General features: G+C 41.1%; 1 protein-coding gene across 1 annotated transcript; it reads left to right on the top strand.

The window, feature by feature from the left end:
• The first annotated feature begins 28,700 nt into the window (after positions 1-28,700).
• On the top strand, positions 28,701-110,859 carry LOC149457361 (P2Y purinoceptor 8-like). The gene is made up of 3 exons (XM_089683847.1): positions 28,701-28,834; positions 54,127-54,209; positions 107,388-110,859. The coding sequence occupies exon 3, from the start codon at positions 107,435-107,437 to the stop codon at positions 108,512-108,514; it is 1,080 nt and encodes a 359-aa protein (XP_089539973.1). The 5' UTR covers positions 28,701-28,834; positions 54,127-54,209; positions 107,388-107,434; the 3' UTR covers positions 108,515-110,859.
• The last annotated feature ends 33,320 nt before the right edge of the window (positions 110,860-144,179 follow it).

Raw genomic sequence — 144,179 nt, forward strand, 5'->3', positions numbered from 1 at the left:
GCATTTGCCCATTGACACAGTCCTAAAGCCCATTGACTTAACTAAACATAGATTTCATTAGATTGACTTGGGTCCATACATTAGCAATATGTATAGCTTGCTTGGTCAAATCCTAGTTAAATTGTATTGAAAAAACAAATACATGCAATCACTCAAGTAACATCCATCACTTTAAAATGGTGACAGCATAATTTGAGTTCCATGTACAAAAACTTGTGTATAAATCAAGGATAAAATTAGATAAAGCAGATTAAGTGTCCCAGTTTGTAAATTGATTTCCTGGCTAGCATCCCACCATAGAAAAACATAGCCAGTTTATATAACAATGCGGTTGAATAGCCACAATATTGTAAGTATCCAGGAAATATTCTAAATAGCATTTCTTACATTTTAGTACAATGCTTTTTAGCCATTGCATATATAGTATCATGCATGCAGTCAGGGGTGGACTGACCATTTGGAAACTCGGGCTCTGCCCGAGGGCCCGGGGTCAGTAGGGGGCCCCATGAGATGCCACTGGTACCTTTTTCATAGGCTTTTTTGAGTTTGGGCAAGGACACAGGGGCCCCATGATCCCTTATTGCCCGGGGGCCCCATGAATTGTCAGTCCGCCCCTGCATGCAGTGTTCTGATAGCATTTGATTTCACTTTAATTCAGATGGAATTATTACAGCCTGCAAATATTTTGTAGCAAGGACCACACTTTAAGTCAAAGCTCATGACATTGCATTGTTGGCAATTTAGCCATGACTTTGGGGGTCAATTCACTAAGAGTGAAATAGTGACTGAAAAACTGCGGTAAAATAACGCACGCAGTAAATCTTTTGCAAATGTGCAATTCACTAAGAATTTTGCAGTAAATAACTCTTGCGGTAAAATATCGGTATTGCTGTAATTACCGCATATTTTCAAGCAGTTATTTATCGCACGGTAGCTGGATGTTAACCGCTTTCCCACCGCCCTAGGGGTGCACAAAATCATGTATATATATGTGATTTAGCAATTCCGGGTAGGGAGCGTGCGCGGCTATTCACGGTCTCAGCTGTCAATCACCGGGTTCCAGCCTGTGATTATCCGCTGGCACCCAGTGATCGAGGAGAATTACCAACAGATAGAGAGATCTGTATGGAAACAGTAAACAGTTCTCTCCCCTGTCAACTCCTGCACACTGCTTTGCATGGCTCTGCATAACAGAGCCATGCAAAGCAGTGTGCTTACAGTTGAAAGCACACACACAGCCCACAGTAAAACAGCACACAGTTAACCCTTTGAAAACCCCACATGTTAACCCATTCCTGCCCAGTGTGATTAGTACAGTGTCAGGGCTTTTTATTAGCACTGATCACTTTATTGGTGTCACTGGGGATGTCAGTGACACCAAGTCACTTCCTCCAGTGTCAGAATTCCTGCCGCAGACCCGCTATAAGTCGCTGATCGCCGACTATTAAAATAAAAATAAATTACAAAAAAATCCCAGGTCATGTAAACCAATTCATTTACACGTATTGGGATTTTTTTTTAGCAAAGATATGTAGCAGAATACATTTTGGCCTAAATTTATGATGAAATTAGATTTTTAAAAATTTTTTACTGTACATGTTTAATAGCAAAATGTCAAAAATATTGTTTTTTTTTCTCAAAATTGTCCGCCTTTTTTTGTTATAGCGCAAAAAATAAAAAACGTACAGGCAATCAAATACCACCATAAGAAAGCTCTATTCATGGGGAAAAGGGATGTAAATTTAATTTGGGTGCAGCATTGCATGACCGCGCAATTGTCAGTTAAAATAATGCAGCGCTGTAATGCAAAAAATGGTCTGGTCAGGAAGGGGTGTAAATCCTCTGGAGGGCAAGTGGTTAAGGAAGCCAGCTGCCGCGTCCTCACCAACAAATGATTCATCAGCTGCCAGATGAATGTAAACAAAACATGCCGGCAAATTATGTAAAAAAAAAAGTGTGGTTGGGGTTCCCTCCCCCCATAGATACCAGGCATTTCGGATCTGGTATGGATTTTAAGGAAAACCTCAAAGTTAAAAAAAAATGTCCTTTAGGTCTGGTATAGATTTTGGGGAAACCCCATGGCTTTTTTTCTTTAAAAAATGGCGTGAGGGGTCCCCCCAATATCCATACCACATCCTAAGGGACGTTTTTTTTTTATCTTGGCGCAGGGTTCCCCTTAACATCCATACCAGACCTGAAGGGCCTGGTAAGGACTGGGGGGGGGGACCCCACACTGCATATGAAATGCATGTGATACTGCCAGCAAAACCCTGGTGATAAATATTGCATCTCTTTTTACTTTCTATTCCACTTGTTGGTCTTAACAGCTTACTGCATTTTTTTTTTACTGGCACATTTTTCATTCTACATTAAATACCACACAACCTGTTTTTTTAGTGTTTTTTTGTGAATTGGACATTTTTTTCCATCTTTAGTGAATTGACCCCATAGTGGGGTAACAATGTGCTTTCATCAGGTCAGCGTAAACTATTACCTGCACTTCTAAAGCCATTTTTAAGCAGCTTGTCGATTTTCAGATACATAGGGCCACAATATTCATGTAGGAGTTGTCCTCAGGAACAGGAATGAAGGAGACATTTTCCAATGGGTAAATGTACTCTGGTGACGATTGTGGGGAAATTGCTCTCATTTTGGAATTATTTGCTCTCCCTGTGTCTACAGCACAGGAAATAAAGTGAAATCTCTTGAATGGATTAGACAATTATCATATAAGATGTTGATAACTATTAGGCCACATCTCATGGCCGTTCAGCTGCAGCCACTGGATTCCAGTGGCAAGAATCAGCAGATTCTTGCAGCTTGAATGGCCGGGGCATGCGATTAGCAGTGGCTACTCAGCTTATTTAAACTAAAAGCAGGCTGACAGTGGCCGCTGCTGTTCGTATGTAGCTACACACCACACACCATCCTAATCGCTAATTGCTTGCCCTGGTCATTCCAGCTGCAAGAATCTGTGAAAGTATATGTAAAACCTTACCTTGTAAAACAACTCATTCAGTGTTTTTAAACATGAAAGGTAAAACATTTTTGTGTAGATATAAAAACATTATAAACAACATTTTCCCTTTTTATAAGTGATCACTCACCCTTTGTTCTCAGCTACATAAGGAGCCTGAAGAGCTGCTGGAGGAGAAACAGCAGCACTTTTTGGTCTTCCCAGAGAATGGCTATGTGGGGGGAGTTGCATGTCAGGATAAGTCTGATCAGTGGAGGAAAGCAGGCTGAGTTTCCAGCACAACTAGAGAATTGACCGCGGTGTGTTCAAGTTTTTATTAAAATAGGAAAGCAGAGGAACTGACAGTAACTCACAAAAAGGAAGCAATACAAAGAGCGCAGGATACTTTTTCATACAAGAACATGGTACAGCAGGCACATATGAGGAATATGAAATGTTGGGTTTACAAATCCTTTAATTGCTTCATTTGAATGACAAGCAAAAAGAAGGAAGAATACTTGTTCTGTCCACACTCTCCATGTCACATTCATCTTGTCAGGATTGCTTTTACTGTCCTCAAGCACTGTACAGGATAGAGTGCCTATAGCTTGATATTGCTATAATAAATGGTAGGTAGTTAGTGCAGTATGTCAGACCATATCTACTGTATCTTTACTATGAAACTTAAAGTATGACTTGGCACTCCTGAACTAAGGGGTCATCACAATATATTTGTAACACCCTCTAGTGTAAGATATTTGTTTTTTGTGCGCATAGTTAGAGACTTGCTAGAAGCCTGGGAGTGAGTCAGCAAGGTTACTTCAGGTTAAGGTTGAAGGGCTTTACAGGTCAGTTCTCTGATACCTCCCCCTGCTCTAGACACATGGAGAAGTTTCTAGAAGCAGTGGGCAGGGGTGAGGAGGGGCTGATCTCAATTCTTAGAGGAATCTTGCCAATCCCCAGGCAGGAGGCCTGGCATGGTGGCTAAAAAAAGTCACAGCACATGCCACTCACCAGGTGCCAGTCCGGCGATTGGCTCTCAGATTCATAGAACACAGCTCTGTCAGTATAAACAGCACAGAGCTGTGTCCAGTGACAGGCAAAGCTAAGCAGGGAATGAAAAAAACTAGATTCACAGTAAAAGCAGCACACAGTACACACACAAACACATGTTAGGCACTTATATAACCCCTTGATCGTCCTAGATGTTAACCTCTTCCTGCCCAGTGTCATTAGTACAGTGACAGTGTAATAATTGTACTGGTGATGTCAGTGGCAGTTTGTTAGTTCCCCCAGCATCAGTTAGTGTCAGATTGACCGCAGCAGTGTCGCAGTCCTGTATTAAGTTGCTGATTGCCTCCATTGCTAGTATTAAAAAATAAATAAATACAAATTCCAGTATATATCTCATAGTTTGTAGTTGCTTGGGTACAGCATTGCATGACCGTGCAATTGTCAGCTAAAGTAGAAAAGAATGGCCTGGTCATGAAGGGGGGTAAATCTTCCGTAGGGCAAGTGGTTATTTTGTTGAGAACTCACTTTGAAAAACACCCCCCAGTCAGGGGCGGAGTGACAACTCATGGGGCCCCCAGGCAATAGGGGATCATGGGACCCCTGTGTCCTTGCCCACACTCAAAGCACACCCAAAAAAAGCCTATAAAAGGTACCAGGGGCATTGCATGGGGCCCCCTACTGACCCCGGGCCCTTGGGCAGTGCACGAGTGCTCAAATGGTCAGTCCGCCCCTGCCCCCAGTATTTCTAGCCAATGTCATCTTGAGTAAGTGCAGGTGAGTCACATAGCATTTATTTATTACAGGTACTTATATAGCACCATCAATTTACGCAGAGTTTTACATATATAGTATATTCACATCAGTCCCTAACCCTCAAGGAGCTTACAATCTAAAGTCCCTAACTCACATACTAGGGCCAATTTAGACAGGAGCCAATGCCCATGCCCATGAAGACTCCTGCGATGTATGACATCATTTTGGTCTAGCCCAGAAACCAGGAAGCAACTGAGGAAATGTAAAAAAAAAGTTTACAACAAGAAAATATCATATATCTTTCAATCAACCAATGCTAGAAGCATAAGGATTAAAAATAGTTTATGTTTATTGATAGAAGTTAGTTCCACTTAATACATTATTAAATGTAAATGTTAAAAGAAGAATCAGAAGAAGGAGCCAATTGGTTTGTGTACTGAGAAAGAGCATGCTGATGAGCTCATCACTGCACTGCTTCTCCTTTCACTGTCCAGTCACAGGCAGGGGCAGTTCTGAGTTCAGAAAGTTAAATGATTCTAACCATCATACTTAGGACATTGTGTGATGGAAAAAAAGTACTGTGCAAGAGAGCTCTGACACTCAGAATTAATGAGTCAGCAGACCTCTACCACTGTTCAACAGGTAAAAAGTTTTGGGCATAAAATTAGCTAATCTTACATAATTTTGGGGTGCTGAAAACGAAAATGACCCTAAAAAATGTTGATTGGCTCTAGTTTCCATGATATATTCACCCATCTAATGACGTAAGCCATTCAAAATTATGATGCAACTTCAGCTGCATATTGCGCAATTGATACTGGTGACCAATAGAAAATTGCATGTATACTGAGATGATGCAATATTAGCCTTTAATTGCATCACTTCACTGCATAAAAGCTGCAGTATCTGTAGCTGATTGTAGTTCGACAGCATCTTTACATTTCGTTTTATGCTTATATAGGCTACTCAGTAATGCCTCGAACTTGTGTGAATAAAGCAGATAATTTCTGCTATATCTGCGGTGAAATAACTTTTATCTCACAAAAAAGGAGGATAACAGGAATGATTAAGAAAGCCTACAACTTGTATTTTGGTTGCAAGATAGGAGACCAGGACAAGAGCTGGGCACCACATATATGCTGCAATTCTTGTGGGACGGCACTGGAGCAATGGTTGAATGGAAAAAAGGCATCTATGCCTTTCGTTGTGCCAATGATTTGGAGAGAGCCAACAGATCATGTTAGTAATTGTTACTTTTGTATGGTGCCTCCAATTGTAAAAGGGCTAAATAAGAAGAAAAAGTTATCTGTGCACTATCCAAATATTCCATCAGCAATACGTCCAGTTCCTCATGGAGAGGGGCTACCAATTCCTAAAGCACCAGAATCCTTCGTGGTTGAGTCAAGTGAGGAAGAACCTGAAGCGTGTAGTCACGTGCAGTTGTAAGAGATAGCCCTTTCCTCGAATACAAGAGAAAAGCCAAGAGAAGCAAAACCGACACAAACTGAAGACAAAACTAGTGAGAATCCTAAGTATTAAAATGATTCAGCTTAGCTTATGGCTATAATTTTTCTTGGTAATCCTATGCAATATATTATGCCATTTAGGCTTTGTTATGTAGTCAATATCACTTGCTTTATATTTGTGGAAAGACATCTATCTATATAATTATTGTGCATTATGTAGTCATTACGCCTATAGTAGAAAACTTTCCGTTTACAGAAAAACTAGAGCCAATTGACAAATTTCATTGTTATATTTGAACTCAGAATGTGAAATTCATTAAGAAATGGATCCTTTTGTTTCCAAAACTGGCAAAAAATAAAAATTTGTTGAACAGTGTAATCAGTTCTTTAATTTCAGAAGTTGTAAGAAATGCACCACTTCTGCCGTTTTGTTTTGCTGGTGCTTCTGCTCCATACTGGTAAGTCAACACACAGTGCAGTGTCTGGTGGGGGTACCAAGCTCAGAGGAAAGCAAAGGAACATGTTCCACTCAGATTTTATATTTAATGCACAGAAAACAGTCCATCTCAATGCATTTCTTGAGAGCTTATACTGTATACTTTAGTGTGTTTCTCAACAGGACGTTGTATTTTATTCACAGTTAACTCTTTCTGGGAATGGGTAAGGGGTACTAATGCTGCCCTGTATTCATTCTTCTGCCAAGAGGTTATCTGAGGGACCTCCTTCTAATAAAGTGGACTTCCAGATTTCTCAGTAAGTCCCCACCATGATACCCCCATCTCCTTCTTGGAAAGTCAGGATTGGGGAGCCGGAAAGCCCTTGGAAGGTATCCCCCACTGTTGAAAGGCATGAAGTGAAATTTTAAAGTGAAACTATACTCACCATTCTGTTCACGGGCACCTTCACCAGCCACTGACATCTTTGGACATTCTTCTCTCAGGTTCTGATCTTTGGCCATTTTGATTGGCAGGGATTGGATGATGTTACTTGGGCACATTCACTCGGCAGGTGCCGAAATTGTACACTGAGCTGTGTGCGCTACGTGTACATTTCTGAAAAAGTTGGAAAGAAAACATTAATGCAGAAGAGACATCGTAAGTATTGTCTGAATTAAAAAGCCTGCCTCTTTACACATTTTCATTTTATGAGTAAAGTTCCACTTTAAGTAAAACCTCACAGTGTTTTTTCCCTTTTATTATGGAAATGAAAACTGTCTGTGAAAATTGTATTGTTCCCTAACACTATCTACACCTTAAAGGCATCCCCAAACATTTTGCTAAGAGGGGGCAAAATTGTGTATTTTCAATGTTGCCCTTGAATCTGTCCCTTATGGCATTGCACAGCTCCCATATCCTTTTTTCTATCCTTAAAAATAACCAAATTTGCCTCTAACATACAGTACTTCAGTGGGGTTCAGTTCTAAGTTCGGAGTGTGCATACTTCATGCTGGGTTTACTGAACCTCCCACAACCTGAACTCAGGCAGATTTGCGCTTTCCTTATGATGACTTTGAGGATCTGTCCCCATTCTGCGGCAGCAGGGAAGAAGACTGGAACGTCGGCTGCCGTGAGACCCATGGATAATTTAAGTTTTACTCTCTATTAGATTCCCCCCTACACAGAACAAGCTTTATATCTTGCATATACTGGAATGGGGGTCAGGGTGAGTACAGGCAGGTTGTATTTTTTGGGCCATCCAAATTCAGCTTTAAGGTGGAAATCCAATCTTATCATCGATACTGGATATAGTTTTAAATCATAGTCAATTTTTTGGGGAGAAATTTCTTCCATTGTCTCAGTGACAGGAAATCCTTACAACAAAGATACAGAAAATGGGAAAAGTTCAAAACTTCTGTTGTGTCTGTGTCATGTTTCACATGACTGTCATATTGACTGTCATATGCCTTTAAGTGTTCTCTGTATTTTGTTTCTGCTTCTCCCTTTCCTTTGGTTTAGTTAATGCTGTATAGATAGCCCACCCCCTTCCCAGTAATGCATTGCAGCATCTAGCCTCATGTCATGAAGCAGGATACATTATGATCTTTTGACCTATCAGATGTTCATTGTTGTAAGATTCTCTCAGTTTATGGAATACACTTCACAAGATCTACAAGATATCATCTTGATTGAGTCACTGACTGTGGTATCCAACTGAGATTGTAGTTATCGCTATCTCATCATAACTGTAAGTTACAGAGATCACACTTTCAATGCTTAGATTGGAGAGACAGAACAGTCTGTCTAGTTTTTTTTTACTGGTGTCCTCAGTGGGGAGATTCTTTTCATTTTCTAACCTGGTAACGAATGTCATCAGGATAGGATTCGATGCTAAAAATCCCCAACAGTTGATTATCAGTCCTTGTGGAAGTGTCCTCTATGCTCACAGCTCTTACAGTAAAAAAGCTGATCACTCTGTAGAGCCCCTCTAATTAGCTAGGAGGAGCTAGATAGGTTTTTAGTTAGAGGCTGGTATGAGTTAGCTTGAGATGAATCAGCCAGGTGACTTTAGGTCAGAGCTGAGGGCTCTGCAGGTCAGTTCCATGATACCTCCCCCTGGTCTAGAAGCTTGGAACATTTCTAGAAGGCAGTGAGTGGGGGTGAGAAGGGGCTGATCTGCATACTCAAAGGACTCTGACCAATCCCCTAGCAGGAGGCTTGGAATGAGGTCAGGACAGCTCTTAAACATGAGAGAGCCTGAACAGGAAGTAGTCAGTGTCAGGTGGAAGATGATGTGAGAGTGTGGAGAGTGTGGTGCCTGGGAGGGGGCCCAGGGAGGGCCCATCTGCAGGAAGGATCTTGGAAGGAGTATCTCAGCCTCAACCATCCCCTGAGAGAGGACAGCCTGGGAAGCAGGTGCCAGCTCAGTGTAAGGCCTGAAGGCAGCCACCAACCCACTAGCTTGCAGGAGAGGACTGAGTGAGTAATCCTGCACCCCCTGGGCCAGATAAGGGGAGAGGGCAGTCAGGTGGCAAACCCAACTAGCTCCTCAACTGGGGCTGCTTTACCAAGTGGCAGTTTCTGGGTCCCCTTGCCCAGGGATTCCCTCAGGCATCTGGGTGAAGAGGAGGATTTATCTGGGATATGATGAGGTACACCAGAAGGGCTGAAGAGCTCATGAAGGAAAGACTGCTTGTCTATGGGCTTGTACATAGTTATTAGGAGATTTGTCCTCATGTTCACAGTTCCTTGGACATTCCATACACCCCTCAACCCCATCCACGTTCAATACCCCTTAATAAAACAAAAACAAAAAAAAACTATCTCAAGAACTGTTTACTGTCTCCAGTGTACAAGGTCTGAAGAAAATGCGTGTTACCTGGCTGTGCAGTACTATAGGGGGACCCAAAATCTCAGCGACTCCTAAGGGGTTAGTGCTACAATCCTTTTTTTTGTTTCACTACATCAGGTTACTTCGTTATTATCAACAATGTGTATTACTTGTTTTGCCTTTGCTTACTTACATTTTGAGTTTAGTGGGCTATGAGTGAGCTATGAGTTTATAAGTGTTCTCATTTATCCAAATCATTGTATAGGTAGTAAAAGTTATTTACATTCAAAATGAACTTGTTCTGTTAAGTAAAAGATGTTTCACCACTCAGCCAAGTGACTTGCTCAGTTCTAATGAGTGCCATTGTTTTTTTAGTTTTGCATAGAGTTAGGAAGGATTATAATCACTGTCAGTGTATTTTCTGCTGTCTGTGTCCCATTGGGGGGATTTACCTTCACTTCCTGTCCCAGAGTTGCAACAGAAGGTGAGAGAAAACCCCCCATAAAGTGAGGAAAATTCCCCTCTTAGACAGTTGTCTCAGAACAGGTGTACCCATTGAAAAAATGTCCCTTCTATTCCTGTTCTAGTGAGAACTGCAAGATTTACTTTCTGGGGTGGTTTCTATCTCATTTTCCTACACAAGCAAAATGACGCTTACCTGTGTGGCTATGATTTATAATGTATGTTGAGAAGAAGGCAAGCAACCAAGCAATATAGCACACTAAGCCCTCATGCACACTGGACGTTTTGATCACGTTGGTAACGTTAGCTGTGTAAAGTCACAGTAAAAACTTGAGTTTTTCAGCTTTTTTTAGTGTTTTTGCATTAGCATTTAGCGACGTTTTGCCGCGTTTAGCTGCATTTGCATTTTTTAGCATTTTTTGTACCAAAACAAAAAAAATTTTGTTGCTCAAAAAAAGTCCAAAAACGCTGGTTTGCGGCGTTTTACCACATTTTTCAGTGTTAGAGCGTTTTTACAGCTAAAAAACTCCTCTAGAAACCCACTAGTCCTGGGGGGTTTTTCCAGCCAAAAAGCATACCAGCCAAAAAATGTTGATTACAGTCTATGTGTGCATGGACACATAGGATACCATGCTGGGGTATTTACTAGCTGTAGAAAAAAACGTCAAAAGCCAAAAACAGCAGCTGTAAAAACGTCCAGTGTGCATGAGGACTTAGTGGTGGTTCACATATATGCAGCTTGGATCCAATCCTCATGACTAGAGATGAGCGAAGTATTCAAAAATTCGATTCGACTGATTCGGCGAATTCGTGGACAATATTCGATTCGAGTCGAATATATTCGCTGTGAATTTAACTTAAAAAAGGGTGTTTCTAGGCTTCAGAGAGACTTAATATTAGTGCAGAACACTGTACCTTTAATTTAAATGCCCTTGGAGTCTGCTGGGGAAGAGAAATAATACTGTCAGTCAGTATGACATGCAGATGAGTGCCGTCGATCTTAGAATCACCGCACACTTCACTCATTTGACCAGTCACGGGGCCAAAACCAGTGTTTGGAGCCACAGTGTGGCGGTGGAGGCAGCAGCAATGGGAGGCCATACAGCAACCTATGACAAAATGGAAACCAGCAGGAGTGTGAGGAGACCTCAAAGTGGCACATGGCAGAGTGGGAGCAATGGGAGGCGGTACAGGGACCCATGTCACACTGTGGACCCAGCAGCAGCGTGACCAGGCGGTACGGAGGCCCATGGCAGATTACAGGCCTGGCAGCAGCAATGGGAGGCCCGTAATCTGTCAGCACCCTATGACAAAATGGAACCCACCAGCAGTGTGAGGAGACCTGAAAGTGGCACATGGCAGAGTGTGGCGATGGAGACAGCAGCAATGGGAGGCTGTACAGGGACCCATGAGAGACTCTGGACCTGGCAGCAGCATGAGGAGGCGGTATAGGGGCCCATGGCAGATTAGGGGCCTGGCAGCAGCTATGGGAGGCCCGTAATCTGCCAGCACCCTATGTCAAAAAATTCAACACACCAGCAGTGTGAGGAGACCTGAAAGTGGCACATGGCAGAGTGTGGCGATGGAGACAGCAGCAATGGGAGGCCGTACAGGGACCCATGACAGACTCTGGACTTGGCAGCAGCATGAGGAGGCGGTATATAGGGGCCCATGGCAGATTAGGGGCCTGGCAGCAGCTATGGGAGGCCCGTAATCTGCCAGCACCCTATGTCAAAAAATTCAACACACCAGCAGTGTGTGAGGAGACCTGAAAGTGGCACATGGCAGAGTGTGGCGATGGAGACAGCAGCAATGGGAGGCCGTACAGGGACCCATGAGAGACTCTGGACCTGGCAGCAGCATGAGGAGGCGGTATATAGGGGCCTATGGCAGATTAGGGGCCTGGCAGCAGCTATAGGAGGCCCGTAATCTGCCAGCACCCTATGTCAAAAAATTCAACACACCAGCAGTGTGAGGAGACCTGAAAGTGGCACATGGCAGAGTGTGGCGATGGAGACAGCAGCAATGGGAGGCCGTACAGGGACCCATGAGAGACTCTGGACCTGGCAGCAGCATGAGGAGGCGGTATATAGGGGCCTATGGCAGATTAGGGGCCTGGCAGCAGCTATGGGAGGCCCGTAATCTGCCAGCACCCTATGTCAAAAAATTCAACACACCAGCAGTGTGAGGAGACCTGAAAGTGGCACATGGCATGAGAGACTGTGGACCTGGCAGCAGCATGAGGAGGCGGTATAGGGGCCCATGGCAGATTAGGGGCCTGGCAGCAGTTATGGGAGGCCCGTAATCTGCCAGCACCCTATATCAAAAAATTCAACACACCAGCAGTGTGTGAGGAGATCTGAAAGTGGCACATGGCAGAGTGTGGCGATGGAGACAACCCACCGACTGTTTTGCTCGCTGCCAAGCTGCCACCCTCTTCTCCTGATGATGCGGAAGCAATAGCCTGATGACGACGAGGCTGCCAAGTGCGATCAGCCTCATCATCATCAATTAGGGTCTCCGCCTCACTACTAGCCCCCTCGGCTGCGTGTGGGTCAGGAGACAGACCTGTCTCTAGACCGGCTACCGAGCCACTCTCCTCGCCACTACTTCTTCGCCTGGCTGCTGAAGAGGCGGATGTCTCCCCCCGTTCCTGACCGCCCTCTGTTAGCTCTTCCTCACTGTACTGGATGACACCGGGAGCACTAGCCTCTGGCTGCGAATAGTGCTGCCTCGACCCCTTCCTCTGCTGCCACGTCTGCTCGCTCCTAAAACATTGCCTCCTCTGCCACTCCTCTGCATGTTGTCTGACATACTCTTTAATTAAACGATTCTGTTTCCCTGAGTAACAATTCTGTGTCCCTGAGTAACGTTTCTGTTGCCCTAAGTAACAGTTCTGTGGCCCTAAGTAACAGTTCTGTGGCCCTCAGTAACAATTCTGTGTCTGTCCCTGAGTAACAATTCTGTGTCCCTCAGTAACAATTCTGTGTCCCTCAGTAACAATTCTGTGTCCCTGAGTAACAATTCTGTGTCCCTGAGTAACGTTTCTGTGGCCCTAAGTAACAGTTCTGTGGCCCTAAGTAACAGATCTGTGGCCCTAAGTAACAGTTCTGTGGCCCTCAGTAACAATTCTGTGTCTGTCCCTGAGTAACAATTCTGTGTCCCTCAGTAACAATTCTGTGTCCCTGAGTAACAATTCTGTGTCCCTGAGTAACAATTCTGTGGCCCTAAGTAACAATTCTGTGTCCCTGAGAAACAATTCTGTGTCCCTGAGTAACGTTTCTGTGGCCCTAAGTAACAGTTCTGTGGCCCTAAGTAACAGTTCTGTGGCCCTCAGTAACAATTCTGTGTCCCTCAGTAACAATTCTGTGTCCCTCAGTAACAATTCTGTGTCCCTGAGTAACAATTCTGTGTCCCTGAGTAACGTTTCTGTGGCCCTAAGTAACAGTTCTGTGGCCCTAAGTAACAGTTCTGTGGCCCTCAGTAACAATTCTGTGTCTGTCCCTGAGTAACAATTCTGTGTCCCTCAGTAACAATTCTGTGTCCCTCAGTAACAATTCTGTGTCCCTGAGTAACGTTTCTGTGGCCCTAAGTAACAGTTCTGTGGCCCTAAGTAACAGTTCTGTGGCCCTCAGTAACAATTCTGTGTCTGTCCCTGAGTAACAATTCTGTGTCCCTCAGTAACAATTCTGTGTCCCTCAGTAACAATTCTGTGTCCCTGAGTAACAATTCTGTGGCCCTCAGTAACAATTCTGTGTCCCTCAGTAACAATTCTGTGTCCCTGAGTAACAATTCTGTGTCTGTCCCTGAGTAACAATTCTGTGGCCCTAAGTAACGGTTCTGTGGCCCTCAGTAACAATTCTGTGTCCCTGAGTAACAATTCTGTGTCTGTCCCTGAGTAACAATTCTGTGGCCCTAAGTAACGGTTCTGTGGCCCTCAGTAACAATTCTGTGTCCCTGAGTAACAATTCTGTGTCCCTCAGTAACAATTCTGTGTCCCTCAGTAAAAATTCTGTGTCCCTCAGTAACAATTCTGTGTCTGTCCCTGAGTAACAATTCTGTGTCTGTCCCTGAGTAACGTTTCTGTGGCCCTAAGTAACGGTTCTGTGGCCCTCAGTACCAATTCTGTGTCCCTCAGTAACAATTCTGTGTCTGTCCCTGAGTAACAATTCTGTGTCTGTCCCTGAGTAACAATTCTGTGTCCCTGAGTAATGTTTCTGTGGCCCTAAGTAACATTTCTGTGGCCCTCAGTAACAATTCTGTCTGTCCCTGAGTAACAATTCAGTGTCTGTACCTGAGTAACAATTCTGTGTCTGTCCCTGAGTAACAATTCTGTGTCCCTCAGTAACAATTCTGTGTCCCTGAGTAACAATTCTGTGTCCCTGAGTAACAATTCTGTGGCCCTCAGTAACAATTCTGTGTCCCTCAGTAACAATTCTGTGTCCCTGAGTAACAATTCTGTGTCCCTGAGTAACGTTTCTGTGGCCCTAAGTAACAGTTCTGTGGCCCTAAGTAACAGTTCTGTGGCCCTAAGTAACAGTTCTGTGGCCCTCAGTAACAATTCTGTGTCTGTCCCTGAGTAACAATTCTGTGTCCCTCAGTAACAATTCTGTGTCCCTGAGTAACAATTCTGTGTCCCTGAGTAACAATTCTGTGGCCCTAAGTAACGGTTCTGTGGCCCTCAGTAACAATTCTGTGTCCCTGAGTAACAATTCTGTGTCTGTCCCTGAGTAACAATTCTGTGGCCCTAAGTAACGGTTCTGTGTCCCTCAGTAACAGTTCTGTGTCCCTGAGTAACAATTCTGTGGCCCTAAGTAACGGTTCTGTGGCCCTCAGTAACAATTCTGTGTCCCTGAGTAACAATTATGTGTCTGTCCCTGAGTAACAATTCTGTGGCCCTAAGTAACGGTTCTGTGGCCCTCAGTAACAATTCTGTGTCCCTCAGTAACAATTCTGTGTCTGTCCCTGAGTAACAATTCTGTGGCCCTAAGTAACGGTTCTGTGGCCCTCAGTAACAATTCTGTGTCCCTGATTAACGTTTCTGTGGCCCTAAGTAACGGTTCTGTGGCCCTCAGTAACAATTCTGTGTCCCTCAGTAACAATTCTGTGTCTGTCCCTGAGTAACAATTCTGTGGCCCTAAGTAACGGTTCTGTGGCCCTCAGTAAAAATTCTGTGTCCCTGAGTAACGTTTCTGTGGCCCTAAGTAACGGTTCTGTGGCCCTCAGTAACAATTCTGTGTCCCTGAGTAACAATTCTGTGTCTGTCCCTGAGTAACAATTCTGTGGCCCTAAGTAACGGTTCTGTGGCCCTCAGTAACAATTCTGTGTCCCTGAGTAACGTTTCTGTGGCCCTAAGTAACAATTCTGTGTCCCTGAGTAACAATTATGTGGCCCTAAGTAACGGTTCTGTGGCCCTCAGTAACAATTCTGTGTCCCTGAGTAACAATTCTGTGGCCCTAAGTAACGGTTCTGTGGCCCTCAGTAACAATTCTGTGTCCCTGAGTAACAATTCTGTGTCTGTCCCTGAGTAACAATTCTGTGGCCCTAAGTAACGGTTCTGTGGCCCTCAGTAACAATTCTGTGTCCCTGAGTAACAATTCTGTGGCCCTAAGTAACGGTTCTGTGGCCCTCAGTAACAATTCTGTGGCCCTCAGTAACAATTCTGTGTCTGTCCGAGTAACAATTCTGTGGCCCTAACTAACGTTTCTGTGGCCCTAAGTAACAGTTCTGTGGCCCTCAGTAACAATTCTGTCTGTCCCTTAGTAACAATTCTGTGGCCCTAACTAACATTTCTGTGGCCCTAAGTAACAGTTCTGTGGCCCTCAGTAACAATTCTGTGTCTGTCCCTGAGTAACAATTCTGTGGCCCTATCTAACGTTTCTGTGGCCCTAAGTAACAATTCTCTGGCACTCAGTAACAATTCTGTCTGTCCCTGAGTAACAATTCTGTGGCCCTAACTAACATTTCTGTGGCCCTAAGTAACAGTTCTGTGGCCCTCAGTAACAATTCTGTGTCTGTCCCTGAGTAACAATTCTGTGGCCCTAACTAACGTTTCTGTGTCCCTAAGTAACAATTCTCTGGCACTCAGTAACAATTCTGTCTGTCCCTTAGTAACAATTCTGTGGCCCTAACTAACATTTCTGTGGCCCTAAGTAACAGTTCTGTGGCCCTCAGTAACAATTCTGTGTCTGTCCCTGAGTAACAATTCTGTGGCCCTATCTAACGTTTCTGTGGCCCTAAGTAACAATTCTCTGGCACTCAGTAACAATTCTGTCTGTCCCTGAGTAACAATTCTGTGGCCCTAACTAACATTTCTGTGGCCCTAAGTAACAGTTCTGTGGCCCTCAGTAACAATTCTGTGTCTGTCCCTGAGTAACAATTCTGTGGCCCTAACTAACGTTTCTGTGTCCCTAAGTAACAATTCTCTGGCACTCAGTAACAATTCTGTCTGTCCCTGAGTAACAATTCTGTCTGTCCCTGAGTAACAATTCTGTGGCCCTAACTAACGTTTCTTTGGCCCTAAGTAACGATTCTGTGGCCCTCATTAACAATTCTGTGTCCCTGAGTAATGCTTCTCTGTCCCTAAGTAACGTTTCTCTGTCCCCAAGTAACGTTTCTGTTCCAACGTTCCAAAAATGGCGGCGACATGTGTGGCGACGGAGCGGGGATCTCTGGGAAGGCGCGCAGACAAGGCGCGCTGACCCATAATGCATTCATTCATGACATGTGATCCCATTAGCCAATCAGCAGCCAGCCAGCCAGCACTGTGTAATGGTGGAGCTATAAATTGCGGCCATCTTAGAATTCTCCATTAGCCTCCGGTCATTCAAGAGAGACAGACCTGTCTGTATTAGGGACAGAGTTAGGGCCACAGAGACTTTAGGGCCACAGAATCGTTACTCAGGGACACAGAATCGTTACTCAGGGACACAGAATCGTTACTCAGGGACACAGAATTGTTACTCAGGGACACAGAATCGTTACTCAGGGACAGACACAGAATTGTTACTCAGGGACACAGAATTGTTACTGAGGGACACAGAATCGTTACTCAGGGACACAGGATCGTTACTCAGGGACACAGAATCGTTACTCAGGGACACAGAATCGTTACTCAGGGACACAGAACTGTTACTGAGGGACACAGAATCGTTACTGAGGGACACAGAATTGTTACTCAGGGACACAGAATTGTTACTCAGGGACACAGAATTGTTACTCAGGGACACAGAATCGTTACTGAGGGACACAGAATCGTTACTGAGGGACACAGAATTGTTACTCAGGGACACAGAATTGTTACTCAGGGACACAGAATTGTTACTCAGGGACACAGAATCGTTACTCAGGGACAGACACAGAATTGTTACTCAGGGACACAGAATTGTTACTCAGAGACACAGAATCATTACTTAGGGACACAGAATTGTTACTCAGGGACACAGAATCGTTACTCAGGGACACAGAATCGTTACTGAGGGACACAGAATCGTTACTCAGGGACACAGAATCGTTACTCAGGGACACAGAATTGTTACTGAGGGACACAGAATCGTTACTCAGGGACACAGAATTGTTACTCAGGGACACAGAATCGTTACTGAGGGACACAGAATCGTTACTCAGGGACACAGAATTGTTACTGAGGGACACAGAATCGTTACTCAGGGACAGAATCGTTACTCAGGGACACAGAATTGTTACTCAGGGACACAGAATCGTTACTCAGGGACACAGAATCGTTACTCAGGGACACAGAATTGTTACTCAGGGACACAGAATCGTTACTGAGGGACACAGAATCGTTACTCAGGGACATAGAATCGTTACTCAGGGACACAGAATCGTTACTCAGGGACACAGAATCGTTACTCAGGGACACAGAATTGTTACTCAGGGACACAGAATCGTTACTCAGGGACACAGAATCGTTACTCGGGGACACAGAATTGTTACTCGGGGACACAGAATCGTTACTCGGGGACACAGAATTGTTACTCAGGGACACAGAATCGTTACTTTCTGCTTCACAACCACTATTGAATTAAAGAGTATGTCAGACAACACGCAGAGGAGTGGCAGAGGAGGCAATGTTTCAGGAGCGAGCAGACGTGGCAGCAGAGGAAGGGGTCGAGGCAGCACTAGTCGCAGCCAGAGGCCAGTGCTCCCGGTGTCATCCAGCGGTCGTGTCTCCACCGACAACCCTGCCGTCATCGATTGGTTGACTCGGTCGTCTTCCTCTTCCCAGGTCACCTCTGACACCTACAGCCAACGGTCGGTGGGTACGTCAGACACAACCGTTGGTTGGCATGGCCCGGGAGCAAGCCCACTGAAATCACGTGTCCTCTACCTGCCCCTGTCCTTTGGTGTTCCCTCACCAAGCGAAGTATCGCATGCTGTGGGCTCAGCCCCACTGTACAGTGAGGAAGAGCTAACAGAGGGCGGTCAGGAACGGGGGGAGACATCCGCCTCTTCAGCAGCCAGGCGAAGAAGTACTGGCGAGGAGAGTGGCTCGGTAGCCGATCTAGAGACAGGTCTGTCTCCTGACCCACACGCAGCCGAGGGGGCTAGTAGTGACGCGGAGACCCTAATTGATGATGATGAGGCTGATCGCACTTGGCAGCCTCGTCGTCATCAGGCTATTGCTTCCGCATCATCAGGAGAAGAGGGTGCCAGCTTGCCAGCGAGCAAAACAGTCGGTGGGTTGCCCAGGAGGCAGCAGGGTCGCAGCAGTGTCAGTGGAGGCAAACGGCCATGGAGTAGAGCACCAGCTCCACTGCAGCCTACCACCACGGCCAGTAGTGGTGCCGGTGTGCACGGAGGAAGTAGCAGTCAGCCAGTGAGGAGTAGCGGGGTCAAAGTTTCCTACTCGGCGGTGTGGCAATTTTTCGTCAAGCCGCCCGAGGAAGTAAACGTAGCCGTATGTCGACTATGTGGCCAGAAAGTCAAGCGTGGCCAGGGGGCCCATGTTGGGACTACAGCGTTGCGTCAGCATATGCAGCGTCGCCATTCAGTGGCCTGGGAAAACCGTGATAAAGATACGGCGGTTCTGCCTGCCCCAGCCCCCACTCCATCACCCGCTCCGTTACTTGCTCCGTCACCCGACGTCAATCGCCCTCTATCAGCCAGTCAAGGCTCCAACACCTCTGCTGAGGGGAGTTGTCGCTCGTTGGCATCTTCCGCTCATTCAGATGCTCCTTCTCCTGCTACTCCTCTTCACGGATTCCGTCAGCAGTCTTTCTTGGAATCTGTTTCCAAGAGACAACAGTTTGCGAGCACGCACCCGACGGTGCAGAAGCTGAACGTCCTCCTGTCCAAGTTGCTGGTGCTGCAGTCCCTCCCTTTCCAAGTGGTGGACTCAGCACCTTTCCCAAGTGCCAAGTCCCATTACCCGACCGGCATATCACATGTGCAGGGCGCAACGGTGTCACGCTGTGCTGCACCTGGTATGCCTTGGCGAACGTAGTCACACAGGGGAGGAACTTCTGAGTGTAATGAACAGAGAAATCGACAGATGGCTGTCTCCGCGCAAACTGAAAATCGGAACCATGTTGACCGACAACGGAAAGAACATGGTGTCTGCTCTGCGTCAAGGAAGGTTGTGCCATGCGCCATGCATGGCTCACGTGTTCAATCTGGTTGTCAAGCGGTTCCTAAAATCCACCATCCCACTGCAAGACATCCTTAAAATGTCACGTAAACTTTGCATGCATTTCAGCCATTCCTACACCGCAAAGCACACCCTCCTTGAGCTGCAGCGGCAGAACGGAATTCCACAGCATCGCCTGATCTGCGACGTTGCAACAAGGTGGAATTCAACCCTACATATGTTAGACCGCCTTTACGAACAGCGAAAGGCCATCACCGATTTCCTGATGTTACAAGCGGATAAAGGTACTCCCCTGTGTAACTTAGATGTCAGCCATTGGCAGCTCATGCGTGACACCTGCCGCTTGCTCAGGCCCTTTGAGGAGGCCACGCTATTCGTGAGTCGGCAGGACTATGGGATGAACGACGTCATTCCTCTGTTGCACGTCCTGGAACAAATGCTGTTAACAATGGCTGGTCAGGGTGCGGTAGACGTGGCGCACAGATCTCAACGCCACATGACCCCTGTGGGGGCAGGACAGGAAGAAGAGGAGGAGGTAGAGGAGGACATTGGTGCTCAGGAATTATTGAGTGAAATGGGTGGTTTTTCCACTCAGCGGACAGGAGTGGAGGAGCAGGAGCATCTGGTAGAGGAGGAGGAGGGGGAGACAGAGGACCCAGACGCACCGTGGCAGTATGCTGTGGAGATGGAGGCAGGGAGTCCCTTGCATTCCTTGGCACAAATGGCCCATAGCATGCTCGGTTGCTTGCGTAGCGACAGCCGAATAATAACCATCAGACAGAGGGATGACTTTTGGCTGTCCACCTTGTTGGACCCTCGCTACCGTTCAAAAATGGTGGCCTTTTTCACACCTGCTGAGAGGGAGGCCAAAATAAAGTACTATAAAAACCACCTATGTAGTCAGTTGGTCTCTGCCTTTCTGCGCCAACGTCCATCCTCAGACACTGTGGGCCCTGTGCGCTCGCGTTCCGCTGCCATGGCAGCAGGGGAGGGGTGGGGTGGTAGGAGCAGTGGCAGCTCCACCAGCAGCGACTGCCTCAGTCTGCAGTCGATGATGAGTAGCTTTCTTCACCAGCGCAGTGAGGAAACTACTAACCAGCCGCAGCAGCAGCAGCATCAGGTGGACGTGGAGCAGGACCTCAAACAACAGGCTCGGGCCTACTTGGACAGCACCCTGCCAACCGAGGAAGACAATCCCCTTGACTACTGGGCAACGAAACTTGACCTTTGGCCCCAACTAGCTGAATTTGCCCTTGAAAGGCTGTCATGCCCGGCCAGTAGCGTGGCATCGGAGCGCGTGTTTAGTGCGGCAGGAGGTATTGTAACTCCGCGGAGGACACGACTGTCCACCCAAAGTGTGGAGAGACTCACGTTTGTGAAAATGAATCAGGCGTGGATTAGTCTGGATTTCAAACCACCAGTTCCTGACACAACTGACTAAATCCGCCATGAATCATGCCCCAAACATGTTATTATTTTTAACATAGGCCTCTGTATGGCCTTCAATTTAAGCTGCTTACGCTTCGCCACTCTGCCATGGGCCCCTGTACCGCCTCCTCTTGCTGCTGCCAGGTCCAGAGTGTGTCATGGGTCCCTGTACGGCCTCCCATTGCTGCTGACTTCATCGCCAGACTCTGCCATGTGCCACTTTCAGGTCACCTCACACTGCTGGTGGGTTCCATTTTGTCATAGGGTGCTGTATGGCCTATCATTGCTGCTGCCAGGCCCGTAATCTGCCATGGGCCCCCGTACCGACTCCTCATGCTGCTGCCAGGCCCGTAATCTGTCATGGGCCCCTGTACCGCCTCCTCATGCTGCTGCCAGGTCCAGAGTGTTAGTCGTCTCCCCACGCTGCTGCTGGGGGACTTTTTAACATAGGCCTCTGTATGGCCTTCAATTTTAGCTGCTTACGCTCCGCCACTCTGCCATGGGCCCCTGCACTGCCTCCTCATGCTGCTGCCAGGCCCGTAATCTGCCATGGGCCCCCGTACCGACTCCTCATGCTGCTGCGAGGCCCGTAATCTGTCATGGGCCCCTGTACCGCCTCCTCATGCTGCTGCCAGGTCCAGAGTGTGTCATGGGTCCCTATACGGCCTCCCATTGCTGCTGTCTCCATCGCCACACTCTGCCATGTGCCACTTTCAGGTCTCCTCACACTGCTGGTGGGTTCCATTTTCTCATAGGGTGCTGTATGGCCTCCCATTGCTGCTGCCAGGCCCGTAATCTGCCATGGGCCCCCGTACCGACTCCTCATGCTGCTGCCAGGTCCAGAGTGTGTCATGGGTCCCTGTACGGCCTCCCATTGCTGCTGTCTCCATCGCCACACTCTGCCATGTGCCACTTTCAGGTCTCCTCACACTGCTGGTGGGTTCCATTTTGTCATAGGGTGCTGTATGGCCTCCCATTGCTGCTGCCTCCACCGCCACACTGTGGCTCCACACTCTGGTTTTGGCCCCGTGACTGCCCAAATGAGTGAAGTGTGCGGTGATTCTAAGATCGACGGCACTCATCTGCATGTCATATTGACTGACAGTATTATTTCTCTTCCCCAGCAGACTCCAAGGGCATTTAAATTAAAGGTACAGTGTTCTGCACTAATATAAAGGCTCTCTGAAGCCTAGAAACACCCTTTTTACACGTTAAATTCGCAGCGAATATATTCGCCTCGAATCGAATTTATTCCGCGAATTCGGCGAATCAGCCGAATCTAATTTTTGAATAATTCGCTCATCTCTAATTATTATATATACTGATTAAAACTATTCTTTATGCATATTTAGGACAGAAAGATACACTATATATACAGTCAGGTCCATAAATATTGGGACATCGACACAATTCTAACATTTTGGCTCTATACACCACCACAATGGATTTGAAATAAAACGAACAAGATGTGCTTTAACTGCAGACTGTCAGCTTTAATTTGAGGATATTTACATTTAAATCAGGTGAACGGTGTAGGAATTACAACAGTTTGCATATGTGCCTCCCACTTGTTAAGGGACCAAAAGTAATGGGACAGAATAATAATCATAAATCAAACTTTCACTTTCTAATACTTGGTTGCAAATCCTTTGCAGTCAATTACAGCCTGAAGTCTGGAACGCATAGACATCACCAGACGCTGGGTTTCATCCCTGGTGATTCTCTGCCAGGCCTCTACTGCAACTGTCTTCAGTTCCTGCTTGTTCTTGGGGCATTTTCCCTTCAGCTTTGTCTTCAGCAAGTGAAATGCATGCTCAATCGGATTCAGGTCAGGTGATTGACTTGGCCATTGCATAACATTCCACTTCTTTCCCTTAAAAAACTCTTTGGTTTCTTTTGCAGTATGCTTTGGATCATTGTCCATCTGCACTGTGAAGTGGCGTCCAATGAGTTCTGAAGCATTTGGCTGAATATGAGCAGATAATATTGCCCGAAACACTTCAGAATTCATCATGCTGCTTTTGTCAGCAGTCACATCATCAATAAATACAGGAGAACCAGTTCCATTGGCAGCCATACATGCCCACGCAATGACACTACCACCACCATGCTTCACTGATGAGGTGGTATGCTTAGGATCATGAGCAGTTCCTTTCCTTCTCCATACTCTTCTCTTCCCATCACTCTGGTACAAGTTGATCTTGGTCTCATCTGTCCATAGGATGTTCCAGAACTGCGAAGGCTTTTTTAGATGTCGTTTGGCAAACTCTAATCTGGCCTTCCTGTTTTTAAGGCTCACCAATGGTTTACATCTTGTGGTGAACCCTCTGTATTCACTTTGGTGAAGTCTTCTCTTGATTCTTGACATTGACACACATACACCTACCTTCTGGAGAGTGTTCTTGATCTGGCCAACTGTTGTGAAGGGTGTTTTCTTCACCAGGGAAAGAATTCTTTGGTCATCCACTACAGTTGTTTTCCGTGGTCTTCCGGGTCTTTTGGTGTTGCTGAGCTCACCGGTGCATTCCTTCTTTTTAAGAATGTTCCAAACAGTTGTTTTGGACGCGCCTAATGTTTTGGCTATCTGCTCTCAGCAGCCAGAATCTCACTCCTGCAATCAAGCCATCACCTGAGGCTGATTGCAGGAGGTGTATTTAAGCAATGGCCAGGCCTGCAGTCAGGGCCTTGGTGTTTGTTTCCCATGAGCCCCTGTACCTGGTCCTGTCATCTGCCTGCCTGCCTGCTTCCCCTGCTTGACTCTTACACTGATCGAACTCCGCCTGCACTGACCTCGGCTATTCCTGACCTTTCTCCTGCCTGCTCCATTTGTACCTTGTCTGCCTGATTGTTTCTGGCCCGGCCTGCTTCACCACTCTACCTCTCCAGCCTGACTACGCCTGTCTGTGTTCCTGAACATACTAACATTAGTTGGAGGTTTGGTTTTGTTTGTACTGTGCGTTGTATACTTGTGTAGTTCCTAATAAATTATATTCTTATACGTCACTCCTGAAGCCTGCGTTTCCCTGTGTCAGTCCACACACCTCTGGTCATACCCGGATCCCTGACAGCAACAGATTCCAAATGCAAATAGCACACTTGAAATGAACTCTGGACCTTTTATCTGCTCATTGTAATTGGGATAATGAGGGAATAACACACACCTGGCCATGGAACAGCTGAGAAGACAATTGTCCAATTACTTTTGGTCCCTTAACAAGTGGGAGGCACATATGCAAACTGTTGTAATTCCTACATCGCTCACCTGATTTGGATGTAAATACCCTCAAATTAAAGCTGACAGTCTGCAGTTAAAGCACATCTTGTTTGTTTCATTTCATATCCATTGTGGTGGTGTATAGAGCTAAAAATGTTAGAATTGTGTCGATTTCCCAATTTTCATGGACCTGACTGTAGATATACATATATGCATATCCCCATGTCAACCTAATAATTCACGTACATCACTACTGATTGGTTAGAGATATGGCCTCACACATACAATATTTCTACAATAAGATAACTTTCAACACACTAAATATATAGGATTGCACCTAACAGCAGGTGTTAACATTCAGTATTCCTTTCTTTCAATGGGATCTTGTGTCTGGATAAACTCTTTTTTAGATATCTTGCAATATTGTGTTACAATTTTAAAATCATATATCTCTAAATATATTTGTGATACTTCTAATGGTTTTGTCCAGAACAAGAATTTAGTTGTGTGGATAATTTTAAACATATATAAGGTTCAAAGGTTTAACCTCCCAAAGCTTTTTTCCATGAGGTTTGTTTACCTTTCCCAGAGCTGGACAATAGTAGTTATTGAATGGCCAGAATGCTAATTTGTTGAATCAAGGTCTGTATGCGAGATGTCCCCACAGTTTACATTCATGGGGCCTATTCACATATGTCCGGTGCACTGGCAGTGCAGATTCAGTGCGGTTTGAAAAGGAGTCATGCACAATTTCTGAGCAGTGCAGTCCACTTCAGGTGCGGATTACAGGCTATCGACTTCTATGGGAACCGTTTCTAAACCGCATATGTGTGAAAGGATAATCCTGTTCTGAACCTGATGTAAACCTGACATAAACCGGTGAACAACTACTTTGTCAATCAACTGTGAAACCTGTGTGCTTCAATCCGCACTACACATACGTGAATCAGCTCTAAAAGTGATGGCCAAATCCAGTAAAGAGACATCCCCACATATTTTGCAAAGAGATGGCCCTGTATTTTCAGAAAAGAGATGACCCAATCCAGTAAAGTGACAAACCTATATCAAGCAAAGAGACATCCCCATATACTCAACAAAGAGATGGCCCAACCCAGCATAGAGACATTCCCTTATATTCAGCAAGGAAATAGCCCAGTCCAGCAAAGAACATTCACATATATCCAGCAATGAGATGGCCCAATGCAGTAAGGAAGCCCCATACATTCAGCCATATATTCAGCAAAGAGATGGCCCAATCCAGCAAAGAGGCATGCCCAAATATTCAGCAAAGAGATGGCCCAATCCAGCAAAGAGACAGCCCCATATATTCAGCAAAAAGGCAGTCCAATCCAACAAAGAGACATCCTCATATATTCAGCAAAGAGACATCTCAGTTCAGCAAAGAGACATCCCCATATATCAAAAGATACATCCCAATCCAGCAAATAGACAGCCCAATCCAACAAAGAGACAGTCACAGCACAGGCCCATATCCAGCAACATTGTCAATCAATTTACCATTTTCATGTTTAACAACTTGTCTACAGACCAGTCCACAGTGAGCACTAAGCAGTCCTGCAGGCTCCACACAGTGCAACTCTTCTGCATGGCTGAGCTAAGACTGGTGTGGTGCCCAAACCAGCATCTGGTCTGTAGAGAGAGGTGGAGTGCAGATGACATCACTCCGCCTTCCCTCTGCAGCTGGAACTAAGCAAGCTGCAGTGGCTTGCTCCAAGGCTGCCCTGCTTGCTTTAGAAATTGCTAGTCAAAACAGCAGCAACTACTTGGTCTTGTCAGTTAGGGCTCTACATGTGTATCGGCTGTCACCCCCATGGTGGCTCCGGGTGTTAGAGCACCTTTTAATTTTTTCTGAAAAGGTGAATTTACACTTTAAGCATTACTTACACTCATTAGAATTTGAGGAAGAAACATGGATAAATGGTGCTTCATCTTTAATATCACAGAACAAGTACAGTTACTGCTACTAGAAATTTTACAGACAGTTTAGTGTTGCAGGCAGCTCACAATAAAGGACCGTTATCTGATTTTCACTGATTGCAAAAATATGCTGTGTCTGCAAAGTTTCTGCAAACTTTTTTTTACATAATTTCTTTTTTTTCTGCTTTGCCACGAATATATTCAATTCCCTTACATTGACACATTGCACCCAGTGTGAGCCCACACCTTTCCTGTGTGAGAGTTGTGGGCCTTTCTAACATACTGAACTGCCAACGTCATGTTCATTAAATTAACCACTACATGGTTTATTTAATGGTAGAGAAATATCAAGTTGGACCTGTGGCTAGGCTATGGGCATTTCAGAATTGACATATGTTTAGTGAGCAGCAAATGAGCTCCACATCTTTTGTATCCAGAAGTTTTTGATGGCTGGACACTTGGGCCAAATTTAGATACATCAGTATGTGTGGGTTAACTTATTTTGTGCCTGCTTTGCCTACCTGAATCATTTGTATATATACATACTTGTTAGGGCCATATAAGGTTCTTATTTGGTGCGCTGTTTCAATTAAAACCCTGCTTTATGTTTTTATTATAGGCTGACAAATGCACAAAATGTAATCAATGTTTTTAAATTTATATATGGAACTTCACAAAAAAGTTCTGCTTTTCTTCATCCTCCCCACGTCATCTGACATATTTTTTTGGGAGGAGCAGATACCTAGTTTCCCTAAGTACCCGCTCCCACTTCCACTGGAATTATCTAGGCGATTCCACTGTAAGTTTGGCCACCCTCCTCCCTGCTTGCAACCTTCTGAGACATGTCACAGGTCCCAAAAGGCTGCAGGTCCATTCAAAAGCCACAGCTTGGCTTGTGCATGCATAGTGGAGAGCTGGCTGTGAAGCCACAAGGAGTCACAGCTGGCTTCCCTCAGTTAAGATGCCAGTGCTTCGGAACCTGAAGACCGGTGAAAAACCGGCCTGGGTGAGGGCGGCGCTGGATCCCTAGACAAGTGAGTGTCTGTTTATTAAAATTCAGCAGCTACAGTTTTTGTAGCTGCTGACTTTTAATTTTTAAAAACCAGGCTGAAGAACCACTTTAATGTATATTTATTTGTATGTTTAAAAGATGCTTTCAATGAGTACCTTCAAAAGAAGAGGTAATGTAGTGGAGTACCCACTTACTCAGCATGCTTAGACACAGGCAGAAGCCTCTTTAACTCTTTTTCCCACAACCCCCTGGGTTCCTGAACACACCCAAAGATGATACGTTTCCCTCCCTCAGCAGTTCAGTAAGCCTACACCTGAGGACGCAGGTGGTTGGGAAGTGATCTGCAGCCAGGTAAGAGGCCCTCCACTGTCAGAGCTGGCATTTGGACAGCCAGACCATAGTCTATAAGCATCCAGCTACTGTGGGAAAGTCCTCCCCAATTGCTACCATGGTACTCCAATTCCCTCTGTAGTTACAGTGGCTGAGCTTAGAGAGGGAGAGATAGCACAAGTCAATGCACTTGATGGAATGACAAAAGTACTTTTTTTAAAAGCTGAAGAGTAATGTGTAATGTGATTGGGATGCTGCAGTGCATGGGGGATTTCCTTACTGCACTGGGCCATCTCTTTGCTGAAAATATGAAGATGTCTCTTTGTTGGATTGGGCTTTTTCTTTTCTGAATATATGGGGATGTGTCTTTGCTGGATTGAGCCATCTCTTTGCTGAATATATGGGATTTTTCCTGAATTTATGGGGATGTCTGTTTGCTGAATATATGGGAATGTCACTTCTGTATTTGTAAATATAGAATACACTGGTCAACTGCAGCCCATTGGCTGCAGCCTCTGGTTGAGAAAAATTTCCAACAAGCCATTTGACAAAAGTCATTCAATAGATCGAATTCTGTTGAGTGGAAGCAGTCACGCATGGTTTGAAATTCAGCCAGTCCCTGATTCATCTATGGCAAGCTTAAGAGTGAGGACCAATCACTGTGCCGCTCTTACACTGTCCAATCAGCAGGCTGAAGGCATGTCCTTGATCCAGTTGTGCTGCTGTTGTAGTGAGGATCAGTGACCTGACTGTACTATCTGCCAGGAAGTCTGGATAACTGATTGTTACATCAGTACATAAATGCATAAATGCTTTGGGAGGTAAATCAGTTCTCATACTATATGGCATTCAACTCTGTATTAAAGCCAGCCATAGATGGATGCAAAATTCAGCTAGTTCAGCAGGACGTGGATGCATTTCCCTGGTTGATGGAAAGAAAATTGTGCAATGTATGGCTTGCCTAACTGCCTGCCTTGCACTTAACTGATATTCTTCATAGTAGCTATCCCCTTGTTACTTGCAGAGAATGAGGAAATGTAAAAAACAAAACATTTTATTGATGTTTTAATGCCCATGAGCATATCAATTATTTATTTTCAAATGTTTTAAATTGATCATTCAGTTTCATATTGCACCCCCCCCCCCCCCCAGCAATACAACCCTGCCCTATGATGCACTCACTGAGTATTGCTTAAGTGTGACCAAACAACGAGATCAGTTAAGTCTTCCCTCCTTTGAACCCCGCCTCTTCTGCCTGTATAGCTGAGAAACAACATCACTTCAAGAAACTAATTTAATTTCCTGTCTTCTTTAAAATATTTTTCTCTCACATTTGATGACAAGATGACAAGACTTCTTGAGTTCCAACTGTGCTCCGTGTTGGGTGAGCAGTGATTGCTTTATCTAGCAGATTGAATTCAATGATTATTTTTTTTATTGCCATTTTTGTTTTTTTGCATGTTGTTTAAGTTTCAGCTTCCTCTTTTAGAGACATCATATCTGTTCCATGGATCTTTAGTCTTTCTGAACAAAGCAGCCTTTTATGTTAGAAGCTCGTATACAAAACTAGTAAATGTTGCTTTCTGTGCTGTCATGTGTTTTGTTAGCGGCTGCAGCAGTCTGCAATTAAGACTGAAAAATGAACAAGATCCAAATGGTAATAACATTCAATTATTGTTTAGTCATTAATAGAAGCAATAATGAAAGAGTGATTTAATATACTGTTTAGATTTCTGCTGTGTCACCAAACTTTTTGTTGCCTTTTAGTGCTTTATTATCAATCCTGCAATGTATTATGTGTTCAGTATTCTGTAGTTCTTCATTCACTAGTGCCACAGTCAGATGAACTTCACGTATGTTATAGCCACCAGTGTTATCATTTACAGGTGCATTTCTGCAATATTTTTCATTTCTTTTAAGCCCATCAATGCATTTTTCGAAATAGTCTTTATAAAACTTAAGGATGTCAATTTACATAGTACAGCGTTTGCAAGGGGCACAAATGAAGCAAAGGGCAAGCAATGGCTTATATTGTATAAGTTATTAATGGTGAGACCAAATGCAATAATGGACTGAAATTGGGTCTGATGCACAAAAAAAAATTGGAACCGTGCAAATCGTCAAATCTGACTTTTATGGAAAATATAAACAAGAATTTTCATTTTTTCCCATTTTAATGCAGTAGCCCCTTTTATTGGATTTATTTTTTAAAGCCACAAGTTTGAAGATCTCTCCAGCAGAGAAACAGAAACCGATGTACTGAGTATGTTTGCAGGATGCTGTGTGCTGTAGAATACAACACCTACAGGTTTTCCAGAGAGTCAAAGAAATTTTTGGTAGATTCTGGTGGATTAGATCACAGGTGGACTTATTTTATTTTTTTGGGAATGCCAGTAGTGGAATCTCTGTACTAAGTCCTAAGAATTATCCACTTGCTGTGGATGTAACATCAAGATTCTATACTCCCTGCAGAGTTCTCATTTATATCATCAACAGAGAAAAATGGCAGAGCCAGAATTTCAAACAAAGACAGCTCAGCACTGGGGATGCCAAGAACAGAACGGGTACACAGAGGTAACGGCCAGTGCTTGAACAGGAGGGAGGAGGATGCAAAACCGACCTGCAACCTATGCTGCTGATGTAATTCAAAGCTCATGGGGGGCACGGTTGTGGGTGCTAAAGCACCTTGTCCTGGCACTGGTATATGTATAAGAAGTATAGATGACTCAGTCCACGAGAGTTCACCTATCAGTATGAGAGGATTGATCATTTAACGAATAAGTCCACCAAAAAATAATATGTCAGTTTAATAATAGAGAGTTAATCCACATGACAATTTCTAAGATCTTTTTGGGACTCTGTTGGTCAGACGTCTACACTTGAGTTCCTGGGTCTGCACACTTGTGGCCATTATTAGGCATTCCCACCCTTTTTCAGCAATTTTTTATTTTGTATTATGGAGGTGGCAGTAGGTGATGCTGTAACACACAAAAGTGGGTGGAAACGCGCAAAACTCCCAGATGTCGATACTATGGTAAGTCATAAGGATGCCAAGTGTATAACCTTGTAGGTAAGCGAGTATGTCTTTAGCTGTTTATCTGTGTGGAGATGGATATAGGGTAGGGTCAGTATCCTGGCCACATACCACAATTGAAAGGCATGAACTGATACTGAGGGTTACTTTGAGGGAGATTTTTGTGGACTGGTGGAGATAGTGGATTGATGAAAGTGCATTATTTTCCCAGGCTGGAATGGTACTGTGATTTATTTTATTTTGATGGGCAGTTGAGCCTAAGTAATCACAGTAACCTTCAGTATTAATCCATGCCTTTGGGTTGTGGTATGTGGCTAGGATACTGACCCTACCCTATACACATCTCCACGTAGACAGATAAATTGACCAACGGCAGTTTAAGACATAAGTGCTGTCTGGTTTCTATCTCCCTATAATGAAGGCAGTTATATATCTGTTCCAAAAATGTTTTCACTAATTCTGCATTGCCCTGTAAGGTTATACACCTGGCATCCTTATGACTTCCTTTCATTTTCTACATTATGAGTTTTAGACAACTATGAAAGTGAAGTTTTAGGTCATAGTGGGTTTTGTGCGGGGGTATAGCACATCCCTGCTGTTGTTTCTCTATCAAGAAAAATTGCAGCCGCAACTGCCAGAAGAATTGTTAGGGATACAAAGAAAAACCCACAGGTAAGCTCAAGAGAAATACAGGCTCTGGAAAAAGACAGTGTGTTTTTTTTTTTTTGAAGGAGCACAATATGACAATACTTGAATAAAAACTAGCTGCATGGTCGAGTTGCCAGAGAGAAGCCTTTACTGCACCAATGCTACAAAAAAGCCTGATTACAATATGCCCAACAACAGCTTGACATGCCTTACTGGGATTTTTTATGGCATTGGCTCAGTAAAGGTTTCTTTCTGGCACCTCGATTATGCAGCTCATTTTTGTTCAAGTATTATTGTATTGTGCTTCTTGAAACGACCACACCATTTTTTTTCTAAAGCAGTCTATCATTTTCCTGAGGTTACCTGTGGGTTTTTATTTGTATCCCAAACAATTCTTCTGGTAGTTGTGGTTGCAATCTTTCTTGGTCTACCTGATATTGGCTTGGTATCAAGAGATCCCCGAACTTTACACTTCTTAATAAGCTATTGAACAGAACTGACTGGCATATTCAAGGCTTTTGGATATCTTTTTATATTCTTTTCCATCTTTATAAAGTTCCATTACCTTTACAGGTCTTTTGACAGTTCTTTTCTGCTCCCCACAGAATCTAGCCTGCTCATTGCATCCACGTAAGAACTAACAAACTCATTGACTATTTATTCACAGACACTAATTGGAGTTTAAAAAGCCACAGATGTGGTAAATTAACCTTTAATTTCCATTTTAACTTGTGTGTGTCTATACCAAGGTGAAACAGTCCCGGGGTACTTTTGATTAGGGTTATTTGGGTGATTTCAGTTATCATTAGGATTTAAAAAGGAGCCAAGCAACTGTGTGATAATAAATGACTTCATATGATCACTATCCTTAAGCTCTTAACGCCAGCACCTCCCGGATCTTAAAGGGATTCTGATGCCGGACGGCAGGGGAGGGTTTATGATCATGTGTCCACCATGATTGGTAGTCACAGCAGTTACATGATTGGGAAGCTCCCGATCACAAGTAGCAATAGGCACTGGTAATTGTCCCGGGAGCGCGCAGGGCACAGGTTTGTTTACATTTTGGTACGCATAATTGCGGCCTCTCGGAGTTAAGGCCCACCTGCCGAGAGGCAGCATATATTTTTAATGTAAATTCCCAAATTTCACAATTTCTGCCAGGGTGTGCAAACTTTTGAGCACAACTGGTCTTTTGGACAAATTCAACTCCCGCAACCATTTGATATGCGTGGTAGTGTTTTGATAACAAATGGCCATCATAAGCACTTACAGTAAGTATATAATCATGAATACATTACTTATCCTTGATGTTGAAGATACAAGACTTGCTTACCGTGCTGCAGATAGGTAGACTGAAAACATCTACTGTATATGTTTTACAGATCTAGCCAATGTCACACAAAATTTTTATATATCTTTGAGGAGCAAAGGAGGTTAGGATTTTATTAGATTATGGTTTCTGTAAACTGCAAATCACATCTTTGATGTATAATTCTGAGCTATTTCAAGGTGGGGGAGTCAAGGGATATCTACAATATGCATACATGGTCAAAGGTTAAAGGGCATCTAAACCCAAAAACAAAAATGTAATATACTTCAGCCGTCAGTTTTTGGCAAATTTTACTTTGGTAATAATTTTTTATATTTTACATGGTAATCACTTTCTGTCCCTGAGTGGATATGTCTATGGATGGAGCCATTGTCACCCAGACTAGAGTACAAATATGTCTTCCGTTGTTAAGCCTCCTGGTGGCTTTTAAGTGGGTCTTAATGCTGGGAGACTTCGCAGTCACATGATCAAAGTGGTTGGCTGTCACAGTGGTCACATGATTGGCTATCACAGTGGTCACCTGACTAGGCATACATCCCACCAGTTCCCAATCATAAATAGAGACAAATAATTTTAAAATATATTTTAAAATCTATGGGAAGGTTGGTTGTACTGAAGTTGATCCATCAACTGACTTCAGTAGAATCAGCCTGTTGCATTTTTTGGATGCAACTACTGCCAGCACTGTAGCCGCTAGCAGTATTCATTGTGTTTTGCCTGCCAGGAAGGCTCACCATACCCCCCACAGCTGGCAGATCACAATAGCACTGCGGGAAGCATTCCCCCATTTTTAAAACATACTGCACCATGATTGTTCACTTTTTTCTTTCGAGTGACGGTCTGATCCTCTTTCAGTTTGGATACTAAATCACCTTTGGAGTGGATTTTCAGCTTTGCAGAACATCATCTGTTGGAGTTCATCCCTCATTTCTTCAGTGTTGCTGTCACCATATTAATCATTGCTCCCAGAGTAACAAGTGCAATATGCTGGTTTTTTCAACAATCAGCATATTACTCTGGTGAGTTTTATTTAACCATTTTTGGTGATGGATTCACTTGGTGATTAATTATTTTGGACATTATTGATTATTTGAACTTTTGGACTTTTTCTTTTTTGCTGGATTTCAGTTTGATTTAAAATATTGTTTTTTATTGTTTTGTCACAATTTTTTGTTACACCTTTGTATGTATTTAAGCGCAACCTATTTTTTTTGAAGTTTTGTATATCCTATAAGTTTATAGGCTAGGTTCTGCAGCTTACTGTTGTCTTATACAATTTCCGTGGCACTGGTTCTATACTTATATATATATATTCCCCCATCAACACTGAATGTTTTGATGGGGTACTCGAGTGATTTTCTTTCCTGCATCCCATGGATGCAGGAAAGAAAATCACATTGTCTCCTAGATTGTAAGCTCTAACGAGCAGGACCCTCTGATTCCTCCTGTATTGATTTGTATTGTAATTGTTCTGTCTGCCCTCATATTGTAAAGCGCTGCGGAGAGGTGGACTGACAACTCATGGGGCCCCCGAGCAACAGGGGATCATGGGTCCCCTGTGTCCTCACCCACACTCAAACCAGACCCAAAAAAGCCTATGAAAAGGTACCAGGGGCATCTCATGGGGCCCCCTACTGACCCCGGGCCCTCGGGCAGTGCCCGAGTTCCCAAATGGTCAGTCCACCCCTGGCGCTGCGTAAACTGTTAGAGCTATATAATTCCTGTATGATAATAATAATAATCATCATCTATGGCTTGCATAACCTTTTGTTAGTACAGAGTTAATTATGGTAAACATAACTCCCCAGCCCCTACTTTAAATTGGTTCTAAACACAAAAAGTGTGTTTACCTGTATTCTCTGCATTAAGGTAAAAAAATTTTCCAACATATGTTCTCCCCGAAACACTTACCTGAGTCCTCTCACACTCCAGCGCTGTGCCTGGCTGCAACACCACTCTCCCCTCTTCCTGGATTCACAGGAGACTCTGAGAGTATCGGGAGCTATTGGCTCCTGCTGCTGTCACTCAAATCCTGTGTACCTATAGTTGCACACAGGCCAGTTCTGGAGCAGGCCTGCATGGGTATACCCTCAACACGGCTTGCTATGGGGGTACGTAGAAACAAGGAGGAGCAGACAGCAGCGGCGGGGGACCAAAAAAGAAGAGGTAAGGGACTGCTCTGTGTAATATCAATGGACAGAACATATAAGTATGTTTTTTATTTAATTTTAATAAAAAAATATAGACTTTAATAGCACTTTAATATTACACTAAATGGATACATTAGGCAGGTTTTTTGAGCAAGCAAAAAGAAAGTTAAAAGGTAGGCAGCAATTTTTAAATTTTGTTTTAACCACTTGCCATCTGGACCAATTCTGACACTTCATACATACATGTGTAGCACCCTCCTAGATAGGTGCAATGTTTAGATAGATTTAGTTTATATTTTGATAGGTAAATTTAGTTGTCACACTGTAGACAATATGGATGTAATTGTTGTCAGGTAAGAGGATAACTTGCACACTATAATCAGTGCTGCTGTGTTCTGCTAGTCAGGTCTGCTCAGTCCGCTCAGCTGCTGCCAGCCTGTTAGCTCCCTCTGCATCCACAAGGCTTGAAAAGTTTCTGGATAATAGGTGTGGAGCTATGCAGATGGCAGCATGAATAATGATACAGCCCCAGCCTATCCAAAAGAGACTGGCTCTAATGGCATGCTGGGTAACTGTATATATTCAGTGAACACACTGAGTTCTGGGTCTTTTCTGTATAGGATTGTTCCAGCTTGAGAGAGGTCACATTACCCACCTAGGCAACTACTGCTGTGCGGTCTCAGGTGTGAGGGCCTGAATGTTGAGACCTGGGTTCTGACAAATCTGACCATCTACTGAAGATCTGGTCTGGTATCAAGGAGGACGACAACCATCTGCTCTTGGGCCTTGTGAGTACAGACACTCACAAGGCCCAAGAGACGGTGTGCTAAACAACCCCCTCTGGTGCAGGTCTTGGCTAAAAGGAGCACCAGCTGGTGCTCCAAAGAGCTTAAGCTTGCTACTACTGTACTGCTGCCTTAAAGCTGAAGTCTACTGTTTGCTTCAAGCACGTTCTTCGTCATTATCCAAGAGAATACTTAAAGTCCTCAACTTTACATAGTTCTTATTTCTTGAGTATCCTACTTAATTTTCCATCCCTATCCAAGTTCTACAAAAATAAAAACAACACCCCTAGACTGGGTATTGAAGAAACTGGCGAATGTGCCTGGCTGTGGGACAAAGCTTTTTGAGAAGACTTGGACAGTATTCCTACGGGATTAACACTATACATGTACAAATCTGCATTTCTTTCCTAGGAAATTACTTAGAACCCCCACATAAAATACCCAATTATTTGGTAAAATATAAAAGAAGATTTTATGTTGAGTAAATAGATACCTAACATGTCAGGCTTTAAACTTGCACACACCCATGGAATGGCAACAAATTATGGTACATTAAATCATCTTTAGGCGACGTTTTACAGGTCACCAGTTTAGATTTACTGGAGGTATAGAACTATTGCTATAATGCAGGGGCAGACTGACAACTCATGGGGCCCCCGGGCAATAGGGGATCATGGGGCCCCTGTGTCCTCACCCACACTCAAACCACACCTAAAAAAGCCTATAAAAGGTACCAGGGGCATCTCATGGGGCCCCCTACTGACAGCGGGCCCTCGGGCAGTGCCCAAGCACCGGAATGGTCAATCCACCCCTGCTATAATGTTTGCAGAGATATCTCACATGTTTGATGTGATCATTGTTTACATACTGTATGCATGTGCATGTTCATGTTTCTGCATGAGCACAGAAGAAAGGCGAGGGGACACTTTAAAACAATTTTTTTAAATGCATTAATTTATTTATTTAATTCAAATTTAGTTTTTTACACTGTTTCTTTATTATTTTATATTCTTTTATATTCAACTTTATTGCTATAATGAGGGATGAACAACATTGCTTGTGATAGCAGAGGCAGTGACAGGTCCTCCTTATGAAGAGATCTGGAGTCTATTATACCCCATATCTCTCCTCTGCCCTCCAAAGCAGCCGATCAACCCAAAATTGGTGTGATCGGCTGCTTTACTATCCCTGTAGTGGCTAGTAATCATAGAAACCGAAACAAAAAGTGATGAAATCTGGTTTTATACATCACAGAAGAGATCCTCCCACTCTTCATAGTGCTTCTGATGCGACAGGTCACATTTTCTTGGCTCCTTAGTGGAAGACCCAAGAAAGGTGGCAAGTGGCTGAAGGAAAGAGTAATCCTCTCTCTGGCAGCACAGTGGCTAAATGGATAGAACTTCTGCCTGGCAGTACTAGGGTCGTTGGTTTGAATCCTAGCCTCGGCACCACCTGCCTGGAGTTTGCATGTTCTCCTTGTGCCTGCGTGGGTTTCCTCCGGGTACTCCAGTTTCTTCCCACACTGCTGGTAGGTTAATTGGATCCTGTCTAAATTGGCCCTAGTATGTGTATGTATGAATGTGAGTTAGGGACCTTAGATTGTACACCCCTTGAGGGTTAAGGACTGATGTGAATGTACAATATATATGTAAAGCGCTGCGTAAATTGACAGCACTATATAAGTACCTGAAATAAATTTGTCCAGTTTACCATTATCGCCAAAAGTGAAAGTAAAAGAAAATCTTAAATTCTGGGTTATCACTAGATCAGTAAATCTTCCAGTGGGAACACTAGTTTTGGTGACCCTGGTGACAACCAGGTATTCTCTCTCTTTGGAGGGATTTCCACTCACTTACTGTTCTGGCTATGGGACATGAAGCAAAGGAGAAAGGCATCAGAGGGGCATGGCCTGTGTAGGAGAGCTATCTGAGGCTGTTTTACATTAACTACTTGCCTACCGGGCACTGTTATCCCCTTCCTGCCCAGACCAATTTTCAGCTCTCATAATTTGAATGACAATTCTGTGGTCATGCAACACTGTACCCAAACTAAATTTTTATCATTTTTTTGAGACAAATAGAGCTTTCTTTAGGTGGCATTTTATCACCACTGTGGTATTTATTTTTTGCTAAACAAGCTAAAAAAGGACAAACATTTTGAAAAAAAAAGTTTTTCTTAGTTTCTGTTTTAAAGTTTTGTAAATAAGTAACTTTTCTCCTTCACTGATGGGCACTGATAGGCTGGACTGATGAACACTGATGAGGAGTCACTGATGGGCACTGATAGGCTGCACTGATGGGCACTGATGAGGCTGCACTGATGGGCACTGTTAGGCAGCATGGATGGGCAGCACTGATGGGCACTGTTAGGCGGCACTGATGGGCACTGGTAGGTGACACTGATGAGCACTGTTAGGCAGCACTGATGGACACTGATAGGTGGCACTGATGGACACTGTTAGGTTGCACTGATGGGCATTGATAGGTGGCACTGATAGGTGGCACTGATAGGCACTGTTAGCTGGCACTAATGGGCATCACTGATGGGTGGCACTGATAGGTGGCACTGATTAACTGATGGGCACTGATGGGTGGCACTGAGAGACGGCACAGATTAATTGATAGGCACTAATTGCCAGCACAGATGGGCACTGATCGGCACTATTGGCCACACTAATGGGGCTACACTAATCACCAGGACACTGATCCGTGTAGATGTCACCCTGCAAAATCCCGCTTACCAGCTCTCCTCTCCTCATGTGCTGTCAGCGTGAGGAGAGGACTGCCGATGACTGGCATTTCCTATTTACCCAGTGATCAGCTGTGATTGGACACAGCTAGTCACATGGTAAAATCAGCTGTGATTGGCTCGTTCCATAGCCATGTGATCAGCTGTGTCCAAAGGACACAGTGATCACAGATCGCAGCAGTGCGCGCCCCAGGGGGCACGTGGAGGACACGATTCTGGGAGGACATCCATGTAGCTGTCTTTTGGCTATATTCCAGTCGGGAACTGGTTAATATTCACACTCTGGTTAGGCCGGGAGTGCGGCTTTCTCTTTACTACAGAAAAGAGCGTTGAGACAAGCCATTTAGCACTGACAGGAGTGCTTACAATCACAAACTGTTGCTGTAACTGTCTAAAAAGTGTTAGCTTTTATTTATTAGTCATGTCCCTCTAAATCTGCTAGTGGATCTAAGTGTACCACCATCCCTGTGTACCCTCATCCCAGATTTCCTAAGGTGTCTCTGGTGCTCCTCCATCCACAGTGAGACACGCTAAGAAAGGAAGTGTGTTACTGGACAGATCACCCTGAGAAAATAAAGGGAAAAAGCCTGTGGTGTCAGTTCACAAAGATGATCACACAAGTTAGCCATGGCTATAACTGGTTGTAGGTGGACAGTTGAATGGATCATCACAGATATTCCTGCACATCCCTGCTTATATATCTGTCCCAGACTGATGCACGTCTCAGAACGCAGACAGACTGCATGCATTTCCGTCTGGCAGGAAAGGAGACTTTTCTCTGCTGCAGTTCAGTAACACTTCTTGTCCCTACTCCAGCCATGTGACATAACTGGAACAGTAATGCCACTCTGTCACTCTGCTCTCCCCTCCTATCAGCATGTGCATCGCACTGCAGCATCACATATTGGCTCCTTGTGCTGCAACTCCCTATCTCAGTCTGAGCTCTGTTGTACAGAGACCTCAAGCCAAATTCGTGTACTTACATTACTTACATTAAAAAGAGCATATTTAAGGATGTATTAATGATTGCAGAGCTGCATTCATTTGTGTCTTTTTTTTATCTTCCTGGATTGCAGTCTTAAGTGTTCACTGAGTAGTGTCAGTGGTGCCACCTGGCAAAGCTGGTTGGGGACTTTCCAAGCAAATACAATATGGTGTATCAGCAAGTGGTAAACTACTGCTTCCTGCCATGTCTCCGAAGTCACTCGCTATCACATGCACTTTAACAGAGCTGACATGCACACCCAAAACACCAGGACAAGGATTCTTATTTTCAGTCCAATGTGATTTTAAAATTTCATTCACATAGCTGAATATAAAAATCCTTATATTTGCGTACAGCTTTGTGAATTGAGCTTAATGACATCACCAGCATTAGCATTCCTTCATGCCACTTTACCAGTTCTAGTGGATTCAATTCTATGCTACCAAGCACTTAAAGTGGTATTAAACCCAAAAGCAAACATTATATTGCAGATTACCAATTCAATGTGGTGGCTGCATTTGTTTTCTTTTTTAGGCTTTTTTCCTTTATTTTCATCTGGTGATCCAGCCAGTAAGTTGGTTTTCAACAGAACAAACTCTCCTGGAAATGGATCGGATAGAGTGCTGAGACAAAACATTTACCACTGAAAGGGGTGCTTACAGTGATCAGCTTTTATTTATGCAAAACCTTTATCCCAAAAGAAGAAAAAACTGTTTGCTGGTACTGATTATAAACTATTAGCTGGAGTTTGGCTTCAATTTATTTAGTGTGTTTAGATCTGCTTGTATTCAAACAATCCCCTCCACCTAAACAGACAAAGGTGCCCCCTGTGCTCATTCATCCAGAGTGGAAGCACTCTAATACCGGAGTTGTTTTACTGGCCAGATCACCAGGTGAAAACAGAGGAAAGAAAGCCTAAAAAAAAGAAAACTGATACAGCTACCACATTTAACCACTTGCCAACCGCGCTGTAGCCGTCATTTGGCTATAGCACGGTTGGAAAGTAGTTAAATGAAGTCCTTCCAGAATGCGCCCTCCTGCGCGCCCCTAGCGATCTCCATGATCACTGTCCCACGGACACAGCTGACCACGTGATGTGGTAAAAGGGCAATCACAGCGGCCTTTTACTACGTGATCAGCTGTGTCCAATGACACAGCAGATCACTGGGTAAATGCAGTTGCCAATAATTGGCAATTGTCAGAAAACAGATCGGCACTGATCGTCAGGGCACTGATCATCAGTGCCCTGATGATCAGTGCCCAGCAGTGTCACCCACCAGTGCCAACCACCTGTGCCCAGCAGTGCCATCCACAAGTGCCAAGCAGTGCCAGCCACCTGTGCCCATCAGTGCCCAGCAGTGCCACCCACGTGTGCACATCAGTGCCCCCCATCAGTGCTGCCCAGCAGTGCAACCCATCAGTTCCGCCAGTCAGTGCCCAGCAGTGCCACCAGTCAGTGCCATCAGTCAATTCCCATCAGTGCTGCCTATCAGTACCAATCATTGCTCCAAATCAGTGCATCATCATCAGTGCCAGCTCAGTGCCGCCTATCAGTGCTGCCTATCAGTGCTGCCTATCAATGCCCATCAGTGCTGCCTATCTGTGCCACCTCATCAGTACCGCCTATCAGTGCCCATCAGTGGTGCCTAACAGTGCCCATCAGTGCAGCCTTATCAACGAACATCAATGAAGGAGAAAAAGTACCTGTTTGTAAAATGTTATAATAGAAACAAAGAAAACTTTTTTTTTCAGATGTTTTGCTCTTTTTCTGTTTATGGCGCAAAAAATAAAACAAGCATTTAAATACCACCAAAAGAAAGCTCTATTTGTGTGAAAAAAATTATAAAAATTTCATATGGGTACAATGTTGCATGACCACGTAACTGTCATTCAAAGAGCGACAGCGCTGAAAGCTGAACATTGGCCTGGGCAGGAAGGATGTATAAGTGCCCGGTAGGCAAGTGGTTAATAATTGGTAAGTTGCAATATATTACATTTGGTTTTGGGTTTAACACCGCTATAAGAGGACCTAAACCAAATGTAACTGTTTTCCAAAACAGTTACATCCAAGGCATGCTATGAATGTTAACTGACACAGTTGCTTGTGCTGTCAACTGAACTATCAAGTCATCAAACGGTTGGTGTCATAACTGATGACATGTGCAGCACCATGGCAATTGCAGATCAAGCAAAGGCTAAGATGGCATCTTCTTTGGCTGTAAAGGATTGGAAGGTTTAGTTCCGTATTTTATTTGAGATCTTCGCCTTTTTGTAAAGGCCCCAGGTGATCTGTCATATAAGGGTCCTTTCATACGGACGTTCCGTTTTTTTTTTTTCTTCAGTTCAGTTTACATATGTTTGTTCATCCGTTTACATCCATTTTTTCATCTGTTTACATCCATTTTTAATGTTTTTTAATTTGTTTTTCATCCGTTTACATTGGTTTACATCCATTTTTCACCCAGGGGCCCCATGAGTTGTTAGCCCGTCTCTGCCTGCTACTCAATATGTGAACTGGGTTTGAGAGTGAAATACATTAGTGTGAGCTCTGGTGGCAATCGCACATATGCCAAAAAAGTTCTAAAATGAATTGGTGCCTTTTAAATGAAAGACTACAATGGTTACAACTGAAACATATTGGTATGACTGTTGCTTGTACTTTGCTTACTGCTGCTTGCTTTTATGGCACAGTATCTCTTGGTGCTTACTGCTGGTGTTGCTTTTATGGCACAGTATCTCTTGTTGCTTACTGCTGGTGTTGCTTTTATGGCACAGTATCTTTTGGTGCTATCTTTTTGGCACTGTGTTCTTCAGGCTCTGTTCACGCTAGCGTTTGTTTGGGCACAGTAGCCCATTCATGTGAAAGGTGCATGCAACTCTCTAAAAAGGCATGCGGGTTCCTTGCAGTTCCGACACCCACAATCACGCTGTAGGGCGAGATGCATTGAGGGGGGGCATTCGTAGTTATTGCAGGTGCAGGAATCAATGTCCACACCTGCAACCAGCACACAGTGTGCAAGCTAGTGTGAACCAGGCGTATGTGTGAAATAAATTGGCTTGAACACTTCTGACCTATGTATGATTGTCAATGAAATATCTCTACACTGGTTGCCACCATTAGAACTGAAGATCAAAATTTCTAGGGTCGTGACATGTCAGTTAAAACAACACAGATTACCAGAAATAGAAACTAGCACACTGGGGAAGTAGCAATAGATCACATTTCCCATTGTCACAGTCCTCAGACACCTTAGCCAAGTTAAGCTATCAGTGGTCAGTTGTAAAGTGTACCAAATGTCAATATAAGTTACAAAACCATTTCTACTTCTGCCTTATGACTTATGCTATTCAAAACACATGTAAAATGTATATCCCTGTTCACTCAGCAGTATTGTCATAAAAAGTTGACTCCCCTGCTGACTCTGCCATTGCGTTTAAAGTGTTACTAAACCCAGGACCGCGCATTCACCCTACCTAGTCTCCCACCGTACACAGAACATGAAAGTGCAATTATTTTAGTAAATATAAACTGCTAAATACCTTTTCTCATCAGCAGTTAGAGCAGTCTTGTGACTTCTATCAGTGGCCAGCTGAGCACTGGTTAAAGCTTGTAGGAGGAGTTTTCATTTTGCTCTAGGAGGATGCAGAACACCTGACCTCTGTCTGGACAGCGCTGATTGGCCCTGTGCTAATCATATTCACTCTCCCAAGAAAAAAAAAACCTCTCTAGCAATACACACCAAACTGAGCATGTGCAGAGTGACTCCACACGGTATGTCTTATCAGGAGATAAGAGGGGGACACTGGAAGAAGGGGAGAATAAGAGAAGTCAGGATCAAACAGCATTTTTACACAATGCAGAGAATTAACCTCTTAGTTTCCACAGTGAGTGTAACAAGCATGCTTTACTGCATATACAGACTGATTTTACTGTTGTGGGTTTAGTAACACTTTAATGTAAAGTCCTGTGAAAGGACATCACAAGATTTCAACTGTTGCCTTCATAGGTTAGAAACCCCACTTAGTGTACCTCTCTGAAATGTATTCCCCTTTGTTACTAGGTATCTGACTTTCCCTGACCTCAGGACTAAACTTCACCAGCTGACGTTTCCCTGTTCTACTGCTCACTAAGGCACAATAGCAAGATGCAGTTTGAAGGACTCCTAGTAATATGGCGCTAGATTCAAAGAGACACAGAAGGGAGCATTGTGTGGCTAATAAAAATATTGTGGGCTTTTTATGGTGTCTGCTCTAGAGTAGAATTCCAGGTAAGGAAATATTTATATAGTTTCTCTGGTCTGGCTTGGACCAATGTAAGTATATAAGTATATATGTGCCATACCTGTGGGATCTTGGTGTAGGCTGGAAATCATTTAGTAGACATCACTACTACAGTGATCTCCCCTAGCTTCTGGGTCCTGTGCCAAGCAGCTGCCCTGCTACATTGTGAACACAGGAGGTCGCTTGCTCTGTGCTAAACATGTGTGATACATTTCCTAATCAAAATTCAGATGAAATTTTCGTTATTTGGAGATTTGGATGAATCTGAATGTCTGAATCACAATAGTAACGAATTTAAATGAATCCAGAATAAATTATAATGAAACGAGTTATCTGAATTCAAATTCAAAAATGAATTTGAAAATAAATTCAAATTAGAAAATAAATTATAATTTGAAAATTGATTTGAGTTTGAAATGGAAACATATTTCAAGAACTACAGTAATGTAAAAAAGTGATGGAATCATCATCATATATCACTTTTTTACCTTACTGTAGTTCTGATTTATAGAATAGAACAGTAAACATTTGAATAGAATAAAACAGAATAAAGTAGAATATTAAAGAATAGAACAGAAAATAAAAGAATATAATAGAACAGAATAGAATAGAACAGAAAATAAAAGAATAGCGTAGATTAAAATAAAAAAATAAAGGAATAGAACTGAATAGAATAGAAAATAAAATAATAGAATAAAAGAGAATAGAACAGAATAGAACATATTAGAATAGAATAGATTAGAATAGAATAGAATAAAATTAAACAAATATAGCCATCTTCAGAAATTTGCATTTCGAATGTCGTAATTTGAATTTCAAATTCCGAATCGATTTGAAAAGAACCAGTATACAAAACAAATCTGAATATACAAAACAGATCCGAATGCACAAAACAAATTCTCTAATGGGACAAGATGGAGAGACGGGCGGTGATGTCATGATCTTCACCTCATCCAATCAGAGAACACTTTGCATTCATTAAGGAAATGAAAAATGTCCTCTGCATGACACCCAGGTCAAGTGTTCATGTAAGGAGAAGTTGCCATACCTGGAATTCATCTTTAACATTTTTCAGTGATGGACATTACCTATTAGGTTGGACATAGATGAGGATGATGTATTCCTTAGATAACTACCCTTTTAGATCACACTGGAACCCACCATTGTACATACAGTGCCCGCTAGGGAGCATCAGCAGGCTTGCTGTGACACGACATTGTAGAACAAATAGCAAACCATCAGAATTCTGCAGGATAGGATGCACTGATGCTCATTTGTTAGGTTTTGTTTATTATTCCCTCTAAAGTAGGTACATGAATTCCATCTCTGCAAACATGGTTCACTACAGGTTTCCTCTCAGCTGGGAGGGTTGTCAATGCAAAAATGAATGCACATCTTTTTTTTTGCCCAAGACTTGATTGTGCATGTGCATCTTAGGCAAAAACGGTTTTAAACCTGTTAAAGGGAACCTATCATGGTTTTGGATCAATCTCATTGGAGCAGTTGTGTTTTGAATGAAAAAAAGCTTGATGCACTTACAGTATTTGCGCCTAAACGCACCTAATGCTTGAGCGTTAATTTATTTCAATGGTCAAAATAAATTATTTATTCTGGGCAATGAAATGAATGAGCACCTAAGCGTTAGATGCATTTACAAGCATCAGTCATTTTTTCCTACAAAAATGTGCTGGCTTCTAGGAGAGTTAAAAAAAATATTCTGTGTGCATGAGGCCTAAGAATAAAGACCTGTGTGTGGGAGGGCTATGTACAGACACTTTCGCTTCATGCTGAACGGGAAAAGTGATAATGTTTCTTTAACCTCCCTGACGGTATGATTATTTCAGATTTTTGGTGCTGAAAGCGGTACCATTATTTTGCATGGAAATATGTAGTTTTTTTATTGTAGGCTATAATATTTAGGAATAACTCACTGAAATCTGTCCGAACAAGAGTCTATTAAACATCCCGGGTATGATAAAATTTGAAACACAAAATCATAAATTATAATTTAATAAATAATCATAAAAAAGAATAATATAATAATAATACATTTAATTCAATAATATAATCAAACCAAAAACACTGAAATTTGAAATATAGCGCCAAGTTCGCACATCATTGAGCAAAGTCGCAGAATTGTTTTCAGTGTCTGATGAAGAATTTCTCCACGAATCATTATCACTCAATTCTGCAAGTGGTTCTGATTTACTATCGCTGTTCTCTAGCTGGTCTCAAACCACTTTTGACCTAATGGGACGCTTTTTGGACGCCATGGACTTTTCTAAGTTTCCAGGCAGAAAGAACAGTCAAAATGTAGGCAGGGCACAGGACAAAGCAGTAGAGACAAAATGTATGTGAAATGGTTAGAAACAGCAATGTTTTACTATGTAAAATTCATTTTGAAAAAAATTACATTTTTTTAAATTTTCAAATTTCCCGCCGCCGCTGGCGGCGCCCATACGTCCCGACATCACAGGGACCGGAACACAGAAGCCGGATGCCGGCATCAGCCGGAGGAGATGGCCAGGGACGCTGCAGGGGACACATCGTGGGAGCGAAGGACAAGGTAAGCTCTGCAGGGACTCCCTATGCAGCGCCGCATGGTAAGCCCGAGTGTAGCTCAGGGTTACCGCTTTTGGTACAGAAACTTTACCCCGAGCTACACTCGGGAATACCGCCAGTGACGTTAAAGAGCATAAAGCAGGCCATACATGGGTTTAATCCCGAACAATTTCTCGATCAAAAACATAGTTCATTCTGTAATCCAATATTGCCACCAATGATTTTGAAAATCGGTTGTTTTTCACAAATTTTCCAGGATGCCTGATAAACGAAATGGGGAGGAACCACGAACATCGGCCAGTGCCATTGCCCCACTAACAGAGCAAAAATTGGCCAATTATTCTTAGTTCCGATTTTTGAACGAAAAATGTATGGCCGGCCTAATGCTCCAGCTGCTGGGCTGAAAAGCTGAATACAGAATACCAATACGCAATATTGTGGAAGAATTAGTCCTTACCATAATAAATACTAAAATAATATACGTATTACTATTAAAAAAAATATATATGTAAAAATCTACATTACAGTTGATTCAGTGGGTTAATTTACTAAAACGGGAGAGTGCAAAATCATGGTAGCCAATCAGCTTCTAATTTCAGTTTGTTCAATTAAGCTTTGACAATAACATCTGGAAGCTGATTGGTTTCTATGCAGAACTACATCAGATTTTGCACTCTCCAGTTTTAATAAATCAACCCCACTGTGTGCAGCAGATATTTCTGGCAACTAAACTACTAATAATAATAATACTTTATACCTTTTAGATTTTTGCATCCATGCACATCAGTATTACAAAAGGCTGCAAGAATTCATATCTATTACCAGTTTTCTTTATGGAAGCTGTATTATTATTATTGTATTATTATTGGAAATTATTCAGCACTTCATATTGCCCAAAAGTAAGCAATATGAGAAAAAAAACAGTCCTTTGCATAACTTCTCACTGAAACATTACTATAAAAACTGGAGAAATTAACAATTTTGATATAAGGAGATAATTAACCCATGGCAACCAGTAACAAGTTACCTATTCTAGAAAAGAAAATCCATAAATTACAAATAAGAATGGAACATTGTGCAATATTATATTTCAACCCTACATATTATTTTAAATGTGATTCTCAGAACAAATAGAATTTATATTTTATTAAAGGAAGTGGTCACACACTGACATCAAAATCTGTCTGCAAACATGTCTTATAAGGTCAAATATATACTCTGTGAATATTTGCAATGCCTTTAAAGTAGTATTAAACTATAGAGTTAATAAGCATTGAACATCCAGCCAGTGCCAGATTCAGATCTTGGGGGGCCCGGGGCACTTCAAATTTGGGCGACCCTCAACATAGAAATGAAGTAATATGACATAAAACTGTGAAGTGAAATGAATGATAAACCACATTTGTGGTTCCAAAGAAGACACATGTCTGATTTTTTTTTTCACAGTGTTATTGACTGTAAGAATACTAATTACACAGGTATTTGCAACTGGCAGGTCATACATCACAGAAGCCAGAATTCTCACCCCTTTCTTTGCCTCTGAAGTCAGTCTTGACTCTTCCATATCCTGACACCCTCACACACTTTGTTAACATTTTTAGTGATAAAGCTAATTTTAAAATTATTTTTTTTTTATAAAGGAAGTCTGAGGCCAGTAGGGGCCCCTCTGGCAAAGGGGTCTGGGGCAATTGACCCTTTTGCTCCCCCCCTCCCTGTAAATCTGGCACTCCGTCCAGCACTGAGATAATTCCATATGGAGTACACAGATGATAGTGAGTCGCTTGCTCTGAACTGCCTCCATTCCAGAAAAATCTTGAATTATTTTCACAGGATGGAGAAATAGGGGAGGTGCAGAAGAATATCACAATCTGGATGTATTTTATTTGCTAAAAATATTTGACAAAAAACAAGGGATTTTTGAAACCTTGCACTTAAAGCTGAACTCCGGGGATTAGACAAAAATCTACCCTGGTAGTGCCCCTGCTCTCCTGCACTGCAAGGGATAAATGCTCATTTAGTCTAGCGGTGCAGCCATAAGACATAACAGTTACCTTATACCTAGCTTGGCTCCAGGCAGACTCCCTTTCATCATACAACTGGTCCAGCAGACACTCTTAGACGTGATCATATGATCGCCTTCTCCTCTAGGCAGACAACCTTTGTTAATGCAACTGGTCCAACAGGTGCTCTCAGCTGTGGTTGCACGCTTGCCTCCTCCACATACAATGCAGGGTTAATAGCCCTGCATTGTTTGTTATGACACAGAGAGACCATGCACGGCTTGCCCAGAGCCTTGGTCAGAAGACAACAGCAATGGAGCCTGCCAGACTGAGGGATAGGGTAAGAAATATCCATGCACCCCTAGACTAAACAAACATTTAACCCTGGTAGTGCTAAAGACCCCATTGCAAGGATAGATTTTGTTTCATTCCAGAACTTCAGCTTCAAAAGCTGGTACAGATTTTTTACAGATGACAATGACATTTGTTGTCATAATCTGAAGCATTGTGGACTGTCCTGTCCTGTGGCAATGGTTATGTCAGCTGCTTTTCTTCTGACTATCAGCTGTTTTACATAGGAGTACTGCTAATTATCTAGTGCCAGATATATTATTTGGCAAACATGGCTCATGCCTTAGTGCAGCCAAGTCTGTTCCCTTTGGGTGCATATTCTCCTGAACAATGTACTTTGTTTTATGAATCAATCAAAACAGCACTACTGCAGTATTAATATTTTGCCAAACAGACCTATTCATTAAAAGCTATCTTTGACTCCTCCAGCATTCCCCCATCACTCTCTCTTTCTCTCTCTTTTTCTGTCTAGCTCTTCTATCATTTGTTTTATTCCTGTATAGACAAAGGCAGACCTATTTAGCCCATAGACAGGAGATGACAGTTGCCTACTGCAGCTATTTTTCAGGAGACAATCTCATCTATGGCAGCAGGTAGATGTCCACTGCTGGGAGCTCTTAGGGCTATATTGACCAGACGGGTTAGAAAATCATTTTTCTATTATGAGTTACAAAACCTATCCCTATTGCTTTTTTCTCCTCTGAGACAAATGGCACCATCAGCATCTTTCTGGAAATTCTCCTCCGCACCCCTTTCCCAAAATGAATAGATTTTAAAAGAAGGAAGCAGGAAAGTGACAATAGGCAAAAGTCCTAGGATGCCATCATCCGAAACTAATAAATGACTACAAACTAGGGGCTTTATAGGAAGGCACCCAAGGATACAGATTCAACACATAAGTATAAAAATAATTTTCAAATGTATTAATCATAACATACAAAAATTAATAGAAGCACATATGATGCTCAATACAATATTCTTTTGTTATAAACAGTAAAGACCACTCATATATACACTATACCATGTGTCCTATTTTACAGATAGCATGTTGTGGTCAATGCCTTTTATAGATAAATCCGCTTTATCAAGATCAGCAGTGAAAGGGTTACGAGACATCCATGCAATTTCAGTGAATAGCTAATAGTTTATTCTTATAGGGGACTAAGAGATAGAGAGATCCAGGACTTAAGCCAGCTGTACATTAATCAAAATTTGACCTGTCCAGTAGGGACTGGACAAATTTCCATCCATGTACGGGCAGGCTGGTTGTACATAAGTCGATCTATTGGAACTAAAAGCAGAACTAAACTGTATCTGAGCACCACAAACTGAAAATGCCATTTACTTTTTAATATTCAAAAAATTGCAAACCTCATGTTTTCAGGCTGTATTTTGTTGTGAAATCCCTATGAAAAACACAACCCCTTAGCATTTCTTAGCAACCATGATAAAGGGAAGATGATTCATGTAGCATTCACTTTCTGGAATCTATCTGCCCTTAGCAGAGGCATGCCGGCAAGAGAGTATGCTTAGTTGAGAAAACCTCTCCTTCCCTCCTCCAGATGAAAGAAAAAATAATGCCCACGAAGACTCCGTGGATGTACTACATCATTTTGGCCTGGGCCAGAAAGCAGGAAGCTACTAAAGAAATGTAAAAAAAGTTTTACATTTGTAAATATAATATACCTACATATCTTTTTACTAATGTTCACAGCATAAGGAATAAAAAATAGTTCATATTGATTGCAAGAGTTTAGTTCTGCTTTGATGTTGTCCTGTCATGAGATGATGACATGATATGAGGTGATATTTGAGGGAACTTCCTACCTGCCTGGTCCATAAAGTAAGAATAAGCCCAAAAATAAACTTGCTAGTTTGACTGACCTTGTAGATTTTGTGTTCTTTGTAGCATTCTGAAGACATGCTGCCCTCAGGATGGTTGTATCAGGTCTTGTTCAGTAAGACAACATGCTACATGCATAGTGCAGTAAACACAAATATTTCATAGTAAAATCTGAAGAAGTATAATAAATGTTCAGATTCTTGCATAACCCCAATCGTGATTGGTTCTTGAAATGCTCCTGCATTTGTGTTGTGTGTGTCAATCAGTTCTCACACTTTTGTTCCATGAACAGAGATATATTAGGCTAAGTTCCCAAAGTTTTACCTAAGCCCAAGGGCCTGTGTTGACAGGCTTTTGTTCTCTCCAAGTGGGCTTTGCATGCTCATGCAAGTCTACAGTATAGGAATGCAAAACCCAAAGCAGGTCAAATGCAAGTCAGAAGGAAGTCAACTGCAGGTCAACTGCACCTGTCAATGAATTCTGATTGATCTCAAAAGTATCTCAAATGATGTCAAACTGATGCCATCGACATTATTATTATTATTATTATTATTATTATACAGGATTTATATAGCACCAACAGTTTGCTCAGCGCTTTACAATATAACGGGAGACAATACAGCAACAATACAGTTCAAAACAAGAGGGATAGGAGGGCCCTGCTCCTTGGATCTAGGAGGGAGGGGCTAGTGGTACAAAAGGTAGTAACTGTGGGGGATGGACTGGTAGGAGGAGTAGAAGATTCCATTATTAGCTGAGGGCAGGATAGGCTTCCCTAAAGAGATAGGTTTTCAGAGATCACCTAAAAGTGAGCAGAGTAGGCGATAGTCTGATAAATTGGGGTAGAGAGTTCCAGAGGATGGGGGGAGCTCTGGAGAAGTCCTGGAGATGAGCATGGGAGGAGGAGACAAGGGAGCTAGAGAGCAGGAGGTCATGCGAGGAGTGGAGAGTACGGTTTGGGTGATATTTGGAGACAAGATTGGTGATGTAATTTGGGGCAGAGTTATAAATGGCTTTATATGTTATTGTTAATGTTTTGAATTTTATCCGTTGGGCAATGGGAAGCCAGTGGAGGGAATGACAGAGAGGGGTGGCAGATACAGAACGGTTAGCAAGGTGGATGAGTCTGGCAGCAGCATTCATGATAGACTGAAGAGGGGATAGCCTGTGATGAGGTAGGCCAATGAGGAGGGAGTTACAATAGTAACGGCGAGAGATAACAAGGGAGTGAATATGTTGCTTAGTAGTTTCTGAGGTTAAGAACGGGCGTATCTTGGAGATGTTGCGGAGGTGAATTCTACATGATTTTGGCAGCGATTGAATTTGGGGCTGAAAGGACAGATGGGAGTCTAGGATTACACCTAACACCCTGGCATGAGTGGAGGAACTAACGGTTGTGTTATTGATCTTGATGGAGAAGTCAGGGGAGGGGGCATGGGCTGGAGGAAATACTAGGAGCTCAGTTTTAGAAAGATTGAGTTTGAGGAAGTGGAGTGACATCCATGCGGATACGTCACTCAGTAGGTTAGTAATGCGAGAGGAGACTGAAGGGGTGAGGTGAGGATTAAGATGATAGATTTGTGTGTTATCAGCATAGAGATATTACTTAAAGCCATGGGAGTTTATCAAGTGACCAAGGGAGGAGGTGTAGATGGAAAAGAGTAGGAGTCCAAGGACAGAACCTTGAGGGACCCCTACAGAAAGAGGGAGTGCAGAGGAGGAGACAGAGTTATAGGTAATGCTGAAGGAGCACTGCGATAGGTAGGAAGAGAACCAGGAGGGAACAGAGTCTCGGAGGCCAAGAGAGTGGAGTTTTTTGAGGAGGAGAGGATGGTCAACAGTATCAAAAGCCGCAGAGAGGTCAAGTAATAAGAGTATGGAGTAGTGGCCATTGGTTTTAGCAGTTAGTAGGTCATTAGTGAGTTTTAGTAGATCATTAGTGAGTTTTAGTAGGACAGTTTCAGTGGAGTGTAGCGAGCAAAAGCCAGACTGTAAAGGGTCAAGAAGGTTGTTGTCAGTGAGGTAGGAGCTCAGGCTATTGTAGACTAAGCGTTCTAAGAGTTTAGAGGTAAACGGGAGCAGGGAGATGGGTCTTAAGTTGTTCAGGTTGGTGGGGTCCAGGGAGGGCTTTTTAAGTATGGGAGTGATGTGTGCATGCTTTAGAGGGGAGAAAAAGGCACCGTTAACGAGGGAGAGATTGAAGATGTGAGTGAGGGAGCATAGTATCGAAGAAGAGGGTGACCGTAGTAGTTGTGAGGGGACAGGATCCAGGGGGCAGGTAGTGAGATGGGCTTCTGTGAAAACCTTAGTGACCTCTTAATAGCAAGGTCAAAAGAGGAAAGTGTTTAGGGAGGTTTAATATAAGGTATGCTAAGTGGGATGAATGTCTGTGCAGTGGAGATGCCCTTACGAATTGCATCAATCTTGTTTTTGAAATGATTTTCAATCTCGTAAGCAGTGAGTGAGGTACTGGATGGAGGTGGAGGTGGAGAAAGTAGAGAGTTAAAAGTGGAGAAGAGACGACGAGGACTGGATGACAAGGTATTGATGAGAGTGATGGGCTTGGGCTTACTCATTTGCTCCTCTAACAGCACGAAGCATCAGGCCCCGACCATTACAACCGTGGCAGACTGACGACACCAGAAATCTTAAAAGACATAGTCCTGCGCTGGAGCAATTGTGGCGTAAAACCAAATCTCACCAAGCATTCACCCTATATAAATCTGCTTTCTTAACATACAATTCCTCCCTCCATGCGAGGACTGGATGACAAGGTATTGATGAGAGTGACAAAGTAGGCTTGTTTGGCAGCATGAAGGGAGGAATTGTATGTTAAGAAAGCAGATTTATATAGGGTGAATGCTTGGTGAGATTTGGTTTTACGCCACAATTGCTCCAGCGCAGGACTATGTCTTTTAAGACTTCTGGTGTCGTCAGTCTGCCACGGTTGTAATGGTCGGGGCCTGATGCTTCGTGCTGTTAGAGGAGCAAGTGAGTAAGCCCAAGCCCCGTCAACACAGACCATCGGGCACTCTATTTTTGTCCATGTAACTGTAATCTTCAGAACTGATTGGATTCTACTGAAATGTAATTTGTATTTGGAAGTAAGTATTCTTTATCCTGGTGGGCTAGCTCTGTGAATTATGCCTATTATCTGTTGTTTGGACCCTGTGCATGTCAACACCTGGTGCTACTGTATACATCTGTGAGTACAGGCCATGAACTGAAGCTAGTACCATGTTGGCATGTTTACTAAGGTGGCTAGGTGGTTCACTCTTCTGCTTGGTTTCCTCCAGATGCCTGTTTCCTTCCACAACAATGGTTAAAGTAAATGGTAACAGCTCAGAAGTTACAACTCTTATTACCTTTTGGCACCATTATTGAAACTGATTATGTTCTGACTGCCTACCTCTTGTAGACCAGTACTTCACCTGTCAAAGTACACAAACCAGGAGTTCTCATAGAGTTCCCACCTCTACTTATACATTTATTATGTATAAGTTCCATTTATATTGCTCAGGTTTGTGACCGGTTTTACTTCAAACAAGTTTATATGAACTAACCTAATTATGTAAAGTAACAAAGTGTGAAGGCGAAGTGACAAAGTCTCTTAAAAATTAAGCCTCCAACCTACTTTTTCCCACCTTTGCCAAGGTCTCCTGCCACTCACTTAGTCCTCCTGGGCATGGCAAAACATGTGACCTCTTGACAAGATGCAGTGCTTGGGCCTGAGCAACCAATTGCCAGGTTTGGACCGATGTCACGTGAAGGGACTGATGTCACCAGCCCTGTGTATTATGGCAGGCAGACAGCTGCCATTTTTAGGAGCAGTCTACACATTACAATAAGTCTATGTCTTGTTTCATAATTTGCTTAGAATTGCACAGACAGTATAAACGTGTTATTTAATTTAAAAAAATTGCTGATAAGATTCTAACTAGATTTTATTTTTGGTTTAGGTTTTAGTGAAGAATGTCTTATTTCCTGACAATCAGTGAGATTAGTACAAGAAGAGGAACAAATGAACACTTGTAAATTAAAGGTAATTGTAAACAAGGATCTAGAAAAGTAAATATGTTATGCTTAAAAAAGTGAAAAATTGTGCGCTGCCAAATAAATCGATAATAAAACACAAAAAATATATGTAAAATATATGTATAAAAATATACAAGCTGCAGCAAACACATAAAATGTATGTTCACGACATGTGAAAAATATATAAAGCTAATGTGTAGTGTTGTGCTGCTGCAAAAACATTAAAACATAAAAAAAAATAACATGAAGTCCAAAAACACATATGTGAAGCTACAACGTAAAAGTCCAAAAAAGAAGACAACGTAGGAAAAAGACTCTTCAGCAAATCTGGATGGAAAGAGCCATATTTCTACTGGAGAGTGAGTCCGAAATCCCGGTGCTGTAAATCTTTAAATGGTGTGCATAACCACGGTGAACATATAGTATAGGTGGACCCTCACCTTCGTGTATGGACCCATATAAGAAGCAAGGTCAACCAGGCATCTCCCCTCCTAATGGGGGTAAAACAAAGATTTTTCTTCTGTGGATAATCCTCCTCTCATATATGGCCACTGTATCCTCCTCGTGCATGACCCGGAAGAGCATAGTGTGAAGCCAACAAGGGTATACCGGGGCTAAGTTAACGCTCATGTGGGTCAGCACTGTGGGAGGAGGCCATTGTGGAGGAAAAAAACATCCCTGCATTTACAGCATTAAAGGATTTCTGGAAAAAGTCAAAAGTTCCACCTACAGAGTCAGCTATACTGCCAAAAGGTCCTTTCGGAGGATACAGTGGCCATATATGAGGGGAGGATTATACATAGAAGAGAGATCTTTGTTTTACCCCCATTAGGAGGGGAGATGCCTGGTTTACCTGCTTCTTATACTGATCCATACATGAAGGTGAGGGTCCATCTATACTATATGTTCACCGTGGTGATGCACTCCATTTAAAGACTTACAGCACCGGGATTGCGGGTTCACTCTCCAGTAGAAATATGGCTCTTTCTATCCAGATTTGCTGAAGAGTCTTTTCCTCCATTTTCTTCTTTTTTGGACTTTTACGTTGTAGCTTCACACAGTTGTGTGGACGAAAATGCTTTGTTGATGTCAGAAGTCAGAGGAGAATGGGCAGACTGGTTCAAGGTGATAGAAAGGCAACAGTAACTCATGTCAATATGGACCAAAATCTCTGAGGAATGTTTCCAACAGCTTCTTGAATCTATGGAATGAAGAATTAAGGTGGTTAGATAGCTAAAGGGGGTCCAACCGTGTACTAGCAAGGTCTACCTAATAAAGTGGCTGGTGAGTGTATATAATACTAGAGGGGTCACCAGCAGGAGGAAGGAGGTCCTGATTACCCTATATAGATCTTTAGTTAGAGTGTATTTAGAGCATGTGTCCAGTTCTGGAGACCTCACTTACAAAAATATACTGATAAGATAGAACAATCCAGAGACAGAGCAACAAAAATGGTGAAAGGTCTGGAGGAAAAAACATATCAGGAGAGACTTCGGGAACTAAAATTGTACAGTATATAGAGGAAAGAAGAGAAAGGGAGACATGATTGAAATCTTGAAATACATCAAGGGGGTGCATAAGGTTTAAGTGGGCAGTATTTTCAATATGAAGCTAAGATCAAAAACACAGGGATGTGACCTCAAACTAGCAAGGCAAGGTCAAAACTAATCTTAGAAAATATTATTTGAATGAAAGTGTAGTTGATGCTTGAAATAGACTTGAAGCAGAGGTAGTAATTCAGTTAAAAGTAAGTGGATTCAAACATGCTTGAGAGAAGCACAGATCAAATAATTAAAAGTACAGAAGGAAATATTATATATAAATAAATATCAAAAAACATGGGGCAGACTTGATTGACCACTTGGTCTTTCTCTGCCATCACTCTTCTATGTTTCTGGAAAGATTCCTAAACTTCTGTACTGTATACATTTCCTGGGGTAGCGGCATCAAGTGTATGGAATCTGACTAGCTCAGGTTTTCTGCCCTGAACAACTATGGCTTGGGAGGTGGGGCATGGTTGCTTCTACCAGATGCAGGTTGCATTTTTTCATATTTGTAGATTCCTGTTAAGGCTGAATTCTATGTATGTGCAAAATACATAATTTTATCTAGTTATATTAGTAAAATTGATAAATGCATTTTTACATACAACTAATATACAGTAAGTACCTTTTTATATTAGTTTCTCGATATTCCTTGTACCATAGGGCCCAGATTGAGAGAAGCAGGGTCAGGGCTGTAAGCCAATCAAGGTTGTCTTGCTGTGAAAGGTGCTAGGGGCTAACACTGCTAACATGTGCTAGAGGCTAACACTGCTAACATGTTAACAGGAGGGGATAGCACATATTTCATTTCATTAGTCTATCACAGTCCCTTTAGGGTCCTTTCACACGGAGAGGACCTGTTTAGCGGATCCACTTGCTCAGCGGGCGATCTCTCCGCTGATTCCCGCTGAGCAAGCGAATGACAGCTCTGTGTCTGCTCCGCTGCTGCAGAGCAGACACAGAGCAGCTCGCTCTCCTCAATAGGCAGTCTGATGAAAACGGACCACCTGCCCATTTTCATCTGACCCGAACCGACGGCCAAGGGTGAAATTAGATCCCCATCCGTCCCATTTTGGCAGATCGGATGTTGGCGAGTGCAAAGGAACACATGTCCGTTTACACACGCCGCTCCATAGAGGAGAATGGAGGTTCCGATTGGGTCTGCCTGAAAAACGGGCAGGGGGACCCAATCAGAACATCCATGTGAAAGTGGTAGAGGTAGATCTTTGACTAAGTTGTACTGCATTAGAGGTCATGGACAAAGCTATGCTATCTGATTGAGGGGCATGGATTATCTTGCTGGTTAAACAATATAAAACATTTGTGACTGGTAGAACGCTTAACTTCACCTATGTATTTTGTTTTTTTCCCTTCAGCTTTAGTAAGGCAAAAACTGCACATTTAGAAAAATGATAAACAAAAAGAAAGTAATACAATCTATTTATTAATGGCTGTTTAATTAGTTCTCTTCCCCTAAAGTGAAGGTTATGTGCACACGATTGCCTAGTGTTTTGACATTAATGCAAGAACCCTAATAATTTACCTATTACTCCCCTAAGCATGTAGGTGTGGGGGTCTATTCATCGACAAAAATTAGAATAAGGGCTTCGACAGGGACAGATCCTTCGGTTGGCATTTCAAAGTTCTTGAAACAAGCTTTTTGCTGGGTGCTTCGGTTCATTTAACAATTACGATCATAATACACAATAGAGACGCATAGTGAGTGTTTCTTTAGCTGCTTTTATGTATGAGACCTTAACATTTCCATTTAATTTGTCATTGCAAGGAGAAAATATGACATTATCTGCTTCTGCATTTACAGAAGAAAAAGATTAACCACTTCAAGACCACAATTTGAATATATATGTTGCGGTTTTGAAGTGGAATACTGGGGTTATGGCTGCAGCTGGATGCCATAACCCTGGTATTAAAATTTACAGCAGCCGCTGCTGTTTCCACTTAAAGTGATCCAAGTAGCTGATTAGCTGCTGGAGCACTTTTAGAAGCGGCGGGAGCAGTTGCCCGCCCCCCCCCCCGAATCTTTCCAGTAGTTCTTGGGCTCACCTGCCTGATCAGTGAGCCCGGGAACCAATCCAGCAGTCACGGCGGCCGGTCATAAAGATTAGCTGAGGAGTTGGCTTCAGCTAATCTCTATGACCTAGGAGGACTTGAGCAACATGTAAACAATGCCATTTTTTTTTGAAGGGGGGGAAGCATTAGATCAATGTTTTTTTTTCTTATCTAATGCTTTCCATTGTAGAGGAGAGATGCGGGGTCTTATAGAAACGGAGTTTGCACCACACAAGTGAGGTATCACTGCGAACATGAGAGCAAGAGCAATAATTGTAGCACTAGACCTCCTCCGTAACTCTAAACTGGTAACCTGTAGAGGCTTTTAAAATGTTGCCTATGGAGATTTTTAAATACCATAGTTTGCCACCATTCCACTAGCGTGCAATATGTTAGGTATCTGTTTACTCGGCATAACATCTTCTTTCAAATTTTACAAAAAAAATATATTGGGTTATATATATTGTGGGTTTTTTTAAAATGTATTATTTATTTATGTATTTTTTTTTTGCAAAAACCACTGTGCAAATACCATATGGCATAAAAAATTGCAACGCTCGCCATTTTATTCTCTAGGGTCTCTGCTAAAAAATATATACCTTTTTGGGGGTTCAAATTAATATTCTAAGTCATTTTCTTGCAAAAAAAGAAGCCTGGTCCTTTATATGAAGTCAGTTCAAGCACTTGAATCTATCTTTACATTGTGAGAGGAAGAAATGTAGTGCATTTTTTTGCATATCTACAGGACCCACTTACAGTGACTTTAAAGTGATAAAATGTGGGTTAATGTACATGCATTGCAGAGATGTGCTGCACATGTTTGTTTGTTTTTTTGCCCTGACCTACAGTTTAAGCATTTTCCATTCATGCAAAGAGAGGTGTATAAATGTTCCACATCTGCTAGGGTCACAATTTTCTCAAGCTAAAACCTGGTAACTTTACCACAAAACAGAAGTAAGTGATTTAGAACCTGGCAGGCACTTTCACATACCGAAACCTTGCTGAGTGTGATGGGAAATTATTTGTGCAATCATAGGGCAGTATGAATTTTCCCATCGTCTTGCAAAAGTCTATTATATATCTGATATATAAATATATATATATATATACAGTTGCAAGAAAACGTGTGTGAACCCCTTGGGATTATGTGGAGTTTTGCATGAATTGGGCATAAAATGTGCTCTGAGTGTCATCTAAGTCACAACAATAGAAGAACACAGTCTGCTGAACATAATACTACACAAACATTAGATGTTGCCATGGTTTAATTGCACATAACATGTAAACATTCACAGTGCAGGGAGGAAAAAGTATGTGAGGCCCTAGCCTAATGACTTCTCCCAGAGCTAATTGGAGCCAGGAGTGAGCCAACCTTGACTCCAATCAGTGTGATGATATTGGATGTGTTGCTGACAGCTGTCCTGCCCTTAAAAAACACACACCTGTTTTGGGTTTACTGGTTTCAAGAAGCACTCAGAAGACCAACGATCAAGAATTGTTGACTTGCATGAAGCTGGAAAGGGTTACAATAGTATCTCCAAAAGCCTTGTTGTTCATGTGTTCACGGTAAGACAGACTGTCTACAAATGAAGAAAGTTTAGCACTGTTGCTACTCTCCCTAGGTGTGGTCGTCCTGTAAAAATGACTGCAAGAGCACAGTGCAGAATGCTGCATGAGGTAAAGAAGAATCCCAGAGTGTCAGCTAAAGACCTACAGAAATCTCTGGCACATGCTAACATTTTTGTTGACACATCTACAATAAGGAAAACATTAAACAAGAATGGAGTACATGGGAGGACACCACGGAGGAAGCCATTGCTGTCCAAAAAGAATATTACAGCACGTTTGAAGTGTACAAAAGAGCACCTGGATGTTCCACAGCACTACTGGCAAAATATACTGTGAACAGATGAAACCAAGATTGAGTTGTTTGGGAAGAACAGACAACACTATGTGTGGAGAAAAAAAGGCACAGCACACCAACATCAAAACCTCATCCCCACTGTAAAACATGGCGGAGGGAGCATCATGGTTTGGGGCTGCTTTGCTGTCTCAGGGCCTGGACGGATTGTTGTCATTGATGGGAAAATGAATTCTAGAGTTTATCAAGACATTTTGCAGGAAAACGTACGACCATCTATCCGCCAACTGAAGCTCCGCAGAGGATGGGTGATGCAACAGGACAATGACCCAAAGCATACAAGTAATTCAACAAAACAATGGCTGCAACAGCACAGAATACGCCTTCTGGAGTGTCCCAGTCAGAGTCCTAACCTCAACCCGATTGAAATGCTGTGGCATGACCTTAAGAGAGCGATTCACACCAGACATCCCAAGAATATTGCTACACTGAAACAGTTTTGTGAAGAGGAGTGGTCCAAAATTACTCCAGATCGTTGTGCAGGTCTGATCTGCAACTACAGGAAACGTTTGGTTGAGGTTATTGCTGCCAAAGGAGGGTTAACCAGTTATTAAGTCCAAAGGTTCACATACTTTTTCCTCCCTGCACTGTGAATGTTTACATGTTATGTGCAATTAAACCATGGCAGCATCTAATGTTTGTGTAGTATTATGTTCAGCAGCCTGTGTTCTTCTATTGTTGTGACTTAGATGACGTTCAGAGCACATTTTATGCCCAATTCATGCAAAACTCCACGTAATCCCAAGGGGTTCAAATACTTTTTCTTGCAACGGTATATATATATATATAATTGAGATATATATATTTTTTTTTTTTTTTATAAAATATATATTTGATAGTGGTTCTAGTGGTTATTGCTTATTTCTGGAATGTAATCTTGCCATGTCTGCAAATATATAACCTATACTTAAAGTGTTACTAAACCCAGGATCCTGCATTCACTATATCTGGTCTCCCACAGTACACAGAACATGGAAATGCAATTATTTTAGTAAATATAAACTGCTAAATTCCTTTTCTCATCAGCAGTTAGAGCAGTCTTGTGACTTCGATCAGTGTCTAGCTAAGCACTGGTTAAAGCTTCTAGAAGGGGTTTTCATTCTCCTATGACTGCCCTATGAGGCTGCATAACCCCTGACCCTCTTTCTGGACAGTGCTGATTGGCCTTGTGCTGATCACATGCACTCTCCCAAAGGGAAAAATGAACTCTCTAGCACATACACACTAAGCTGAGCATGTGCAGAGTGACTCCAAAAACAGGAGATGAGTCGGGGACAATGGAAGAAGGGGAGGATCAGAGAAGCCAGGTTCAAACAGCCTTTTTACACAATAGAGGGGATTAACCCCTTCGGTTCCACAGTGAGTATATGAAGCATGCTTAACTGCTTTTACAGACTGATTTTACTGTTGTGGATTTAAACACTTTACATATTTTTTTTACTGTTGACTCTTTTCTTACATTATTAATATATGTTTTTATTTTCCCCTTTTTACCCCCTTTTACTTGGATACCTAACTTACTTCTTTTTTTTTTTATAAACTGTAAAGTGTTCATACTCACCCCCCCCCAACCCCTTCTTAGGTAGGAAAGCATAACTTGTCTCATTACTATTGCCAAGCATGCACATGCTTGGTATTTATGAGTGCAATGTCAGAGGTGAAGATTTTAAACTAGTGTGCAGTTGAGTTCAAGTGTATTGTCTTTCATGGACTTCAGTTCAGCCAGTGAAGTATGTTTCAGGGCTTTTTGCTCACTTTTTTGTAGCCTAAAATTCAAAAATGACAGAGAGGGTTACCCTTACAGAGGATTTCAGCATCACAATGACAAATAAAGATTCCCCAGCCCCTTGGCAATCTGGACTGTGTAGTCCCTGAATCTGTTTCCATACAGACTTACGATATTATTCCATACAGACTTACAATATTATCTCATTCAGCTTTGTAACAAACAAGCAACCCAACATGGGGCTGCACAGGCTCCTGCCTAATTACACACAGGGGATTTTTTTACTAAAACTGAAAAGGGCAAAATCTGGTGCATCTCTGCATAGAAACCAATCAGCTTACAGGTTTTATTGAACAAGCTGAAGTTAGAAGCTGATTGGCTACCATGCACAGCTGTACCAGATTATGAGTGCACAAGAAAATCTACCCCACAGTCTCCTAATACCTCTCAGTTGACAGCCTTGAGGCCAGAAGACACTCTTCCCGTGTCTGTTCGCACAAGAAGGAGCCCTGAACCATAGACCATTCTAATACTAAAATGTCTGTGACCATGTGTAAATTGTGGACCCAGGGTAGAGGTGTCTCCCCTCTCAACCCTCTAAAATGCCTCTGAGCTCCAGAACCCAATCCAGGAGTTACCTATCCTGAAAGAAAAAATACAGAACCAGTTTTCTCCACTTAGAACAAACATCCTGCATAAGTGAGAACTCTGGGTGACATCTAACCCTTCTGACTATGTGACAGGGGACAGCCCTTTCACACTAGATAAGGATACTATTGTCATAAATAAAAAGGCCAATATTTGTCAATGGCCAAAAAGCTATCAAACTGAGTCATATAACGTATCAATTGTCGTTCCTCCCTTCTGTGTGGATAAATTAATTAACTTTTTCTGCATGGTGGAGTGGTGATAAAGATACTTACACCCTAACAAGTGTTATGCAAACGCTGTTTACATACCTCTGCATACCCTATGGACTGGAGTATTGGGGTGGGAAGGGTGTCTGGTGTTAATGTATCTTTTTTCTGTAAAGGTCAACTAACAATTTGTGTTGTTGTTCTTATTGTTGTTATCGTTTGTGTTTTTTTTTTGTATATAATTGTATTTTTGGTTTATTTGAACTCAACAGTAGAGATAAGCTGCCGGTTCAGACCAAATTTTTCTTGTTTGGATGCCCAGCTAAATTGGTGTTCAGTCAAGTTGAATCTCTGGTGGCCAGGGGAAGTGAAACAGTAGCAGTATTATTACTACTCCTCAGGATAGTTCCCTCAGCCAGCACCCATCGACGTCTTAACAGTCATGAGTCATTCTAGACAGCCTATGCAACTGTTACCTGGAAACATAAACAAATGGACATGAAATGGGCAAAAAAAACAAATAATCGGCATGGCACCCCTAATATTTATACCAGACCCATCATGTCCAGTATGGATTATAGAGGGAACTCCACACAAAAATCAAGAGAAATAAAAACATGAGGACTCCCCTAAAATCCACACAAGAAAATGAGCCAAGCATGCACCATGGCTGATCAGGAAAGGAAGGAGGACAAGTGTAAGCCCCCTACCTGAATGAAGTCCGATCATATGCCCTCAACATAGCAAGACCGCTGTCTTGCCTGCAAGTTGATGAGGAAAAGAGCCTCTTCCCCACCACCCTGGCCCAGTGGTTACATAATGCTGTGGGCGGGGGGCTTATTGGAATCTGCAACCCCTCTTTAACAATAAAGAGGCCACAGATACCAGCCCCTCTATGTGAATGTGTAAGAGGAAGATAGCACCCATACTCATTCACAAAAAATGTAAACGTACTTAAACTTTTCTAACAGCTCTTTTATTAAAAAAAGTTCCACAATGTAAATCCTAGTCTGGTTTGGGGGTACCCTTTCAGTCTAGTATAGATTTTAAAGGGAATCCCCATGCAAAAAAAAAATAAAAAAAAGCATGAGGTTCCCCTAAAAACCCATACCAAGCCCTTAATCCGAGCATGCATACCTGTTCCTCAGGGCAGTGCCCAGCCCCCCCATGGCATTTGTTTGACAATCCCTTGCCTATTAGTCTTGAAAATGACCATTGCTTTTTGGCTTCCAATTATTTCAATGGCATTCAGGTTTAGTACTTGAACTTTAGCAATGTTTGTTGAACAGAACTTGAACAAACCCAGGTATGTTTGCTTCATATATTTTTTATTCACTTTAATGGAAACATTTGGGTTTCAGGGAGTGGTATTTTGGGGACTATATTGATTCTGGTGGTATTTTTTTTACTATATGTTGATAGGGCCTTTATGTTATGTTAGGTTAAACTGCTTTTCCTGCTGAATATGTGGGGAAATTGTATAGGTACAGGGAAACCCAGGTTTTGTTTAACCACTAGCCTACAGGGCACTTATACCCCCTTCCTGCCCAGGCCAATTTCCAGCTTTTAGCGCTGTCGCACTTTGAATGACAATTGCGCGGTCATGCAACACTGTACCTACATGACATTTTTATTATTTTTCTATGACAGATAGAGCTTTATTTTGGTGGTATTTAATCACCTCTGGGTTTTTTATTTTTTCTTAAACAAACCAAAAAACACTGAAAATTTTGAAAAAAAAATGTTTTTTCTTAGTTTTTGTTATAAAATTTTGTAAATAAGTGATTTTTCTCCTTCACTGATGTGCGCTAATGAGGCTGCAGTGATGAGCACTGAGAGGCTGCACTGATGGACACTGATAGGTGGCACTGATGGGCACTGATGAGGAGGTACTGGTAGGTGGGCATTGACAGGCATCACTGATGGGCACTGAAAGGCAGCACTGATACATGGCACTGATATATGGCACTGATAGGCGGCACTGATAGGCGGCAGTGACTGGCACCGTTAGGCGACACTGACTGGCACTGTTAGGTGGGACTGACTGGCACTGACTGGCACTGATGGGTGACACTGAAAGGCAGCTCAGATGGGCACTGATATGTGGCATTGATGTGCACTGGTAGGTACTGATATGTGGCACTGATGTGCCACTGATGGGTACTGGCACGTGGCACTGATGAGCACTGACTGCTGGCACTGATGGACACTGACAGGTGGCACTTCTGGGGCCACACTGATCATCAGGGCACACTGATCATCAGTGCCCTGATGATCAGTATACATGTCCCCTCCGCGGAAAGCCGATTACCGGCTCTCCTCTCCTCTCGAGCTGTCAGCGTGACAGCTCGAGAGGAGAGAAATGCCGATAACCGGCATTTCCCTGTATACATGTGACCAGCTGTGATTGGACACAGCTGATCACATGACCGAGCTGACATATTTGGCTCTTTCCGTGATCGTTGATCCGCTGTGTCCGAGGGACACAGCGCACCGCCGATTGCTGTGCTGCGCGCTCCCTGAGCCGCGCATGCACAGTGAGAATGGGAGGACGCCAAATGACATCCTCCCAGAATGAGAGAGCCACCTTGCTCCCGTCATATTACTATATGGTGAGCGGGAGGTGGTTAATCAGATCATCCCCCTTAAGCCCCCCCCACTGTTAACAACTTGAACACATTCACTCTTTGCCACCATGTGGTGCGCACACCACTTTACTACTCATCCTGGGGTGCCCAGGGGGTGCCCCTTCCTAACAATCACTTTTTCCCATGGTGCATCCCCCTGAAGTGCCCCTTATTTTCCAGTTCAAACTTTGGGAAGTATGCTATTACTATAGGTTATAAAATCATGTGTGGCTGCTAAAACTACATGAAGAAATGCTTATCTTTCCAACTGAAATGAATCAGATCGGGGTGTTGTTGAATGTATGCCAAGCTAATTGTTAATTGATTGTAGAGTATACAATCAATTCCACAGTCAAAATTTTGTAACTTCCATGAAAATCGTATTGTTTAATAACACCATGTACCGCTGTGAAGAATGTAATTTAAAGGATTTCTGTAATCTCAATATGCCCCTTGTCACCCTCTGCAGGGTCTTGTTACAATTTGCATTGGAGCACATCCCCATGGTAATGCCTAGCTTATTTGACAATATCTTTCCGATTAGCCCTAAAAATTGCCAGAATTTACTAGCAGGATTCGCCTCCCGTAGACTTTAGCAAGGTTTGTCTTTAGGATTGGGTTTTATGAATTTCAAACAGCATTGAATGAGCCCTTGGTGACTTGAACCTGGGCAGGTTCACTCACCTCTACAAATGAAGAGTAAACAAGTACCCATCTAGCAGTATGTGTATAATGATTCAAATCTTTCCCAGAGAATTTACCAGAACTACATTTCTGATTGCTGTGCATAACTCTCATCGTGATTAATAAATCTGCTGTATTTCCCAATTCAGTCTGAACTCTGTCCTCAATGTTTAGCCCTTCCTCATTCTGCTTTCTTTTTCATGTCATTTTGGTGATCTTTTTCCCCTATTTTTATTTTTTTGTAGTTTATGAAGTTACTTTAACAGTAAAAGCTTGGATATAAGCTGTCTATGAAGTCTATTAATCAAATAAATATGTTATTTTTGGCATGTCATAAAAGAATAGCTTATTTAGATAGTGTCACCATATTGTTTTTCATACCAACAATGAATTTAAACTGTTGATGTTCCCACAGGTTCTAGAGCTGCAGACATTTTTCTTTTAATCGTATAGCTTGCATTTAGATTTTAATAAGCACAAAAGTCTGTATTATTGTGTATTTTTGTTATGCACCAATGCTCTAGAAGTATACTTATTTCTTTTAGTTTTGGATAGAGCAAGGAAAGGTTAAAATCTCAAGTTTTGAAGTAGTTTTTTTTTTAATACAAGCAGTTTAAGTACCTAAACTTGAACTGGTATCAGCCTCTTGCAGTTCTTGTAGAGAAGGACTGGAGTGTATGAGGAAGAAGCAGTACAAAGAACCAATCAGTTCATGTGCTGACAAAGAATGTACTAATAGGAAGAATAGGAAGAGAAATCAGAGTGACAGAGAGATGAGCTCATCACTATGCTGCTTCTGTATTCAAGGTCCAGTCACAGGCTGGGTTTGGTCCAGGATGACCTGAATTCACAGAAATTGGGTTGAATGATGCTGGCCATTAGACCGAGGACACCTAGCAGCAGCAAAAAGTATTGCAGAGGAAATCTCAGGATTGAAAATGAACATTGCAGCAAAAGCTGGTTTTGTTTTGTTTTTCTTTCAATGGGCTATTCATTTATATCTTGTAGTTTTTGCTGGAGTTCTGCTTTATGTGATGTTCCCATTTCCCTTTCACTTCCAGTTCTATATGACACCTATCACCTGAACAGGAAGTGAGGAAAAATCTCTGAAACAAATTGTATTTATTGCTGTCTTTATACTTGTTGGAATGATTTCCCCCACTGCAATGTCTGCCCACTGCAAGAACAACCTCAGCCCCTCTGACACAGAAAGTTACTGCATACATTCATAAGAGCACAAGCTTAGATACCTTTAACTTGGCTGGGAATTAGCACCAGTAAATAGACACACGACTGTTTGGTGGTAAATGAACTCAGTGTATTGGTACGGGTTAGAATTAATGGTTGTCTGAGCATAAATGAACACACAGAAGGTAGGGGTTCACACACAGTGTGCTAGACAGTACAGTATAATTACTATGCCAAGGTAGCTGAGAATGAGTTCTGTACCACTAGACTGAGATTAACTCATGAATAAGCAAAGTCAGCAATAAACAGTGTAACAGTGTATGTAAACATAACTACAATCTGAATAATAATACTATAACTAGTCTATAGTGCACTCTAGGAGAAAGGCTAGGATATTTTGTCAGTGTCTCAAAGGGTATCTCTTAACATAAGCAATAGATAAAGGTCTCTGTGTAACAGCTGTCAAGGGACAGTCTTTAGACCCAACTCTTCTGCCTGCTAGTGTTGGGGCCCAGTTGTACCATTGGTGCACATGAGAATAGTCCCAGTCAAGCTTGCAGGCAACAATTAGACTACTAGATGAGTGCATGGTTAGTTCCTAAATAGCTCAGTCTCTCTAGCATCAGATAGTAAATCCCCACAGCATCTGTTCACCAGTCTCAGAAATGTGGAAGCTTACCATCTGGTCAAACACAGCAATTAGTGCACTCTCTGCTCTGCATCCAGATGATTCAGTCTGTCTGCACTCTTGTGCACTCTTCGGGCTCTCTCATGGCAATAGGAAGCTGTGCCCTGTACAGCTTGAGAAAATGCAGCTCTTTCCCTTGCTCCTGGCAATCTCCCTCTGGGAAATGAAGTTCAAAAGCTCTTGAGTCTCTCTCCTCTTGACTACAGTTCCCACAGTGCAGTGCTACCTGATTCAGTCTAATGAACTCTTACTGCTTAGCAGCTCCCTCCTCTTGCTGATATAGCTGTTAACCAGTTCAGCACCTCATAACAGCAGCCACAGAGAGCAGCTGTAGCCAGTGTTTCTCTCAATCTGCAATCCCAGCCAAGCACCTGGTTACAATGGCTTTGTATTCTATGAATAAATACAAAGCTTTTTCTGTTTGGCTGATGACATCATGAGGGCAGATGATATCACAATCTCCACCTCAGCCAATCAGAGAAAACTTTGTATTTATTCATAGAATGCAATCTTCCTGTTAATGGCTGAGTGGTGCTTGGCATGACTCTATTTTGTACACTTCTGTACTAATGCCCAAACATAGCACTGTATACTGTATGTGGCTGATATAGTGCACCTAGCAAGCGCACCTGTTAATGCAGTAAAGAATTTGTTTGGGCCAGCTTGGTCTAAACAAACTATTTAAAAGAACATTAAATGTGGAGTTTTTACTTTTGGGTTGATTTCTCAGAAATTATTGAAGCCCTTAAATTAGCAAAACAGCCATGCAACTAGCATTACTAGAAGTGTTCTAACTGTGTTCTTACTTTAGTCACTGCAGACTTATTCAGGGTCTGTGACTTAGTAGGTATTGAAGGTACTGGTAGTCACAAAAATAGCAAACTAGTAGGTCAGCAAAGACCGTCTACATTTTCCTCTCGGTATAAACTTCCGTTGGACTACTCATGGACAATAAGTAACAGTCATACTGAAACACAGCCTTATGTCATGCTGAAAGTGAATGTGGATTGGAAAAGTGGAGCTCTTTCTATTACCATTTGGGTAACATTACTGCCTAAAGCTACTCTTAACACTCCCTCTGGTCCTGTCAAGGAAGCTCAAGTGTCTACTGTATTTTCTTATTTGCCTTTGTACTCTGGGTACCTATTGAAGTCTGGGTGCCCACTTCTTGTGATAGTCCCAGGGAGCCAAATGGACAGTAAGTGACAGGAAATTTCTTCAATGGGACAGAGACAACAGAAACACATTTTTGGTACATGAGGGAAACCCTTGTACCTACAACCTCAGTAAAGATGTAATTGCTTTGTGTACCTATCTGTCCTCGTAACTTGTTTACCTATACTATTTGTCCTGGCATCACAAGGATTTCGTTGATGCACCCAGTGAAGACAAATCTTCACCATGGAGTTACACACAGCAATAAAACTTTGTAGATCTTCTAACCCTTCCCTACTCTAAACAAAAACAAAAAATAAATAGTTCCAGGCTGTTTTATTAAAGTTGGAGAGTGAAAAATCTTTTTACACAGACCTTCTTATGTCCTGAAATGTTTTAATGGGGTGTGTAGCCAGGTGTTTTGTGTGTGTGTCTCCATTGTGTCTATAGATTTCACATTAAAAAAAGGCAAAGTATATGTAAACATTGATTGCTTAGAGGAATTGCAAAGTGGCCTCATAACCTGAACCTTACCAGAGGTACCCTTAGATTTTGTGCCTTTGATGGCTTGTTAACCTCATTAACCACTTGCCTACTGGGCACTTTTACCCCCTTCATGCCCAGGTCAATTTTTAGCTTTCAGTGCTGTCACACTTTGAATGGCAATTGCACAGTCATGCAACACTGTACCCACATTAATTTTTTATCATTTTTTTCACACAAATAGAGCTTTCTTTTGGTGATATTTTTGCACTATAAACAAAAAAAGCAAAAAATTAAAAAAAAAAAAGTTTTTGTTTCTATAATAAAATTTTGCAAACAGGTAATTTTTCTCCTTCACTGATGTGTGTTGATGAGGCTGCACCGATAGGCAGCACTGATGGGCACTGATTGGCAGCACTGATGAGGTGGCATGGATAGGTAGCACTGATGGGCACTGATAGGCTGCACTGATGAGTTGGCACTGATAATGCTGCACTGATATGCAGCAATGATGGGCACTGATAGGCAGCACTGATGGGCACTGTTGGGCGACGCTGACTGACGGCACTGGCTGGCAGCACTGATGGGCACTGATGGGTGCAACTGCTGGGTAGCACTGATGGGGACACTGATGTGTGGCACTGCTGAGTACTGATGGGTGGCACTGCTGGGCACTGGTAGGTGGCACTGCAGCACACTGATCATCAGTGCCCTGATGATCAGTGCCGATCTGCTCTGTGACAGCTGCCAGAAAACTGGAAAACTGTATTTACTAGGTGATCTGCTGTGTCATTGGACACAGCTGATTACGTGGTAAAAGGCCGCTGTGATTGGCCTTTTACCTCATTATGTGATCAGCTGTGTCCGTAGGACATAGCGATCACAGAGATCGCAGGGTGTGCACCGCTGGGGGCACACAAGACGGCGCTTTCTGGGAGGATGTCATATGGCGCATTCCCAGAACTGGAAAACCACGTTGTAGCCATCATTTGGCTATAGTTCGGTAACGATGTGGTCAAAGCATATGTCCGGGCAAAAAAAAAAATCTCTACCATTCATGCACATTTCCCTATATTTCATCCATAGCAAGTACATAGCATGTAAAAATACCTGTTGATCTACCAAAAGTGCATTAAGCTTTTAAGCCCTTTTGTGGCATTTTTGTGGTCTGGGTTGTACCAGTCCAATGTCTTTTTTAAGCTGCTGAATCACTCTCACTCTCAGATCTTTACAACATTAAGGCTAATCATTCTGTAGTACAGAATAAGTACTAGGAGAGTTCTTTGAGATAACACATGAAGTATGCAGAGATCACAGGTCAGCTTTGAATGTTTGACAACATGAACATTTTGTTTTTGTGCTTATCAAATAGATATATTTAAATATAATAGAACAAAGCTCTTCCAATGATATATTAAACAGGCCAAAGGTACTAAAGAGAAGTTCATTGATGAAGCTTAGACAGCAGAAGAGAAATAGGGATGTGAAGAGAAAGTGAAATACAGCTTTATTTTGAGCATGACATAATGGGAGCAAGGGTGATCCAGTCTGGTTGGATAGCTGCACTCTTGAATTTATAGACATTTTATCCAGTAAGCATTTCATAAATAAGGGGTTAGTTTATAAAGCGGATATTTGGTGTTCCCATGGTCATACTAATGTTTTTAAAGAAAAAGCATGTATATTTTTTAAAGCACAGAGTTGTGCTTTATAAATGTGTTTAGCACATTTTTGTGAATAGGAAAAGTACTGGGAAGAGGAAAGCCTTTGAAAGGTCATGTGACAGGCCTATCCTCCTAGCTATAACTAGCAAAATGTCCTTATGTGTAGCCATACAGGACCCAGTGGTAAAACTCCAGGAAAAATTGCCTAAATGTGCAAAACCAGGACAATTTGATCCAAAGTTATTAATACTTAACTGAATTAGATGGGGGGGGTTTTATACCCAACTACAGTAGATATTAACCTTAATACCTAGATATTATGATTGATTTGGAACCTACTCTGTATTAAATTGTCTTCCTGAAGTTTCTCTAAAATCACATCCACATGAACTAATTAGCAGGTGCATGATATGTAGCATGTAGCAGCCTCCTAGGTAGTTTGCTAGGTTGGTTGGGTAAAATTAGTTCTTTTGGCTCCTCTGCAATCAGCGGATCAGTGTGATTACTTTGGTCTGTTCTGGACTTCACTGGTTGCAGAGTTGATTGCTTCTGCCTGCCTTCTGAAGGATTCTAGAAAGCAGTGGTCTGGAAAGGCAAATCAGCAACCTGAATATGTATGTTTCCTCAGCCAATCTCTGGGGGACAATGCCCAGTGAGTGGCTGAGGAGTACATAAATAGTATGGGGTCTGTAGCTGCCTGGTTCTTGTCCAGTATGAGAAGTTTCCAGCCTGAGGGGCTGCTGCTTTACTGGCAGTGCAGTTGAAGTTCTTACAGGAGATAACTGAGGTCCCAGCAAAGCTAGATCTGGGGGTCTACTGTTCTGAAAATAGCTGGAGTTGATCAAGGGATTTCACTGAGGATCTGGTCTGGAGAGTTCCCAAGATAAATTTCTGTCTGATATTAGAAGTATTGGGGGACATTGTGAGTACAGACCTGAGTGTAGGATCCCAGTGACTGTGTGCTGTTGTCCCTTTTCATCAGTGCCAGAGTTTGCTTAAATTGGGACTGTTCATATGGTGTCCCAGTGCTTCTGATTCCCTAAGCTGATATTGGAGGGACTGTAGCTTTGACTAAGTGAAAGACTTTTCATTGATCTATAAAGGGTGACTGTTGCTGTATACCTGGCTGGTGCCACACTTGCTTGGAAAAAGGACCTGGAACAAATCAGCAGGCCTTTCAGAGTTTTTTTGCTACAGTTATGACAACCTTGGTCTTTTTCTGATCTATCAGTGGTAAACCGATATTTGATTAATGGGTTAACAAGTGTGTTGCATTGTCTTATTAAATATGCCTATGTGTGTTAGGAAACAGTATTAACTATGAATAAATCAGCCCTACTGCAAGCCCTTGTTTAAAGCCCAACTCTGAGCAAAAAAAAAAGTTTTCTGTTACAGTGGGGCTGTGACTGTACTGCAAGGGTTAAGAGCTTGTTTTGTCAAGGGGAGAGGAGAAAGACTTTTACCCACCTGATCCATCCCTCAATGGGTAAATTGTTGCTCCCCCACAATCTAGCGGTGGAATGTTCCTGGAGTCCTCACATCCAGAGCAGAGCTATTCAGCCTGCTCTGGGCTTGATGACATAAAGACTTGAGACTGCTAGAGCACGGGGGTGCAGGGCTGCAGGGACCTGTTTTGTGCTGGGAGGATCAGGTAAGTACATCTCCTTTCACCTCTCCCCTAGACAAAAACGCTTCCTTTTTTACGGTGTCTCCACTCTAGATGAAGGAGCAATGAAGACATCTTTGGACCGCAGCATTTTCAATCTTGTAGAGTTAGATGCACTAACAGAGTTTAATGGACTTGACTAACAAACTGAAGCCAAACTCCAGCTGACAGTTACAGCAACAGTCTTTTTTTGTCTTTTGGGATAAAGCTTTTACATAAATGAATAAAAGCTGAGTGAATAAATCAAAACAAACTCACTGCACTCAACCCAGGCATCCCATTAAGGCTGTAGCAAGTGTCGGTGCTGCGGCTGTGGCTCCTGTAAGCCCGCAATGGTCAATTACATATATAAGCTGGCACTGAACCAGGAACATGTGATAAAAATATAACATTATCAAACAAGGTAAAACACCATGAGCATAGCACTACTAATGCATTTCAGCCTGAACCGGCCTTAAAGCGAAGTTTTACCCAAGAGGGGAAGTTCCACTTTAATGCTTTGTCCCCCGCTCCCCATTAAGGATTGGTACCTTTGGGGAATGGGGGGGAGCGGTAACCTGAATTTGACAGGTACCCGCTTCCACTTCCTTTGCGATCGCCTAGGCAATCGGAAGCGGACACTGTCCTCCCTCCCCGTAGTCTTCTGGGACACGCGACAGGTCCCAGAAGACTACGGGGCCATTCACAAAGCGCAGCGCTTCTCATGCATGTGCAGTGGGTACCAGGGGCGGACTGACAACTCATGGGGCCCCCGGGCAATAGGGGATTATGGGGCCCCTGTGTCCTTGCCCAAACTCAAAAAAGCCTATGAAAAAGGTACCAGGGGCATCTCATGGGGCCCCCTACTGACCCCGGGCCCTTGGGCAGTGCCCGAGTTTCCAAATGGTCAGTCCGCCCCTGGTGGGTACCCGGCTTTCAAGCCAAAAGCTGTCACAGCTGAGCTGAGCTGTCACAGCTGAGTGCCCACACTAAAGATGCCAGCGCCAGGGAGAGAAGACGGCTGGTGAAACCAGCGGTGGTGAGGACACGGCTGGACCGAGGGACAGGTAAGTGGCTGTATTTTAAGTCAGCAGCTACAGTTTCTGTAGCTGCTGACTTTTTTTTTTTTCAGCTGGAACTCCGCTTTTATCACCATGGAGGAGATTTATTAAAACTGTGTACTCAGAATCTGGTGGAGTTATGCATAGTAACCAATCCGCTTCTAAATTCAGCTTGATCAATTAAGCTTTTGCAATAACACCTGGAAGCGGATTGGTTACTATGCAGAGCTTCACCAGTTTTAGTAAATAACTCCCCATATGACCATTATAGTGTTTAAACCTGCCTCCATAGTTAGTAATTAGAGTAGGTGTACAAATTAAAAGCAATTATAAGGAATAAAAGCTGACCATTGTCAGTGCCAATTGGTTTGTCCCAAACCTCTAACTGCAACTTTTACTGGAAAGCTTTGTCTGTTGAAAACAACAAACTTAATGTCAGGATCAACAGGTTAAAATAAAATGAAAAAAAACTAAATAAAATACAAATGCAGCCTCCAAATGAAAGAATAGGTAAGCTGCAATATAATAAAGTTTTGGGGTTTATTACTGCTTTAGAGTCCATTCACACCAACCACTGTTTTATAACGCAGCAGCTGGTGTGCGGTACAGTCCGGCAGAAATCAACATTCTGTACCGCATGTTCCTTTTTTTATTGAAATGTCAGATATTTCATAAAGTTAAATTTGCCACCGGACTGTGAGCTGAAAAAAAGTAGTGCATGCCCTACTCTTTTTCAGTGCACCATGCCTGCACATAACAGCAATGCAATTGTGCGAATTGAGCTTATAGAAGACGAGGCATTTTGCCTTGTCATGCGGTGGAACTGGTGTGAATAGACCCTTAAGTGTCACTTGCGAAACTCCAAGTAAGCACTGTTTCTTTAAAAAGATGTACGTCCATGGCAATGTATCTTTTTGAAGATAATACAGTGAGTAATTCAAACAATTATCTGTCCAAATCATTACAGATATAAGCAGACTTCAGTGACAGTTATCTGAAGCAACATCCTGATATGATTTCACAATTCCTGTCTAAGTACTGGTTTCCTTTATGTGTGCAACCTTTTAGGTGGGGGTGATAGAAACCGTTTGGTCACTTTTAACCAGCTTTGTTGCTATTTTTGGTCATGGAAAACCTCTTAAAAATAACATATAATATATTTGAGATATTATAGCCTCTGCTGTTAACAGGGGCGGACTGACAACTCATGGGGCCCCCGGGCAATAGGGGATCATGGGACCCCTGTGTCCTTGCCCAAACTCAAAAAATCCTATGAAAAAGGTACCAGGGGCATCTCATGGGGCCCCCTACTGACCCGGGCCCTCGGGCAGTGCTCGAGTTTCCAAATGGTCAGTCCGCCCCTGGCTGTTAACATAATCATTACTCTTTGTATACACCCAAAGGTCCTATATACTACTTGTTCAACCCTTGCACTAAACTAGCAATCATGGTCAAACTCAGCAGTCATTCTGCTGGATTATAAAGTAGTACCTGGAGCACTGGGATCTCAATAGGGCCAGATTTTGCCATAGCTAACATAGGCTTAGGGGTGCCAGTAGTGGCATACAGCTGCCTGCACATCATATTGCTGAATGTTAGTTTCCAACATATAATAAACAGTTCCATAGTGCTTCCTGCCTGCCATTGTTATTTAGATAGGTCCTCATTGTTATTGTCCCTACACATTTTCTGCATTTCATTAGTTCTAAGTGTCCTGAAGCAGAGTCATCAAAATTTCTCATTTTGCAGTCACCCCAGAATGTCTTGTGATGCTTTGACCAGGTATTCTGTTACGTGGTCAAAGCATCACACCACATATTCTGTAATTCTGAGGACATTAATGGGAGGGGGCTGGGACATTAATTGGCGGGGGCTGAGGTCATTAATGGAGGGGAGGCTGAGGACATCAATGGAGAAGGGGGACATTAATGGGGGGGATGAGGGCATTAATAAAGGGGGATGAGGACATTAATGGGGGGGTTGAGGACATTAATGAAAGGAGGCTGAAAACATTAATGGAGGCGGGGGGGCTGAGAACATTCATGGGGGGGCTAAGGACATTAATGAAGGGGGGCCTGAGGTCATTAATGGAGAGGGGCTGAGGACATTAATGGGGGAGCTGAAAACATTAATTGAGGGAGGGCTAAGGGCATTAATGGGGGGGGGCTGAGGTCATTAATGGAGGGGGGCTGAAGACATTAATGGGGGATCTGAAGACATTAATATAGGGAGAGCTGAGGTCATTAATGGAGGGGCTGAGGGTTTTAATGGGGGGGGGGCTGAGGTCATTAATGGAGGGGGGGCTGAGGTCAATAATGTACATTTGCACACGCACTACACAGGTAGGGCATCCTATTCATTTTAATGGGCTGCCCTACCTGCAGGAAACACAGGGAAAGAAGTCCTGACCCTTTTTTTAAAATTGTGCCACACCAAGCCGCATAATGCTGCAGCACCATGTGGTTTGGCATACAGTAAAATGTGCTGATGTGTGGTGGTGCTATTAAGAGGTCAGCGTGTGACAGTTCCAGGCCACACAGAGCATGTGGGGCAGTCAGTCACTCTGTGGGTGGTCCCTGATGTAAAGGGGGGGAGGACTGATATAAAGTTTCCCCCTTATATCAGTGTCCTCAGTCCCCACTTACATCAGTGAACCCCTTTACCTTAGCGTATTCACCCTGCAGACTCTGGTGTAAAGGGAAACTCTGATGTGGGAGGTTCTCTGGTCACCAGAGCTCCCCCACATCAGCGTTCCCAGCATCCCTCCATACATCAGAGTTACAATGCAAGGGGAAACTTTGCAGACTCTAAGGTAAAGAAGAACTCTGCAAACTCTGATGTAAAGGGGACTCTGGTGACAAGAGAACCTCTTACATCAGAGTTTAACATTGAAAGTAAAAGAAAATCCCACTTTTTGGGTTGCCCCCAGAAAAGTAATAGAGTGGAAATCTTACAATGGGGACACTAGTTCTGGTCCCAAAGGAATTCCGTTAATTTGCAGGGATTTCCTCTAACTTTCTGTTTGGCTGTGGACAGGAAGTGAAGAGAAATCTCCCCAATGAGACACAGATGGCAAAAAAAAATCTGACAAGGGTTTTAACCCTCCCTTGCTCTATTCAAAATGAAAAAAAGGTTTTCCCTATAGTTCTACTTTAATTAAACAAGCTGAAGTTAGACGCTGATTTGCTACCATGCAAACCAGATTCTGAGTGCTCCCGTTTAAGTAAATCCCCAAATATTTTTGAAAAAAAATGTAAAGATGTATTTAGATGATCTTTTTTTGCTACTGTCTACTTTGAATGAAAATTATTGTTAAGAGTTATTAAGAATTTCTTTCTTTGCTCCATTTGTTGGTTAATCTATTCTTACTGGTCAGTAGGACAGGTACATGTGTATACAATGTCAGCACCATTGTGCCACATCTTATGAGAATCACATGATTCTCAGAATCACAAGGTTCCAAAAAAGGAACATGATTTGTTTTGTTCTTTATTTTTAACTATTTTCAGTGGGTGAACACGTGCCATTATTCATAAAAGGGAATGTTGCAAAAAGCCACCACACGTGGAATCTGTTTACTTAGTTTTCAATTGTTTATTCAGATCAAGAATTGCAGACCTTGGCTTTTTGATCAGTTTGTCACTACTTAAAATAAAGAAACCTGACCCACTTTGGTGACATAAGTTAAATATCATACAGCATGGAAAATATACAGTATGTGACTGAATGGAACAGTAAAGAGGATACTGTTCAATCCATGTTCAGTGCCATATGTGCCATATGTACTATGAATGATGCCTAATAATAAAGATATAGAAATATCTAATACCAGTGTTAGTAGACAGCAAGAATGAATAGGGACCTTAGACATTTACATGCTAGCCATTCAAGTACTAGTGTACAGTTGTGTCCAAAATTATTCAACCCCCAATGCTGTAAAGGGGTTTAGGGACTATAGTGTACATTTGGAATTGTATTCAGAATCAAATCCTACAAGGACGTTGTAACTACCCAAATGCAACTAAAATGACATCAATTGTTTATGTAATACAGTAGTAAATGGTTCTTATGTGGTTTCTTCATTGCCACAATTATTCAACCCCTTAAAGACTACCACTCTGAAGAACAGAGGTTCATACAGGTGCTTTCCATCAGGTATTGAAAACACCTGTGGATGTCACCGAGCAGCAATCAAGCATAATAAGCACCAATTAGGCAGCTTTAAAATGACTGTGATACTCAGCTCCTTCTAGACATTTACTGGTGTGGTTACAAACATGGTGAAGGCAAGAGAATGGTCCAGGAAGACAAGAGAAGAGGTGATTTCTCTTCACAGGAAGGGCAATGGCTATAAGAAGATTGCAAAGATGTTAAACATACCAAGAGACACCTTAGGAAGCATCATTCGCAAATTCAAGGCAAAGGGCACTGTTGAAACGCTACCTGGTCGTGGCAGAAAGAAGATGCTGACTTCGACTGCTGTGCGCTACCTGAAGCGTAGAGTGGAGAGAAGTCCCCGTGTGACTGCTGAGGAACTGAGAAAAGATTTGTCAGATGTGGGTACAGAAGTTTCAGCCCAGACAATAAGACGCACACTGCGTAATGAAGGCCTCCGTGCCAGAACTCCCAGGCGTACCCCCTTGCTGTCTCCAAAGAATAAGAAGAGTCGACTGCAGTATGCCAAAAGCCATGTGGACAAACCACAAAAGTTGTGGGATAGTGTTCTGTGGACTGATGAAACAAAATTAGAACTGTTTGGGCCCATGGATCAACGCTATGTTTGGAGGAGGAAGAACAAGGCCTATGATGAAAAGAACACCTTGCCTACTGTGAAGCATGGTGGAGGGTCAATCATGCTTTGGGGCTGTTTTGCTTCTGCAGGTACAGGGAAGCTTCAGCGTGTGCAAGGTACCATGAATTCTCTTCAGTACCAGGAGATATTGGATGGAAACGTGATGCAGTCCGTCACACACCTGAGGCTTGGGAGACGTTGGACCTTTCAACAGGACAATGATCCCAAGCATACCTCCAAGTCCACTAGAGCATGGTTGCAGAGGAAAGGCTGGAACATTTTGGAGTGGCCATCGCAGTCACCAGACTTAAATCCGATTGAGAACCTCTGGTGGGACTTAAAGAAAGCAGTTGCAGTGCGCAAGCCTAAGAATGTGACTGAACTGGAGGCCTTTGCCCATGAAGAATGGGCGAAGATACCCGTAGATCGCTGCAAGACACTTGTGTCAAGCTATGCTTCACGTTTAAAAGCTGTTATAACTGTAAAAGGATGCTGTACTAAGTACTAAGATTGAATGTCACTTGGGGGTTGAATAAAACTGATAATGCTGTGAGCACAGAAAAGACATTTGTGGTTATTTCATTATAACTGTTATGTTATATTTGTCTGACCTACAAGTGCCTCTTTAATGTAAATGTAAGCAAGATGACTGAATGATCAAAAGCAATGTCAAACTGGCCAAAACACTCAATTTCAGTGGGGGTTGAATAATTTTGGCCACAACTGTATATTATTGAATCAAAGCTAATAATGGACCACTAACACATGCAATGTATCAGTATTATTATTTGGAGCATGCAATCTAATCCTTTGCTTTTGTAACCTTTCTGAATCTGACTTGCAGGGCAAAGTGACAGTGTCCCTGTAGAGCACAGATCTCAACCTCCAGTTGTTGCCAAACTACAAGTCCCATGAGGCATTGCAAGATTGACAGTTACAAGCATGACTCCCAAAGGCAGAGGCATGATGGGACTTGTAGTTTTTCAACAGCTGGAGGTCCACCAGTTTGATACCCCTGTTGTAGAGGAACACTCTCCCCCAACCCCATATACTCATCCTACCAGTAACAGGTAGGCACAGAAATGACTGTTTTTGGAAACTTGAAGAATGCTGATACCACTCCATGCGATAGTGCTCAGGTATAATGGGCTGCTAGATCTGTACATTGCCATAGAAAGAGGTCACATGCTTCTCCATACTTCAAAGTCCCAGGTACTGTCAGTGGCTGCAAAGAAGGAAAGAGCCATGGGGAAGCGCTGAGAAGGTGAGTATAAGGCCTCATGCACACTTGTTTATGGTATATGCTGTTTCTCCTTGCAGGAGAAAATCAGAGTTAAAAAAGCACCTAAGCTGCATTTTTTCAAACGTGTTTAGATGCATTCATGTGTGTTTAGCGTTTGGGCATTTATTTATTTAATTGGCAATAATTTTAATTTATTCTGGCCATTGAAATAAAAATGTCCAAGCACTAAACACACCTAGTGCTTAGGTGCATTTACCCTCATTTGGTGTTTTTTATGCCTAAAAAAAATCCTCTCCAGATCACGATTCTTCTGCTTGCAGGAGAAGGAGCTTTGACTGCCTCTAAACACTACTGCTCCTAAACTCCTCTAAAAGCCTATGTGTGCATGGGCACATAGGCTTTTATTGAGGTGTATTCAGGGGCTTAGGCAAAGAAAGCCATAAGCCAGTTTCAAAGCAGCAGTGTGCATGAGGCTAAGGGTTGGGGGGGACTTTGCAGAGATGCTGTGCCTTTGACCTGCATGGGCAAGATGACTCTATTTAAAGACAACCAGTCACCATGGGCATTTGTAATGATCTGAACTCTTAAATTATTATAATAGTGCAGCCTTCCCTCTCCTTGAATTTTTAGTATTTACTTGTATTCTCTCCCTGTTATAGTAGAAGTGTAAGGAGTGCCAGATTGTAAGGTTACCCTGTTTACTGCCTGGGCTAAGTTCTCATAAAAGACATTCCAACAAAAGCTAATGTAACAATATATAATTAGGATTAAATAAAATTTAAAACAAAATGTTGTAAATGTGGTCTAAAATTCCTTTAGTAGCTTATAGATATAGTGCACTGTGCAGTATAGGTTTGGGGGTCAGCAAAAGCAGTCATTAAGCGCAGCAGGGGACCAGTAGCTTTAAATTCTTAAAAGTATTGGCTTCTGCAGAGACTTTTGGGGACAATTTATCTTGATTAGAGCAGTTTTATGCAGCATAACCAGTGGGAAGAGTATTTATTTTCTTTTAGGAAGGCTTTTGCTTAGATAATGTAAATATATCCTATGTTTTATGTATACTTGTCATCAAATAATGCACTATGTTGGATATTTCAGATGTGGTATGTTCCAGCCAGAGCTCATGGCTCTTTTTCCTCCTACTTTAGAGCTTTGGGTGTTACTCATTATCCTTGAAATAACCTGTAATCCTCTGCACAGCAGCACTTGCACTGGGAGAAGAAGGGGCAAAGTTCTAACCCAGTAAGAACTCTCTTTCTGTGCACATGCTGAACATGCTCATAGGAGGGGAGAATGGAGGTCTGACCTCATTAGGGTGCCACTGCTGCTTTTATTGTCCAACCACCAGCTGGGGTGAATCCTAGATCAAACTGTATCAATTAGCTAAAGTATAGTCTGCAAAAAGGTCCAGGACCAGGCAGCTGTAAGCAAAATTGCTTACAGCTGGCCATAGATTGTCTAAATCTCACCCCGTCCAACAGGGACCTGCCGAGATTCTAACCATCTATAAGCAGGCTGATTGTACCCAAGTCAATCCATCGGGAGAACATACTAGCTCCACGGGAGGGATTCCCCCATCAACACTGACCTGTTGATAGAGGAATCAAGTTGCAGGAAAGAAAATCGCATCATCTCTGGCCTGCCTTAGGAGTCAACATATTTCTTTGCTGAAGTTCATTTTAATTGCAAGGATCCTCCATGTAACTTAGTTTGCATAACATGCTTGGCCTTCTGGCCTTCTAATAAGAAAGCCTAGCACTTCTTGTATACATGTTGGCAGCTGGTATTTAAGTAAGCCAGACTATACACCCTCTGTTAGGTGGGAGAAAGTGGGTATATCTATCTGTCTCTCCTTTTTGTTATTGAGCAGTCTGTATTTTCATCACTTCTGCTACTCAGTATTATTTCACAAGACAACAAATATTTGAGCTTCCAGAAGTTGGCTCTCTTGTTTTGCACCTGTCAGTCATAAAAAATGTGTATGTACACTGTATATATAAGTCTTGATAAAGACAATATTTAAATTAATGTTGCTTAGCAGTGCAACTTTCTCCCTGAATTGTGTGAAGTGGTATATATATATATATATAGATATATAGATATATATGTATACAGTGAGGAACAGAAGTATTTGAATACCCTGCAATTTTGCAAGTTTTCCCACTTAGAAATCATGGAGGGGTCTGAAATTCACACTGTAGGTGCATTCCCACTCTGAGAGACAGAATTTTAAAATAAAATTCAAATACTTCTGTTCCTCACTGTATATATATATATATATATATATATATAGTATATAAATCTTCCCTTAAAAAAAAGAGGGATGACAAGAGCTATAAAATGTTAGCACATAGAGTGGTTGGTTTTCTGTACTACAGCCATACCTGGATGGAATTTAGAGGCTAGGCAGCAACTGTATTGCTTTCATATTTTCATCTGTTGGTCTAACAACAATATCCAGACAATCTACCTATGCTTGGATTTGGATCTCAGCAGGGCGTTCAACTATATGTCTATATTTTGTTTTGTTTACAGTGATTTTTAGGAGAATATCTGTCCTCATTTTGATATTACATAATTTTTCTCACTGAATAAGTTTATTAGAGAGGAACATTCACAGTACTTTTTCATTCACGTCAACCTTCTCAAATCTTCATCATAGGACACCAATTACAGATAACAGGCAGAAAGAAAGAGAAGTTCTTTAAGTTTATAATGCAATTATTGTACTCTCTTAATTCTTGAGTTGTCTTCTCATAATTCCATCAACAAATTAAACTATGAGGTCAGATTACAAACTGGCTACCAAAATAGAAAACAACTTGGCTTCCAAAAGCTCAGAAGAGGGTAATGCTGGCCATACCTAGGGCAGTTCTCAGACACAAAGTCCCCAAATATCCCATACCCCAAGCATGCTCTAACACTTAACCTCCTCTACTTGAAATATTACATTACATTTAAATCTTATACCTAATTTTTGTTTCGGATTAGGTTAATGAGGAAAGTGGGCAATGTTTTTTTTCATTTTCTGTGTCCATTCACGTCCTGTTCCAGAAAGAACACAACAAGAAGTAAGAAGACATCTTTCCAAAGTGAATGAAAGTTCACTCTTAGACAGCTGTCACCAGGACAGGTACCCCCATTGAAACATCTCCCCTAACCCCATTTTCCAGTGACAACTGTAAAATTTTGGATTTCCCATTACTTTCTGTCTCAATGACAATGGACATAAGGACAAAAAGAGAGGGTTACTCTCCCCAGCAATGACACAGACAGTAAAAAAAAAAAAAAGCTTTACAAAAAAGAATAATGCTACAGTTAACTCGCCTACTTGTCATTGCGGTACCAGGAATCCCTGACAATACACCAATAGAATTTCATTTGAAATTATTTGTTTTCAAAGACAGTTTTATGACTGTAGTGATATGGAAATTCAAAGCAGCAGGGTAGAAAAAGTTTCTCAAAAGAACAAATTTCTAACAGTGTATGTGTCTTTCATTCAGGAAATTCCATTTATTTTAAAATTAAATAATGAGAGCAAATGGAGTTTACAAGTATTTTTGAACAACAATTATCAAGTCTCTATTGACATTATCTAGTGTACTTATGAAATTTGTCTACTAGTGTATGACCAGCTTCAGAGAGTATTAAACAGGGGTTTTTATTTCTATTTACAATGTTAATAAAACATCTTTATTGCTCTTAATATAAAAGAGATTCTACAAATAGACTTCAACAATATACACAAATAAAAACTGTGTAGCTGGCTGTTAGCATTTAGAAACATAGAAGGATTGTATTCTGGAAAGAGTATTTTATGAGTTGTTTATGCAATATATCCTGTCAATGTTCTGGTGTGGAACAAGTGACATTGCAAAAGCTTATATGAACGAAATGTACACTACTGAAAAACAATTAAAGGAACACTTTTTAATCAAAGTATAGCATTAAACCAATTAAACTCCTGGGAAATTGATCTGGTCAGTTACCGTAAGTTGCAGAGGGGGTTGGTAATCAGTTTCAGCTGCTTTGGTGTTAATGAAATTAACAATAGGTCCACTAGATGGGCAACAATGAGACGACACCCAAAAGAGCAATGGTTTTACAGGTAGAGGCCACTGAAATTTTTCTCCTACTCATCTTTTCTGACTGTTTTTCACTAGTTTTGCATTTGGCTAGGGTCAGTGTCACAACTGAGGTGATACCTGGACACTACAGAGGTTGCACTGGCAGTCCAACTCCTCCAGGATGGCACATCAATACGTGCTATTGCCAGGAAGGTTTGCTGTGTCTCCCAGCACAGTCTCAAGAGCATGAAGGAGATTCCAGGAGACACATCAGCAGGACCGGAATCTGCTCCTTTTTGCAAGGAGGAACAGGATGAGCAGGAGGGCAGGCCCTCAGACCACCCTAATGAAGTCTGTTTCTGATTGTTTGGTCAGAGACATTCACACCAGTGGCCTGCTGGATGTCATTTTATAGGGCTCTGGCAGTGTTCATCCTGTTCCTCCTTGCACAAAGGAGCAAGGAGGAACAGGCTGAGCACTGCCAGAGCCCTATAAAATGACATCCAGCAGGCCACTGGTGTGAATGTCTCTGACCAAACAATCAGAAACAGACTTCATTAGGGTGGTCTGAGGGCCTGCCCTCCTCTAGTGGGCCCTGTGCTCACTGCTCGGCACCATAGAGCTCGATTGGCATTTGCCATTGAACACCAGAATTGGCAGGTCCACCACTGGTGCCCTGTGCTTTTCACAGATGAGAGCAGGTTCACCCTAAGCACATGTGACAGACGTGAAAGGGTCTGGAGAAACCGTGGAGAACATGATGCTGCATATAACATCATGCAGCATGACAGTTTTGGTGGGGGGTCAGTGATGGTCTTGGGAGGCATATCCATGGAGAGACGCACATACCTCTACAGGCTAGACAATGGCACCCTGATTGCCATTAGGTATCGGGGTGAAATCCTTGGATCCATTGTTAGACCCCTCTAGTGCAGTGGGTCCTGGGTTCCTCCTGGTGCATGACAATTCCCTGCCTCATGTGGATTGAGTAGGCAGGCAGATCCTGGAGGATGAACAAATTGATACCATTGAATGGCCTTCACGCTTGCCTGACCTAATTCAATAGAACACCTCTGGGATATCATGTTTCGGTCCATACGACGGCACCAGGTTGCACCTCAGACTATCCAAGAGCTTAGTGATGCCGTGGACCAGATCTGGGAGGAATTACCCCAGGACACCATCCGGCCAGGGGCGGACTGACAACTCATGGGGCCCCTGGGCAATAGGGGATCATGGGGCCCCTGTGTCTTTGTCCAAACTCAAAAAAGCATATGAAAAAGGTACCAGGGGTATCTCATGGGGCCCCCTACTGACCCCAGGCCCTCGAGCAGTGCCCGAGTTTCCAAATGGTCAGTCCGCCCCTGCATCCGGTGTCTCATTAGGAGCATGCCCTGAGGTTGTCAGGCATGCATACAAGCACATGGGGGCCATACATCTACTGAGTACCATTTTGAGTTGCTGCAATGAAATTTCAGCAAAATGTACTAGCCTGCTGCATCATTTTTTTTACTTTGATTTTTGGGGTATCTTTAAATTCAGTCCTCTGTAGGTTGATAATTTTTATTTCCTTCAATCGATGGGGCATCCTTGCGTTCCTAACCCATTATGATATTTTTACCCATTGCGATCTGATGTGTTTTCAAAGTGTTCCTATAATTTTTTCTGAGCAGTGTATATACAGTATATTGGTCAACTTCTCTTTTTTGCAACCTGAAGAGAACTCTTTGCACCTAGAAGTGAAAAGGGGCACTAGGGGCATCCATTTGGTTGTATTAGTAGGCTCTATTTTGTTTGGGATGGTGTAGGAGTCTGTACTTTTCTTTCATGTATATTTAGCATGTCTATACATGGAACTGCTTTAAAAATGAATTGCAAAAAAAACATTCAGGGGAATTCATTTAAGCATTACTTACAGTTTTCTGGTGCAACGGCCCTTTAAAATGGGCTGCACCAGATCTAAAAATCCATACTGCCCTTAATTTTACCAACACATGCAACATATTCAGGTAGTTCTTAATAGCGCCCTTTTACAAAATGGTTCTACTGCACAAAATTAAAAAATACTTACCTCCAGTTCATACATAACAAAACTGGAGGTAATTACGACCTACTAACTTGGAGTACAGATACAGGCAAATGCCTATCCCTGTACACATTGTAGCAGAGCACCATATTTGACACCGCTACACTTTCCCTGTTACTGGTTGTTAAGGATGTTGATGGCTTTACCATCAACAGCCTCCTAGCAGCAACACTGCAGTAGTTGAAGCCCGATGAGGAAGCAGAGACACTAGTTCTCCATCAGGTCCACTCTCACTATGTAAATGACAGCAGGCAGTGCACGTCCACACTCACAGCATGCCCTAGATCAGCCTTTCTCAACCAGGGTGCCCAGGCACCCTGGGGTGCCTTCAGACTTCTTCAGGGGTGCCTTGGCAAAATGCCCAAAAATTGTATACAAGCCAACAGGTGGCTCAATCTTGCCTTTTAGTACACAAAGCCACAAGATTTCATTGTGCACTTTTATACCCTTCTAGCTGCCAGCATCCTAACAACCAATGATATCATCAGCTGATAAGGAGGGCATCAGCTGCATGCACATCATCCTTGTTTGGCCCTCCCCTGCCCCTCTCTGTCAGCACTGGGGTCACATTACCAGAGTAAGGGAGAGAAAATGAGAGAGACACACTGGAATACTAGTCAGTAGCAGCGTGCAAAGGTGTATTTGCTTTGGAAGAATAAATTACCTCTAACATTGGGTGTACTGGATGCGTGAAGAATAGGTTTTTACATTTTAGATTGGGGTGTCTTGAGATTTGGGCAGAATTTTAAAGGGTGACTAAATGGTCAGTCCGCCCCTGCATCCGGTGTCTCATTAGGAGCATGCCCTGAGGTTGTCAGGCATGCATACAAGCACATGGGGGCCATACATCTAAAGAGTACCATTTTGAGTTGCTGCAATGAAATTTCAGCAAAATGTACTAGCCTGCTGCATCATTTTTTTACTTTGATTTTTGGGGTATCTTTAAATTCAGTCCTCTGTAGGTTGATAATTTTTATTTCCTTCAATCAATGGGGCATCCTTGCGTTCCTAACCCATTATGAGAAAATGAGAGAGACACACTGGAATACTAGTCAGTAGCAGCGTGCAAAGGTGTATTTGCTTTAGAAGAATAAATTACCTCTAACATTGGGTGTACTGGATGCGTGAAGAATAGGTTTTTACATTTTAGATTGGGGTGTCTTGAGATTTGGGCAGAATTTTAAAGGGTGACTTTACTGGAAAAAGGTTGAGAAACACTGCCATAGATTCATGTACCTGGCACCAGCACTGACATTTGTCATGTGGAGGCATGTCAGAATCTTAAAGAGTGTCTCAGACACTCTTTATGCACCCCCCTGATTCCGTTTTACCATTGCACTTAGAACTAAAAATTATCTTAAACCTTATCTCTCATAGGCCGCTTTCACATGGAGATGTGGCAAAAACAAGCATTTTAACCACTTATCTCCTGCTAGAATGCTAGGTAAATAAAACAATACCAGGTGGATGAGTCAGTATATACCAACACTTTAGTGTTACTTCACTTTGCATCATTTCAAGAACTTTAGGATATGTTACATTCTCTAAACTTTGACTCAACCACACATATTAAATTCAATTTCAGTGTGCTATAGATCTTTTAACACACTGTAGGTTTTTGAAGTTTTTACAGCATTCACTTCCCCTTGTGAAAAAAAACCTGAAAGCCAGAGGTAGCTTTTAGGCAACAGTTCTTAACTGTAGAGTGTGTAAAACATATCTTGAATGTGGGTTAACACTGTATGTGAAAGGTGAAAAATGAATAAGAAAACCCTTGAGCTCACCACACCTGTGAACTAAACAGCAGCGGTGCACAAAGTGTTAACCAATGTAGCAAAAATACGCACTGAGGGGTACAATTCATTTATACATACTTCCTCAATTTAAATCTAATTTAACCTTTCTCCCTCAACACTTAACTTGACCTTAATATATAAGCTGGACTTTGACAAGTAACCTATTCCCCAAAGCGATTCCTGAATGCTGGTCATACACATAAGGATAAACAAAAAAAATCATTATTTTAAAAGATCCTTCAGTTGAAATGGTCATTCAAAACAACAAATGAAAGATCTACTTTGGTCAAATTTGGATAAATTATTCGCCAGCGTGGTTTGTTCTTTTGCAATAAAATACTTTTTCTTTTTTATAATTTTCCATCAAAATTATCTTAAACTGAATGAAACAACTTACTTAACTCCCCCAATAGTGATTAGTGATTGGCCCAGCTTTGTGACATGAGGAAGGGGAGTTAGTCCTTCACCCTGTGTGAACTCCATTTCATGGATTTACAGCGGTAGTGTAAGGGAAGGTGATTGTGCTGAGTGGAGGCAGTTAGGTGTACCTCCTGATTTGCCTTGCATAGGTAATTCATAGATTCACTTTAATACTAAATAATCCTGATAATATATGACCATAATGCCACTAACTCCCCTTATCTGGTAAGTACCCACCCGAGCCCCAGCCCTCCTCCCAGTATTATTTTCTCCTGTCCTCAATTCAGTGCAATTTTGCTCACTAGATCCCAGAGCTGCTTTCAAAAATGTTTCTTTCAAGCCCACCACCAATGCACTCCAAGTACAAGCTCATAAAAATGATCAAAAAAATTCATATCAGTGAAACTCATAACAGTACATTTTTAGTCTGCCTGGTGCAGCAGATCCAGCACAGAAAAGATGGTATACAAATTCAGGGTTAGGTTTACATTAGGGAAAGTTACTGTTAGGCTTGTTATAACAGAGAGGGTTGTTTGGAGGGTTAGAGGATATGAGGGAGCACCAGGAGATCTGAACAGAAAACTACCATTGAGAGATAGAGGCAGCTGACGTTATTAGGAGTTCTGGCTTCATTCTGACATTGCTCGTTATAAGCACTTTCAGAAAGGTGTCAGTAATGCCACTCCTCTTATTTCTCTTTTAAAAAATCTGTTACCATCAATGCTGATTTGATGGTCCTATATAACAATAAGGGTGGGATCAAGCCATTTAGGATTTCTCTAATGTGCATTTTCAAAGTTCACTAGCTACAGTTGTGTCCAAAATTATTCAACCCCCAATGCTGTAAAGGGGTTTAGGGACTATAGTGTACATTTGGAATTGTATTCAGAATCAAATCCTACAAGGACGTTGTAACTACCCAAATGCAACTAAAATGACATCAATTGTTTATGTAATACAGTAGTAAATGGTTCTTATGTGGTTTCTTCATTGCCACAATTATTCAACCCCTTAAAGACTACCACTCTGAAGAACAGAGGTTCATACAGGTGCTTTCCATCAGGTATTGAAAACACCTGTGGATGTCACCGAGCAGCAATCAAGCATAATAAGCACCAATTAGGCAGCTTTAAAATGACTGTGATACTCAGCTCCTTCTAGACATTTACTGGTGTGGTTACAAACATGGTGAAGGCAAGAGAATGGTCCAGGAAGACAAGAGAAGAGGTGATTTCTCTTCACAGGAAGGGCAATGGCTATAAGAAGATTGCAAAGATGTTAAACATACCAAGAGACACCTTAGGAAGCATCATTCGCAAATTCAAGGCAAAGGGCACTGTTGAAACGCTACCTGGTCGTGGCAGAAAGAAGATGCTGACTTCGACTGCTGTGCGCTACCTGAAGCGTAGAGTGGAGAGAAGTCCCCGTGTGACTGCTGAGGAACTGAGAAAAGATTTGTCAGATGTGGGTACAGAAGTTTCAGCCCAGACAATAAGACGCACACTGCGTAATGAAGGCCTCCGTGCCAGAACTCCCAGGCGTACCCCCTTGCTGTCTCCAAAGAATAAGAAGAGTCGACTGCAGTATGCCAAAAGCCATGTGGACAAACCACAAAAGTTGTGGGATAGTGTTCTGTGGACTGATGAAACAAAATTAGAACTGTTTGGGCCCATGGATCAACGCTATGTTTGGAGGAGGAAGAACAAGGCCTATGATGAAAAGAACACCTTGCCTACTGTGAAGCATGGTGGAGGGTCAATCATGCTTTGGGGCTGTTTTGCTTCTGCAGGTACAGGGAAGCTTCAGCGTGTGCAAGGTACCATGAATTCTCTTCAGTACCAGGAGATATTGGATGGAAACGTGATGCAGTCCGTCACACACCTGAGGCTTGGGAGACGTTGGACCTTTCAACAGGACAATGATCCCAAGCATACCTCCAAGTCCACTAGAGCATGGTTGCAGAGGAAAGGCTGGAACATTTTGGAGTGGCCATCGCAGTCACCAGACTTAAATCCGATTGAGAACCTCTGGTGGGACTTAAAGAAAGCAGTTGCAGTGCGCAAGCCTAAGAATGTGACTGAACTGGAGGCCTTTGCCCATGAAGAATGGGCGAAGATACCCGTAGATCGCTGCAAGACACTTGTGTCAAGCTATGCTTCACGTTTAAAAGCTGTTATAACTGTAAAAGGATGCTGTACTAAGTACTAAGATTGAATGTCACTTGGGGGTTGAATAAAACTGATAATGCTGTGAGCACAGAAAAGACATTTGTGGTTATTTCATTATAACTGTTATGTTATATTTGTCTGACCTACAAGTGCCTCTTTAATGTAAATGTAAGCAAGATGACTGAATGATCAAAAGCAATGTCAAACTGGCCAAAACACTCAATTTCAGTGGGGGTTGAATAATTTTGGCCACAACTGTATACCTGGGAACTTCTGATCCATTTGTGAGATTCTGCATAGAGACAGCAGACCAATTATGGGTTATGCTGAAAAATTTGGCATAGCCAAATATAGCCAAATATTACAGCATTTAGAGGTGTGGGTTTAAAGAGACGGGCCTGTGGGGTTGTTAGAATATAGCAACATGGTCCCCAAAACAAGCAGTAGTGACTCAATACCATGCTATCAGCAATAAATCATGACAAATGTGGCAATACACAAACAGGTATTGTAGTAATATAAAAGCAATGCAGGTGCATTTGTGATTATATCAGCAATAAACGTGGGCAATACACTAGCAACACTTAAGCTAGGCACACACAGGAAGTTTTCTGTTTGTTCAACCAGCAAGCTGAATGAAAAAAAAACAAACTGAAAGGTTGCCATACTAACACATCCTATGTAAGTGCAGTGATGTCCCCTGCTGTGCTATTGTGTTCTGACAGGGGGACTACCCCCCCCATTACAATACACTAATCAGTGCTCACAGCCATTGGCTGCGAGAGCTGATCAGATGCTGGTTTTCCAGCATGCTCGTTCGATAGAAGCCAGTTGTGAGACCTTCTTCTGTTGAACGAGGAGCTGTACACATGGGCCAACAGTCAGCTGGTGGCCATTGAACAGGCCGATACCAGCCGATATTCAGCCTATGTGTACCAGCCTTTACAGCAGATAGACAACTTTTCTTAGCAACACACTAGCATTTAAGACAGTAAGTCAGCAACAAACAGGCAATCATGAAAATACACAGCAAACAAGTGGGCAATTGTGGTAATAAATGGATAAGAAAAGGCAATCGTGGCAATTCTAAAGCAACAAATGAGCAGATAAAAGGCAAATATGGCATGACAAGGGCAGCAGATGGGTAATAATAGTAATATGTAGGAAACAATAGGCAGTAGTGGTGATACCCACATGGAAGAAAAATATATTTTAAATATATTTTTAAAATATTCTTCCCAAATATATTGACATATATTTGAAATACTCCACATTTTGGCCGTATTCAATATATTTCAATATATATATACTGTATGTTGAAATGCGTTTTTTAAATATTACAAAATATTAAAAATATTTTAAAAATACATTTTCAAATATACTGTATGTCTTTAAAAATACATTTATTCTACATTTTTGGAATGCATGTACAAATATATGTAAAAATATATGTTAATATTTTATAATATATAAAAAATGCATTTCAACATACAGTAGATATATATGGGTATGCTGGCAACAAATGCACAAACATAATAATTTAGGTGCAGCTTTGAAATTTCAAACTAAAGAAATATTTTATATGTTTCAGGGGTCTCAGCAATGGCATGCTTAAATCTTTTATGGAACAATCTAAAATTAAATGCACAAATTAAATTAAATCAGGGTGGATAAAAATCAATAATTTTTTTTAAAAAATCAAAAAAATCTGATTTTTTTTATTTAAATCGGATTTTTTTGAATAAAATGCTTTTTGAGGAAAATATATTACCATCCAAAGGTTATTCCATCATGAAATAAAGATTAGTTTTTTAATTATGTAGAATAAGGCTGTATATGTTTAATTTTTTTGATAAATAAATTCCATTAATCCATTCACAATGTCATGCTCTTCCAGAGGTTTTTGTAAGATTATTGGGCAGTTTCTCTGCCTACAAGATATTATCACAGATGCTTGGTTTACTTTTGCAATTCTCAAAACTGAATTTGACTCAGCGGAGATCACATGCCTCTTCTTCACAGCAAAAATGTTATAACATGAACAGAGTTAAGAAAAAGACCTTAATCCTAACTTCTACAAACCTATGAATACAGAATCAACCCCTTCAGTGCTAAGTTTCAAGAAGTTCAGTGAATAGAATAGAAACAATATTTTTCTGATTGTTTGGAGTGGAATAGATCTGCACAAGAAGAAAGTGAAACTAAGTGTGAGGCGGAAGGGGCTGACAGTCTAAGTTTCTTAAAATATATATATTTTGTTTAGCCAAATTAGTTAAACATGGATGTTTGTTTCAGCAAATAACATATGCTGGAATGTTATTGTTTCAGTTGAATAAATCTATTTAAATTGTTATTATTAGGGTAATGATTATTTTTTTCCTTCCTAAGTACAGCAGAAAAGTTGTCCAAATATGAATGATTAACCAATTAAACTGGGGATAAAAAAACTAATATGAAAAGTTGCTATTCTAAAAATCTTCATCTAATTGCATATTAAAGTTATACCAGCAAGAATTAGTCTATGTAGAAAACTAGGATTTAAATCAAGCCTTACTGACTAGTGATTTAAATCGTGATTTAAATCGTGATTTAAATCAGTTTGATTTAAATCAAATCCACCCTGAATTAAATTAATGTAAATAGCTCCATGTAAAAGAAATCCATCAGCCTTTAGAAATAGCAGCACTTGTACATACTATATATGGTATAGGACGTTGCCACAGTTGCACTGGTTATGCGTTTTTATCCCTTGTGTAAGTGGTGGCTGCAAAGGAAGCACATGATGTAATCAAACGTTAGCATTAGCAGAATGTTTGATGTGGTTTTTCAGAGTGTTCTTTCTTTATGTAATTACATTTTTTTTATACAATGTTCTTTGGTTATTTATCTTTTGCATATTAGAACTTTTTTGAACTTAGGGTTCCAGTAAAAACGGTTAACTACTGGCGTCAAAAGCAACGAATTCAATGTACTTCAGTTCCTCTGAAAGCTTTGCAGGTGCTGTATGTAGAAAAAACAGGAAGTTCACATCTAAGTATACATCAACTAAGTATATTGTGCAGTCTACTGTACTGTATTTATTATATATGCATTTTCTATAATGAATTTCAAGTCAACACTTAAAGTTTCCTTTTGTTAAATAGGTCAATGTTTGCAGCTGGCATTATTAAAATGGAGGCAGCAATATCTGATATAGCACAAAAATATAACTGCATAAAGTGTAATCTTGCTGTCATGTTTTATTAGTATTTTAAATAAAAATTCTGCACTGAAAACAGAGGCCTAAATATATGGTAGGGAATATTACAACCTGTCAGTTTTTTTCTGTGTCCACATGGGGAGATGTACCCGTGTTTCCTATCCCAAGGGCAGGAAGAAATTAAAGAAAATCTCTCTGCAGTGCAGTTGTCACTAGAGTAGGTTTCCCCATTAGAAGATTTTCCCTCTATTCCTGTTCTGGTGGTGTCTGTACTGTAGAGTGTCATTGCCATCAGTTTCCGTCACAGTAAAAATGGTAGTCGAGACAAATGAAAACAGTACGATTTCCCAGAAAACAAACAAAAATAAAAAAAATAACAGGGTTTTTAACACTTCCATACACACAGGGATCAATTCATAAAAATATTTTATTGTTCAAATTCGCTCAGCTGTCACAAAAAATCACATATTTCCTGTAGTCTTCAGCCTTATCTAATGTAGTATTTTCCTGAAATGCCTCACTCCGGAAAATACTGCATTATGACCACTTGATGGTGTGATGGTGCGCGGCGTCAGACCCCAGCCCTTCTCACCAACTTGTGACTGAAGGACCAGCCGATCTAAGACCGTGCTGTCACTTGCGTAACAATGTCACTTTCAGCTGCGCCCTGCACAAAGATTTTCCAGCTCGCTGGACCACAATCTATGTGCCAGCAGCCTGAGAGCGATTGTTACTGGGTCAGGTTAATTACGCAATTAACCCTTCACACTGCCACCACCAGCTTTTTACAGAGAAGGAGGAAACTCACAAATTTTAGCAGTAACACTATGATGTTTGAATAAGCGTCTGTATACATACTGCCACTGCAGACAGATGTATGCAGAGGGTTAATACATACAGTAGCACTCTCCAGAGACAGGGATTCTTTTAGTTTGCATTAAAAGCTTTAGAGACAGTTTCAACACCTTTCAGAAAATAGGATTTATTACTAAAAAGGTCAAAATGGTGCAATTAAAATATTTACAGAAAAGATGTAACAATATATATATATATATATATATATATAAAAAGAGAGCAATAAACAACAGAGAAATAAAAGAAAGAAGTTTCAGAAGGCAGGATGCTTGCAAGAGACCTTGGTTTGAGCAGAATCCATTCGTCCCAACAAAAAGGTTGCCTTTCTCCCAAAGATGTTCCTGATGTTGAAAGGGAGGTATCTCTTCTTACCTCTCTCCAGGCATGTCAACCTTTTTTCTAGTAACCCAAAGGGGTGTCTCCTGAAAGCAAAGGGCCAATCACTTCATTTGGGGATGTGTGTTAGGCGGGGACCCAGGCTATGACCAAATCCCTTCCAAGGTTATACCATGGTCACTAACCTTCAATAGGTACTGGTAGCATCCTAGCAACTGGCAGATTAATATGCAGAATCATATTCTGAACGCCCAGATACCAAATATGGCATGTCCTGCCACTCCAGATAAAAATATATTGCTTTCTACCCTCTTGTAGACGTTACATAGGGATGTAAGGTGTCATGTGACTCATATTAAAATGACCTATCTGAATATATGCTCAATGTGCCCAGTTCCTGCTGAAGTTTATGAATTTGTATGAAAAATGACTCATGTGGGATGTACGTTTTATGGCCCCTGCTGTAATGCTTACATGTCAAGTGACTGACTGAGTTATAGTTTTATGACCCGGCAGAGGAGAAGGTTTGTCAGACACTCTGGCACCAGGCTAATTGGGGTTACAACCATGAAGCTTATTCAGCTGTGCCTTATGCACTTGTGACCCCAGTACACACACAGACCACATTCCATTCAAAGGGGGGGGGACTGGACGGGCACTGTGGAAAGGATCACTCACAATGCACATGGGGTACCTTTACTGAGTTGTGGTCATCAATGCCCCGGGACAAGGCAGAGGCTGCTTTCAGGGATAACTCAACCTTAAGGTGGTCCTCCAACTTATAAATGGCCATACACAGTGTACACTGACCAATAAACTGTACTCCAGTTAACTCTCCGTTCCCATGTCAATGCACACCTTGACTGTAACTATTGCATTTATGAGGGACACATTGAGCCTTTGCCCACTCCATCCATGCAGTGTATCTCTTTGACCTCACTCCCAGTGACCCAATGGGTTCCCCCGTGCACCTAGCAGAGACCTCATGTGTGAACTTATTTAACTGTTCCTCTTCCATACATAGTGGCTGGGCTGCAGGAAAGGGGCCTCTATCTGCTAGAGGACACCCGCCTATCACCGGTACCGCACTTCACTATAGGCTGCTTGTACTGGTTACTAGAGCTCTGATATTAATGATAAACACTTGCAGTACTCCACACCATGCTAACTCTTGCAATGCTGTCTTCATTCCTGAATGTGCTTTACTGACCCAAGCTGTAGAAGGCTATCTATAATGTGCCGGTTACTTTCATACACCACTTTGATTAACTTCAGACCAGGCAGAGTAACGTTTCAAAGCTTTCCTGCAAAACCTCAGTGCAATTGTTCCATAGAAAACAATCTTTTCCTAACTGAACCTAACTGTAGTTGTGGCTGCCCCAGCATACCTGCACAAGTAAGAGTCCATATTTGGCATAGTCCATAAAGGCAGAGTCCAAATACTGGTTCCTTCCTTATTTCTTTCCCTTCCTTTCATTTCTGCCCTTTTTTTTCCCGGTGGATCTGGACCCTTGTCCCTTTTAAAATGCACAGGATCAGTGGGTCAGCCCCAAAAAAGCCCGCCCCAAAAAAATCTGAGAGCGTCGGCAAAAGATTTAACCCCTTCCCTCCTGCTGGGGCAGCTATGCTAGCTGACTACTGTAGACAACCTACAAACATATTGGGTAAACTTATTGTTTGTGACAGCTGAGTGAATGCTTGGGACATAAATACAGCAACATTTTTTATAAAGAGACCTCAAAGAGTAAAAAAAAGAATGTGGCTTTGGATCTAATTTAACTTAACCCCTAAGTTAATGCTTAAAATTGAAGTTCAGTCAACGTCTAAGGCTAAATTTACTCTCACACCCATTCTAAGCCTATTGTATCTAACCCTGTAAAGAAAAGATCTGTATACTTACCTATTGTGAAGCTACTCTGGTCCAGTCAAATGATCTCTTCAGTAGCTTCTTCTTTGTCGAGAAGAGATCACCGACAATGGCTGCAAATACCTGGGCGATGATGTCACCCATAGGCTTACTATGGGGCATACAGATCTTTACCTTACAGGGTTAGATAGAATAGGCTTAGAATGGGGTGGGACTAAGTTTAGCCTAAGTTAGATGTTGACCGAACCTCCACTTTAACCTCCTCCTAAAACTGAACACTTACCCTAACCCTGCAACTTAACCCTTGACCTTAGAGGATGAATGATGTCTATCCAACAGAGGACATTTAGAAAAAAATAAGTATAATGGGGGTTATCTCTGGATTACAATGTGAATATTACAGTAAACCCTGGTTTTGCTATTCTATTTTTTAATGGGCTGATTTTTGCCTGGTGTTCTGCTTTAAATGCAGTCTGTGTCCCTGCTGAGGAATGCACCCTCTCTTTCTGTTCCCAGTTCTGGGGACACTAGTTCCGGTGACCTGGGGGGTCCCCTAACGATTCCCTTAATTTGCAGGTATTTCCTCTCACATACTGTTTGGCTATGGGACAGGAAGTAAAGAGAAATCTCAGAAATAGGACACTAAAATCTGACAGGGGTTATAACCCTCCCTTGCTCTACCCAAATTTAGAAAAAAAAGGTTTGCCTATAGTTCTACTTTAATTATCCTTGCTATTCATGATAATATCTGAAGGTTGCTATGTTCTTTTTGTGCTTTTTTACTCTCCCATACAGCGCTTGAGACATTAAAGGAGAATCTTGTTGCTATCAGCAACAAAAACAATTCAACTCGACTCCATGACCATGTTTAATAATAAATGAAACTACTGGAATGTTTACTAGCAGGCTTCCTGCTTTTGTTGTACCACTTGTTATTTTCTTTTGGAAAACTCTACCCCATGTCAAGCAATGTCTTTTTGTCGCTATTACTATTACTAGACGTTTTGCTGCTGATGATGCATTTGTTTTATTTTCTTTTGTTGTTGCCATTATTTGCTTATTCAAAAGATACTTTGATATGTGCTGTGTAAAAACCAGTTAATTGAAATCTACTTATTGAAGCACCAGCTGCTTTTCATGTATCTTTATATTTTGATGTTCTTTTTGTATCCTTGGTGCTACAATGGCACATATTGTATCATCTTTTTACTGGCATTTCAATAAAAACCTTTGTAAATAAATAAAAAAAAAAATTCAAGTCATCAAAACCTCATTGGCTTTAACCACTTGACCTCCAGAGGATTTACCCCCCTTAATGACCAGGCCTCTTTTTGCTACTTGGTGCTGCACTAATTCAACTGATAATTGCGCGGTCATGCAATGCTGCACCGAAACGAAATTTACATCCTTTTTTTCACACAAATAGAGCTTTCTTTCAGTGGTATTTGATCACCTGTGCGCTTTTTATTTTTCACGCTATAAACAAAAAAAAGGCCAAAAATTTTGAAGAAAAACAATATTTTTTACTTTCAGCTATAAAAAATATATAGTAAACTCAAATATGGTTATAAATTTAGGACAAAATGTATTCTGCTCCATGTTTTTGGAAAAAAAATCCCAATAAGTGTATATTGATTGCTTTGTGTGAAAGTTATAGCGTCTACAAACTATGGTATTGATACTGCAATTTACGGAATTTGTTTGCTATACAGCGCTGCGCTAATTTAACGGACAATTGCGCGGTCATGCAATACGATACATAAATGAAATTTACGTCCTTTTTTTCCCCACAAATTGAGCTTTCTTTCGGTGGTATTTGATTGCCTGCGCGGTTTTTTTTTTTTGCGCTATAAAAAAAAAGGCTGACAATTTTGAGGACAAAAAACAATATTTTGGACTTTTTGCTATAAAACATGTCCAGTAAAAAAAAATTTAAAAATCAAATTTAGTCATAAATTTCTGCCAAAATGCATTCTGCGACATGTCTTTGCTAAAAAAAAAAAAAACCCAATACGTGTAAATTAATTGGTTTACGTGAAAGTTATAGAATTTACAAATGGCGGGAAAGATACTGGGATTTTTAGGGTTTTTTTTATACTAATAATGGTGCCGATCAGTGACTTATGGCGGCGCTCAGCGACTTATGGCGGGACTGCGGTGGACATTCTGACATTGGGGGGTACTGACTTGGGATCACTGACATCCCCAGTGACACCAATACAGTGATCAGTGCAAAAAAAAAAAACACTGACACTGTACTAATGGCACTGGGGAGGAAGGGGTTAAATTTATTTTTCAGGGAAAGGGTTAACTGTGTGAGGGGAGTGTTTTACTAGGGGGCGGGGGGTGTACTGCAGGGAACACAGCTGATCGGGAGAGAGAAAATCTTCTGTCCCGATCAGCGTGTCCTGGAGCTGTCAGGGAACTGACAGAAAGCACAGCTACTGCAGCTGTGCTCTCTGTCAGTGATTGCCGTCGGTCGCCGGGACATGGCCGGTAACGACTGGCTGTAACCTGGCGACTGACATCCGCGGCTGTGATCGGCGGGACAGATAGGGCGGCGGCGCACCTCGCGCGTGCCCCCTACCTGTTTACAAAACACACGTTTTAAAATGTGCTTTTGCCCAGCCGTGCCGTCCTGCCGCCGTATTTATACAGTGGCTGGGCGGCATGTGGTTAATGAGCAAAACCTATGACAGCTCACAAGCTGTTTTTTACCTGCTTTGCACTGCATTTCTTTGGATGAAGCGTGTCCTATTGAGGTGTGTTTGAATTACAAGCAAAGCAGGTTCAATGTGTCCTTTTCTAGCAACTGCATGTGTTTGAATGGGAAGATACAATGTTTCACAAGAACACTCATTGACATGAGCCAAAAGTAATGAGATCTGTTAAAAATGCTAATTTATAAGTAAGAATAAAAAAAAGGTACTATGTAAATGAATAGGAGAAATGGACATGCCTGGAGTGATTTTGTCTTTTGCGTATTGCATTTTTATATGTGTACACTCACTTTACATTTTTATTTATTTTTTTCCTGTCTTTTTCTGTGAAGAAAAAAATCACAAGATGGAAAGATTTCACAGAAATCTGCTTTTTGCCTAAATTGTGGGAAATGAAAACTCAAAATTTTGCTTATAATCAGTATTTATTTATTTCAGGTACTTATATAGCGCTGTCAATTTATGCAGTGCTTTACACATATATATATATTGAACATTCACATCAGTCCCTAACCCTCAAGGGGCATACAATCTAAGGTCCCTAACTCACATTCATACATACACATATTAGGGCCAATTTAGGCAGGATCCAATTAACCTACCAGCATGTCTTTGGAGTGTGGGAGGAAACTGGAGCACCCAGAGGAAACCCACACAAGCACAGGGAGAACATGCAGAATCCATGCAGGAGGTGCCATGGTCAGGAATTGAACCCATGACCCATTTAGTGCAAGGCAGAGGTGCTAACCACTAAGCCACTGTGCTGCCCAGTAGAGATTAAAGTTCTTAGCAAAGTAAATATAGAATAAGTGACAAGTTTATTTTACAACTCAGCTGCTGAACTGTGCTTCCCATTGTTAGTAACATTAACCTATATAACTTTGCCTCAATACTAGATATATTTCGCTGGAAAAGAAAGCGCATTGCCTTGCAGACCACATATGGGTTGAAGATAATCGTGTAAGGTGTTGTTTTCTTTAGTTAGGGTGATTCATTGGACATAACAGTTATGCAGTTTTATAAATATTTTATATAAATAAGAAGTCTGCCTATTTACCGCTTATGAGAATTGCTGATGTGGTTGCCCAAAATTAAATCTAGAGTGCTCTACAAGCTTGATCTTGGTGGATGGGTTCATGTACTAGTGCTAACACCTACAGTGGGTCACAAGGTCCTTGCACTAGTATTACTGCCTCTTCAAATTGGCTCTTCATATAAACTCCAGTGGCTAGTCCCTAGGGGGGTCTGTTTTTTGAATATTTGGATATTTTTGTTATGTAAAAGAGATTTGCTTGATGTAAGCAATCTGTGTTAATATTAAATTCTGTATATATATATATATATATATATACACACAGTATCTCATAGATGTGAGTACACCCCTCACATTTTTGTAAATATTTTATTATATCTTTTCATGTGACAACACTGATGAAATGACACTTTGCTACAATGTAATGTAGTGAGTGTGCAGCTTGTATAACAGTGTAAATTTGCTGTCCCCTCAAAATAACTCAACACACAGTCATTAATGTCTAAACCTCTGGCAACAAAAGTGAGTACACTTTTGTTTTTGAGTGAAAATGTCCAAATTGGGCCCAAATAACCATTTTCCCTCCCCGGGGTCATGTGACTCAATAGTGGTACAAGGTCTCAGGTATGAATGGGGAGCAGGTGTGTTAAGTCTGGTGTTATCGCTCTCACTCTTTCATACTAGTCACTGGAAGTCCAGCATGGCACCTCATGGCAAAGAACTCTCTGAGGATCTGAAAAAAAGAATTGTTAACAGGACCGGTTCCATTCAGAATAGACCTCACCATGGTCAACCAAAGAAGTTGAGTGCACGTGCTCAGCGTCATATCCAGAGGTTTTCTTTGGGAAATAGATGTATGAGTGCTGCCAGCTTTGCTGCAGAGGCTGAAGGGGTGGGGGGTCAGCCTGTCAGTGCTCAGACCATACGCCGCACACTGCATTAAATTAGTTTGCATGGGTGTCATCCTAGAAGGAAGCCTGTTCTAAAGGTGATGCACAAGAAAGCCTGCAAACAGTTTGCTGAAGACAAGCAGACTAAGGACATGTATTACTGGAACCATGTACTGTGGTCTGATGAGACCAAGATACACTTATTTGGTTCTGATGGAGTCAAGCATGTGTGGCGGCAACTAGGTGAGGAGTACAAAGACAAGTGTGTCTTGCCTACAGTCAGGCATGGTGGTGGGAGTGTCATGGTCTGGGGCTGCATGAGTGCTGCCGGCACTGGGGAGCTACAGTTCATTGAGGGAACCATGAATGCCAACATGTACTGTGACATACTGAAGCAGAGCATGATCCCCTCCCTTCGGAGACTGGGCTGCGTGGCAGTATTCCAACATGATAATGACCCCAAACACACCCCCAAGACGACCGCTGCCTTGCTAAAGAAGCTGAGGGTAAAGGCGATGGACTGGCCAAGCATGTCTCCAGACCTAAACCCTATTGAGCATCTGTGGGGCATCCTCAATTGGAAGGTGGAGGAGTGCAAGGTCTCTAACATCCACCAGCTCCGTGATGTCATCATGGAGGAGTGGAAGAGGACTCCAGTGGCAACCTGTGAAGCTCTGGTGAATTGCATGCCCAAGAGGGTTAAGGCAGGGCTGGAAATTAATGGTGGCCACACAAAATATTAACACTTTGGGCCCAATTTAGACATTTTCACTGAGGGGTGTACTCAATTTTTTTTGCCAGCGGTTTAGACATTAATGGCTGCGTGTTGAGTTATTTTGAGGGGTCAGCAAATTTACTCTATTAAACAAGCTGTACACTCACTACTTTACATTGTAACAAAGTGTAATTTCTTCAGCATTTTTACATGAAAAGATATAATAAAATATTTACACAAATGTGAGGGGTATACTCACTTCCATGAGATACTATATATAGTGATCTGAAACACATGGTGATGTACCTCCATCTATCCAAACATAAAATATATTATTGATATATGCATAAAAATCTCATTACACATGTTAGAGAACAACTAAAAGCCAATTTCAAATATTCCAAGGTATGTTCATATAAAATATACATTTTACTTCTATATCCATTTCATCAAAATGTTTTAAAAGATGTTTTCATAGAGTCAGACCAATAGAAAAGACACATCACAATTCAACATGTTTTGTGAACATAAATTCACTTTCTCAGGAGTGGAAGCCACTGACAAGAGAGTCTGATAGAAAGACAAAAGTTAACTTCAGTCATCCGTTCATTAATAAACAAATTTACCAGGGAGTAATGTCAATCCAAAAGGATACATACTTACAGTGCCCCTACAAATCAGCTTGAAAATAAAACCGAAGTACTTCAGGAAGGAGAACACCAAATACATCTGCCCTGGGAGTGAGGGGACAAGACTAAAGACCCAAAGAACCCCAAAGAAACAAAGGACGGCAGGAGAATGGCAGAAGGTGAATTATTTGTTCCACAGAAGATAGCTATAATCCCATAGGATATGTATGAGGCTATAAAATGTACCGTATATATGTACTGTATATATACTGTACACATTTTACATTTGACCAGCTTAGAATCATAGGCCAATAAGACTGCACAAAAAAAAAATAACATTATTGAACAGCATTGCTACTCAATTATACAAAACTAATAATTATTTGCTTTAAAATAAGGGCATGATCAAAGCTTTAAAAAAAGTCTACCAATAACACTAAGTACTATCAGACCCTCACTGTACAGAGTCAATATTGTATGTAGGCCCCATAGAAGTAGTGCACTCAATGATCCATATACCTTTCAGGGTATCTGAGGTCCAGGGGAAACTCCAAGGGTGTGTTCTATCCTAAAGAGAGACCCCATCCTCTTTACCCCCACTTCTTATAGGTTCTAGGTTCCTTCCCGATGTCGGGAAGCACCACCTCGGGGACAAAACAGACCCTATCCTTCCTGACAATATGAGTCTATGGTCAAAATGGCACGAGGACAAACAAGTCCCATGGGGAGATAAACATTGTTAGGTTATATATACACTGCTCAAAAAACGTAAAGGAACACTTTGAAAACAGATCTCAATGGGGAAAAAAATTATGCTGGATATCTATACTGATATCGACTGGGTAACATGTTAGGAATGTAAGGATGCTCCATCGTTTGATGGAAATTAAAATTATCAACCTACAGAGGACTGAATTCAAAGACACCCTGAAAATCAAAGTGAAAAAATGATGCAGCAGGCTAGTCCATTTTGCTGAAATTTCATTGCAGCAACTCAAAATGGTACTCCGTAGTTTGTATGGCCCCCACGTGCTTGTATGTATGTCTGACAACCTCAGTCATGCTCCTAATGAAACAGTGGATGGTATCCTGGGGTATTTCCTCCCAGATCTGGACCAGGGCATCACTGTGCTCCTGGACAGTTTGAGGTGCAACCTGGCGGCAACAGATGGACTGAAACATGATATCCCAGAGGTGTTCTATTGGATTTAGGTCAGGCGAGCTTGGGGGTCATTCAATGGTATCAATTCCTTCATGCTCCAGGAACTGCCTACATACTCTTGCCACATGAGGCTAGGCATTTTCATGCACCAGGAGGAACCCAGAGCCCACTGCACCAGCGTAGGGTCTGACAATGGGTCCAAGGATTTCATCCCGATACCTAATGGCAGGGTGTCATTATCTAGGCTGTAGAGGTCTGTGTGTCCCTCCATGGATATGCCTCCCCAGACCATCACTGACCCACCACCAAAACAGTCAAGCTGAATTATGTTACAGGCAGCATAACATTCTCCATGGCTTCTCCAGACCCTTTCACATCTGTCACATGTGCATGTGCAGGTGAACCTGCTCTCATCTGTGAAAAGCACAGGGTGCCAGTGGTGGACCTGCCAAGTCTGGTGTTCAATGGCAAATGCCATTCAAACTCTATGGTGCCGAGCAGTGAACACAGGGCCCTCTGGAGGATGTTGGGCCCTCAGGCCACCCTCATGAAGTCTGTTTCTGATTGTTTGGTCAGAGACATTCACACCAGTGGCCTGCTGGAGGTAATTTCGTAGGGCTCTGGCAGTGCTCAGCCTGTTCTTCTTTGCACAAAGGAGCAGATGGACGTTCTGCAGTTGGTTAAGGACCTTCTACAGCCCTGTCCAGCTCTTCTAGAGTAACTTCCTGTCTCCTGGAATCTCCTCCATGCTCTTGAGACTGCTGGGAGACACAGCAAACCTTCTGGCAATGGCACCTATTGATGTGCCATTCTGGAGGAGTTGGCCAAATGCAAAAGTAGTGAAAAACAGACAGAAAAGAGGAGTAGGGAAAAAAATGTCAGTGGCCTCCACCTGTAAAACCATTCCTGTTTTGGGGTTGTCTCATTGTTGCCCATCTACTGCACCTTTTGTTAATTTCATTAACACCAAAGCAGCTGAAACTGATCAGCAACCCCCTTTGCTAGTTAACTGACTAGTATACAACAATATACCAGGACTTTAATTGACTTGATGCTATACTCTGATTAATAAGTGTTCCTTTAAGTTTTTTGAGCAGTTTATACATTATATTAACAAATACAGTAATCTACATGTGGCTGATATCTCATCCTAGGAGTTGCTATAGAGACCCTGTCATCAACCTTTACTTTTTTGTTTCAATGTTTTTCTGGGCGAAGTGGTGCATTATCTGACAGAAATGCAGGGGTGCCAATATTTTTGGCCATGGCTGTATGTGATCAGGGCAGTAGCCAGCAAAAATGTGGAGATTGGCATTGTGAAAAGCTCTGTTGCTTATCAGCCTTGCCTCATTCCAGTCACATGGCAGTGATGATCAGCCTATCCTGCAAGCTTTGCCTGAATACCACATACTGTATATCTATTGCCAGATCACTGTATTAGGAATAACACGTATATCTATTACCAGTTTATTAGGAACAATAGACTTTGAGGTTGTAATAGGAAGTATTATGATGGTTATTTACTATCACAGATAAGAGGCAAACACTGATATAGATGGCCATAGACGGGTCGAAAATCATTATCATTTTTTGAATCATTAGTGTGCCAGCTGCGACACAAGATTTTTGAGCTGCAATTGAAATGCCTGATTCATCATGCTGGGTTCTTTTTAGAAAATCAAAACAATTGTTGGCACAATCGTATGAGCTATTTTCATTTTCTATTAACAGAACTTTCATTGTTCAATTTGGTCGGCTTTACTCTACATAACAGCAGCCATTCAAATGTTAGTGTAATTACTTGAATTTATTTATATGGCCAAAGGATAATTGTTTTCTTTGCAGAAGAATAGAGTGAGGCATATTTGTAAATTGATCTCAGTATACAGAAATAATTGTGTTGCTATCATGCTAGGATACTTTTATTTTTCCAAATATACTATTGAAACACAAAAGGTACATGAATATTTTCTTTCTTATTGCAAAGTGAAACACAGTAAAACTTTGCAAAAAGGTGTTCCATCATATGCAAATCACTCCTTTCTGGTCCTTGGCTAATTGTGCATCAAGAGTTTCCAGTTTTCAGCTCCATTTCAGGCTAAATTTATAGAGCACTTAGTTTTTTGCATGTAAACTGCATACTGTATCAGACCTGTTAATTTATATTAGTAGAGTTTCTGGAAATAATAATTTTATAGCGTTAGACTTGGGGAGCAATGAGAATAAATTATCCAACAGGTTTTGGATATATACCCCTTGTTTTGGTGATTGCTGATGGAAGTTAAAGTAGAATTCCACTCAAATTCTGTCTATAGTAAAACTGCCCTGCCCCCTTCTAAGCCTATTCTAACTGCACTGTAAAGGAAATATATCTATATTTACCTAATCAGAGGTCCAGTCACATGATCTCTCCAGTGGCTGACTTCATAAGAGAAGAGATCGCCAACAACAACTGCAGTGTTTGGGAAACGGCACCCATAGGCTTACTATGTGGCATTCATTGTCAGCTGTCCCTCCTCAACACTGAAGTTGGCGCTAGGAGCCAATCATGTGACCAGAATGGAGCACCCTCAGAATAGGTAAGTATAGACATCTTTCCTTTACAGGGTAGTTATAATAGGCTTAGAAAAGGGGTGGGGGCAGGGTTAATTATAGTTAGTATTTGACTGGAATTCTACTTTAACTAGTATGGCTAGCCGTTAATCACAAACTGACGGCTACAGTAGCAGCCATCAGCTTGTGGCGGTTTTCTTCAGCCAGCTCCTGGCTTCGACGTGAAAGTACCGATCACTTTCACAGAGCAGGCGGCGCAGTGCGTCCATCGGAATTCACTAGCTCTCACCTGGGACCACAACCGCTGGCTTCAGGATGGAGAGCATGGAGAGACGAAGGCGTATCCATGCTCCTATCTTGCATGTAAGCAAAGCAACCTGAAGCACTTCCAGCTTCAGATCCATAATTTCCTGACTGGTACAGCCAGGGGACACATCTAACTGAGCCAGTCTGTGCTTGGTTAGAGGGTGTGAAGGAAGGAGGAGACATTGGGACCTATTAGACCCCTAATGTCTCTATAAAGAGTTCCTGTCACTTGCCTAATGCTGTCACCTGGGGGTTTGTTATCCCTTAGTGATAGCAATCAAATAAAACTAAATACATAAATTTAAAAAAAAGTTTACAAACAATAAAATAATAATAAAATGTATTAAAAAAATTGCTGTAATGCAAATGCAGCCCAGGGTGTGCACGCATATGTAAACCATGGTGGCACCACACATGTTACATATCTCTGCGAATGTCAGAGTGAAAGCAGTAATTGTAGCACAAGAACTACTGGTTAGCTCTAAACTGATGAGCTGTAAACGCTTTTAAAAAGTCACCGATGAAGATTTTTTTTTTTTTTTTGGAATATCACAGGCACACTCAATTTTAAGACTTGGCATGTTTGGTATTGGGTAATGGGTATTATATTGTATTATATTTTTACTATAAATTTGTGTTTAATAAACAGTTGCACAAAAATCATGTGACATAAAAAAAATTGCAATTAACTTTTTATTCTACAGGGCCACTGCTTTTAGAAAATATAAAATGTCATTTTATTGCCAAAAACAAAGATTTTTACGCATGTGAAAAAAATGAAAAATATATTGCTCTAGATCCATACTAGTTCAACATGAAGCTATATTATTTTCTAAGAAGGATGTATTGTACTTTGGGTTTTACCATCTTATTTAGTAAAGTGAAAATTCTACACTGTTTTAATAAATCAATCACAGTGTTTTGTATCACTTCCTATATTTCAGTATTATGCTTTATATTTTGGCTTATAGTATTTAATGTTTAAAATATGAATTTTATACAAGTTTACATGTTTTTATTTATTTATTTTTGCAGGGGCATTTCTTCAAAAGTCAGTAAAACGATCCTAACCTTAAGCCACTATGAATCTTTACAGCTTGCCAAATGATTCCTCACCAGACAATGAAACTTTAGCCATCCTTGAAAATAAACTCATCTGGATTGCCTTACCTGTTGTGTATTCACTGGTGGTTTCAATTAGTGTTCCGGGCAATGTTATTTCACTATGGATTTTAATATTTCACTCTAAACCAATAACATCTTTAATAATCCTCATGATCAACCTGAGCATCACAGATCTTGCCCTTGCCATGTTTCTTCCGTTCCAAATAAACTACTACTATAATGGGAACAATTGGATTTTTGGTAAAGGTCTTTGCAATGTGGTGACCATCATGTTCTATGTGAATATGTATTGTACAATACTAACAATCATGTTGATCAGCATAGAACGTTACTTGGGTATTGTCCATCCCATGAAGTCAAGTATGTGGAGGAGGAAAAGATACGCTGTTGGAACAATTATTATCATTTGGACCTCATTGCTTGCTGCATTCTATCCTATGGAGTCTACTGACCTAACCTATGAAGTGACACATCTAAACAAAACAACATGCTTTGATGTTCTCAAGTGGAACATGCTACCCAACATATTATCCTGGGCAGCCTTCATTATTGTACTTTTTTTCATTTTATTCTTAGTTCCCTCCATAGTTACTATTGCTTGTTATGTTTGCATTATTCGCAAGCTTATTCAGACATCCAATAGACACGGAACTGGGCAGGAGAGGAGATCCATCAACCTTGCCATATTTGTGCTCATAATATTTATTACCTGTTTTGCTCCCAACAATTTCATTCTTCTTGTACATACAATTGTTCGCCTGTTTTTTAACAAAAGTTACTACCACGCTTACAAACTCTCACTTACGCTCAGCTGCTTAAGCAGCTGTGTGGACCCTTTTCTTTATTACTTTGCTTGTAAAGACTTTCGGAGGAAAGCATTAGATCTATGGCATCGAAGATTCAGAAGAATGGAACACTCTGAGACCAGGCGCGGTAGCCTGTTCTCTGCACTTACATTTTCCAGTGGACAGATTGAGATCTTAGAAAATGGAAACAATCACAAACATGAAAGTAAAAGTCGTGAAAGTGATATGTAGCCACATTTTTCTAAGACTTGCACAGGGAATAATGGGATCTCAGTCTATCAGCATTTAAAAAAGATTACTAGGAATTAAAGAAAAAAAAACCTTTTGGTATTACTGATCAATGAAAACACGGGCAGAGAACCACTGTATGAAACATTTTTCAGAAAAAAGACTTGAACAGTAAAGTGTACATAACAATTAAGTTGGTGCCAATTTTTTAAAACTGGAGAAAGATAAATCGGAGGTGTTTCTCAAAGCTACCAATCTGAACTTTTGTTGTAACAGAAATATGACAGCTCAAAATGACTGGATAACATGAGAACAAAAGCACCTATACTTTTCTTTTCCTCCAGTTTTTCTTTTTTTAATAAATCTGCTTAAATGTATCCAATAACATAGAAATTGTGACCAAAAAGATACTTTTTTGGCTGGAGCTAAATTAAGAGGACTATTCTGTGTGATCAGAATGCTTCTTACACACACCTTATGTATATTTACCAACACATCAAAATTTAAGTTGCAGTACATCTGTTGCTTGCTTCAGTACTCTTTCAGGTTTAATACTCTAAACAGCAGAAAAAGTTGCTTTTTAATAAAAAAAACTGCAAAATCCGATGTGCTTGTAAGTGTTTTGTCCTCTGAACTGCATTTCATATTCATATTGTTTTAGCAATAATTTTTTAAAGTGTGGTTAGCAGATTTGACCTAAAAATATTGTCCTGTTATAATTAATACGTAAGTGGTTCTAAAGAAAGAATTACCAAGCCTACCAAGACATTTTGGACAATTTCATGCTCTCAACTTTGTGGGAACAGTTTGGGGATGGCCCCTTCCTATTTCAACAAGACTGTGCATCAGTGCACAAAGCAAGGTCCATAAAGACATGGATGAGCGAGTCTGGGGTGGAGTAACTCAACCCGATAGAACACCTTTGGGATGAATTAGAGCAGAGACTGCGAGTCAGGCCTTCGCACTTCTGGAAGAACGGTCAAACATTCCCATACTCCTAAACTTTGTGGATAGCCTTCCCAGAAGAGTTGAAGCTGTTGCAGCTGCAGAGAGTGGGCCAACTCCATATTGAACCCTATGGACTAAGACTGAGATGCCATTGAAGTTCATGTGCATGTAAAGGCAGGCATCCCAATACTTTTGGCAATATAGTGTACCTAATTGGCCATGAGTACTTCCCCTCCTTCTCCCATTCTGAAAGCTACCGTACAGGGAATTACTAAAAATTTTAATCAAGTCAAATTCAAGTATTTATACTAGTTTTATTTAAAATAAATGTTTGAGGTGATTGTAGCCGTATTAGTGCATTTGCGACAGAAACAATTGAGTACTGTCCGTGATACTTTTTTTATTTGCACTAACATACAATTTTGAGGACAAGCTTTCGGGGAATGTCCCCTTCTTCAAGGTCTAAGCAGTACTTCTTCAAAGTTAGCAGAATGTTAGAAAAGATGAAAGAAAAAAAAAAAGAAGGCTAGAGATAAGATGCAGTCAAAGTGAAGGGGGGAGGGGGGGGATACTACACTCACACAGAGGGAGTCAAGCTACAGCTAATAGTCATAAAAATGTCGGATAATGATTGAGGAATCCCATGTCCAAATTAAGGCCATTATCTCTTGTGTCAAATAGAATTATCATTCTTAGTTCAAAAGTTTTTCTTTCCTGAATGGATTTGAAATTTCCTTTAAGTACTAAAACATTGAGGTCTCCCATTGTGTGGCCTGGTTGTGCGAAATGGTGTCCTACAGGTGTGCAGAGGTCATCTTCTTTATGTTCCTTGATGGTATGTCTGTGCAAATTCATCCTTGTTTGCAACTTCTGTCCTGTTTCACCAACATAAGATCCTTTGCTGCATTTTCTGCACTGGATAAGATACACAACATTACTGGAGGTGCATCTGTATGAGCTGAAGATATTGAAGATCCCTTTTGAGTGTCTGACACTTTTTGATGGATTGATTTGGTTGCACAGTTTGCAGCGTTTCTTATCAGAAACTTCCTTCTGATAATGATGTAACAAATAATGGAAGCGAACCCTGCAATAAGAAACGCTGCAAACTGTGATAAGTCACAAAATTGCAGGAAAATGGTGAGCAGATTACTGTTTTTTGGGGAAGTGAATGTACAAGGGGCAATTCATTGAAAAAGTTGTGTTATATATTCCATTGTTGGTACTTTAATGGACATTTATAAATGGTCAGCATTTACAGATTAATAGTTAAAGGGTAACTCCACTTTTGTAGGAGAAAGATTAGCAGATAAAAAAAACAATATAGCATGCACAATTGCAACTCAAGTCCTATTGTATTTGAATGTTTTTTGAAAATTAAATTTCCTTTTCTGTGTGCAGCACTGTTATTTTCTGTAGATTGCAATGCAATATGGCTACTTGGAGGTGTTCTGTACAGAGTGTGTACAGAATGCCTCCTGAAAATGTATTTTCCTGCTTGTGTGATTGGCCTACTGATTTTCCAAGAAGTCTGCACTAAGGTATAAGGCAGATTTTTGGCATCCCCTGCAGCAAAAATGTAATCTTTGGTAAAATACTGCCTATGGGAAATCATGTCTAAAGGGATGCAGACCCTGCAATTTTCCTCATTCGTACCCTGCAGGTGCAAAAGCTGATTGATAATTAATCAGTCACTACATTATGGATTCACACAGCACATGGACACAGACAAACATCTACTTTTTCAGAATAACAAAAGATAGGAATCTGCAACAAAGTTTGCTAAAATCCTTGCAATGTACAGAGAGGAATGTTTTTTTTTCTCAACAAATATAGAATTACTCTTTAAGGATTTTCGCTGGCTATGGGATTTTTAAAAAAACCTCCTCACCCCCCTCCCCCACCTTCTCTTGTTTACATCTGATCATCAGCTTGTCTGTGTAGGTGACCTTTATACTCACCCTTCATGTCCCTTATCCTGCACTTTAACCCATTATCTCCATATTCCCACTGTCTGACCTGTACATTAAAGTATCTAGTGCACCATTACCAAGCTCTCTGTCTTAACCATCTCAATACCAGAATTTGCAAAAATTGTGGCAAAAATGAGACCAGGGTGTCTACATTCCAAAAAGGGGTCATTTGGGGGGTTTTGAACTGTCCTGGCATTTATATTTAATATGTTTTATAAAAGGAAAGTAAGGGTAACAATTTTTCAAAATGCTTGGTCTTTTTTCCTTTTTTATTATAAAAAATAAAAGGCTTAGTATTTATTAAAGTTATTCACCCAAAAGGGGAAATTCCACTTGTTTTCCTCCTCCCCCCACCTCTTCATTACCAGATCATTTTTTGGTGTTTTGATGGTTTGACTGACAAATAGTCATGGAACACAGTCATGGAATACCCCCCAAAAATGTATATAATCTTTTAAGCTTTCTTTTGGTGATTTAAAGAGTAGCTCCAGTCTCCCCCAAAAACATTAAAAATCACCACCTACAAATACTGTAGCTGCTAACTTTCAGTATAAGGATGCTTACCTGTCCAGGGATCTAGCGCTCTCCTCGCCCAAGCTGATTCTTCAATGGGCTTCATGTCCAGACTCCGGCATCTTAAATAAGGGAAAATGGCTGTAAAGCCTTGCAGCTTCACAGCCAGCTTCCCTCTGTGCATGTGCGAGCCACCCTGCACTTTGTTAATGGTCCAGCAGTCTTCTAGGACTTGTAATGTGTCCCAGAAGGCTGCGGGTAAAGGCAAGGGTGAACTTCCCCAAGGTCATCCTAGCAGAAGTGGGAGTGAATAACTGTCAAAACCAGGTACAACCCCCCAAAAAAATTGCCAATTGTTAAAGAGATGGGGGGAGAGGCAAACAAGTGGAATTTCCACTTTTGGGTGAATGACTTTAATAACTACTAAGTCTTTTATTTTTTTTATGATAATATTCTAATAAAAAGGAAAAAGACCAAGCATTTTGAAAAACTGTTACCCTTACTTTCCTTTTATAAAACATATCAAATAAAAATGCCAGGGCAGTACAAGACCCCCCCCCAAATGACCCCTTTTTGGAATGTAGACATCCTGAGGTGGTCTCATTTTTGCCATACTTTTTTCAAAAGAATATTCTGGTATTGAGATGGTTAAGACTGAGAGCTTGGTAATGGTGCACTAGATGAAGGGGTATTACAGGCTGGTACTCAAGTGGTTAAACAATTACTCAATCTTAAGAGTTTCTACTGGTGTATGAAAAATAATTTCATGATAGAACTACATTTAGCTTTTTTTTATTTCTGAGAGCACTTGTATTGGTTACCTCGTGTCCAATGAAAAATCTGGCATAGCAGCCAATATTTCAAAACTGTATGATTTTTTTCCTGCCACATTTAGTACTATGAAGACCAAAGTCATACCTTGGAACATAATAGTCAAAACCTAACATTTCAAAACGATTTTGTCTATGTTTCAGTTTAAAGTGGAGCTTTAGAAAATTAAGTCCTGCTCACTTCAAACTGTCCCCTTTTGCAGGTATAGCTATGTAAAACGTTAAAAATAAGTACCTATGCTGTTTAAATCCAGTAATACATTGTCTCACTCTGATCTGCGCATGCTCAGTTGCTCTCTATTTTTCGGCACTGTGCCGAATTTGTAGAGGCTGATCTCAGCCTAAATATTTACTGCTGCTCAAGAGCTCTGGGCTTCAGCAAAATGACAGCCTCCAGCAAGAAGAAACTGGAGTAGTGCTGTTGGCAATTTACAGCATACACTAATTTTGATAGCATAGTTATTAATGTGGAACTTATGTTCCTTGCTAAAGAAGATTATTTTATTTCAAGTTTCTATTGATCCGCTTTAAATCAGCTAAACACATTTTAGGCCCATCAAATCAAAAAGGGTTTTGAAAGCAGCCATTGCTGTAAAAGAACCAGTCCGCCAATAGCATGCTGTAGAACACAGGTGTCAAACTGGCGGCCCTCCAGCTGTTGCCAAACTACAAGTCCCATAAAGCATTGCAAGATTGACAGTTACAAGCATGACTCCCAAAGGCAGAAGCATGATGGGACTTGTAGTTTCACAACAGCTGGAGAGCCGCCAGTTTGACACCCCTGCTGTAGAGAAGGACCCGTGTTTTCTAATATACAAGCATTGGTCCCCCTGCAGAGGTCTGGCATGCCTTTTGCTATAACTTTTCAATCAGCAACTCATGCTGCCTGCTGATTGGAGAGCTCTGACTGTGACATATAATAATCTAATAGATGTAAATATCATAGCTCATAATATTACTTTAGCTAGCACTTTCAGCTACAGTTTTTCCTTTGCTAGAACTCAATAATAATAGTGCTACATTACTTCTTAATTTAGGCGTACAAATTAAGAATACATTAAAAAAGCCTTTGCTGATTATATTAATATATTTTCTGAAGTAAACAGGGTATTTCTCTAAAATTAATTTGGACATAAATGTTTTTAAATTGTTATTTTCTACGGCTCTACATGGTTACTATACTTACTCTAGCAATAAAGGTTAAGGAAAATTAGAGGGGTAATTAGCATTTTCTTACTTCGCAATCTTAAAAACTGGACCTTAATAGTTAATTAGTAAAAAATAAACAGGATCTAAATCCCTGTATTCTAGTTTCCTTGCCTGATGTCAACAAGCAATCCATAAACTATCAGCATAGAGAAGTGTGCACTATTTCAGAAGGAACTGTAGTCTACAGAAAGTATTACAGGAAGGAACTGGGCGCGACACTTGTTCACAACACTAAAACACAGCAAGAGGTGAGCAAATAACTAGATAAAAGGAAAAATCATATATCCCATCAAAGTTAAGTTACTAACATTTTTATGCTAGTTATTTTGTGCCTCCTATTTGCATATTATGATTTTATTTGTTATATAGTAAAGTATATTAAAACCCAAACTTTTTTTGTTTGTTGTATATGATATGGGAAGAGTTAGATGCGTTGTCAGTTTCTTTCACCATCATTGTTAAAAAAAATTCTCTTTATTTTTCTTATTAGGATAGGAAGCAAGGGAAAACTCCACAGTGAAAGAAAAATCACATGGACAGCAATAAAAACACTTTTATTAGTAGAGTAGTGAGGATTTAGAACTATATTTTTGTTACTGTCTGTTTTCCTCATGGCAGGATGCCATTTCTTCCTGTGGTGTTTTAGGTTACTGGAAGGACATTGTAAGGTGATGAGAATTCTCTGTTCTTTGGGATTTTGTTTACATTTGCAGTTTAACCACTTGACCTCCAGAGGATTTACCCCCCTTAATGACCAGGCCTCTTTTTGCTACTCAGCGCTGCACTAATTCAACTGATAATTGCGCGGTCATGCAATGCTGCACCCAAACGAAATTTACGTTCTTTTTTTCACACAAATAGAGCTTTCTTTCGGTGGTATTAGATCACCTGTGCGCTTTTTATTTTTCACGCTATAAAAAAAAAAGCCCAAAAATTTTGAAGAAAAACAATATTTTTTACTTTCAGCTATAAAAAATATATAGTAAACTCAAAGTTGGTTATAAATTTAGGCCAAAATGTATTCTGCTACATGTTTTTGGTAAAAAAAATTCCAATAAGTGTATATTGATTGCTTTGTGTGAAAGTTATAGCGTCTACAAACTATGGTATAGATACTGCAATTTACACCATTTTGTTTGCTATACAGCGCTGCGCTAGTTTAACAGAAAATTGCGCGGTCATGCAATACGGTACATAAATGAAATTTACATCCTTTTTTTCCCCACAAATTGAGCTTTCTTTTGGTGGTATTTGATTGCCTGTACGGTTTTTATTTTTTGTGCTATAAAAAAAAAGGCTGAGAATTTTGAGGAAAAAAAACTATATTTTGGACTTTTTGCTATAAAACATGTCCAGTAAAAAAAAATGTAAAAATCAAATTTAGTCATAAATTTCTGTCAAAATGCATTCTGCGACATGTCTTTGCTAAAAAAAAACCCAATACGTGTAAATTAATTGGTTTACGTGAAAGTTATAGCGTTTACAAATGGCGGGAAAGATACTGGGATTTTTCTTTTTTTTTTATACTAATAATGGCGGCGATCAGTGACTTATCGCGACGATCAGTGACTTATGGCGGCGATCAGCGACTTATGGCGGGACTGCGGCGGAAATTCTGACATTGGGGGGTACTGACTTGGGGTCACTGACATCCCCAGTGACACCAATACAGTGATCAGTGCAAATAAAAAAAACTGACACTGTATACAGTGGCTGGGCGGCTAAAAGTAAACTAGGGAAAAGAGCGTTTTAAATTGTGTATTCTAATTTTTTTAACTAATACTCTCTCTATATCTATATATCTATAAATAAGTGTGTGTGTGCCATTACCCCCTTAGGGATTGCTGATGAATTGGGTCCCCCTATAGTCCTGCACAGCCAGTCATTCAGCATTTTCTACACAAGCTTTCATTCGGAGACAGAAACCAGTCCTTGAGCATTGGTTTTATTATTTTGAGGGGATTAGAACTTGGATAGAGTAAGGGGGGAATAGGATGCCCAAGTGAACCGAAATCTAAGGACAACTTCCTGAACTATTCACAAGCTTCTCTTCTCTGTTGAACTGCTAGCCAGCAGCTCCTAGTTGTACCACCCCATATGAACTCCTCTTCACCCAGCATTCTGGAGACATTCTTCCTGAGCAGGGGATCTGGCTCCTGTCCCTTTAATTTAGGTGTACAGTCACTAGTAGGGGGCTAATCTGGTTTCCCACCAGAGTGCTCCTTCCCCTATCTGCCCAGGGGGTGCAGGTGTACTCACTCAGATCCTCTCCTGTACCACTTGCGGGATGGCTGCTGCTACCAGTCCTATCAGCTGGGCTGCTCCTTCCCTGCCATACAGGTGGTCCTTGCTATATTAGGTACATCTGTTCAATTGCTTGGTAACACAAATTCCCAATGACATGGCAGCGACTCAGTGCATTTAGGGATCTAGACGTGGTGAAGACAATTTGCTGAAGTTAAAACATAGCATCAGAATGGGGAAGAAAGGGGATTTAAGTGACTTTGAACGGGGCACATTTGTTGGTACCACACGGGCTGGTATGAATGTTTCAAAAACTGCTGTTCTACTAGGATTTGCACCATCTCTAGGGTTACAGAGAATGGTCCAAAAAGAGAAAATATCCAGTGAGCGGCAATTGTGTGCACGGAAATGCTTTGTTGATGTCAGAGGAGAATGGGCAGACTGGTTCAAGATGATAGAAAGGCAACAGTAACTCAAATAACCACTCGTTACAACCAAGATATGCAGAATACAATCTCTGAATGCACAACACATCGAACCAAGAAGCAGATGGGCTACAGCAGGAGGAGGCCACACCAGATAACACTCCTGTCAGCTAAGAACAGGAAACAGAGGCTACAATTTGCACAGACTCACCAAAAGTGGACAATAGAAGATTGGAAAAATATTGCCTGTCTGAATCAGCTGCGACATTCAGATGGTAGGGTCAGAATTTGGTGTAAACAACATGAAAGCATGGATCCATCCTGCCTTGCCAACAGTTCAGGCTGGTGTTGGTGGTGTAATGGTGTGGGGGATATTTTCTTGGCACTAGCAAGGTGTACCTAATAAATTGTAAGTGAGTGTGTGTGTATATATATATATATATATATATAATCTTTTGTTTTACATATAAACATTTGATACAGGGCTCACCCTGTAGAATCCCAGTACTTCAAAGAGTGTTATAAGTTTTCAAAAAGGAAGCACATATGCACTGTTGTCCTTCAGACTCTTGAAATATGTTTTACTTTTGTCATATGCCTGAACTTGCACTATTGAGTTCTGTAAACAACAACAGTTTTTTTCTGTAAATAAAGAATAAAAGCACTAAACATTCTCTTTAAAATCTGTAGAGGTACATAGCAGGATGGCTGGGGATAAGAATCCTGTTTAGACAAAGAAAAAAAAACTAACTGTGCTTTAAAGATAACATATTTTCTGAATGGTTCAGAAAAGCAGATTTTACAATGCGCACACCTGTACATATAATTAGTAAAGTCCAGCAGGTTCCACCAGCAACTCCCAACAATCAGTTCACAGCATATGACTTGGTGTTTATGAAGACTTAAAGTGGCAATACAGAACAATAAAGAAATGGGGTATATGCTAGTCTCTATGGTCCATAAAACAATTAATAAGGTTCCCCAGGGATTTGAGGGTACTGTCCAGAAAAGCATCCATTACACTGTCTAGTGTACATTTCTAAGTGATCAAGGAGTCACCAGGCCTCCTTCATATTGCCGGAACTGATTTAACTGAACTGCACGTGTTTGCTATGCAGATTGATTACCTAAACATTAACAAAATGGCAGCCTCATCATTGGTATCAAGACATATGAGAACATGTCATATAGCACCCAACTGCCCAGGTATATATCCCACTCTTACCTTACCTCCCATACCCTCCTACTACTACTAACTTCCAGAGACATCGCCCCAAACCCTGGCCTTCCACCTTCAAACTCCCACCCACAGAAGCAGCAATCTCCCTTCTCTGGCAGCAGTTGCATCCCTCACCCTCACCCTTATCTCAATTTCCATGCTTCCAGGAGCCACCCCCCCCCCCCCTCTCTTACGTGCCCTTTGGAATGCCAAATCAGTCTCTAACAAACTTTCCTCTGTCAATGACCTCTTCCTCTCCCACTCCCTCAACCTACTTGCCATTACTGAGACCTGGCTGCAGGAAACCGACTCCTCAGCTGCCCTCTCCCATGGTGGGCTCACTCACCCAGACCTAGCGGACGGAAAGGAGGCGGAGTTGGACGTCTTCTTTCCCCACTAAGCATGTTCCAGGTTCTTCCTACACCTCCTTCTCTGTCCTTTTGCCCTTTTGAGGTGCACTGTATTAGTCATTTTTATCCTCTTTCTTGATGACTTGTCTGCATGGCTACCCTACTTTCTCTCCTCTGAGGTACCCTCCATCATCCTCAGTGACTTTAACATTGCAGTCAATGTTAACACCCCAGCCACTTCTCAACTACTCAACCTAACCTCCTCTCTCAACCTAGCACAATGGACACAAACCACCACTCACTCTAATGCCAACACCCTTGACCTTTTCTCCCACTTATGCACTCCCTGTAACCTCTGTAACACCCCTTTTCCTCTGTCTGATCACAACTTTATCAGCTTCACACTCTCTTTGTCTCCTTCCTCCTATGCCTCCAACTAGCAAACAGTTACCTGCAGAAACCTCAGCCCTTTCCTTCTACACTCACCCCTGTCCTGTCCAGACCTGGCCACTTATGTGTCAAGCTTCCTCCACCAATCAACATACCAGGTCCAACACTACACTCAATACTCTCCTCTTTTGGCCCTGTTACCACCAATGAGATGGCCAAACCCCTTTCGGAGGCTTGCCTCACCACCTGTCCCCTGGACCCTGTCCCCGCAGAATTATTGTGGCCTCCTTCCTGCTCTATCATAAACTCTCTAACCCACATCTTCACCTCTCCCTCTCCACTGGTACTTTTTCCTTCCTGCTCAAACATGCATTGGTTACCCCTATACTTAAAAAAAACCCTTGCTGGATCCCACCTGTTTGAATAACTTAAGGCTCCCGTTTGCCTTTAAGCTTCTTGAGCACCTTGTCCACAACCATATGAGTTGCCACCTCAACGACAACAACCTTCTCGATCCCCTACAGTCTGGCTTCCGCCCACAACATTACAACATTCCACTGAAACTGCCCTACTAAAACTCACCAATGACCTACTAACTGCTAAAACCAATGGCCATTACTCCATACTTATACTCTTAGACCTTTCCGCTGCCTTTGACACAATTGACACAGCTCAGTAAACTCCACTCCCTTGGCCTCCGTGACTCTGCTCTTTCCAGCTTCTTCTCTTGCCTTTTCTCTCTCTACTCCACCGCCCTGGGCCAATTGATAACCTGCAGAACGAAATGAAAACGAGAAGCGCACCAACCTTGCGCATTACCTCAATAACCAAAATGTATTAATTATAAAAATATCTATCTCTTCACTCCCCAGCTCACCCTCTTGATTTCCTCATTTATCACAAATCTACTGAGCAAAATATCAGTATGGAAGTCACACCAATTTCTAAAACTCAAACTTTCTAAAACAGCACAACCATTGGTTCCTCCCCCACATGCTAGGATGCTAGGTGAAATCCTAGAATCTGATCTCTCCTTCAGGCCCCACATCCAATCACTGGCAAAATCCTGCCACCTCATCCTCCGCAACATTTACAGAATTCACCCCTTTCTGACTAACAACACCACAAAACAACTTATCCATGCCTTGGTTACATCCTGCCTTGATTACTGCAACTCCCTCCCTACTGGCCTTCATTTACACAGGTTATCCCCCATTCAGTCTGTTATGAATGCTGCTGCTAGACTTATACACCTAACCAACCGATCAGCGACTGCTGCCCCTCTCTGCCAATCCCTTCCCTGGCTTCCACTAGCCCAATGTATAAAATTCAAAATACTAACCACAAAGTACAAAGCCAATTCACAACACTGCCACAGCTACATCACCAACCTCATCCGCAGATATCGTCTACTCCGCTCCTCCCAAGAGATCTTCTTCTCTTGTCACCTCCTCCCATGCCCGCCTCCAGGATTTCTCCAGAACCTCTCCCATCCTCTCCCTACCCCAGTATGTCCAGTCATCCCCCATCCTGTCCGCCTTTAGGCAATCTTTGAAAACCCACTTATTCCACCTCCACCTAAGAACTGTACTTGAATTACCTCCACCAGATCACCCCCCACAGCTATCACCTTTTGTATACCTCCCTTTCCTTTAGATTGTAAGTTAGATACGCAGGGCCCTCCTATTCCTTCTGTATTGAACTGTAATGTAATTGTACTGTATATTGTAAAGCGCTGTGTAAACTGTTGGCACTATACAAATCCTGTATAATAACTGAAAAACGCAGCAGGAGCCTGGGCAGTTCAAATGCCTGCATTGTCATATAAGAAGTCCTAGGCAACAAAATACCCAGAGAATGCCCGGTGACCCCAGTCAGTAAACATCAAATCCACAAACACAGAAGTGTAAAGGCTTGTAGCTCCGAAAGGTCAGTTCTAAGCCTAGACAAGTGTTTTTTTGTCTTTCTCCAGGTTTTGCAAATCTGACTCAGGGTCTGGACACTTCAAAGTGCTTGGAGAAGGAAAGGAGTTTCCAACTGACATATGCACGATTTAAATGTTTGGTTTTTTTTTTCTTTTGGTTTCATTTGTCAAGTTAATAAATTAGTTTTTTAATCACAATCGTTATGTTAGAATGATTAAATTTTTGGAATGATTTGTTATTTCGGGACAGTATATATTTGATTAATATTTTCGGAAGTTCTGTTCTTTTTGTTATTTCAGAAGATTGGCTATATTTGTTTCATAATGTTAATTTGTTATTTTGGGAGATTCCTATATAACGAAAATATTCAGAATTATTTGTTTAATTCAGATGCAACGGAATTAATGCCAACTTTTTCAAACCTAAGAATTGCATTAGACTGTGGAACTGACTAATGACAATTACAAATTTACTTTATTGCACAAATAGTGCAGCCAATTAGGCAGAACTACCAGAATGCATCACTCCTGCACAATCTATAATCCCAGTCATTTCCCCATTCTCAAATGGCTTTCTTTGTTGGGCCCCACACATACAAATTAAACGAATGGTCTCTCAACCCCAATACAAAAAATAAATCTTATTTGAATATTCATGCCACGCCCATTATAACAAAAACAAATGGATCCAAATCAATTCTGATCATTCGTTATGTGGTTACATTTTTTTGGGTGTTCCAAATATTAAGAAAAGGCCCAAACTATTGTATCATATCATCTAGAGATGAGCGAATCGAACTTGGCGAAGTGGAATTCGTTTCGAATATTAGGAAAAATTCGATTCGCATCGAATCCGAATTTTAGCAAACTTCGGATGCACGAATCGAATTTTCCCCGATCAGCCGGCAAAAGTGTCACTGCAGAGAGCTCCGCTATTTCTGACAGTTCTCTGACAGTTCTGACAGTTCATTTACAGCGGTTGAAACATTGTATCTATTTGTTTCCATTTAGGATACAGATGTTTTTATTCGGAAATAAATAGATACAATGTTTCAACCGCTGTAAATGTGAAGGAACTGTCAGAGAACTGTCAGAAATAGCGGAGCTCTCTGCAGATACACTTTTTGCTGTACTGGAATTCTTCTTCTTTTCATTCTTCTTCTTCTTTTCATTCTTCTTCTTCTTCTTTTCATTCTTCTTCTTCTTCTTTTCATTCTTCTTTTCATTCTTCTTCTTCTTTTCATTCTTCTTCTTCTTCTTTTCATTCTTCTTCTTCTTCTTTTCATTCTTCTTCTTTTCATTCTTCTTTTCATTCTTCTTCTTTTCATTCTTCTTTTCATTCTTCTTCTTCTTCTTTTCATTCTTCTTCTTCTTTTCATTCTTCTTTTCATTCTTCTTCTTCTTCTTTTCATTCTTCTTCTTCTTTTCATTCTTCTTTTCATTCTTCTTCTTCTTCTTTTCATTCTTCTTCTTCTTTTCATTCTTCTTTTCATTCTTCTTCCTCTTCTTTTCATTCTTCTTTTCATTCTTCTTCTTCTTCTTTTCATTCTTCTTTTCATTCTTCTTCTTTTCATTCTTCTTCTTCTTCTTTTCATTCTTCTTTTCATTCTTCTTCTTTTCATTCTTCTTCTTTTCATTCTTCTTCTTCTTCTTTTCATTCTTCTTTTCATTCTTCTTCTTCTTCTTTTCATTCTTCTTTTCATTCTTCTTCTTCTTTTCATTCTTCTTTTCATTCTTCTCATTCTTCTTTTCATTCTTCTTCTTTTCATTCTTCTTCTCATTCTTCTTTTCATTCTTCTTCTCATTCTTCTTCTCATTCTTCTTTTCATTCTTCTTCTTCTTCTTTTCATTCTTCTTCTTCTTTTCATTCTTCTTCTCATTCTTCTTTTCATTCTTCTTCTCATTCTTCTTTTCATTCTTCTTCTTCTTCTTCTTCTTCTTCTTCTTCTTTTCATTCTTCTTCTTCTTCTTTTCATTCTTCTTCTTCTTCTTTTCATTCTTCTTTTCATTCTTCTTCTCATTCTTCTTTTCATTCTTCTTCTCATTCTTCTTTTCATTCTTCTTCTCATTCTTCTTTTCATTCTTCTTCTCATTCTTCTTCTCATTCTTCTTCCTCTTCTTTTCATTCTTCTTCTTCTTCTTTTCATTCTTCTTTTCATTCTTCTTCTTTTCATTCTTCTTCTTTTCATTCTTCTTCTTCTTCTTCTTTTCATTCTTCTTCTTCTTCTTTTCATTCTTCTTCTTCTTCTTCTTCTTCTTCTTTTCATTCTTCTTCTTCTTCTTCTTTTCATTCTTCTTCTTCTTCTTCTTTTCATTCTTCTTCTTCTTTTCATTCTTCTTTTCATTCTTCTTCTTCTTCTTTTCATTCTTCTTCTCATTCTTCTTTTCATTCTTCTTCTCATTCTTCTTTTCATTCTTCTTCTTCTTCTTTTCATTCTTCTTCTCATTCTTCTCATTCTTCTTCTCATTCTTCTTTTCATTCTTCTCATTCTTCTTCTCATTCTTCTTCTCATTCTTCTTCTCATTCTTCTTCTTTTCATTCTTCTTCTTCTTCTTTTCATTCTTCTTCTTCTTTTCATTCTTCTTTTCATTCCTCTTCTTCTTCTTTTCATTCTTCTTTTCATTCTTCTTCTTCTTCTTTTCATTCTTCTTTTCATTCTTCTTCTTCTTCTTTTCATTCTTCTTTTCATTCTTCTCATTCTTCTTTTCATTCTTCTCATTCTTCTTTTCATTCTTCTTTTCATTCTTCTCATTCTTCTTTTCATTCTTATTTTCATTCTTCTTCTTCTTTTCATTCTTCTTTTCATTCTTCTTCTTCTTCTTTTCGTTCTTCTTCTTCTTCTTTTCATTCTTCTTTTCATTCTTCTTCTTCTTCTTTTCATTCTTCTTTTCATTCTTCTCATTCTTCTTTTCATTCTTCTTTTCAATTCTTCTTCTTCTTCTTCTTTTCATTCTTCTTCTTCTTCTTCTTTTCATTCTTCTTCTTCTTCTTTTCATTCTTCTTTTCATTCTTCTTCTTTTCATTCTTCTTCTTCTTTTCATTCTTCTTTTCATTCTTCTTCTTCTTCTTTTCATTCTTCTTCTCATTCTTCTTTTCATTCTTCTTCTCATTCTTCTTTTCATTCTTCTTCTTCTTTTCATTCTTCTTCTTCTTCTTTTCATTCTTCTTTTCATTCTTCTTCTTCTTCTTTTCATTCTTCTTCTTTTCATTCTTCTCATTCTTCTTTTCATTCTTCTCATTCTTCTTTTCATTCTTCTTTTCATTCTTCTCATTCTTCTTTTCATTCTTCTTTTCATTCTTCTCATTCTTCTTTTCATTCTTCTTTTCATTCTTCTCATTCTTCTTTTCATTCTTCTTTTCATTCTTCTTCTCATTCTTCTCATTCTTCTTTTCATTCTTCTTCTTCTTTTCATTCTTCTTTTTCTTTTCATTCTTCTTCTTCTTTTCATTCTTCTTTTCATTCTTCTTCTTCTTCTTTTCCTTCTTCTTCTTCTTCTTTTCATTCTTCTTTTCATTCTTCTTCTTCTTCTTTTCATTCTTCTTTTCATTCTTCTTCTTTTCATTCTTCTTTTCATTCTTCTTTTCATTCTTCTTCTTCTTTTCATTCTTCTTTTCATTCTTCTTCTTCTTCTTTTCATTCTTCTTTTCATTCTTCTTCTTTTCATTCTTCTTCTTCTTTTCATTCTTCTTTTCATTCTTCTTCTCATTCTTCTTCTTCTTCTTTTCATTCTTCTTTTCATTCTTCTTCTCATTCTTCTTCTTTTCATTCTTCTTCTTCTTCTTTTCATTCTTCTTTTCATTCTTCTTCTTCTTCTTCTTTTCATTCTTCTTTTCATTCTTCTTCTTCTTCTTTTCATTCTTCTTTTCATTCTTCTTCTTCTTCTTTTCATTCTTCTTCTTCTTTTCATTCTTCTTCTTTTCATTCTTCTTCTTCTTCTTTTCATTCTTCTTCTTTTCATTCTTCTTCTTCTTTTCATTCTTCTTCTTTTCATTCTTCTTCTTCTTTTCATTCTTCTTCTTCTTTTCATTCTTCTTCTTTTCATTCTTCTTTTCATTCTTCTCATTCTTCTTTTCATTCTTCTTCTCATCCTTTTCATTCTTCTTCTTCTTTTCATTCTTCTTTTCATTCTTCTCATTCTTCTTTTCATTCTTCTTCTCATTCTTCTTTTCATTCTTCTTCTTCTTCTTTTCATTCTTCTTCTTCTTCTTTTCATTCTTCTTTTCATTCTTCTTCTTCTTCTTTTCATTCTTCTTTTCATTCTTCTTCTTCTTCTTTTCATTCTTCTTTTCATTCTTCTTCTTCTTCTTTTCATTCTTCTTTTCATTCTGCTTCTTCTTCTTCGTCGTGCCCCGTGACTGCCCAAATGCGTGAAGTGTGCGGTGATTCTAAGATCGACGGCACTCATCTGCATGTCATACTGACTGACAGTATTATTTCTCTTCCCCAGCAGACTCCAAGGGCATTTAAATTAAAGGTACAGTGTTCTGCACTAATATAAAGGCTCTCTGAAGCCTAGAAACCCTTTTAATAAGTTAAATTCGCGGCGAATAAATTCGCATCGAATTGAATTTCTCCCGCAAATTCGGCGAATCAGCCGAATCGAATTTTTGAATAATTCGCTCATCTCTAATATCATCCAAATGAAACAAATGAATACAAATTCATTGTTTTCTTTATAATTGTTTTTGGATTATTTGAAATTAGTTACTATTGTGATTTGGAGATTCAATTCGTAGTGAAACAAATTGCACATGCCTAGTATCCAATCCTGTGTCCAGCTCTTGACAGAAACCAGCAGGCTGAGTGTGCAGGTGTTCACAGCCATTATTATCTAGGACCTGACCATAGTAGTTCCTGATGGGAAGTCTCTGTATAGGAGTCGGGAGGACTCCAAGCCCTCCCCAGGAGTCAGAGAATGTATGTCTGCACAATGTAGGTGCTGTCGGTGGCAGAGCAGAAAGGAGCTGGAAAAGAACTGAGGTACAGGAGCAGAGGTGCTGTGTTAGATGGTCTGGAGGACCAAGGCAAATGACCTGAGCACCGGCAATGCTAGAGAGAGCCAGGAGGCTGAACCTCATTCATGTTGATAGGGAAACCCCTGCATGGGAAACTGATTTTCTTGGTTAACCTTTTCTTTTTTAGTATTAAAAGTGCGCCAGCAAGCCCTTAAAGCAATATTAAACCCAAAACCAAACATTTAACATATTGCAACTTAACAATCATTTAGATGTGGTGGGTGCATTAGTTTTCTTTTTTAGTCTTTTTCCCTCTGATTTCACCTGCTGATCTGGCCGATAACACACCTCCTGTATAATAATGCCTCCACTCTAGACAAAAGAACAGGGGGTACCTTTGGACAGCAGGATTGTCAGTCGGTTGGGAGAGGAGTATCAAATGTACTAGCAGATTTAAATACACTAACAAATTGAAGCCCAACTCCAGCTAACACCTTTAAACGGTTAGGCATAGTTCACACTGCCATTGAAAGCAGGCATTTGAGGAGCACTTTTAACACTCCTCAATGCCTATGCAAATAATACTATGGGCAGCACACAGTGCTGTTCACATTATCAAAACATGAAGCGTGAACATTGCGTCGCTTTAAAATTGAAGCCTCTTGTCGAGTCTGGAGAAGTTTGAAGCCTTCCAATGCCTCCCATTCAAGACTATGGTAACACTCCACAAATTGGGGCATTTGCAGCGAGTTAATAACATTAGTTTATTATAGGCGTTTGTGGTGCGGTTTTAACGCTTGTTTATAAAAGCTTTGATACAGCACTTTGGGAACATCCAACTTCTTTTGCAATTACCTTTTGATGCTCTCCCTCCTTATGGAGGAAGTCAATGATGGTTTTCTGCACAACTGTCAGGTCAGCAGTCTTTCCCATGATTGTGATTCCTACTGAACCAGACTGAGAGACCATTTAAAGGCTCAGGAACCCTTTGCAGGTGTTATGGCTTAATTAGCTGATTAGAGTGGGGCACTTTGAGTCTAGAATATTGCACCTTTTCACAATATTCTCATTTTCTGAGATTGTGGATTTGGGATTTTCATGAGCTGTAAGCCATAATCATCACAATTATGACAAATCACGGCTTGAACTATCTTGCTTTGCATGTAATGAGTCTATCTCATATATTAGTTTCACCTTTTAAGTTGCATTACTGAAATAAATGAACTTTTGCACGATATTCAAATTTTTTGAGTTTCACCTGTGTATATATATATTTTGTTTCTAAACCCAAGACCCCGCTTTCACTATATCTGGTCTCCCACAGTACACAGAACATAGAAGTGTAATTATTTTAGTAAATATAAACTGCTAAATACCTTTTCTCATCAGCAGTTACAGCAGTCTTGTGACTTCTATCAGTGTGCAGTAGAGCACTGGTTAAAGCTTGTAGGAGGAGTTTAAATTTTGCTCTAGGAGGATGCGGAACCCCTGACCCCTGACAGTGCTGATTGGCCCTGTGCTGATCACATGCACTTTCCAAGAAAAAACTAACTCTAGCAATACACACCAAACTGAGCATGTGCAGAGTGACTCCACACGATATGTCTTATCAAGAGATAAGAAGGGGAAACTGGAAGAAAAGAAGGATCAGAGAAAACAGGATCAAACAGCGTTTTTACACAATGCAGAGGATTAACCCTTTCGTTTCACGTGAGTATAACAAGCATGCTTTACTGCATATACAGACTTATTTTACTGTTGTGGGTTTAGTAACACTTTAAGAGCAGTCTTACAAAAAGCCCCATGTCCCTAAAGACTCATTCTTCTCATCAGAAATGACAATCCCATTGCCACAGCCATGCATGATGCAGGGATTTTTGTCTACACATTGGAAGGTGCATTTTGCTGTCCCCTCCCCTCCACAATGCAACCCCCCACCCACATATACGCCACATGTGTAATGAGGGGGCTGGTTTATTCACTTCCATCATCCCCTCACTGTCTACAGCCATGCTGGTACTTCCTCCATGTTGTGTCTGTAATGTGAAGGATGTCACACAGCATTGAAAATTTTGAGTTGTGCTGAACTGCCACTAAATGGCAGCATGTAATAAGGGGCCAGGGTTATGCATTCCCCGCTTCCCCTCATTGGCTACAGGTAGCTGGCAGGTGAGGTAAACTGAAACCTCCATGCTGTGCCCAGTAGGAGACACAGCGCAGTATAAGGAAACGGAAGACAGGTATTTAAAAAATTTTAATCCCCAGCAAATGTTTGGGGATGCGGATTTTACCCATACCTCCCAACTTTCAAACTTGAGTATGAGGGATACTTGAGGCAGGTAGAGACCTGCAACATGCATGACCAAACAATACAGTGGGAGGGACTTTGACTGCTCTACCAAAAAAAAAAAAAGCTTCCATTACATATGGTTTTCTACACACTGAAAATATATGGAGAACTAACACTTTGTCTGAGCCTACCTTAAAAAAAGAACTTAATTAAAATAGTCAAGGACTACTTAGCAACCAGCAACTGTTGAGACAATAAACACTTTAGTAAGAAGTATGAAGTACTTTAGTAAGAAGTAATGTACAGTATAGTGTATTTACAGTAGTCTTTAAGGCAGAGTGAAGGGGTCAGAGGTGTGCAGAGCAAATCTTCCACCCCCCCAAACACCCTTTCCCAACAAAAAACTTCTTCCCCCATCAGCACAAGTCCTCCTCCACTCTCTCAAATCCCCCCTCCCAGCACAATCCTCCTTCTTCCCCATCCCAGTACTTATCTCCACCACCCTCAATTCCACCGCCAAACACAAATCCCCCCTCCCAATCTACCCTCCAAAAATAAATCCTCTTCCACCCCCCAAAATCCTCCCTCCTAGCACAATCCCCCCATTCCAGTACAAATCCTCCCGCACCCAATTCCCCTTTTCAAATCCCACCAGCACAAATCCTCTCCATCTTTCTAGCACAAGCTCCCCTCCATCCTGGAACAAATCCTCTTTCCTTTCCCAAATCTCTTCAGCACAAATTCTCCTAACCCCCAAATCCCCCTTTGCAGCACGGCACACTAGAACAAATCCTCTACATAGGTGGAGGATTTGTGATAGAACTAAGACCCCCCTCCCAGTATAAACCTCCTTCCCAAACACAAATTCTCTCCCCCTATTAGTACAAATCCATATCTCCAAACTGTACTAGTTTGGTGGGACCTTCTCAAGATTTGAGAAAAAATCCTGGTTCTTGTGAATCCAGGCTGGGTTCTGAAGCCCAGTGTCGGAACAGGTTCTGGCACTTGGCTCCACTGACTTGGATGGCAGGGGTGAATTAGTGTGGGCACCCAGGGCAATTGCCCTGCATCTCTTGCAAGGTGCCTGGTGTCCCAGATGCTGCGATTGCCCCCTTTGTGGCAGGCAGCATCTCTGGTTATGTGTATATGTGCTTGGGGGGGTGCTTTGGGAGAGGAGAGGACTTGTGCTAGAAGGTGGGGTGAGGAGATTTCAAATCTTCCCCCCTTCTAGCACAAATACCACCCCCCAATCACTCTTCCAAGTATGTATCATTGTTAACTGCCCCCCTCTATCCCTCTTCCCAGCTATTGTATCCTCCTCCTCTGTATCCTCCATAAAATAAATACAGACCTCAGATCATCAGTGCGGCTCTTGCTGTGCAATGTCCCTCCTCACCAGCCATTCTTCCTCCTGTCTATGTACATGAGAACAATAGAGCCGAGGAGGAGGAGGAAGCTTCAGTGAGCTCTGCTGTGAGGTGTGCAGGCACAGAGGGGGCAATCCCCGCATGTGGGACCCCGAGCACCCCACAAGAGATGTGAGGTAGCTGTCCCAGGTGCCCATGCTAATGCATTCTTGTCAGGTCAGGTAACTGGGCAACAGGATTCAGCACAGATTCGCCAGGACACAGATTTAAATTAATCTCTGGACAGTCCTGGCAAATCAGGGACGGTTGTGAGGTATGTTCCTCCCCCCTTTCCCATTTTGGCCACATATCACCCAAGGCATGAAGAGGAACTGCACTCCCCCCTGTACATTTTTTAACATGTTTTCTGGGTTGTCCTAAAAAACCATACACACAGTAAATTTAGAATGGTTTGGTGTAAATTTCTTCCCGTCTTACGTCATCAGGGGGCCGGCTGTCTCTTCTTGGTTATTGCAGCCAGCTCTCTGATGATGCATCACAATGCATGTGCAATATGGTGGAGATTGCTTGGCGCATGGGAAGTGTTGTGGAGATAGCACAATGCCTCCTGGTATGCATAATGTAAGTATCTCAGGAGGCTTCCAGTGGCAGACACATTTGCACATAGGCGAGAAAGCTGGAAGTGCAGGAGTTCCGCAGAAAAAGTATTTTATGATTACAAAAACAATGTTAAATATCTGACTGTGTAATGAGGGTAGAGGAGTAAAATATAGAAAGTCATTGAAGAGGGTGAAGGTCCACTGTAAGTATACATCAACCAAGAATAATAGCGGTCTGTGTAGAACTCTGTGGAAATCTTACCATCACATACCATATCACATTGGAAAATGTTTACTTATGATTTGGGGCTCTTATCAATTTATTACAATAAATAATAAACAACCACTTACATAGTCATAAGAAGCACATTTAATAATGACTTTATTATTCCATTATGTATTTCCTGATAAATAGGCCCTTTTGATTACAGTTTTCCAGCAGCTATTTGTTAAACATCTTATGGCTACAGAAATAGGTCAACTGCAAGACAGTCAGACGACTTCTTTTTTTTCTTTGGTGTGATATCAATGACTCATTTGGAGTCTAAATTAATAAATATTCCACTGGAAACAGTCCAATAGATCTGTAAGAGATGTAGACCCCAAATCCGTTAATATCACATACGTCTGCTTTGGCAAAACAAGGGGCTTATTTCATAATATACTGCAAGGGGAAATCATGTTTTTTTTTTTATCCACAGCAAGAAACAACCAATCACATTTCTAAACAGCACTGTTAAATAAAAAGCAACTAATGCAAAATTTGCTTTGGGATTTCTATTTTTCTCACTTATCTCTTTGTCTGCATACACATTAAAGCCTAAGTTTGGGTGGGGACACTCAGTGATGGGCAGTAGCCATGAGCGCTAGTGGGGAACCCTAGAAGGATCAGGGCTACTTTGTTCAAAACCATTGCACAGAGTAGCGAAATATAATATGTTTGTTATTAAGAACAAAATGATCCTTTACAATGACTTTAAAGCCATAAGGTATACATTGATCAGTATAAATGAGTACACCCCAACAGATTTGTCAGAAAACCTTTATTTTCCTTTCAGAATCAACATTTTCCATGGGACACTATACTACAAAATATTCCCACAAATGCGGGCCATTGATTGCAATCAAGATTTGTTAATTTGCACACACATGTATTTTTTCTAACAAATTCATTCAAGACCATGTTGCAAAAATGAATACACCCCAATGAAAGTATTAGGCACAAAGCTAAATTTTAGACAACAAAAGCTCACACTGCCAAAAGCACCAAAACCTGGTTCAATGACCATGGGATTACTGTGCTTGATTAGCCAGCAAACTCGCCTGACCTGAATCCCATAGAGAATCTATGGGGCATTGCCAAGAGAAAGATGAGAGATATGAGACCGAACAATGCAGAAGAGCTGAAGGCAGCTATTGAAGCATCCTGGTCTTCCATAACAACTCAGCAGTGCCACAGGCTGATAGCTTCCATGCCAGGCCGCATTGAGGCAGTAATTGCTGCAAAAGGAGCCCAAACCAAGTACTGAGTACATATGCATGCTTATACTTTTCAGAGGTCCGATATTGTTCTATGTACAATCCTTGTTTTATTGATTGCATGTAATATTCTAATTTTCTGAGATTGTGGATTTGGGGTTTTCATGAGCTGTAAGCCATAATCATCACAATTATGACAAATCACGGCTTGAACTATCTTGCTTTGCATGTAATGAGTCTATCTCATATATTAGTTTCACCTTTTAAATTGAATTACAGAAATAAATGAACTTTTGCACGGTATTCTAATTTTTCGAGTTTCACCTGTATATACCTGAAATATGTCAGAATATATTTGCTCTATAACACTGCTAACAACAATTAAGAGGAATATAACTGACTTTAAACAATAAATATGAAACTTAGAATTAAATTAAACAAATAATAGATCATTAAAATAAAAAAATCAACAACAACTTACATACATGTATACAATCTATATACTCAAATCGCTACCCCTGACATCCCTGTCAGCATCACATAAACTTTCTCAACTGTTCATACTCCACAGGGTTTATAGAACACCTAATAAGTTGTTCAGGTGGGGCAAAAGAGATACACCTATGTGCAGGAGATGTAAATCCCACACAGGAGACTTTATCCACATGATTTAGCACTGTCCAAAACTTATTAGATATTGGACGGAGGTGGTGCAAACTGTCTCATTAGTTGCTCCAACTACTATTTCCCTGGATTCTTTGATGTGCCTCCTAGGTGCTCTTGATGCGGAATCAACCGGGAATATATATTATGGTTACTCGTTTACCAGGAACCTTATCGCTAGATATTGGATGTTGCCTACACAATGGATAGAATATGGCAATTCGCTATTGTTACGGGAATGACTCACCTATAGACATCACAATGCACTACACAAGTTCAAGCTAGTTTGGCATAGTGCAGTGCAAACTTTTATGTCAATAGCACCTTTAGAAATATATTTACTAAGAGTGTGTGTATATGTGTATATATGTACTGTGTGTGTATGTATGTATGTGTATATATATATATATATATATATATATAATTTTATTTTTTCCCTATATATCCCCCCCAATACACACACTACTACTGCTGGCTATAGATTTAAAAAATATATATTTTTTGTACATCCCAGGACACAGAGCAATTTCAAATGTATAACAATGGGGTTATGCTGGCACCTTCAGGCAAAGAAAGCATAAACAGGAAGTCCCCTCCTGGATGCAACCCTTGCCCTATTAGGCCAGGCTCCAGTTTTTTGCTAGTGTTGCAAGGCCCATTCTTCCATTCTGCTTTACAGTCACAGGTTTTGACAGTGTGACCCTTGAAAAAAGGGCCCTAAAGGTGTAAGATTTGGTCATTCCTACTCTGCTTAAGTCTAGGAAGAAAACTTCCAGGAAAATTCATAATAGAACCTGGATTTTTTTCTCTTAGTCTGAGGCTCCCTCAAAGGTATGTGGTTAGTCGTCGTTTGGCCTTCCTTCAATCAGGAGTAGATCAGGATCTGGCCTTGAGTGCGGTCAAGGGTTAAATATTGGCCTCTCTTTCCGAGAGCAATTTCTTCACAATTTTGGTGCAGGCCTTTGTTCAAAGTATTTCACACATTGCTCCACCAGTACTACTGTCCTTTTGTCAAAATCCTCAGATGACAAGAGACAAAACTTTCCACACTTTGGATGCGGTTCACACCATAAGGCAACCTGTATTCACCTGCTGATATTTGACAAGTCAGATTTTCTCTTTGGGCTTCCTGAGGGCCCAAAGAATAGTCACACTGCTTCTAGTTCTTCCATTTCTTGATTGATCCGGCAAGTTATTTCTCAAGCTTAGAAAGTGAGATTCCACCCTCCCAGTGAAAGTCCATTCTACTAACAGTGTTGGGAGTTCCTGGGATATTCATCATCAGACTTCAGTAGCTCAGGTTTGTAAAGCTGCTACATGTTCATGCTGCTGAGTACGCTTCTTTTGGTGCTGCTTTGTAGGCAGCTGTGTGAAAGTCTTATCTTCTTCCCTTATGTCATTGCTTTAGGACAGAGGTCTCCAACCTTTATATACAAAAGGCCAGTTTACTGTCCTTCAGACTTTAGGGGGGCCATATTGTGGACATCGGGAGAAGAAAATGTCCCGGCATCACTGGGAGTAAACGATGCCCCATCCTTTGTGTCAGTGATGCGAACTGTGCCCCATCAATGGCGTCATTGCGAAGAATTGTGCCCTATCGTTGGTGTCATTGCGAGGAATCATGTCCCATCATTGGTGTCATTGGGAGGAATCGTGCCCCACCGTTGGTGTCATTGGGAAGAATTGTGCCCCCTCATTGGTGTCACTGAACCCCATTCTTGGTGTCATTGGGAGGAATTGTGCCTTTTTATTGGTGGTAGTGGAGGGAATTTTGCCTCATTGTTGGTGTCAGTTGATGAAACAGTGCTCCAAGGGCCAGATAAAAGCATGCAAAGGGCTTTAGGACATTCCTATCGTTATAAATCTGAAGATGCTCTGTGTTGCCGAATGAACAAATTTTGGTTACCTGTAAAATCCTGTTCTTTTAGTACATCGTGGAACACAAAGATCCCGCCCCACTTGCTGATGGTTCATTGCTTGCTACAAAAACTGGAGCCAGGCCTAACAGGGGAGGCATTATATATTTTTGCCAGTGTCCAGTCACCGAAAGGTGCCAGCATAACCCTATCGTCATGAATTTGAAGATGTAATGAGATGCAATCAAAGAAAAGGATGCTACAGGTAACCAAAAATCAGACTATATTAAGTTGCAACTGGGCGTTAACTCAACAAACTCAAGTCTTTTGTACTAAATGGTGCATTTAGAAATCATGTTGTGTTTATGTGCACAAAGAAAATGCAATGTGTTGTTACTGAAAATATGTATAGATTTCATATAATGCACAAATATTGTGCATCATACAAAACTGGGGTAACATCTTTTTATTCTATAACTTCTTTGCAGGGAGAAAATATATACGTTTTTGGGGGGTCTTTAGTAAATGTGTAAGCCCTTAATGTTATTTTACCTATAGTTTTGGAATGTACAGACTATACTTGCAGAATTTGTTTTGGGAGGTGGGCTCAGAGACCCCTTTCATGTATGGTTTACATATTGTACATGTACATTGTACATAAAAACCTATAATAAATAAGCCTGTTATCCCACTCAGGGCCTTGTGTGGTCTTTGTCTGACTACAATTGAATATATAGCACAGCACTTTTGGCTGGAAAAATGGTGCATATAGCTTTTCTTGGTAAATAAACCAGTAGAGAACTAATGGAGATGAAATAAATTTCTAAGAAATGCAACTGTTTAAATATAAATCACTTGCGTCTAATAGCAAGGCGTAGCACTCAATTAGTACAAACGTGATAAAGCAGATGTTCTCCCTCCCTTAATACTTCTAATCTGGGTAATTCTTATTCTAAATTCCAAGAAAACTCATGTTACGTTAAAGCAAATATGTTAGAGCTGAACTCCAGGATAAGCAAATATAGTGTAAATACAAGAGTCATGTGTATACTTATTTCAGTAATCCAGTGTGAAATTTTGCCTCTGTACAAGAAATCTCTGTAATCCTGCATACATCTCTGCATATGCTATGTACAGCACAGTGATGATGTCACTGCTGTTTTACAAGGTAATAACTGGGCTTGCAAAGATATTAGGTGTACTCAAAGTGAAATTATATTGTTTGTGGCAATTGAGGAATATATTTAAATGAACATTTTTTGTTCCTGGAATTGAGCATTAAAGTGTTACTAAACCCATAACAGTAGAATCAGCCTGTATATGCAGTAACGCATGCTTGTTATACTCACTGTGTAACCTAAGGGGTTAATCCTCTGCATTGTGTTAAAAGGCTGTTTGATCCTCACCTCTCTGATCCTCCCCTTCTTCCAGTGCCCCCCTCTTATCTCCTGATAAGACATATTGTGTGGAGACACTCTGCACAAGCTCAGTTTGGTGTGTATTACTAGAGAGTTTGTTTTTTTTTTCTTGGGAGAGTGCATGTGATCAGCACAGGGCCAATCATCACTGTCCAGACAGAAGTCAAGGGTTCTGCATCCTTCTAGAGCAGAATGAAAACTCCTCCTACAAGCTTTAACATGTGCTCTTCTGGACACTGCTAGAAGTCCAGATATAGTGAATGCAGGGTCTTGGGTTTGGTAACACTTTCAATTCAGGACTCTGCATTCACTATATCTGGACTCCCACAGTACACAGAACATAGAAATGCAATTATTTTAGTAAATATAAACTGCTAAATACCTTTTCTCATCAGCAATTAGAGCAGTCTTGTGACTTCTATCAGTGTCCAGCAGAGCACTGGTTAAAGCTTGTAGGAGGAGTTTTCATTCTCCCCTGATTGTCCTATGAGGCTGCAGGACCCCTGACCCTCTGTCTGGACAGTGCTGATTGGCCATGTGCTAATCACATGCACTCTCCCAAAAAAAAAAAAAAACCTCTCTAGCAATACACACCAAACTGAACATTCACAGCTTGCCTTCTAAGCCCTGTTCCATCAGCAGATGAATTGGGGCCTGTGGAAGAAGGGGAGGATCAGAGAAGACTGGATCAAACAGTCTTTTTTACACAATACAGAGGATTAACCCCTTAGGTTCCATAGTGAGTATAACAAGCATGTTTTACCGTATTTACAGACTGATGTTACTGTTGTGGGTTTAATAATACTTTACTTTTTTGCCTAGAGCTCCATCTTAAAGCCAGCAGCTACAAAAACTGAAGATAATGACTTTTAAAAACCAGCCACTTACCTGTCCCTCGATCCAGCGGTGTCTTTAGCGCAGCTGGTTTTACCGGTCGTCCTCTCTCCCCGGCGTCAGCATCTTAAGTGTGGGCACCTGGCTGCGTGGCTTCACGAAAGAGTAGTGCTGCGCCTTGTGAATGGCCCCGTAGTCTTCTTCTGAGACCTGTCACATGTCCTGGAACACTACAGGGAGGGAGGAAAAAATCTTCTTCAGATTGCCTAGGCAGGGGAAGTAGGAGTGGTCTTTGTACAGGTCTCAGAAGAAGACTACGGGACCATTCACAAGGCGCAGCACTACTCTTGCGTGCTCAATGGGCACCCGGCTGTGAAACCACACAGCCAGGTGCCCATTGAGCACGCAAGAGTAGTGCTGCGCCTTGTGAATGGTCCGATAGTCTTCTTCTGAGACCTGTCACATGTCCCGGAAGACTACAGGAAGGGAGGACAAAATCTTTTTCAGATCGCCTAGGCAGTGAAAGTAGGAGTGGTACCTGTCAAAGTCGGGTTCCTGCTCCCCAAAGGTGCCAAACCTTAATGGACTGAGGCCTTAAAGCAGAACTTCCCCTTTTTCACTGTTGACAGCAATTTGTTTTCAGATTGTGAAAGAATATTTCACCTCCCAATAGGTGTATATATACAAATGTACTATATTAAGTTGCCAATTTACATTTCAGGCAGCTCTAATTGACCGTGTTCGCTTTTTACTCTTTGTTCTGTTGTGAAAGCTGTGAAGACGAAGATCTTCAAACCTGTTTAGATGACTACTCTTGCCCCGGCTTTTCAGAATCCATCTATTCATGGGAATATATCCAGGGAGGTATTTAATTTACTACACAATTAAAAGCATCAATAAGTTATACAGATTTAAGAACTGTTAATGCCTTTCCCTTTAAGAACTGCGGTTTTTAAACACTGCTTATTTTATTTTCTGTCATTGTTTATTTTTTCGTACATATTTTTTGCTTCGTTTTGTGCTTTTCTATTCCCACACACTGATACCGAAGTATCTATTATGTTGAAGAGAATAATTTGTAATTACTCTAGTGATTTTATTCATGTGGTAGCTATTGTAATGTTCATTTTATACATATTTCCTATGCAGACTCTGTTTAAAGCTGAAGCACAGCCAAACATGGATCCTATAGAAATCTACACAGCGGACATTCCTATCCTCCTCCTGTCTTTTAATTTTGGAGCACATGGGGTTAATAGTGCCAATATACACTCAATAGCCACTTTATTAGGTACACCTGTTCAATTGCTTGCTAACACTAATTGCTAATCAGCAAATCGCATGGCAGTACTAAATGCATTTAGGCATGTAGATGTGGTGAAGACAATTTGCTGACGTTCAAACCGAGCAACAGAATGTGGAAGAAAGGGGATTTAAGTGACTCTGAATGTGGCATGACTGTTGGTGTTGGTTGCAACTCCAGTGAGCAGTAGTTGTGTGGATGAAAATGCCTTGTTGATGTCAAAGGAGAATGGGGAGACTGGTTTGAGATGATAGAAAGGCAACAGTAACTCAAATAACCACTCGTTACAACCAAGGTATGCAGAATACCATCTCTGAATGCACAACATCTTGAACCTTGAAGCAGATGGGCTACAGCAGCAGAAGACCACACCAGGTGCCACTCCTGTAAGCTAAGAACAGGGAACAGGTGCTACTGTTCACACAGGCTCACCCAACTTGGACAATAGAAGATTGGAAAAATCTTGTCTGGTCTGGTGAGTCTTGATTTCAGCTGCGACATTCAGATGGTAGGGTCAGAATTTGGCGTAAACAACATGAACTCATCGATCCATCCTGTATCAACAGTTCAGTCTGGTTGGCGGTGGTGCAATGGTGGGGGGGATATTTTCTTGGCACTAACAAGGTGTACCTAATAAAGTGGTTGGTGAGTATAGATGCCTAAATGTTGCTGCTATGTGATTGGCTGATTAGCAATTTGTGGTACCAAGCAATTGAACAGGTGTACCTAAAAAAGTGGCCGGTGAGTAAATAACCAATAGAAGCTCCTGACTGGGACATACCCCCTCCTACCTTCTCCTCCATTGTTAAAAGCCTGTGCATTGTTTACATTGCATGTGTAGCATTACCCCCTTAGGAGTCGCCGAGTTTTGGGTCCCCCTATAGTTCTGCACAGCCAGACAACACACGTTTGCTTCCTCCACACTGGAGACAGTGACCAGTCCATAGGCTTGTTTTTGTAGTGTTGTTAAGGGGTATTGAACTTGGATAGGGTTGAGGGATGCATGGGATATCCAAGGAACTGTGAACTGTGAGAACAACTCAGTAACTAGGGACAAAAAAGAATGTCTCTTCTCTGAGAAATTATCTGGTGTACCTCATCAGACCCCAGATGAATTCTCCTCTTCACCCAGCTGTCTGAGGGAATCCCTAGGTAAGGGGAACCAGAAGCTGCCACTTGGTAAAGCAATAATAATATTAATAAATCACTTTAACCAAAATCCCGTATCAGCACACTTCACCCCTACCCTTAGAGGTGTACAAAATATACAAATAATATGCTCAGTGATAGTAATAAATAATGACCCTTATCCCCAAATTGGTGTATCTAAATCAAAAAGTCCTAAATCCAATAGTCCAAAAGTTTATGAAACCAATGTCCCTTATAAATCAAAAAATTATGTCCAAAAATTGTCCACAAAGTGATAAACTCTTCAAAGTCTTGTAAAAGCTTGGTTTACCTCAAAACAAAACAGAAATAAAAACCACATAGTGCATTATCCTTAATATATATACATCATATAACTCATCCAGTGATACTCCACCAAAGTGAAACAAAAGGTGTAAACAGCAAACGTGTGCCAATACACTATGTACAGTGTGAAGAACCGTGTAGGTGAATCACTCTTTAAAGTGCTTAGAACACACACATAAATCACGTCTACTGCAGTAAGGAGTGAATACCCTTACCAATATGTATATCACTTTAGGCCTTAGATAATAATCCCCAAGTTGGCTGTGTGATGGGACGAATGATATTCGGCCAGTATCCTCACTTTCACCTCCTCATACTCTAATGTGGATCCATCCACACTAGTTACTCAGACCAGTTTCATCATAACCGTCATCCCGATATCGATATATATATATATATATATACACAAAGAAATATATAGTATAATACCGCCACACACTCGGATCACAAATTTTAATGGTGCTGCTTACAATATAAAATCTTTGTTATCGCATGTTTGAAAGTATGAAAAACCTTAATGCCGTCCGTCTAGGAGAGTCCAAACCGCTCCAAACAGTCTTTCTTCCACTCTCCAAGATGGCCGCCGCTCTACTTCCGGTTCCTCGTTTGCGTCTGACGTCACTTCCCACTGACGCGTTTCGTCATTGGACGTAATCATAAAGGGTGCGGTTGTCAGACTGGGACGCTTCTTTATACTCCTCCTCTCATGATGGTGATACCGCGATCTCCATCTTTGAAAGGGGCACTGCTCTATCCTTGACGGAGACACAAAACCCCATCGTGTACTGGCATATATTATTACAATAGCTCCGGCATGGACTCCATCTTAAGGAATGGCAATGTCCCAAAGATTGCGGATATAAACCCACCATGAGTATAAACTTAAATAAGCTACAACCCCCGGATAAAATCATACAAAAATAAATTAAAATACATGTATAATATGTAAATGATATGCAAATACTATTAATAGCACTCAATATCTATTAAGATGACAATAGCTTAAAATATAATTAAATACATCTACTATATACTCTGAACTATATATGGAGCACCCCTTAACTTACTTCATACAGTACCTCCACATATATTATAGAACACCAACCCTCTTTAATAGAAATTGAACATCAATACAATAAGACTAAAACCACACTATATATATTCTTTATGTATTCCCCTCTCCTATCTAATAAATATTCTTCTAAATAATTATTACAATATCTATTAAAATCTCATAATAGATTCCAATTAATGCTGTTTAAATACCCATGAATATCTCATATTCATCATAATAGCCTCCTATAGGACCCAATGTTGCCCATTGATGCCATTTGTCTCACAATGGATACCACATCATTAATCGTAAATATTAAGGAAGGTTTACCATATCTATATAAAATTATTTTAAAATTATATTTTAAAATATCTATTTTCTTAAAATTTTTTAAAAAAACTTACTCCTAAATCCATTCTCAATAGATATACCCACATTATTCTGCACATATCAGTCTTTTATATTTTTGTAAACTATTGTTTAAAGCATAAAACTAAAACGTTTACGTTTAGAAATTGGAAACAAAGCAGTTCAAATCTAGATCTACATTTAAACCTCCCGGTTTCATCGTTCTTAATTCATAAATCCAGTAGGTTTCATTCTTGGATATGGCTTTGATTTTATCGCCCCCCCTCCAATGTGCCTCTATCCTATCGATTCCACAGAATTTTAGAGCACTGGGGTCACAGTTATGATGGTCTCTAAAGTGCCTCGATAAACAATGGTCTTTTTTCCCTTTCAGAATATTTGTAACATGTTCGCTTAATCTTTTTTGTAAGGGTCTTGAGGTCCTCCCCACATACTGTAACTTACACGGACATTCCAGTAAATATGTTACAAAGGGAGTGGTACAAGTAATGAAATTCTTAATCTTATACAATACTCCAGTCTTGTTAGATGTGAAATTTGAAATCACTCTCATTTTAGTATTCGTTGTTGTGCATATTCTACATTTTCTACAGGGGTAGAAGCCCTTAAAATCAAACATATGTTCCTTCTTTTTCTTTGGAGGAGAGATAATACTTTTAACTATAACATCTCTCAAATTTTTAGTCCTTCTATAAATAAACGAGGGCTTTTTTGGGATTAGTGGACCTAGAGTAGTGTCTTTTCTTAATATAGGCCAATGTTTGAAAACAATCTTTTCAATATCTTTATATTGGTTGTTATAACCTGAAATAAACGCATATTCTATCTTTTTCCCATTGACAGGATTCTTTTTGGACGGAACTTTTACAATCTTCTTATCCCCTAAATAGCTTTTACTCACCTCATACCTAATCCTTTCTAGTACCTCTGGGTCATACCCCTTCTCAATGAATCTCTTTTTAATAATATCAGTTTGCTCGACATATTCCTTCAATCTAGTACAGTTTCTAAAAATTTTTCGAAACTGACCTTTGGGTATCCCATTGATCCAAGAAGGATGGTGACAGCTATTAGTGGGTATGTATCCGTTCCTGTCTGTTTTCTTAAAATAAGTTTTGGTAAAAATAACTTTGTCCTCAATAAAAATATTAAGATCTAGAAAATTCACTGAGCACCTATCCATATAAAAGGTAAAACCTAAATCATGCTCATTTTTTTCCAGAACAGATATAAAAGTCTTTAGAGATTCCATCGACCCATCCCAAATCACAAGAATATCATCGATATACCTTTTCCACATAATCAATCCCTCTCATTTTCTATTAAAAATAACCTTCTCCTCCCATTTACTTAAAAAGACATTTGCTAGACTGGGCGCAAATTTTGCGCCCATTGCTACCCCTTTCTTCTGCACATAAAATTGTCCACCATACCAAAAATAGTTTTTTCCCATACAAAACTCTAATAGTGACACAATAAATTTTCTTTGTTTCCTACAGAGGTCAGTAAAATTCCTTAGACCCCATTTAACTGCTCTGATTCCATCTTCATGCTTGATGCTAGTATACAAAGAATTAACGTCTATCGTAACCAAAATAGTATTTTCAGAAACTTTTCTATGCTCCACCAAATCAATAACATCCTGTCCGTCTTTCAGATACGATGGCATTAATTTAACTATGGGCTGCAAATAGAAATCAATATACTCCCCAGTTCTCGCATGTATGGAGTCAATCCCGTTTATGATCGGTCTTCCAGGGGGATTTATTAAACTTTTGTGTATCTTAGGTAGGTAATATATTATAGGCATTTTGCAGTGGGAAGGAATCAGATATCTTGCCTCTTTATCATTCAAAATCCCTTCCTTTTGCGCTCTAATAATTAATACTTGAAGTAATTTTTTGTATTTATACAATGGGTTACTATTAATTTTCATATATGTATCTGAATCATTTAAAATGTTTTCCATAACGTTTTCATAAGCCGATCTATCCAAAATCACCACCCCTCCACCCTTATCGGCTGGTCTAATCACCACATTGTTTGCCCTCTTTAAAGAATTTAGACCCTCCTGAAATTCTATACTCTCTTTTACTTTCTTAGTTTCTATATCTCTTAATTCTTCAGTTACCATCTGTTTAAAAACTTCAACAAATTGATTTTTATTATTGATTGGGTTAAAAACCGAATTGTTCCTCAATCCGCTATGCACATATTGATTTAAAATGTCTGGACTTGATCTGACAACCGAAGATCCTTGTCCAGGTAACGATAAAAAATATTTTTTGATGTTCAATTTCCTAATGTATCTATTCAAATTAATATACGTCTCAAATTTGTTCAAACTTCTTTTAGGGGCAAATTTTAGTCCTTTGTCTAAAACATGGGTTTGGTTGTGTGTTAAAGGGATGGAACTAAGGTTATAAATACCTTCCCCTACACATCTTTCCTTTTTCTCTTGTTGTCTGTATTTGGTTCCATCCCTTGTGTCACCTTGTTTTCTCCCGGATTTCCTTGCTCTTCCCCTCTTACTTGGGGTGGCCTTTCTTGTTCTCCCCTGTATTGGTTTTGATAATAATAAGGTGGATCCCTCATCATCCCTCGGCCCCACCCTTGTTGGTAATAGGGGTTTCTCGGTGGGGGTCCTGGTGGTCTTCCCCTGAAATTCCTCTGAAAAAAATTATTATTGTTCCTATAACCTCTAGGGCTTGCATTGAAGCCCCTAGGATTCTGCCACCCTTCTAGAGGCTGAAAACTATTATACACTGGAACATTATAATTGTTTTTAAACGGACTACCATCACAGTCCTCATCCCTTCTCCATGAAGATTTTTGTTGGGTTGTTTGTATATGTCTTGCATTATCTTTCTTTTTACCTACCACTTTTTTAGTAAGTGCACCATTAGACTGTATACTTCCTTTTATAGGAGAATTATTTGGTGTGGTATTGTTGGATTGGCATTGATTAGCAATGACACTCTGCCATTTATAAATGTTATTGGTCTGGTAATCCCCCATATCTCTCATATATTTTCTATGTTTTTTCTTTTTTATTTCCATATCCTTTTTATTCAATTGGTCCTGCAACTTTTTGTTTGCATCATCAAATTCCTTTTTCCCTTTGAATACTTCTATTTTGGTCTGTAATTCTAATAGCCTTGATTCTATTGTGATAAGCTTTCTCTTTTTCCTATCCAGTAACATACCCACTAATTGTCTCTCACAAGTGTGGAAGAACTTCTTCCATTCCAAATTGGAATCCTCATCCATCAGACCATCATTAGGGCCTAGATCCCATCTCAGCCTTCTTGGGATAATATCATCTGTTAAGTATTTTTCCAAAGTGACAATATCCCACCATAATTGTATTTTTTTCTCCATCGTGAATCCTATTTTTTTTGTAATGACCTCTAGATCATCATCAAATACTATTTGTGCAGTGGAAAAAACCTCATCTAGATTAACCTGTCTGTTATTCAAAAAATTAAAAACCTCCATATCCCCAAGTGAAAGAAATTACACTCCCTAGTGTAATGCAATAATAATATTAATAAATCACTTTAACCAAAATCCCGTATCAGCACACTTCACCCCTACCCTTAGAGGTGTACAAAATATACAAATAATATGCTCAGTGATAGTAATAAATAATGACCCTTATCCCCAAATTGGTGTATCTAAATCAAAAAGTCCTAAATCCAATAGTCCAAAAGTTTATGAAACCAATGTCCCTTATAAATCAAAAAATTATGTCCAAAAATTGTCCACAAAGTGATAAACTCTTCAAAGTCTTGTAAAAGCTTGGTTTACCTCAAAACAAAACAGAAATAAAAACCACATAGTGCATTATCCTTAATATATATACATCATATAACTCATCCAGTGATACTTCACCAAAGTGAAACAAAAGGTGTAAACAGCAAACGTGTGCCAATACACTATGTACAGTGTGAAGAACCGTGTAGGTAAATCACTCTTTAA

This window comes from Staurois parvus, unplaced genomic scaffold, assembly GCF_062004578.1.
Source record: "Staurois parvus isolate SC_StPar_1 unplaced genomic scaffold, SC_StPar_1.0 ptg000324l, whole genome shotgun sequence".
NCBI lineage: Eukaryota > Metazoa > Chordata > Amphibia > Anura > Ranidae > Staurois > Staurois parvus.

Bases quoted from the DNA above. Each gene is read 5' to 3' on its own strand.
- LOC149457361 (XM_089683847.1), top strand. From the start codon at position 107,435: ATGAATCTTTACAGCTTGCCAAATGATTCCTCACCAGACAATGAAACT.